Raw genomic sequence first — 144,179 nt, 5'->3', positions numbered from 1 at the left:
GGAGCCATCCTCAAGGGTGGCGACCCTGGTCATCGGAGGAGGGGGACGGGGACGACGGTGAGGGGGAGGGGAATTTTCACTTGGTTCCTCGATGATAGGTCTCAACGAGCGTGTCCTCTTCGCCACCAGCAGTCCAATGTACTGCCGGAGGTATTTACTGTCTGGTAAAGCCTCCACATCAATTAAAGAGAATCCTGGCAGGAAGGAGAGGTTGTAATTTCTTTTGGATGGTTCTCCAGCCTTTGTTCAAAGAAGGGAGTTGCAGTAGTTGCAGACGGTTCGAGTGGAATGGGAGAGAAGAACCCAACTTACATTTATTTTATAATAAGTTAGCGACGGTTCGGGCTTACCGCCTCCTGGAACGACGCATCATAATGATATGCCCTTTCCAATCAAGTCATTAATTCTAGATAGGTACGCCACCGGTACGATATATTTACGCCAGCATTACGCTATGTGACCGCCATAAATAACATCTGTTGGCGCATTGCACGAGGATCCTTTTGGTTCGTTTGATTGTGAATTGAACCGATAGAACGGCGGCGCCTTTTTTTACAGTTGGTTTTGTTTGCATTTCAAATTTCCCTTTCAGCCCAGACTCACTTGGGTTGGTTGAAATCTTGGTCGTCTCCAATATGCATTTCTGGTTGGATACACGACACTTGGACATCGAATTGGAACGGTGGCGTCTTTTAGTGTTATACACCATTTTATTCATTCGAACTCTTTCATATCATCTATACCGTATATTCCGGTGGTGTACGACAGAGCCGGTGGCATACCATTTACTAAATTTACCCAGTTTATCAATATCTTCTGATATCTATCCACCTGTAATCTAGGTATTGAATCTAGATAATAATTTTACCCAGTTATTAGTCAGTGAATAATCATGGACATTTTGTATGGGATGCTTCATTTGTGATGTAACCACAAGTTCATATCATATGGATTGGGCCTAGCGGTAGAGGTACAGCGGCTCGCGGGACGAATCACCGCCCTCGGCCGTTTCATGCCCAAGTCGGCGGAGAAATGTCAGCGCTTCTTTAAGCAGCTAAAAAATATACGAGAATTTGAATGAACCCCGGCCTGTCAAGAAGCCTTCGACGCCTTGAAACAGTACCTCCAAACACCACCTGTACTAGCCAAACCTGAGCCTGGGGAAGAACTATTTTTGTATCTGGCCATCAGCCCTACGGCGGTAAGTGCGGTATTGGCCAAATAGAGCTACAAGAAGGAACACCCAGTGTACTATGTAAGCAAGACCCTCCACAGTGCGGAGGTCCAATACTTGAACATAGAGAAATTCGCCCTCGCAGTTGTCAGCGCCGCCCGAAAACTCCGCCCCTACTTCCAGGCCCATCCCAAAATACTTTTGACTGACCAACCCCTCAGGAGGATTCTTCAAAAACCGGAGACCTCGAGCAGGATGGTAAGCTGGGCTGTCGAGTTAGGAGAGTTCGACATACAGGTCCGACCGAGGCCGACCATTAAATCCCAGGCCCTTGCCGACTTTATAGTGGAATCCACAGCCCCTGCCACAGAACCAGCAATAATGGAAAAGACCAGGGGCCCCACCGAACAAACGGCTTGCAAAGACATGGGGCCCGACTCGACGGAACAGAGCGGCGAGATTCACTGGACCCTGCACGTGGATGGCTCAGCAGGTAAAATGGGGCGCGGGGCAGGAGTGGTCCTCCACGGCCCCGACAGATTCACAGTAGAGCTAGATTTCAAAGCCTCCAACAATGAAGCTGAATACGAGGCCTTCTTGGCAGGCTAAGCCTAGCCTCGGAGCTCGGCGTAGGAAAGTTAAAAGTCTATAGCGATTCCCAGCTCGTCGTCAATCAAGTGAACGGGGCATACGAGGCCAGGGGCCTCAGAATGAAGAGATACCTCTAGAAGGTAAAAGAAAAGCTGCAGAGAATGGGGGAAGTTGAGATTCTCCAGGTACCGCGACACATGAACAATCGAGCGGATGCTCTGTCGAAAATGGCCTCTGAAGAAACCCATGACTTCGGTACCGTGCTCACAGAAATACTGCTCCACCCCAACATCAATGAGGTACAAGTCTTGGAAATTCCACCAGGACCAAACTGGATGGATCCCATCATGCGGTATCTAAAAGACGGGATACTACCCGAGGACAAGCTGGAAGCCCGACGCCTAACCGTGAAGGCCGCTCACTACGTGGTCCACGGACCCAGGCTGTACAAACGGTCATACACATGGCCGTACCTCCGATGCCTGGTACCCTCCGAATCGGAATACGCACTACGGGAGGTACACGAGGGAATCTGCGGAGACCACGGAGGTAGCAGGATCCTAGCTCAGAAGATCGTAAGGCATGGCTACTTTTGGCCTACAATCCTCAGGGACGCCAAGGAGTTCGTCAAAAAATGCAGCCCGTGCCAGAGGTTCGCCATCATCCCCCGTCAACCGGCCACCCCATACATCGCGGAGGCAGGACCCCTGTCTTTCGCCATGTGGGGCATGGACCTGCTCGGGCAGTTCCCAAAAACCCCGGGGGGGCACACGATGTTGTACGTCGCCATCGACTACTTCACCAAGTGGGTCGAAGTTAAAGCAACAGAGAGGTTTTTCTATCATGACGTGGTCTGCCGTTTCGGCATCCCGAGGATACTCGTAATAGACAACAGACCCCAGTTCGCAAGTGCTCAATTCGGCATATTCTGTGATAATCTGAGCATCGAACACCGTTTCGCCTCCGTAGCACACCCGTAGGCCAACGGACAAGTAGAGGTAACTAACAGAATCTTGCTCCAAAGCCTCAAGAAGCGATTGGGAGAAGCTGGAAAGAGCTGGGTAGAAGCACTCCCTAGCGTCCTCTGGGCCTACCGGAGGACGCCACGGACCGCAACCGGGGAGTCCCCTTTTAGTTTGACTTTTGGGGCCGAAGCAGTCATTCCGTTGGAAATCGGCCTCTCCAGCTTCCGCACGGAGAATTACGACGAACAAGGAAATTCTGAGCTCCTCCGGAACGCTCTCGATCTCGTACTTGAAAAAAGAGAGCAAGCCCGCCTCCGAACCGCCTCCTACCAGCAAAGGGTGGCATGATACTACAACGCCCGAGTAAAAAAGCGCACGGTAAAGCCCGGAGACCTAGTACTACGGCGGGCGGAGGTATCCAACCCCCGGAACACCGAGAAACTTGCACCAAAATGGGAAGGACCTTACAGGGTCGTTCGAGCACTCCGCCCCAGGGCCTACCAGCTAGTGCACCTCGACGGGACCCCAGTCCCTCGAAGTTGGAGCATGGATAACCTCCGAGCGTTTTACCAGTAAAAAGGAAGGGTAAGGTCCGTGCTTTCTTTTAAGTTATGACGGATGTTTGGTTTGTTTTCTTTTTGTTATTTCCAGAAGCAAAGCCATGTTTTCCCCTTTATAAATTAATGGAATAGCGTTTCTACCTGAGCCATGTGCATCTCCACTTTCCGGCCTATGATGAATAAAGGGCCGAAAAAAGACAGGGACTGGGACAAAGTAGCATCTAGGCTGATCCCCCCGAAAATACCCTAAAACGCTCCCCATGAAAAAAAAAGACCTCCCCTTTTTAAAAGGGCAGGCGGGACCCATTAACTCCGAGTTGATCACTCGAGGGGAAGATGGCTAGATTAGGAAGCATATAGTCAGCCCATGGTTTTCATTAGGTTGCACAGCCTAGATACACATAGGATGTAGGACCCACCTGCATTAGCTTAAGGCTAACCAATTTGAATTAATTAAGGCATATAGAGAGTCTTAAAAATTACAATTCACTTAAACTTAAGCAATCGTGCAAAAAAGCTTTAAAAATCAGTCGAGTCTAGATGGATCGAGTCTAGGATAGTGGTTCTAGATGGTTAGGCATTATAGTTTAGAATAGGTCATCGAACTACGTTGACTCCGATTCTTCCCGAGGCCGGGATACGTAGAGCAGCTAGGATGGACGGCCATCTTGGTCTGAGTCAGGTCGCATTAGAGTTAGGACTCATTTTGTCCAGTCATGTATAGAATTGAATTTTGTTGTGTGTTTTGCTGTGTTTTCTTACTTTCATGTACAGATCCTATACCTTTAGCTGTAGCATGCATGTGTTTGCACACCATAACTCAGACACCAATTAGGTATGACACTCATAACCTAGTTATTCTTAGGCGACACTTCTTTCATTTCTTTTTATATGTGCTTATTTTTCATCTCCGAGACATGCATGATCAGATAGACGTCTTCTCGGAGATATTCGTTCCCATTTCATATGACTTTTACCCAAAACTCTTCAAAATTATTAAGTAAATGGCATAAGAGACCAGGTGTTTGCACTTGGGGGGATGAGGTGCTCTTTATACCTTCTGAATTCGTAACCAGGCATGAACCTTCTTTTATATCTCCGGTTATCCGTTGCAACAGAGCATAGTATGGGATCCTTGGCCCACTTCCTTGGATGACGACTCTTCTTTGTTTAAGGTACGCCTCGAATCTGGGCTAGTCCCCGAATCGAGAGGTATCTCACCCTTTGTATCGCCACTCATGCTGTGAGAGGCATTTTCTTTCGAGAGTTCCTTGGTAGAGCTCTCCATTCACGTGGATGATCATGAGACTTAGCGTGTGGGGGCTCGTCCCCGCCGCCTCTCTCGGATCGGGGTCCACAGGCTGGCGACTCTGCTGGGGATACTCTTTCGAGATATTGCCTAACTCTGTTAAAATGCCATTTTTTTTATTTATTAATTTTGAAGAAATTTGGGCTAAAATCATTATAAATGGGAATTTAATCGATTAGAATCCAGGGGTACCAAATAGGTGTTTAAAATAAGGGATTCACACACTGCACAACATACATCATTTTTATTTTCATTTTTTCTTTTATTGATTTTATTATTATGGGCTCCACGGGATAGATACAGTGCGTGCCAGATGGGATGTCATTACCCTGCTTGTGCTATTGTATCTATTTCCAAGCTAAGCGCCAGAGCTGCAGCCGTAGACACTGGGTGTGCTGGTGTTCTACAGCAGCCGATGAGCAATGAACATACTCTGTATAATGCTGGGTGTGCTGGCATTATACATCAAGGGTATGGTCATAAGCATAGTACCCTGCAGAAATGCCTGGGCCCTATTTTTATTTCATTATATTATGTATATATATTAGCTGCTCCCTTTAGAACCAAAATTAGGGAACCCTTGCTAGGACATTATATATATGTACTCATATAGGACGAACATGTGCGACCAGCATATGTGAGCCTAGGATAGAAGTCAGCCTACCTATGTAATGTAGAAGGGCAAGTCACACCGTGATTACCCGCCACGTTATCTAATACACTCACAGACACTTTTGAGTCAAGATTTTCTTGGCTCTGCTAGATCAGGTTAGGGCTAGTGCCCCTGGTTAGGGTATGTATGTATATATGTATGTGCATGTATTATATCTATTCTTAAATTCGGACCTGTATCCTAGATTAGGTTTTGTAGACACCCCATTTTGATCGGACCCAAGTTCGCTATGCTTGGGCGAAATCCCGTTCAATCATTTCCGCCATGTTTCGCACTTTTCCGTTAAGTGTTGAGAGAGATTATTCCCAAGAATCCGAACAAGAGAGAATTTGGATCCGATTGATGGGCCCGTCTTGAGCATTTGTTTAGATTTGGATCAAACAGGGTGGCCCGCACATTGTTTTAGTGAAAAATGAGTTTTGAACCTACTTCGATCCAACACCTAAAGATGATCATCAAGAGAACGGTCAAGATCTCAGAGAAGTCGTTTTAACAACCAATTTTGTTTCGATCATCAGGTTGAGTTACTCGGATCAGCCCATTGAAATGATTTAGGAGGACACAACCTACTTAGGTAGGGGACCCATCAATTGGATGGTCTGGATCGTCATAGAGGAATGATTTAAGGGGGCACAACCAATTTACATTGCGACCCACCATTTGAACGGTCAAGATCATCAATTGTCGCCCATCAAATGGACGGTTCGGATCATCAAATAGGAGTGATTTAAAAATGGGGTAACATATTCACATTTTGATCTATTGGATGGCTTGGATCAGCCCATAGGATTGATTAGCGGAGCACAAATTAAATCACATTGTCGCCCATCAAATGAACGGTTCCGATCATACTTTGGAGTGGGGCATATGATTTTATGCACAATTGGGAATTTGGTCACATATGGGACCCATTTGGGTTATCTTTTACCTACTCAAAAGAACTTTAAAAAACATGCATGGGGCCACACACATGTCAAAATTCAATGTCCACAATGGTGGCCACCTACCATGGAATATGTCCACAATGGTGGCCACCTACCATGGAATAAGTCCACAATGGTGGCCACCACCCTCCCATTCCTTTGCTATAAATGGTTCAATGAGGGTGAGTAAGAGGGAGGGAGAACTCATTTCTCTTCTATCATGTGTTCTAACAAAGTTGCTATGAGGGGTTGAAAAGAAAAAAAAAGAAAAGAAACAAGAAAAGAAGAAAAAGAAACAAAAAAGAAGCAAAAAGAGAAAGAAAGCGGAAGCGATCGCACGGAGGCGGAATTTTCGAGTTTTTCGGCTCTCGGATTCGGCGAGGATTTCGATCACAGGTAGGTACACCGTTCTCGGAATTTTTTTTAGAATTATTTGGTATATTTTCGGATTTTTGCATGATTTTTAACAAAGAAAACTAAACGATATACTAAACAGATTCCAAAAATAATGAAATTTCGTGGGAAAATAATATGATAATGATACATTCTACCATGAATTTGTGAGAATTTTTGGATTTTGTTTGGTATATTATTTTACGCATTCTTTGAAAATTATCAGATTTTGGGAGAATTGTTACTGATGTCAAATCACAGATACAATTCTCCAAATTTTTACAGTAGTCTTAAATTCTATACTTCTTGCTTCTGTAAAAGTTTCAAGTGATTTTGATCTTGTTTCATATGAGCTGTAGTCTTAATTCATAATCTGGTTTGACATTTGAAAAATCCGAAACTGATAGTAAATAGTTTTCTAAATTCATGAAAATCTCACAGCATGCTATTTTCACTTATATCTTACTACTGTAGAAATTTCATGGAATTTAGATTTCTATTTCTAGTAGTTTCTGTGTTATTTTTGCAATCTGGTTAATTAATTTTTAAATCCATATTAAATATGAGTTTAATGTAAAAATCTGTAAAAATCTTCCAGTAAATTACATCTCATCATATCTTGTTGGTGGAGAAGTTTCAACTCATTTCGAGTTCGTTTGCAACAGCTTCACTTGTAAAATCACTCATATGGTTAAAAATTGGTAAAATCCATTAAAAAAATAAAAATTAAGTGAAAATCATCTTAAAATCTCTAAAGCACCTTCATCTTTGTGTGTGTTTGGGAGACCCGCCCGGTCTCATTCTCTCGTTAGTCCTCTTTGTGCGCCGTTTGGTTTTGGAAGAACGCCCTACTCGGCTTGGCTTCATACCCCTACCCTTATGGGTATTGGGTTGCACATTTGTTGCACCCTAGGGCTAGGTAGCTGTCCGGCCCGGCTGGGTGTTTTACCTCTGCCAAATGTGCAAATTCGTGTTTCCTTTTCTTTTAGAGAGTCTTTGACTCATCTATCCTTTAGTTGGTGTTATTGGAGTCTTTGACTCATGTTTCCATTTCTTTTAGAGAGTCTTTGACTCATTCGTTCTTTTGTTGTACTACTAGGAAGTCTTTGACTCATTGGTTCTTCTGTTGGCGTTATTTGGGAGTCTTTGACTCATTCCTCCTCTAAGTTGTAGTATTAGAGAGTCTCTGACTCATTTGTTCCCCTCTTTAGTGTTGTTAGTTCGGAGTTTCTCCTTTAGAGTTGTTGATTACTTCGCTTTTGATTAGAGGCTAACTCAGTCTTATTAGAGCTTTGCTTGCTTAGGATCTTGGACCATTTTCTCTCTTCTTGGGACGCTATCTTTCTTGTTGTGGTTTGTCTCTTTGAGACGCTAGTTGCTTATTCGGGGTTTCCCCTTTTGCTTAGGGCTTTGCCCTAGTTTGTGGTATTACTTGCGTGTTCCCTTTAAGATTAAAAATATTTTAAGGTCCTGAGCATTGGAAAAGCTATAAAATCCAAAAACATTAGAAATTTAAAACTCAAAAAACATTTGAAAACATCAAAAACCTTAAAAAAAATCTAAAGTGTTGAGTGTTTCTTTTAGAAGCGTATTAGGCGAGTTCGATTTTCGAACTACGTTGGCTTGATCCTCTTCCGAGGTACGTAGTGCAGCTTGGGATTTATATCCCAAGTCCAGCCAAACTTTTTTGTAAATAATATTTTAAACTTTCTTCAAAAACCTTTAAAATCTTGTTTTCAAAAGATCTTCCTCTAGAGTTAGGAGTTTCTCCTAGATAGAGAGTTTTAGAGTTAGGGTTTTTCTTTTGATAGGTTGTTTGATTGTTTGATTGTTTGTTTCAGAGTTAGGGGTCTGTCCTAGAGTTATAGGAGCGCCTCCGTCCGGTCAGTCGGCGATCCATATTGCCGAGTGATGACTAGAGTAGGATACGCTAGTCCACCCTTTGTTTTCCTTAGGAAATACAGCCTAGTCACACATAGGTTGTAATAACCACCTGCATTAGGCTAGGGCTAATCTGCATTTAGTTAGGGCATATAGGGTGTCCTAAAATTCACAATTCACTGGAATTTAAATAATCGTACAATAAACTTTAATAATTGGTCCGGTCTTTTAGATCGAGTCTAGGATAGAGGGCTAGGTGTCTTAGGCATCTTAGCTTAGAATAGGCGCGAAGAACTACGTTGCCTTGATTCTCGTGGAGGCGGGGATACGTAGGCTTCTTTGGATGAATACCAGACCATCTGAGGACTCGGGCTAATCACTTTTAAAACTGTTGAAACGATCAAATCACTTAGAATTTTCCATGAAATTAGAATTTTAGGAGAACTTTCACTTAGATTGAATCCAAACCAATTAAGAAATCAAGATACACATTTAGGATTCACATTGAAATTAGATCATAGGATGCATGTCACATAGTTCGCACATTAACAGAGAGTTGAATGAGCCATTTAAAATGAATTTAAAAGAGTTAACTTTTGGAATTGAAGACCGATTATCGGGCAGGAATGGTGCATGTGGTGGATAAATCCCCATACCTTCCATTCTTGTAACCAGGTAGCGAGTCTAGATTTCTGGTTAATTATGGGTCCTAGATCCCACATCTAGGTGGCGACTCTGTCAGTCTCTTTTGTGTGGAATTCGGATTGCCTTAGTGATCCCAAGTTCACATAAAAGACGAATTAAAATCAATAATGAAAGGCACACGCCAATCGCGTGGGTACGAGAGACCAAGAGATAGTGCGTGGCGGCTCGCGCCACCACCCCTCTCGCGGGATCGGGTCCCACAGACTGGCGACTCTGCTGGGGATAACCTAACTTCATTACAATTCCAAAAGATTACTCATTTGAATCTATTTCAACTGGCTCATGAAAACTCTATCTCTTTTATGCTTGTTAGATTAGTTTGTATGCTTTATTTTCTCATCACATTTACTCAAACTTAATCTAACAAAACCTGAAGGCATCATAGATTGCGCGAACTTATTGCACACACTTACATCACTTTCATCTAAACCCCTGCATCTTACATGCACACACGTCCTATTTTAGAAACCCGGAGTGTTATCTAGCATGGTTGACTGGGATTTCATCACCTGGTGCCTCTGTGCTAGAGAAGCATTCCACCCTTAGCCTAGTACCTTTATGGTACGTAAACGGATCTCTTGTTCACGTACTGATACGCCGGACACTGGTACAGTATATCGAACATGGATTCGCACTAAGGGAACTCTTGGCCTTACCCCTAGATTAACCCACACATGCATGTAGTATACGAACACATGTGCATCACGTGTGTTGAGCCTAGTTTAGGATATCCTACCCATTTGTGTCTAGATTAGGCCGTAGTTCATCTTCCAATGGCTACGATCGGTCATAGGTACACAAACAAAGTCATGAGTCGAGATCCTCTCTCCACTCCGCTAGATTAGGGTTAGGATTGATGCCTTCAGGTAACACTGATAAAATGTGCGAAGATTTAAAAAACTTTTCCTTTGGGGTTAGGATGTAAATCCCATTCATTTCCAAAGATCTCATAGGATTAGTCATTCATGATCCATTCGTTGAAAGCAATCTTATGCTATCTCATCTCATCTTGATCTCATCTTGATCGTACAGTTGTTGATATCCATCATTCAGATTTTAGATCTGGTCCTTGACCCTACTTTTGTCATTCTTATGGCCATGGTCTATTATCTGAGCCATTGATTTTTCATTGATCAATGTTTACCTATCATATATCTTTTACCCTTGGATCATATCGAAATCATTGATGGAGAAGTTTGATCTTACCTGTATTCTTTGAGTGCATGATCGTTGCTGAGATCGAAACTTATTTTGATTAGGGATGTTTATCGTTCCTGACTCTTTCATTCCCAAAAGAAGAACGGTTATATCCAAAGAACACCTTAAGGAATAGATTGAGGATTCTTTCCAAATTAACATACCCGTTGATGTATTTCAAGATTACTCTTTTCTCTATTTGTTTAGAATTTTTATCCCATGACTATTGAGATGGTGTGATTGCTTCTAAGTCAAAAGTCTGTGTTCAACAAAAAGCCCTTCTTCCAAAAGACTGACCATTTCTGAATTCATTCGATACATCAGTCTATTTCTTTACCCACATTGTCAGCATAAGCCTTTTGTTGCCCCATTTAACCTAGACCTTGTGGAGTTGCCTTTTCTGGGATTCCTACTTCGGGATCGAACTTTGTAATTATCATTATCATGAAGAAAGGTGTATCACCTATAAACTTCCAGTGCCGGTTCACTACCTTTGAAGAAGTGTCCTGTGTCTTTAGATTTGTCTTTCATTGAGTGTACATCAACTTTCTTCTCTCGAAGTTGGAAAAGTTCAGTTATGTTGATGTTAAAAAAAGAAAAGAAAATGTGTCATGTCAATCAGTCTTTCTCGTTCAGAGTCGGTGTTTAGCTTTTTGATTAAATTCAATGTAGAGCCTACTGAGGCGCGTTCAAAGTCATCTATGTACTTCAAAGTATTTCAATTCAATAAAGCATTCGAGTCTGTATCTTCAAATTTTTATGATTCACTCTTGGATCTAATGTTTAAATAACTAAAGACCCCCTTCTCGGATGAGAATGCAGACGAAATTCACCTCGAGATCTGAAAGATGGTCGAACGAGAGGAAGAGCGTCGAGCATAACCACTTAAAGAAGAAATCGAAGCCATTGATAGTGGTATCGAAATCCGAAACTCGGGAGAAATGGATTGGAAAAACTTTATCTCCTAAGGAGCGCAAAGATTTGATAAACCTGTTTAGAGGGGTTTGAGGTAGTCTTGCTTGATCCTATAAGGATAAACCAGGGGAATGCCCTGTCGTTGAGCAAAGCAAGACTTCATCTGCTTTAGACATCCAGTTGAAGAGTAAAATTTTAAAGAGATAAGCATCAGACATCCTGTGGAGCTGATGAAATACTGAGAGAAGATTTTCGGACAAGGAGTTGTGGAATCTTGAGCATAAATCCAAGATCTTTGAGATGAGAGTGGAGCATAGTGGTTGAAGTTTTGCCAGAAAACCGCCAGACTCCTCGATAAAAAAAAAATTCTAAGTCTTTGAACCTTAAACAAAAGAGCTTGTACATCAAATACATCAGGAGGCCATCATTGGACGTTTGAGCCTTAATAGCCAAAATCCAACGTTTTAAAATCCTTTTGAGAACCCTTTGGGCCAACAATTTAAAGCCAATGTTTCTTTTCAAACACATTATAAACCCGGGGCATTTATGCACCCGAACTACGTCGGACCTGATCCCCATTTCTTCAGGGGTACGTAGGCAACTTGATTAATTCAGGTTCGGTCAAACCTTGGGATAAAATCCCTTTTCAAAATTTTGAAGCTAAATGCTAAACCATTCTTTGAAAAATCCTTAAGCGAACTACGCGGACCTGATCCTCCATTTTTGGGGTACGTAGGTAGTCTGGCTAGACCAGATTCGGTCCAAATCCTTAGAAACTTAGGTATTCAACCCTTTTGAACCCAAGCCCACCTAGAAAGTCCTTCTGGTGAAACAAGTAAAGGTTCGAGGCGAATGAAAAGAAAAACAGAAAGAAAAGAATGAGAGTCTGAAGATCCGCTAGGTTGAAAACCCGAAAGGGCGGCCTAGAGAAAGGTGAAAGTCGTTTTCTTGCTAAGTCAACAAGCAAAATGATTGACTTATCAGAAGGTAAGGGTAGTGGTATGCTGGATTGAAAACTTGAAGAGACAATCTAGTCAGAGGCAAATACTTCCCATGAAAAGTTGAGTTGAATAGAAGCAGAAGGAGGTCCTCAGTTACGTAGAATTCCCAAGTTTGAGTACAAGCAAAAATTGAGATAAGTAGTCTTTTAGACTGAAAGCTTGGAAAGCAAAAGTTGAGATAAGTGGTCTTTTAGACTGAAAACTTGGAAGACATTAATTTTGACTTCTTCCGAAAAGACAAATCAAGGAGACCGAGAAGCAACCTCTATAGGGCAGGATCCTGGAATCCGAATAGTGTCAGCAAGGCTTACTTTGACACCTTTTTAAACTAGGGGCATTAAAACCGAGCAATCCGAAGGGGTATAACCATGACGGATGTCCTGATGGAGGAAACTAGAGCCTTTTGGCATGGTTTTTTAGACTACTCTAAGAGTGGCTGACCTTACCATTTAAAAATAACACATTTGATTTAAGAGTGAATCAAAATTTAGTCAAGTCCCATGAATATTGTAAGTCTTCTTTGAAAGAGTCCTCAGGAGTCTGTTCCTTGTTTCTCATTGTTTTCTTTTAGAATCAAAAGTGTTTGGCACTGGAGAGAATGGGTGTACACCTTCCGAAATGTAAAGAAAAATCTAGAGTAGATCCTGGTTTAAGAATCAAAGAAGGGCAAGAGATTTGTTATTCAGACCTGCCTGAAACATCAAAGCCTCAAGCACTGAGCAAAATGAAGAACTCTTACGTTCAGCCTTTGTGAAGGTGGTCTTACCATTATACCAAAGAAAGAACCCATGCAAACTCAAATTTTTCCTACTTACCTTGGTTCTGCTTTCTTAAAACCTTGTCATGGAAGCACATCATACTAGGGGCATCTTTTATGACTTGCGTCATAAAAGATATTACACAATGATAACTGGGATATCTATTCTTAGCAAATAGAAACCAGAGAAGCTTGAACATACTCTTTGAGTTGAATTCCTTGATCAAGTTGTTTCTTTTGGAGTCAAAGTTTCATAAACTTCAATTTCCAGCGGGGTATATAATCTACTCCTACATCCTTCAAACCTCATTAGAATGCTTTTCATCTGTTAAAGAGAGTCAGCACCTAAAAATCTCATCAATCTACTTGAGTTTTGCTTTCAGCAAAGATCATGCACTCCAATTTATTCTCAGCAGGAGATAGCTATGCTATCAATGAACTCGATATAAGATCGATAAATATTTTCGTGTTGATTTGAGACTCTTTGAGTATAAAGGTTTTTTGTGTGCGTTTGAGACTCTTTGAGTAGTTGAGACCCTTTGAGTGTTACAAACTCTTCGGGTAGTTGAGGCTCTTTGAGTATAAATGTTTTGTGTTGATTTGAGACTCTTTGAGTAGTTGAGACCCTTCGAGTGCTGCAGACTCTTCGGGTAGTTGAGGCTCTTTGAGTATAAATGTTTTTTGTGTTGATTTGAGACTCTTTGAGTAGTTGAGACCCTTCGAGTGTTACAGACTCTTCGGGTAGTTGAGACTCTTTGAGTATAAATGTTTTTGCGTTAATTTGAGACTCTTTGAGTAGTTGAGACCCTTCGAGTGTTACAGACTCTTCGGGTAGTTGAGACTCTTTGAGTATAAATGTTTTTGTGATGTATTTGAGACTCTTTGAGTAGTTGAGACCCTTTGAGTGTTACAGACTCTTCGGGTAGTTGAGGCTCTTTGAGTATAAAGGTTTCTCTATGTAGTTGAGACTCTTTCGAGTATAAAGGTTTTTGCATGTGTTTGAGACTCTTTGAGTAGTTGAGACCCTTTGAGTGTTACAGACTCTTCGGGTGGTTGAGACTCTTTGAGTATAAATAGATTTTGGTGTATTTGAAACTCTTTGAGTAGTTGAGACCCTTTGAGTGTTACAGACTCTTCGGGTAGTTGAGGCTCTTTGAGTATAAATGTTTCTCTATGTAGTTGAGACTCTTTCGAGTATAAATGGTTTTTGTGTATTTGAGACTCTTTGAGTAGTTGAGACCCTTCGAGTGTTACAGACTCTTCGGGTAATTGAGACTCTTTGAGTATAAATGTTTTTGTGTGCGTTTGAGACTCTTTGAGTAGTTGAGATCCTTTGAGTGTTACAGAGTCTTCGGGTGGTTGAGACTCTTTCGAGTATAAAGATTTTTGCATGTGTTTGAGACTCTTTGAGTAGTTGAGACCCTTTGAATGTTACAGACTCTTCGGGTAGTTGAGGCTCTTTGAGTATAAATATTTTTTGTGTTGATTTGAGACTCTTTGAGTAGTTGAGACCCTTTGAGTGTTACAGACTCTTCGGGTAGTTGAGACTCTTTGAGTATAAATGTTTCGCCATGATTTGAGACTCTTTGAGTAGTTGAGACCCTTCGAGTGTTACAGACTCTTCGGGTAGTTGAGACTTTTTGAGTATAAATGATCTTTGTTGATTTGAGACTCTTTGAGTAGTTGAGATCCTTTGAGTGTTAGTTGAGACTCTTTGAGTATAAATGTTTTTGTGATGTATTTGAGACTCTTTGAGTAGTTGAGATCCTTTGAGTGTTATAGACTCTTCGGGTAGTTGAGACTTTTTGAGTATAAATGATCTTTGTTGATTTAAGACTCTTTGAGTAGTTGAGATCCTTTGAGTATTACAGACTCTTCGGGTAGTTGAGACCTTTTTTTTAGTATAAATGTTTTGCGTTAATTTGAGACTCTTTGAGTAGTTAAGGCCCTTTGAGTGTTACAGACTCTTCGGGTAGTTGAGACTTTTTGAGTATAAATGTTTTGCGTTAATTTGAGACTCTTTGAGTAGTTAAGAGTGTTACAGACTCTTCGGGTAGTTGAGGCTCTTTGAGTATAAAGATTTCTATGAAGCTCTCTGAGTGTTTGATTTGAGACTCTATGAGTGTTACATACTCTTTGAGTAATTTGATTTAATATTCTTTGAAGGGTTGATTTACGTCTGCATCGATAGTGGTCTGCTTTCTTTGAGGTAATTTCATTGGGTTCGTTTTCTTAAAAGCTTTATTTTAACAGAGTATGTTTGTGTTTGCTTTAAAAGAGTCTTTGCGTATTGATTTAAATAGTTGAGTTGTGAGTATTAGAGAGAAGCCATCTCATTGAGATGTCGTGATTGCCGAGTTACGGGTCGGTGAGAGGTTATCTCCCATTTGCTTGTTGTTTATGAGTCTCTTAATGTTACTTTGTTGTGTGCCCTTGTGAATACCACCCTTAGAAACCGAGAACCCAAAAATTTGCTTTGCTTTTGGGTCAGTCAAAATGTGTCGTCTGTTCAGCTTTGCCATTCGCGTGTTACACACGCTCTGCCAAAGAGGGGCATCTGTAGACACCCCATTTTGATCGGACCCAAGTTCGCTATGCTTGGGCGAAATCCCGTTCAATCATTTCCGCCATGTTTCGCACTTTTCCGTTAAGTGTTGAGAGAGATTATTCCCAAGAATCCGAACAAGAGAGAATTTGGATCCGATTGATGGGCCCGTCTTGAGCATTTGTTTAGATTTGGATCAAACAGGGTGGCCCGCACATTGTTTTAGTGAAAAATGAGTTTTGAACCTACTTCGATCCAACACCTAAAGATGATCATCAAGAGAACGGTCAAGATCTCAGAGAAGTCGTTTTAACAACCAATTTTGTTTCGATCATCAGGTTGAGTTACTCGGATCAGCCCATTGAAATGATTTAGGAGGACACAACCTACTTAGGTAGGGGACCCATCAATTGGATGGTCTGGATCGTCATAGAGGAATGATTTAAGGGGGCACAACCAATTTACATTGCGACCCACCATTTGAACGGTCAAGATCATCAATTGTCGCCCATCAAATGGACGGTTCGGATCATCAAATAGGAGTGATTTAAAAATGGGGTAACATATTCACATTTTGATCTATTGGATGGCTTGGATCAGCCCATAGGATTGATTAGCGGAGCACAAATTAAATCACATTGTCGCCCATCAAATGAACGGTTCCGATCATACTTTGGAGTGGGGCATATGATTTTATGCACAATTGGGAATTTGGTCACATATGGGACCCATTTGGGTTATCTTTTACCTACTCAAAAGAACTTTAAAAAACATGCATGGGGCCACACACATGTCAAAATTCAATGTCCACAATGGTGGCCACCTACCATGGAATATGTCCACAATGGTGGCCACCTACCATGGAATAAGTCCACAATGGTGGCCACCACCCTCCCATTCCTTTGCTATAAATGGTTCAATGAGGGTGAGTAAGAGGGAGGGAGAACTCATTTCTCTTCTATCATGTGTTCTAACAAAGTTGCTATGAGGGGTTGAAAAGAAAAAAAAAGAAAAGAAACAAGAAAAGAAGAAAAAGAAACAAAAAAGAAGCAAAAAGAGAAAGAAAGCGGAAGCGATCGCACGGAGGCGGAATTTTCGAGTTTTTCGGCTCTCGGATTCGGCGAGGATTTCGATCACAGGTAGGTACACCGTTCTCGGAATTTTTTTTAGAATTATTTGGTATATTTTCGGATTTTTGCATGATTTTTAACAAAGAAAACTAAACGATATACTAAACAGATTCCAAAAATAATGAAATTTCGTGGGAAAATAATATGATAATGATACATTCTACCATGAATTTGTGAGAATTTTTGGATTTTGTTTGGTATATTATTTTACGCATTCTTTGAAAATTATCAGATTTTGGGAGAATTGTTACTGATGTCAAATCACAGATACAATTCTCCAAATTTTTACAGTAGTCTTAAATTCTATACTTCTTGCTTCTGTAAAAGTTTCAAGTGATTTTGATCTTGTTTCATATGAGCTGTAGTCTTAATTCATAATCTGGTTTGACATTTGAAAAATCCGAAACTGATAGTAAATAGTTTTCTAAATTCATGAAAATCTCACAGCATGCTATTTTCACTTATATCTTACTACTGTAGAAATTTCATGGAATTTAGATTTCTATTTCTAGTAGTTTCTGTGTTATTTTTGCAATCTGGTTAATTAATTTTTAAATCCATATTAAATATGAGTTTAATGTAAAAATCTGTAAAAATCTTCCAGTAAATTACATCTCATCATATCTTGTTGGTGGAGAAGTTTCAACTCATTTCGAGTTCGTTTGCAACAGCTTCACTTGTAAAATCACTCATATGGTTAAAAATTGGTAAAATCCATTAAAAAAATAAAAATTAAGTGAAAATCATCTTAAAATCTCTAAAGCACCTTCATCTTTGTGTGTGTTTGGGAGACCCGCCCGGTCTCATTCTCTCGTTAGTCCTCTTTGTGCGCCGTTTGGTTTTGGAAGAACGCCCTACTCGGCTTGGCTTCATACCCCTACCCTTATGGGTATTGGGTTGCACATTTGTTGCACCCTAGGGCTAGGTAGCTGTCCGGCCCGGCTGGGTGTTTTACCTCTGCCAAATGTGCAAATTCGTGTTTCCTTTTCTTTTAGAGAGTCTTTGACTCATCTATCCTTTAGTTGGTGTTATTGGAGTCTTTGACTCATGTTTCCATTTCTTTTAGAGAGTCTTTGACTCATTCGTTCTTTTGTTGTACTACTAGGAAGTCTTTGACTCATTGGTTCTTCTGTTGGCGTTATTTGGGAGTCTTTGACTCATTCCTCCTCTAAGTTGTAGTATTAGAGAGTCTCTGACTCATTTGTTCCCCTCTTTAGTGTTGTTAGTTCGGAGTTTCTCCTTTAGAGTTGTTGATTACTTCGCTTTTGATTAGAGGCTAACTCAGTCTTATTAGAGCTTTGCTTGCTTAGGATCTTGGACCATTTTCTCTCTTCTTGGGACGCTATCTTTCTTGTTGTGGTTTGTCTCTTTGAGACGCTAGTTGCTTATTCAGGGTTTCCCCTTTTGCTTAGGGCTTTGCCCTAGTTTGTGGTATTACTTGCGTGTTCCCTTTAAGATTAAAAATATTTTAAGGTCCTGAGCATTGGAAAAGCTATAAAATCCAAAAACATTAGAAATTTAAAACTCAAAAAACATTTGAAAACATCAAAAACCTTAAAAAAAATCTAAAGTGTTGAGTGTTTCTTTTAGAAGCGTATTAGGCGAGTTCGATTTTCGAACTACGTTGGCTTGATCCTCTTCCGAGGTACGTAGTGCAGCTTGGGATTTATATCCCAAGTCCAGCCAAACTTTTTTGTAAATAATATTTTAAACTTTCTTCAAAAACCTTTAAAATCTTGTTTTCAAAAGATCTTCCTCTAGAGTTAGGAGTTTCTCCTAGATAGAGAGTTTTAGAGTTAGGGTTTTTCTTTTGATAGGTTGTTTGATTGTTTGATTGTTTGTTTCAGAGTTAGGGGTCTGTCCTAGAGTTATAGGAGCGCCTCCGTCCGGTCAGTCGGCGATCCATATTGCCGAGTGATGACTAGAGTAGGATACGCTAGTCCACCCTTTGTTTTCCTTAGGAAATACAGCCTAGTCACACATAGGTTGTAATAACCACCTGCATTAGGCTAGGGCTAATCTGCATTTAGTTAGGGCATATAGGGTGTCCTAAAATTCACAATTCACTGGAATTTAAATAATCGTACAATAAACTTTAATAATTGGTCCGGTCTTTTAGATCGAGTCTAGGATAGAGGGCTAGGTGTCTTAGGCATCTTAGCTTAGAATAGGCGCGAAGAACTACGTTGCCTTGATTCTCGTGGAGGCGGGGATACGTAGGCTTCTTTGGATGAATACCAGACCATCTGAGGACTCGGGCTAATCACTTTTAAAACTGTTGAAACGATCAAATCACTTAGAATTTTCCATGAAATTAGAATTTTAGGAGAACTTTCACTTAGATTGAATCCAAACCAATTAAGAAATCAAGATACACATTTAGGATTCACATTGAAATTAGATCATAGGATGCATGTCACATAGTTCGCACATTAACAGAGAGTTGAATGAGCCATTTAAAATGAATTTAAAAGAGTTAACTTTTGGAATTGAAGACCGATTATCGGGCAGGAATGGTGCATGTGGTGGATAAATCCCCATACCTTCCATTCTTGTAACCAGGTAGCGAGTCTAGATTTCTGGTTAATTATGGGTCCTAGATCCCACATCTAGGTGGCGACTCTGTCAGTCTCTTTTGTGTGGAATTCGGATTGCCTTAGTGATCCCAAGTTCACATAAAAGACGAATTAAAATCAATAATGAAAGGCACACGCCAATCGCGTGGGTACGAGAGACCAAGAGATAGTGCGTGGCGGCTCGCGCCACCACCCCTCTCGCGGGATCGGGTCCCACAGGTTTCCGTATCTATCGCAGTCGTGCATTCCTTCAGACCTGATCGGTGACCATTGCTCTTACTTGGTCGTCACCTGGGTCATGATCTACCCTGTGATCTTTTATCATATGATTATTCCAGTATCTTAGGTTTATGTCTGTGAGATTTCCTGATCTATTATCATCAGTTAGAGCTTGCTTGTTCTTTCAGTTGTGGGTTTGGCCAATGACTTTCGTTCATCACCTTTCATGGCCATGATCCAGTCCTTGATTCCCTATTGTCCTGATCGGTCTTAGTGCTAACCTGTTAGACCAGGATCTGTCTGTCAATAGAATTTTCTGGTCTAACTATTAGCTACATAGTTTCATTCTCCAGTCTTCAAAATGGTTAATCATTTTCTCTGGTCTTTATCCTGATCTTGGTCTATGTTTTGTCTCCTGAGTGTACAGTGGTGTTGTTCCTTTGTACATGTGTTACTCGCTGAGTCGATGTACGATTTTGCCGTCTTCTTGTACATACCCTATTTGTCGAGTCGGTCTTTCAGATCAGGCCCCCTTTTTGCAGTAGGTATTCCAGGTCTGATTCATCATATTTGCAATCCTTTGATGCAATCGATAGTATTTCTTCTCCCTTTGTTGGGACTATATCTGTCGTTTTGTCTTCATGATTGTACGAATTTCTTCTGTATATTCAATTTTGTCGATTGGTTAGATTAGAGCCCTCTTTTCCGATGAGGGATTCCTGGTTTAATCAATCATATGTACATTCTTTCAGAGTCACCTAATCAGTGGTCTATACTCGTCACTCTTGTGGCCATGATCTATTTATTTCTCTTTGATCGTGAGTTCATTTGTGTTGTGTAAACAGATCCATGTCATATATGTATATTACCCTTCAACTGTGTACCTATTCTTTTGATGTGTCATAGATTCATGCTGTGTATGGATATTACTCATTGGGTTAGATTTTGTTATCTACATGCTCTGTATTAGATGTGGTTGATAGCTTGTTCGCTATCTCTGTGACCATGATCTATCATTATCGATCCTCTTGATCATATAGTTGTCAATGTTCATCATCAGATTTGAGATCCAGTCTATGACCTACTTCTGTCATTTTGTGGCCGTGGTCTAACTTTCTGATCTATTCGAAAGTCTATGATTATTGATGAACGAAATCAGTGTCACCAGTTGTATCCTTCCCATATGATCGGACAAATTTATCCCTATTATTTTGTTATTCAGGATCATCTTCACTCTTTTCTGATCTTATCCTATCTGTGATTAGGTTAAATCATGTCGAACAAGATCATGAGGAGCTGGATAAGTGAGTCAATTCAAGCTCTTCCGCGCGAGCGTGCAGAGTGGAGTATGGCCGACAGGTTCATCAGTACGTTTAATCATTTGAGCGCATCTGGTGTGAATTGGCAATTTCTTCAAGCAGCTGCAAGACTCTGGGATCCTATTCTTCATGTTTTTCAATTGGGTCCTTTTGAAATCTATCCTATATTCGAGGATTAGTGCGCTCTATTAGAACTCCCACCTGAGGGACTCTGGATCCAATCTTCAAGTATAACGTCTCCTCGTTCCCTTTTTTGTAAGCTTTTCGAGAACAAAATTGTTGATGCTATACCTTGTTTCAAGGAAACGTACGTGCAATTTGATGACCTCATTGAGCATTTTTCTAAAAACGTTAATCCTACTGATTCGCGTTTTCAAAATTGTCGACGCAATGTTTTAATCTTTGGTGTCCTTGCACGTCACGTTACCCGTGAAGACTCCAGTATTGCCCATGTGACCTTACTGAATGTAGTCGATCAAATTAACGAAGGAAGAAATCCTGTCCCAATCATGCTAGCCGAAACCTTCTCTGGGCTAGATCTTATTGCTCGGCGAGAAGTTAAAGATAATTTCCATGGGTGTGTCAAACTGCTTTATTTGTGGCTTTGTGAAAAACTCACTATCCTTCGGCCACGGAACTCCCTTTAGTACACCTTCAAGGATCACCTTTCGTGGCAACCCATGGCCAATAAACCCCAATCCATTGATGAGTGGCGCAATTGGTTGCAACACGTGGAGAAGGATCAATTTCATTGGGTAAGTCATCCATGCTTACACGTTATCACTAGCACCTACCTGCATCCATTTGTGTATCTTATGGGTTTGGAAAAGTCAACCTTTTATGCACCCACTCGTTTGCTTTATCAGATCACGGGAAAGCCATGTCTTCCCGGATTTGTAACCCCTCCTTGCGAAAAGCTTACTCCCGGTCTCATAAAGTCTATTGTAGCTGCTTGGGGAAACAAGGTTACAGATAAGAGATTTGCTCTATCATCTAAAGTTCAACGGAAGGAGTTACCAGAAGAGCCTGCAAGCAAGAGAGCTCGGATTGAGGAGCCTTGAAGATCCATATCATGTTTTGTTATTCTGATTTCTGCATTTCTCATTTTTGTCAGTCTGTTTATCCAGTTGTGATTAGAGATTAATATTTTTCATCCGTTGTAATCACAATTTGAATCTTATTAATGAAAGTATATTTCTGTTTTTTTTGTTACTGTTTGATCAAAATAGTTTATCTCGATTATCAAATTTTTAATCTAGTGTTTATATTTCCATAATAGGATTCTTGATTGAGCAGCCATTGCTCCTAAGAAAACCCTTGTTTCAAAATCAACCTGGTCCCGTCAGTCCGCTGATTCCAGGCTGAGTCGTTTTTCTTCCTCACCAATTTCTTTTACCTCCCCTACATTATCTTTCTCCAATCTCTAAGAAATCCCTTTGCCCATCCAATTTACTCCTGAACAGATGGCTGAATCTGGAGTTGCTTTGGCAGAGATGAGTGAGATGATGAAGGCTATGCTCCAGCAAATGGACAATATGAATGAGGAGATAGCCCATTTGAAAAATGACAGAGAATCTACCTCCAGGGAGCATGTGGCTCAGGACCCTTCAGTTTTACCTCCTCCCCCTCCTGCGATGGCCAGACCTGCTGTTTTGAATGTCGAAGACGATCTCGATGATGAGCAATATGCAGAAGAGAATTGCCATCCTAATCTGGATAGATCCAATGAGGGCAAAGCGATAGCGGACAAAATGAATAGGCTGACCAAAGAGATGGAGAACATAAAATTCCAGGGCCCGAAAAAGTTAAACATGGCCGATTTTATGATATATCCAGGAGTCACACTACCTCCTAGATTCAAGGTTCCAGACATGGATAAGTACGACGGGACAGGTTGTCCTAGAAGTCATTTAATGTCTATCCTTCCGCTTCTTCAACAGCATGGCTTGTCTCCATAACAGGTTGCTCTTTTATTTCCCCGATCACTTGTTGGAACCGCCAAGAAATGGTTTTTGAGCTTAAAAACCGAGGAGATCAGAACTTTAGAGGATATAGCCAATAGGTTCATCGAGCAGTTCTCCATGGAGGAGGGGATCGATGTAACCAAGAGAGATTTGAAGGCTTTGAAGCAGGGCCATAATGAAACCTTCACTTCCTTCATCCGTAGATGGAGAAGGAAAGCTGTGCAGATGACTCATCGTCTTTCAGATGAGGAGCAAATCAAAATTGTGGTGAAAAATCTGTCGCCGCAATATTATCATCATATGGCTATCCAGTATTTCCTTGATTTTAACCATCTCATTAAAATGGGGAGCCAGATAGAAGATGCATAATGTCAATTATGTCAGACCTCCACCCAGGGTGATCACTGAAGTGAGAAGGCCGCCGATGGAGCAGAAGCCTCCTCGTCACTTTGATCCCCTTCCATATTCTTTGTCCGTAGCTTTGAAGAAGCTGTTAAAAGACAGGAAGATCAAGCTGCCTGACATTAAGCCTCCTCCCAACCCTTTGCCGAGATCCTGGAGAGAGGACCAGTTCTGTGATTATCACCGCAACACTGGCCATATCACTGATAGGTGTTTAGCTTTGAAACACCAAATACAGAATATGATCGATAGGAAGGAGCTGGCAATTGAGCTACCAAATATAACCAGAAACCCCCTTCCTACACATGCAATGCCGCCTCCACCTTCAGTCAATGTCATTTGCGCTGAAGAGTCTGTTATTGATCCTGCTTCTTTCATATGCGCAATTGAATCTGAGAAAAATTATGTTTGGAAATTTGAGGAAGAAGATCAGTGGGCAGAAACAGAAGAGCCATATGTCTTTTCCTGGAATGACCCTGATGTGGCTGGGCCATCAAACCAGTCATATATTCTCCAGTGTGAGGATGAAAAGAAAGAAAGCGAATCTCTGTATGTCTTAAGGGTGAGTGATGATGAGGAAGAAGAGATACAAACCCCATACATCATTAAGATAGAAGATGAAGATCTTTTGCTCCTGAATGATCAGTGCAATGAGCTCCGCCACGTCACACGGGGTGGACGAGTCTTCAAGCAGGCTGAACTCAGAGTTGATAATCCCGCTGAGGTTGCAAGGGGGGTTGACAGTCAGAAACAGAAACAGAGGCTTGATGAAGAGGAAGATAACCTGTTGAATCAGCTCAAGAAGACACAAGCTAATGTTTCTATCTGGGGCTTACTGATGGCATCGCCGAAGCACAGACAGGTTGTACTTCGTGAGTTGAACTCGTCCCAGGTATTAGTTGAGATTACTCCAGACGAGTTGGTCGGTCTGGTAGCCATGACCAAAGCTTCAAAAGCTTTATCTTTCTCAGACGAGGATTTGCCGACAGAAGGAAAAGACCATACTCGTCCTCTCAAGATTACTCTACTGTGCAACAGTAAGAAAGTTTCTGAAGTATTGGTAGACAATGGATCAGCTCTGAACGTGTGTCCTTTGAGCACTGCCACTACCTTGGGGTTTGGACCTGAAGATTTCATACCATCTGAACAAGGTATACTAGCATATGATGGTACTCGAAGGGATGTTATTGGAACATTGGCTACTGCGATTGTCATCGGAGGAGAAACCTTTGACATTGAATTTCAGGTATTAGATATCAAGACTTCTTTTTGTCTCTTGCTTGGTCGACCTTGGCTGCACAAGGTTGGAGTTATCCCTTCCACACTTCATCAAAAACTGAAATTCATTCGAAACAACCGGGTGATCACAGTCAAGGGAGATCCTGAGCCAGAAGTTGGACAAACATCTCAAGAGCTTGTTACTGAAAACACAAGAGATATTAGTTTGACAGGATTTTCAGTACAAGTTTCAGCTATCACTATGAAAGAAGCTATGAGTGAACAAATTATGTTTCTCTCTAGCACCAATACCCGGGTAGTCAAGATGATGCGCCGATTTGGATATCTCCCAGGGGCGGGTCTGGGAAAAAATATACAAGGTCCGACTGAGCGGCCTGAGTTGAAAGCATCTGACGGATTGTTTGGGTTGGGATACAAGCCGACTCGCAAGGAGGTACAAGAAATGAGAGCTTACGTGTTCAAATGGGTTGAATGTCGTCGCAGAGGCTTAGAGTTTCCGATGGGACCGTTCAGTATGATCATGAATGGCAGATTCCGGAAAGAGGGAGCTGATTGCCCTTATTACGGTTTTTCAGAGCCATGGTATGATGAGAATGGGACCAAGCTACTGGGTCTTGAGATCTTTTTTGCAGATGAGCTGCTAGCAGACTTTTACAGTAAGCAGTTTGCAGTAGCAACAGTGGCAGGGGAGCAAGACTCAGATTGGGTTGAGAATATTGAACCAGAGCTCTTAGACTCCCTGTTTCAGGTCGAGGCCCCAGTCATTGCTATGATTGGAAGAGACGCACCCTTTATGAACCCGCAGGACTATATCACCCCAGCCGAGGGACCTCTGGATAATTGGACCTCACAGGTTATACCCCAAGTAGTCCTTCAGCATATTCCAGTCCCTTCAAAAGAGTCAGTCGTTTTAAAATTAGTGTCAGTTTCTGAGTTTGTCCCAGAGTCTGTCATTTCTAACTTTTCTTTTGATGCAGGTACTGTAGAGGTCGGGTCTACCTCTGGAGTAGATGACGAGTCTGTCTCTAGTGGCGTCAAGTCCAAGTCTGAGGGCGTATTCATTGATTCTTTGTCTGTACATGTTTCTAGTTGTGTCGATACTGATGTCGACTTATTTTTTCATCCTGTTTTAGAGTCTGTAATGCCTGATGTGGGCGAGTCATCTGATGTAATCATTGATTCCGATGAAATAAAAGATTCTTTTGCTTATATTCCTGTACTTGTCTCTTCTACTGATTCTGCTTCTGAACCTGATCAAGTAACTAATAATAACAATCAAGACTCCCCCTCTAAGGAGGAAGCCGACGATACTCCCCTTGAAATCAAACATATGATTCAACAAGAGGAGAGTTGCCGAGCTAAACCACTTGAAGAGGAAATTGAAACCGTAAATATAGGTGATGAAACCTTAATTCGGGAGATACGGATTGGCAAAATTTTATCACTTGATGAGCGCAAAGAATTAATCACCTTGCTAAAAGAGTTTAAGGAGGTTTTTGCTTGGTCTTACGATGACATGCCTGGATTGAGTGAAGACATTGTCCAACACAGATTACCTCTAATCCTTGGCATCAAGCCGAAGAAGCAAAAACTCCGGAAACTGAAAACAGAATGAGAGTTGAAAGTTCACGATGAGGTTAAGAAACTACTCGAAGTAAAATTCATCGAAGTAGTTGAGTACCTTGAATGGCTTGCAAATATTGTACCGGTGCCCAAGAAGGACGGAAAAGTCAGGATGTGTGTCGATTTCAGAGATTTGAACAAGGCAAGTCCAAAAGATGACTTTCCGCTTCCGAATATTTATCTCCTGGTTGACAATACCGCTGGGACATGCACTCTTATCCTTTATGGATGGTTTCTCCGGGTACAACGAAATTAAAATGGCGCCTGAGGACATGATGAAGACGGCATTTATTACTCAGTGGGGGACATATTGCTACAGAGTTATGCCGTTTGGACTCAAAAATGCTGGTGCCACCTATCAGAGGGCTGCGACAACTCTTCTTCATGACATGATTCATAAGGAGGTCGGGGTTTATGTAGATGACATGATTGTCAAGGGCAAGACTCGGCCAGAGCATATAATCGCTTTGAGAAAATTCTTCGAGCAAATCCGAAAGTTTCAACTTCGCTTGAACCCAAATAAATGTGTATTTGGGGTCACATCAGGAAAGTTGCTCGGATTCATGGTCAGCGAGAGAGGAATTGAAGTGGATCCTCAGAAGATCAAGGCTATCCAAGAAATGCAACCACCAAAGACAGAAAAGCAGATTCGTGGATTCCTTGGCAAAGTGCAATACTTGAGGAGATTCATATCTCATTTAACTATGACATGTGAACCAATCTTCAAGTTATTGAAAAAGAATTCCTCCAAGAAATGGAATGAAGAATGTCAGGAAGCATTTGAAAAGGTCAAGCAGTGTTTGTCTTTGCCTCCTGTCTTATCCCCAGTCATTCCTGGTCAACCGTTGTTGATGTATTTGTCCATCACGGATACAGCAATGGGTTGTATGCTTGCTCAGCAGGATGTGGGGTCTAAGAAAGAAAAACCCATATACTACATCAGCAAGAAAATGTTGGAGTATGAAATCAAGTACACTGTTTTGGAAAAGACGTGTTTAGCATTGGTTTGGGCGACTCAAAGGCTTAGACATTACCTTTTGTCGAATAAAATATTTCTGCTCTCACGGATGGATCCACTGAAATATTTGTTCGAGAAACCCGCTCTTACAGGAAGAACAGCTAGATGGTTGCTATTGCTGTCTGAGTTTGACATCACTTATGTCACTCAGAAATCAATTAAGGGACGGGTCATCGCTGAGCAGTTGGCTGATGCTCCTGTTGAGGAGAATGCTTTTCTGAAGGCTGATTTTCCTGATGAAGAGATTATGGACATTGAAGAAGAGATTCCGAGTTCCAAATGGCTTATATACTTTGACGAAGCTGTCAATAATCATGGTCAAGGAATAGGGGCAGTTTGGTATCTCCAAAGAAGGAGTACATTCTGATATCCATCAAGTTGCAGTTTGAATGCACTAATAATATGACAGAATATGAAGCATGCATCGCAGGACTTGAGGCAGCTTTGGCTTTGCGAATTCAAGACATCGATGTGTTCGGAGATTCAATTCTGATCATTTGTCAAATAAATGGAGATTGGAAAACCAAAGAGGCAAGGTTGATCTCATATCACACTTATCTTGCATCTCTGGTCGAGAAGTTCAGGAATGTCACCTTTACTCATCTATCGAGAACAAGGAATCATTTTGTTGACGCTCTGGCTACTCTGGCGTCAATGCTAGATACTTCTGCGACAATGGAGGTTCAACCTTTAGCTGTGAGGTTGCAATGGGCTCCCGCACATGTGAATGCAATCGAGATATCCGCCAGGTGTCCAGACGGAAAGCCGTGGTATACAGACATTCGAAATATCATTTCAGGCAAGGGGCATTCGCTTGAGGCTTCCAGTAAAGAGAGGAAAACTCTTCAGAAGTTTGCTGCCAATTTCATCATCTGTGGTGAAGAATTGTAGAGAAGATCGTTTGATGGGATACAGCTTCTGTGTGTTGATGAAGATCAGGCTGGAGAGCTCATTGAGCAAACACATGAAGGTGTTTGTGGCCCTCACATGAACGATAAAATGTTGTCAAGGAAGATCCTTAGACTTGGTTTCTATTGGCCCTCAATGGAAACAGATTGCTTCGCATTTGTGAAGAAATGTCATAAATGCCAAGTCTATGCGAATCTCATTCATATGCCTCCATCAGAGCTGCATTCTATGACCTCGCCGTGGCCATTCTCAGTATGGGGAATTGATATCATTGGCAAAGTCTATCCTAAATCATCAAGTGGACACGAGTACATCTTGGTGGCCATTGATTATTTCACGAAATGGATAGAAGCTGCTTCATATGCTTCCATAACTTCCAATACAGTTGCGAAGTTCATCCGTTCGAATATTATTTGCAGATATGGAGTACCTCATGAGTTGATTTCTGATAATGGATCTCATTTCAAGAAAGAGGTAGTGCACCTGTGCGAAGAGTTCAAAATCAAGCATCACAAGTCATCTCCTTACAGACCACAGACAAATGGGGCTGTAGAGGCAGCGAATAAGAACATCAAAGTTATAATCAGCAAAATGACAGAGACTTACAAAGACTGGTCGAACAAACTTCCTTTTGCTTTATGGGCTTACAGGACATCGATCAGATCCTCTACAGGTGTAAGTCCGTACTCTTTAGTGTATGGAATGGAAGCAGTCTTCCCTGTTGAGCTGAGAATTCCATCCTTAAGGGTAATGATGGAAGCGAATCTGTCAGAGTCTGAGTGGGCCAGAGCCAGACATCAAGAATTACAGATGATAGATGAAAAGAGGTTGAGAGCTTTATATCATATCCAGGGGTATCAGAGAAGAATCGAGAGGGCATTGAACAAGAAAGTCAAGGTCCGAGAGTTGAAGCCAGGAGATCTCATCTTGAAGTCTTACCGGGAACCGGTATTTGATCCCAGAGGGAAGTTCAGGCCAAATTGGTCTGGTCCTTACATTGTTGATGAAGTCCTGCCTGGAAAAGCCGTAAGACTCCTCAATGAAAATGGAGAAAAATTAACATAACCTACAAACCTGGACCAACTAAAGAAGTATTATGCTTAGATACACTAGGAGGCCATCCTTGATCGATCAGAGCTTAAAAGCCAACAACCTCAAAGTCAAAAACCATTTGCAAACCCTTTGAGCCTAAAAACGAAAATATTCTTTCTTTGATAAACTTAAACCAGGGGCATCTTTTATGACTTGCGTCATAAAAGATATTTAGCCTGAACTACGTCATGACCTGATCCCTCTCTACAGGGTACGTAGGTAGCCTGATCAATTCAGGTTCGGTCAAACTTTTCAAATCCTTAGAAAAGAAAGGAACAAAACAAACCATCCTTGAAACCCAAATGGGCGAACTACGCAGACCTGATTCCCATTTCTTTGGGGATACGTAGGCAGTCTGGAGGGCCAGATTCGGTCAAAATACATGAAAACTAACCAAAGTCAAAACCTATTTGAACCCAAACCTACCTAAAGTCCCTCTGGTGTACTTAAACCCAGGTTTGTAGAGAAACAGAAAGAAAAAGAAAAAATGATGGAGTTTTAGACCCGCTAGACTGAAAACCCGCAAGGGCAGTCTAGGCAAAAGTTAGGGTCATTTCACCTGCTACGCTGAAAACCTGAAAGGGCGGCTTAGGCAAAAATTAGGGTGCTGAACCTACTGGATGGAAAATCTGCAAGGGCAGACAGTCCAGGCAAAATTAAGGCATGCAGTTCGCCAAATTGAAAACCTGAAAAGGCGATTTGGTCATGGCAGTGACTTCATAAAGGACAAACCCTTTTAAAGCCAGCAGGACTTTGGTTTCTTCTGAGGCATTACTCCAAAGTCTGAGGAAGCGCCGGCAGAGATTCTTCTGACGCTCTCTAAGCTAGGGGTTAAGACTAAGCAATCCAAAGGGATAATAACCATGATGAAAATACCGGAAAGAAGAATGAAACGCCTTTAAATACGGTTTTCAAAAGATTCCAAGAGTGGTAGATTATACCATTTTAAAAATACTTATCAGATTAAGAAGCAGATTCAGTCTCTCTTAGAGTTTAAGTCATTGTGCCTGTTGAAGTCCTCGTTTGCTGGTTGTCCAAGTCTTTTCTATGACGAGTTAAGGTCAAACTCCAGAGTCCTGTGTGGTTGGTATCCCTCCCAAGGCTGGGGTGATGAGAAAAAAATGATAAGGTTATGTCTACTCAAAGGTAATACACAGCATAGTGAAGTTCAAAAGATAGTAAATCCTCAAGTCCATATGGCAGGCTTTCAAGCCCATATGAAATGGCAGAGATCATCAGAATTGAAAGGCAGTTGTCAGGCAGATACAGTCTGTTGTAAACCAGAAAGCTTTGTAACCTCAAGTATTCAATGAAATGACAATTTTTTGACCATTTTCCTGTGTTTTGCTCTCTTATGAATCTGTCATGGAAGTAAAATCATACTAGGGGCATCTTTTATGACCCGAATATTCAGGTCATAAAAGATATCAAGTAAGTGATGGCAATTGAGATAGCTATTCTCAAACAAATAAAGACGAGAGAAGCTTGAATATTCTTTGAATCTGGCTTCTCAGTCAAATGCTTTTCAGTAAAGTAAATATTTGTGAAATTTAGTTTTCTTCAAAACAATTTTCAAAATAATCTTTAATCTGCAGTTCTATTTTTAAAAAATGGAAGAAGGCTTACCCAAAATCCTTTCAGGTCTTTGAAGTTCTGTTCTCAACATAGAATGTGAACTCTTTTTTTCTCTCGGCAAGAGATGATCAATCAATCCCCCAATAAAGTCAGTCAAAATCATTTTCTGATTTTGAATCCAATTCAGTTTCTTTAATCATTCAGCTTTTGCTTTCTACAGCATCCGTCCTCATTTCGCCATTTTCACATGGCATTCTAAGTCCGTTTTCACACGGCATTCAAAGTCATCCAACTCCATTTTCACATGGCATTCCAAGTCCATTTTTACACGGCATTCAAGTCATTCCAAGTCCATTTTCACATGGCATTCCAAGTCCATTTTCACATGGCATTCCAAGTCCGTTTTCACACGGCATTCAAAGTCATTCAAGTTCATTTTCACATGGCATTCCAAGTTCATTTTCACATGGCATTCCAAGTCCATTTTCACATGGCATTCCAAGTCCATTTTCACATGGCATTCAAAGTCCGTTTTCACACGGCATTCAAGTCATTCCAAGTCCATTTTCACATGGCATTCAAAGACCGTTTTCACACGGCATTCAAGTCATTCCAAGTCCATTTTCACATGGCATTCCAAGTCCATTTTCACATGGCATTCAAAGATCGTTTTCACACGGCATTCAAGTCCGTTTTCACGCGGCATTTAAGTCCGTTTCTACATGTCATTCAAATCCATTTTTTCTCCAAATTTCAAGATCATTTACAATCAACTCTATCATTTAATGTTTTGCAAGAGAGGCTATCTCACCCATATATCAATTGTTGAGTTACGAGTTGGAGAGAGGCTATCTCACCACTGTTTGCAGGGTCAGAATCCGATGAAAGGCTACTTCACCGTGTTGTCTTTGTGAATATTATTTTCAAAAACAAAAATCAAAATTTGATTTATTTTCTTTTTTGGGTCGGCCAAAATGGATTGTCTATTCAGCTTTGACATTCGCGCGACAAGCACGCTCTGCCAAAGAGGGGCATCTGTAGACACCCCATTTTGTCCATACCCTAAACCTTCCAAGTTTAAGCAAAACCCTATCAAACCAATGTTTTAAAGCTCCAAATTTCACCCCAAGGTAGGTTAGGGTCCCAGCAAGGTCCCTGCAAAATTTCGTCAAAATCCGAGTGCGTTTGCCTAGCGAACGAGATGGGAGAGTGTCCGTAGTGTAAATCAAAAGGGGGGTGGATTATCCTGGATGGGACCGAACCTGGGCCGAATAGAACAAAAGTTGAGGTGCGCCATATCAAAAACCGCGCGCCCATCAAATGTTTGTGCCAATATCAATTTTCCATTTTTCCTATAAAATTGAACTTAAGTACATTTTCAGAAAAGAGGGGAGAGAAAAATTCTGCTGAAAAGGGAGAGAAAAAAGAAATTAGAGAAAGATTTTTCATTTTCCCTAAAATTCCCCAAAATCCATCTCTTTCTTCTTCGATCAGCCTCCGGCAGATTTTTTCGATCAGACCGTTTCTCCGGCAAACTCAGCCTCCGGCCGATCTTCTCTTCTTCCTCAAACTTCTTTATCTCTGTTCTGTTACTTTGAGATCTCATTAATCCTCTCTTTTTCAAGATCTTAAAACCTAGAATCTTCGTTTTTACTTTTGCTAAAGCGTAAATCTACATTTTAGTTTTAGATCTGGCTTTAGATCTGCAGTTTATAATCTGAAAGGTTTTAGATCTGCAATTTATAACCTGAAACCCTAGATCCAAGGCTAAAAACATAGATCCAAACTCTTTTCTTCACAAATCTCTAGACCTAGCTTGAGTTTGTTCTTAGATCTATTCTTTTAAGTTCTAAGCTTACTTGATTTTGAGATCTATCTTCGTTTTGAAATAACTAGTTAGATCCAAGCGATTTTCATCTTTCTTCATGCTCGTTCTCTATTTTTCTTTATTCTGAGAAGAATTATCAAGATCTGTTTTGATCATCTTGATCCCATTATCAAGATATCTATAAGAGGGGAAGGATCGACATCATCATCTTAAGGATTATTTTGAAGAGAAGAGCACAATATCGGACTTTGAATTTCTCAAGCAAAGGTTTGAAAGCTCTGTTGCAGGTGAGTCTCATTATTCCTTTAAATTTGCAATGAAGATTAATTTAATTCTCTGAAAGATAGTGAGAAATGCTTTAGATCTGTGTTTTTTTTTTTTTTTAAATTATGCATTGCTGATTTTGAGTATATCATAAGTCAATCGTTCATAAAGTCCATGAATAAAAGGTTAATTTCTATTGATTTAGTGGCTAATTAACTAATTAGAGGAAATAATATTATTGGCTCATGTTTTGCTATTAAAAATTTTTGAGGATATTTCTCGTTTGATGCTTGTAATTCTACTCACATGAATCCCTCTAGCTCAGCAAATTTAGACATATATTTATAGGTTGTATTACTTGTGACTTCTCAGTTTTTTTATTCTATGACGAGAATGCTTTATTTATAGATTGTGTGATGTGTTTTCATTTTTAGATTCATATAAAAAAATATATAGAGAACTAGTATGTGTGTGTTATGTCAGCTAGTTGAGAGTCTAATTGTATAGATACTCATAGCATGAATTTTAATCGTTGTAATAGCAAGGGAACAAAGTTTTAAATTATGTTAAGGATGAGATTTACGCTATTTAGATACAATGTCTGTCTTTGAGGTCAGTATTATGGTAGCCTGTGCATGTTATTAGATCACCTCACTTATCTTTAAATTGAGTCTTTTTAGAATGATATACACATTTCAACTACCATTTAAAAGTCAATCGACAAGCTAAGACTATACACATAAAGAAATATGTCAAAAAGTTTTAAATTTTGAGCACTTGATGTAAATTTGATTATTTCCTTTGTCTGAACCTGTTTTCAACTCCTTATTTCATTTGGATTTCAAAGTGAACTGTTGGAAAGACACTATGGTGAAATTTTAATCATTTGTACAGTATCGAAAGAGGTGTAATCATATGCTTATGTTTATTAAAGTGTCATGTTCTTACGTTTTTTTTTATGCTAACACACCTCTTGAAAAAAAAAAGAAATGCTTTTGTCATGAGAATAAAATTTTATAAAAAAAAAAGAAGGCCCAGTTGAATAGATTGTGTGGTTAAGTGTCCGTGTAATTTGTAATCTTTTAAATTGTAAGAAGTTTCATCTAATTTTTATAAAAACCAGTGAGTGTGATGATATCTTGCGTTATACTTTATCTTAGCTAGTATCCTTTATGCTACAGGATTACACACTATGTATTTGATTTAATTTAGGATGTGTATAGGCTTCGACTAAAGCATATTGAATAGAGATATAATGTAATTTTGGATCACTTTCCCTTTTAGTCATGGTCTGTACATAATAGATTTATCCCTTGCTTGTTACTTCATAATTATTCTAAGCCAATTTTTTTTTTAGAATATTTAAATGGTATGGCTGAAAGTTAAAGGTCTAGTGCTGATATTTTGTGACCCCTCTTTGAAAATATGAAGAAGTTTCATGAATTGATACTAATATTTCAGGTTTAAGAGGTTTGAATTGATAGTTGCACATAAATGCACATTTTATAGAATGAGTTTAAATAGAGATTTTCATTTATAAGAAATTTGTTATTTTTGTTTCTATGAGTAACCTGGAAATTATGATTTCATGTCCTGAATTGCTTCAATCTCTGGTTTCATAGCTGTTCGTGACCTCTTAGCTAAATGTTTAGAGATGTTCGGATTTTATTTTATTTTTATTTTTAATTTTTTTGAAACTAAAGTAACTTTTGGACAGTTCTGTCATCACAAAAGATAAGATAGTTTGGTGTAATATCATGCTCTTATAGATACATATGTTCAGTTTTATCTTCTACTTCTTATGAGCAAGAACTGGTATAATGCTATCTCCCATGAATGAGATTGATTACTGTGAAGGTCTTACATTAATTTTTATTTTAATTGTATTCCCTGTAGTATAGTTGGTTGATTGAATTATTCGTATGATATGGAAACTAGTACAGGTTATTTTTTTTTAGCATGATAAAGTATAGCATATGAGATATTTATTATTGGCATTACATTGTTTTAGTGTTTGAATTATTTAATGCTCAAATCTCAGAAATTTTTCGAATCAGCCCTATTTTCTACAACCCCTGTTTCAATTCTTGTTTTCTATGGCCTTTGTTTCGACCCTTGCTTCAGCCCATGTTTCGTGTTTATAAAAATAGTTCAATCCATGATTTACCCTGTTTTGTATAATACAAATATAGTTTCAGTCTTGTTCCTGTTTTGTGAATGGTCCAGTCCACGTTTTTGTAAAATCTGTTTATCCACTTGCAGTTCATTTTGTTACTAAATAAGCCATAACTTTAGCATGTCTCATGCCATGATAGACAAATAGGGGATTCCTTTAATTCCCTGTTCAAGTGTTTGTGGACTAATTTAAGAGTGTCTCATGTTATAAATATAATTCATTAGGACAAATCAGATGGCTTTCTTATTTGGGTTCCAATTATGGTTCAATTTAATACATTCCATTCTCATCCAAAGCGCCCATTAAGTGCAGTTAAGATTGAAAAATGTTTTCAATAGTAGAAATGATGTTTTAATTTAAGATAGGATAAATTCTTTTATTGTATCCTCAGGTTTTTCCTATTCACTATACATATAATAAAGGATGGGAGAGAGGTTCGCTAACTTCTTCTACTAATGTCATTTTATGTGTAAGCTATTATGTATGGGAACTAACTTTAACCAGTTAACATAAAACCTTAAACCAGTTTGCCATAACCTGAAATGAAAACCATTAGCAGCCTTCATTTTGTTGTTGGAGCAAGGTAATGTTCATAGCAGTCCTCATAATTTGATCTATTTATTTTTGTCTTAATAATTTTGAGTAGGTACTTGATTTCTATTTCACATGTTTGTCAAAATAATTACTTGTAAATTTACACACACCTATTACCATAGTATGTATGAAAGGAATTCATAACATTTGCCATTTGTTGCACATCTGTTGCTCATCTGTTGCTCATCAGTTGCCATCGGTTACACGTCTGTTGCATATCAGTTACCATCTGTTGCACATCTGTTGCACATCTGTTGCCATCTGTTGCACATCTGTTTCACATCTATTACACATTTGTTGCCTAAATTCAAATTTAAATCTCTTGTAATGTACTCATCCAGTGCCTAACCTAACCAATCTAGTGCCTAACCATTACATAACCAGTGCCTAGCCCATCCAATGGACAACCACCCAGTGCCCATCCAGTGCTCATCCAGTGCCTAACCTAACCAGTCTAGTGCCTAACCATTACATAACCAGTGCCTAACTAGCCCAATGATTCAGCCCTGTTTTGGCATAATTTAGTTCATTAGTTCAGTCCTTGTCTTGCATAGTTTAGTTTATAGTTTAGCCCTGTTTTGGCATAGTTTAGCACAGTGGATTCAGCCCTATTTTGGCACATTTTAGTTCAACTATTATTTTGCTTTGGCATGTACAGTTACTCTCCTTATTGTCACATGTGTATCTTTTGTCTTGCTTTGTAATATGCAGCCCTCACTTTGCTTTGATAAGTGATTGAAATTCATTCAATTCCTGTTGGAATATTTATAACCCATCGATCTTAATTTGGATTTTATTCACTGGATTTTATACTAATATGATTCATTGTATCTTAATTACTAATCTTGATAGTTGAAATTTTCCTCTTGGATTTTTTAGTTAAAGCTTTCTAAATTAAGAGCATTAGTAGTGATTATATATATATATATATATATATATATATATATATATATATTTTTCATTATCTTTACATGAATAGCTACAGATTTGAGAATATTCTAGCCTTTGTCGAATCATTTTCATTATAAACAGACAGGAAAAGATGTTCCCTAATTATATTTTATTTGGGTTAAATATATTATCATTATATAAATGTTAAAAGTATTTTTTTAATTGTCTCTGAAAGCTTGCACAAATATTATACGTCATATCTAAAGATTCCAGTATATGCTGTCATTTGTATTTTGCTTCTCATTTCTTTTTCATTAGTATAATTGTAATGGTTAAGTGGTAGCCTCTAAAATTTTTTAATAACATGACAGTGCTCTTAGCAAAGCTATTTCATTTACCAGCATGAATATGTGTATGAGTTGGTAACTTTATTTGCTCATCTCATCCCTTGCTTGTATTGATTAATTTAAAAAGAACACTCAGAAGATGCTGGGATAGTTAAATATTCCATAATGGTGAGAAGTTTATCTGGAAGAATACAGCATCAAGTGGTATTAATGATTACAATCTCTTTTGTTCTGACTTTTTCTGTATCGTAACTCCTTGGTCGTTTCTTTCTTTCATTATAAAGGGCAATGAAGGAGTCATCCCAAGCCCATCTTTTAGGGGATTTGATTAGTCCAAATAGTGACCCCTATTCCCTCTTCTTTCTTCCCATGTAAAGAGACTAATTTAGTCTTTTAGATGCTTTCCCTTGTTATTCATTAGCCCTTACCATTGCAAAGGGCGATGAAGGCGTTAGCCCAAGCCCATCCTTAGGGGACTCACTTAGTCCAAGTAGCACTCCCCTCTTTAATTTGAAAGACTTGCCCAACCTTTTAGATGTATATTCCTTAAACCTTAGGTCCCTCTCATTGCAAGGGCTATGATGGCGATAGCCGGAGCCTCCCCTTTTAGGAGACATGCTTTGTCTCATTGGTCATAGTTGTTCTCTGTGTTTAGGAGACTTGCTTAGTCTCACTAGCACCCTTCTTATCTCCTCTTCTTTTAGGAGACTAGCCTAGTCTCATTGGCACTCCCCTTTTAGGGTTGTGCATTAAGAGTCAGTCCTTTCGTATAGGAGTAAGTCCTTTAGCATAGGATGTCTGTCCTTAGCTAGAGAGTCCGTCTTTCATGAGTCTATCCTATCATCATAGGGGTTAGGATTCTTTCCAACCTCTCATCAAATCGTGTGATTTTTATCCGCTCCTACAAGGTATAGGATGCTGTCCAACCCTTGCAGAGTTGTTATTCTATTCTTTTTCCCCGCAAAGCATAGGATGATGTCCAACCTTTGCGGGATATCAGGAGTCTGTCCTCCCCTTATGATGATAGGATTCTGTCCTCTTGTGTCAAAAAAAAAACATCAAAAATATTTTAAAATCCAAAAATCTCAAATATCTCGAGTCATTAGGAGTAGCTAGGAATTCTGTTCAGAACTACATTGGCTTGATCCCTTTCAATAGGGTACGTAGTGCAGCTTGGGATCCACATCCCAGGTCCAGCCAAACCTTTAAAAATAAAACATTTCAAATTCTCAAAAAAATACAAAGCTTCTTCAAAACCTTTTTAAAAAAAAAATCTTCCCCTAGAGTTAGGAGTCTGTCCTAGCTGTTTGGGATGTTTTAGAGTTAGGAGTCTGTCCTGATTTGTATTGATATGGTGTGTCCTGTCGTGTGAGTGTCCCTAGAGTTAGGAGGCCTCGAGTCGATCGGTTAGACATTTAGTCGAACCGATGGCTAGACTAGGAAGCATATAGTCAGCCCATGGTTTTTATTAGGTTGCACAGCCTAGATACACATAGGATCTAGGGCCCGCCTGCATTAGCTTAAGGCTAATCAACTTGCATTAGTTAGGGCATATAGAGAGTCCTAAAAATTACAACTCACATGAACTTAAACAATCGTACAAAAAAAGCTAATGCATGTGAGTTGTAATTTTTAGGACTCTCTATATGCCCTAACTAATGCAAGTTGATTAGCCTTAAACTAATGCAGGTGGGCCCTACATCCTATGTGTATCTAGGCTGTGCAACCTAATGAAAACCATGGGCTGAGTATATGCTTCCTAGTCTAGCCATCGGTTCGACTAAATGTCTAACCGATCGACTCGAGGCCTCCTAACTCTAGGGACACTCACACGACAGGACACACCATATCAATACAAATCAGGACAGACTCCTAACTCTAAAACATCCCAAACAGCTACGACAGACTCCTAACTGTAGGGGAAGATTTTTTTAAAAAAAAGGTTTTGAAGAAGCTTTGTATTTTTTTGAGAATTTGAAATGTTTTATTTTTAAAGGTTTGGCTGGACCTGGGATGTGGATCCCAAGCTGCATTACGTACCCTATTGAAAGGGATCAAGCCAACGTAGTTCGGAACAGAATTCCTAGCTACTCCTAATGACTCGAGATTTTTGAGATTTTTAGATTTTAAAATATTTTTGATGTTTTTTTTTGACACAAGAGGACAGAATCCTATCATCATAAGGGGAGGACAGACTCCTGATATCCCGCAAAGGTTGGACAGCATCCTATGCTTTGCGGGGAAAAAGAATAGAATAACAACTCTGCAAGGGTTGGACAGCATCCTATACCTTGTAGGAGCGGATAAAAATCACACTATTTGATGAGAGGTTGGAAAGAATCCTAACCCCTATGATGATAGGATAGACTCCTGAAAGACGGACTCTCTAACTAAGGACAGACATCCTATGCTAAAGGACTTACTCCTATACGAAAGGACTGACTCTTAATGCACAACCCTAAAAGGGGAGTGCCAATGAGACTAGGCTAGTCTCCTAAAAGAAGAGGAGATAAGAAGGGTGCTAGTGAGACTAAGCAAGTCTCCTAAACACAGATAACAACTATGACCAATGAGACAAAGCATGTCTCCTAAAAGGGGAGGCTCTGGCTATCGCCATCATAGCCCTTGCAATGAGAGGGACCTAAGGTTTAAGGAATATACATCTAAAAGGTTGGGCAAGTCTTTCAAATTAAAGAGGGGAGTGCTACTTGGACTAAGTGAGTCCCCTAAGGATGGGCTTGGGCTAACGCCTTCATCGCCCTTTGCAATGCTAAAGGCTAATGAATAACAAGGGAAAGCATCTAAAAGACTAAATTAGTCTCTTTACAGGGGAAGAAAGAAGTGGGAATAGGGGTCACTATTTGGACTAATCAAATCCCCTAAAAGATGGGCTTGGGATGACTCCTTCATTACCCTTTATAATGAAAGAAAGAAACGACCAAGGAGTTACGATACAGAAAAAGTCAGAACAAAAGAGATTGTAATCATTAATACCACTTGATGCTGTATTCTTCCAGATAAACTTCTCACCATTATGGAATATTTAACTATCCCAGAAGATGCTTCTGAGTGTTCTTTTTAAATTAATTAATACAAGCAAGGGATGAGATGAGCAAATAAAGTTACCAACTCATACACATATTCATGCTGGTAAATGAAATAGCTTTGCTAAGAGCATTGTCATATTATTAAAAAAATTTAGAGGCTACCACTTAACCATTACAATTATACTAATGAAAAAGAAATGAGAAGCAAAATACAAATGACAGCATATACTGGAATCTTTAGATATGACGTATAATATTTGTGCAAGCTTTCAGAGACAATTAAAAAAATACTTTTAACATTTATATAATGATAATATATTTAACCCAAATAAAATATAATTAGGGAACATCTTTTCCTGTCTGTTTATAATGAAAATGATTCGACAAAGGCTAGAATATTCTCAAATCTGTAGCTATTCATGTAAAGATAATGAAAAAAAAAAAAAATATATATATATATATATATATATATATATATATATAATCACTACTAATGCTCTTAATTTAGAAAGCTTTAACTAAAAAATCCAAGAGGAAAATTTCAACTATCAAGATTAGTAATTAAGATACAATGAATCATATTAGTAGAAAAATCCAGTGAATAAAATCCAAATTAAGATCGATGGGTTATAAATATTCCAGCAGGAATTGAATGAATTTCAATCACTTATCAAAGCAAAGTGAGGGCTGCATATTACAAAGCAAGACAAAAGATACACATGTGACAATAAGGAGAGTAACTGTACATGCCAAAGCAAAATAATAGTTGAACTAAAATGTGCCAAAATAGGGCTGAATCCACTGTGCTAAACTATGCCAAAACAGGGCTAAACTATAAACTAAACTATGCAAGACAAGGACTGAACTAATGAACTAAATTGTGCCAAAACAGGGCTAAATCATTGGGTTGGTTAGGCATTGGTTATGTAATGGTTAGGCACTAGACTGGTTAGGTTAGGCACTGGATGAGCACTGGATGGGCACTGGGTGGTTGTCCATTGGATGGGCTAGGCACTGGTTATGTAATGGTTAGGCACTAGATTGGTTAGGTTAGGCACTGGATGAGTACATTACAAGAGATTAAATTTGAATTTAGGCAACAAATGTGTAATAGATGTGCAACAGATGTGCAATTGATGTGCAACAGATGTGCAACAGATGGCAACAGATGTGCAACAGATGTGCAACAGATGTGCAACAGATGGTAACTGATATGCAACAGACGTGTAACCGATGGCAACTGATGAGCAACAGATGTGCAACAAATGGCAAATGTTACGAATTCCTTTCATACATACTATGGTAATAGGTGTGTGTAAATTTACAAGTAATTATTTTGACAAACATGTGAAATAGAAATCAAGTACCTACTCAAAATTATTAAGATAAAAATAAATAGATCAAATTATGAGGACTGCTATGAACATTACCTTGCTCCAACAACAAAATGAAGGCTGCTAATGGTTTTCATTTCAGGTTATGGCAAACTGGTTTAAGGTTTTATGTTAACTGGTTAAAGTTAGTTCCCATACATAATAGCTTACACATAAAATGACATTAGTAGAAGAAGTTAGCGAACCTCTCTCCCATCCTTTATTATATGTATAGTGAATAGGAAAAACCTGAGGATACAATAAAAGAATTTATCCTAGCTTAAATTAAAACATCATTTCTACTATTGAAAACATTTTTCAATCTTAACTGCACTTAATGGGCGATTTGGATGAGAATGGAATGTATTAAATTGAACCATAACTGGAACCCAAATAAGAAAGCCATCTGATTTGTCCTAATGAATTGTATTTATAACATGAGACACTCTTAAATTAGTCCACAAACACCTGAACAGGGAATTAAAGGAATCCCCTATTTGTCTATCATGGCATGAGACATGCTAAAGTTATGGCTTATTTAGTAACAAAATGAACTGCAAGTGGATAAACAGATTTTACAAAAACCTGGACTGGACCATTCACAAAACAGGAACAAGACTGAAACTATATTTGTATTATACAAAACAGGGTAAATCATGGATTGAACTATTTTTATAAACACGAAACATGGGCTGAAGCAAGGGTCGAAACAAAGGCCATAGAAAACAAGAATTGAAACAGGGGTTGTAGAAAATAGGGTTGATTCGAAAAATTTCTGAGATTTGAGCATTAAATAATTCAAACACTAAAACAATGTAATGCCAATAATAAATATCTCATATGCTATACTTTATCATGCTAAAAAAAAATAACCTGTACTAGTTTCCATATCATACGAATAATTCAATCAACCAACTATACTACAGGGAATACAATTAAAATAAAAATTAATGTAAGACCTTCACAGTAATCAATCTCATTCATGGGAGATAGCATTATACCAGTTCTTGCTCATAAGAAGTAGAAGATAAAACTGAACATATGTATCTATAAGGGCATGATATTACACCAAACTATCTTATCTTTTGTGATGCCAGAACTGTCCAAAAGTTACCTTAGTTTCAAAAAAAAAAAAAATTTAAAAAAAAAAAATCCGGACATCTCTAAACATTTAGCTAAGAGGTCACGAACAGCTATGAAACCAGAGATTGAAGCAATTCAGGACATGAAATCATAATTTCCAGGTTACTCATAGAAACAAAAATAACAAATTTCTTATAAATGAAAATCTCTATTTAAACTCATTCTATAAAATGTGCATTTTTGTGCAACTATCAATTCAAATCTCTTAAACCTGAAATATTAGTATCAATTCATGAAACTTCTTCATATTTTCAAAGAGGGGTCACAAAATATCAGCACTAGACCTTTAACTTTCAGCCATACCATTTAAATATTCTAAAAAAAAAATTGGCTTAGAATAATTATGAAGTAACAAGCAAGGGATAAATCTATTATGTACAGACCATGACTAAAAGGGAAAGTGATCCAAAATTACATTATATCTCTATTCAATATGCTTTAGTCGAAGCCTATACACATCCTAAATTAAATCAAATACATAGTGTGTAATCCTGTAGCATAAAGGATACTAGCTAAGATAAAGTATAACGCAAGATATCATCACACTCACTGGTTTTTATAAAAATTAGATGAAACTTCTTACAATTTAAAAGATTACAAATTACACAGACACTTAACCACACAATCTATTCAACTAGGCCTTCTTTTTTTTTTTATAAAATTTTATTCTCATGACAAAAGCATTTCTTTTTTTTTTTCAAGAGGTGTGTTAGCATAAAAAAAAAATGTAAGAACATGACACTTTAATAAACATAAGCATATGATTACACCTCTTTCGATACTGTACAAATGATTAAAATTTCACCGTAGTGTCTTTCCAAGTTCACAGAATGACAAGCAAGTGTCCCTGTCATCTAACAAATCCGCACAGGTAATGTATGCTTATCCATTTCCTCCGCTTTGAAAATAGTTACCTGAGGGGACAAGCAGTGAGCTACTAACATGGACTCTTTCATTTGACATTCCGAAACCATATAGAGAACCACTAGGATGGTATTCACAAGGAAAAGGAAATGGAACAACAGATGCGAATCAACAAGATCTGGCCACTTTATCTGCCCCTCCTTTGGGTCCTCATACATCTTCATTTAGACATTTTTAAAATAGGGTAGAGGTTTCCCCAAACCGATTGAAGAGAATAGAGAATAGTCATGGTAGGAGTACCTTTATTAAAATGGAAAACTGCAGACATCAGCCCCTATAATCACCTTCGGAAATTGACATCATGATACCCATGTTTCAATATTCCTTCAACCCACCTTCAAGCTCACGGAACCAATGAAATGGAGTACACAGGTTCGAATCTTGTATTGAAATAACCATGGAAAACAACTATGCCTAACCTCAAAATTCGACAGACTGAATGAGCATTATGAAAACTTCGATGAAACAGGGACTGAGATTATATAAATAAATAAATAAATAAAATCATCAAGAATACACATCAGAGAACATGCCCATCGACAAACCTCATTCAAATGGCTATGCTAAAACCAGAATATTCACTAGCCTAATAGAGTTAAATCTAAGGACCGGGCCATCCAAATGAAACAAATCCCACAGATGAGCAAACCAAAGAAAATAAGAAGAAATTGTAGTGAAGGTTACCTTCTCTAGAAGATGATAGGGCCCCTCGATCACCTCTCGCCCTCGCCCTTATTCAATAGAGCTTTGAAGGCTGATGGCGCTAATAAGGCGGATCGGATTTAGGGATTGCCAGAAAGTACAGGGGATGTCGGGAAAATAGGTTAGAGGTAGAGTTTGGGCTGATGATGAAGTGGAAGAAAAGAGATGATCGGACGGAAGAAAAGCACCGGCCGGAGCTTCGGCAAACCCGTCGGGGAAGATGACCGGAGCAAAGAGGCCGATCGGAGAGGTAAACCCAAATTTCTCTATGTACGCTCCCTCCCATCTGCTATTCTCTCTCTCTCTCTCTCTCTCTCTCTCTCTCTCTCTCTCTCTCTCTCTCTTTAAGATCTGCTCAATGTTGGTGGTGGTGGCTGACGGTGGGGTAGAGGAGATGGCTGGTAGCGGTGCCGGAGAAGGTGGGAGTGGCCGAATTAGATGGGGTTTAAGGTCGATGATGGGAATGGGCTTAAGGTGGTGGGTTTGGGGAGAGAAAGAGATGGGGTTTAGGTTAGATTGGGGGTTCTGTAGAGGGGAATGACCAGAGGTAGGTTTCAATGGAGGTGCAGGGGAGGCTGGGATGATGGGGTTTGTGGTGGTGGCCGGAGATGGGTGAGGTGGTGGGATAGAGGTAGGAGAAGGTGGTGGATTTGGGTTTAATGGAGGTTGAAGGAGAGGTTATGGTAGTGGTGGTGTTAATGGAGGGTACGGCGGTGGCGAGGGTGGAGCGGCCGAAGATAGGAGAGGTTGAAGATGACCTAGCTTCTCTCTTTCTTGCAAATGAGGCTCTCCCCTGCTGAGAGAAGAAAAAAAAATCAAGAAATCCCCTTCCCTCCAAGCCCTAATCGATCGGTTTTTTTTTATATAAGGGGAATGATAAATTCGACCCCCCTCTTTGCCAAAGGACAACCCTTAATAGTGTGATTATGAGCGCTCTCTTGCACAATAAAGGGGGGGCCAAGTAGAAAATGGGGCAAAGATTCCCCTCTCTCTACATGATCCTAAACCCTCTAATTTGATCTAATGGCCCTTACTCATTGCTTGTAGAGTAAGCAATAGAAATTTCCAAGAATGCCCTCTTGTACACGGGAAATGACATATTTCACCCCCTCCCCTCTGAACTTGCACCACGACACTGTCTTGGCTCGTTCGCCAGACAAACGCGCTCGGATCTTGACGAAATTTTACAGGGACCTTGGTGGGACCCTAAGCTAGCCTAAGGTGTAATTTAGGGTCCTAACATACTGATTTGAAAAAGTTAAGCACAAAACATGGGGGTGCAAGGCACGGTCAAAATGGGGTGTCTACACCATCATGAAGAAAGGCGTTGGGAAACGGCAAGACCGTACCCAATGAAAAGGAAGGGTCCGGAGGTGGGAAACCAAGTAAAGAACTCCGACTTCAAAACCACTAGAGGAAAAATACGCGCCCAGGCTCAGAGCCACGGCACAAGAGCTCGACACACGAACACAACAGGCAGAGGAAACTAAACGCGCTAGGTAAAGGCTCGGAACCCCGCACAGGTTCGAGCAAAGCGCCACGATTCCTCGCAACATGGAAAATATATACCAAACATAGTGGAAAAGCAACCAAACAGATGGGAAAAGCAGCATAAGAAACACGGCACAAACTCATAAAAACCATCCATTCACATCCTCTTGGCCCACAGGCCTACAAAAAAGGGGGGATAAGAAACCGAACATAGGGCACGCAGGCCCCAAAATCCTCGACAAGAAAGGGGAAAAAGAAAAAATAACAGGAAAGCAGGAGAAGCCAGAAACTAATCAGAAGAAGACTCCTCTCCCGAAGGGTTCCCCTCCTCTTCCCAGGAGCTCTCCAGCAAGGGGTCCACCTCGTATTCAAGCAGCTGCTCGTTGAGAGAGTGAACCTTTCTCTGCAATGCCTCGTTCTCCCGCTTCAAATCCTCAATCTCCTTACCCATCTTCGAAACCCGGCCACGCAATTCCATCCCCTGGTGATAGGCCCAGGAGAAAAAAAACCACTCCCTGGCGACACAGGAGGGAGACGACTTGCCCTTCCTAGGCAAGGAGGACAGACGAAGGGGGGGGAAGCCCAAGGAAGGGCCCGAGTCCCTCCTAGCCCTTTTCCGGCGGGCCGTAAGGTCCTCCTCCGAGTCGAAAGACAGGTCGAGTTCACTCGACGATTCCTGGGAAAGAGGGGCTTTGCCCCTAACCCGCGAAGGGGAACCAGACATGTTGTCGAAAAAAGGGAAAAGGTGCGGAGAAACACCTATCTCAGAAAAAAAAAAAAAGCAACGACAGAACGCTGGGATGGTCTTCCTTTTTAAGCTCGAGGGAGAAACCCTTGTGTCTCGAAACAAGGCGACCCACCTTACACGTGTCTCCGACCGGAAGCCACATAATGACGCTACCATTTTCCAGGGATAACCGCCGGATAAAACGGCACGTCTCCTCGTACTCCGGAGCCCCCATAAATGCCCTCACCATGGCATCGCTTGACCAGACATTACTCCCTTGGCCCATTGAATGGACCAAAGGAGTAAGGGGGTGTTATGATGAGACATAAATACGGCACTGCTCCCAAATCTCGCCACGTGTCGTCCATGCACCAATAGAGCCTAACCATCATGAAGAAAGGCGTTAGGAAACGGCAAGACCGTACGATTACGACACGTGTCACTTTCTCGCCGTCCAAACCTCATCATCACAAATTATGGAAGGGATTATCCAGCAAAGCCACGCGCGCCGTCGAAATAGGAGAACGGCCCAATCCTGCAAAGGAAGGTTTTCTCTCCATAATCATGAAAAGGTCCGCACGCCACCCCTTAAAAAGGGGGAGAAGGGAAGAAGAAGATGATCCTTTTTTTCAGCTCCCACAAGACAACCGGAAAAGAAAGAGGCAAGGCAACAGCAGAGGAGGCCGGGAACTTAATCACACTCTCCATGTTAGTCCCCTCCGACCCATCCACCCACATACCAAGAAAAGAACCTGCGTCTTGGCCTTGGTAAACCTGATCGAACCATCTCCTCTTCTCGCTGTTCTTTATATTGACTGGTCAAATAATCTGAATTGGGTGTCAAAGTGGTCGTCCGGGACCCACCCCGGACCCCCTTGACCCCCTTTGTTTGTGATTGCAGACCCCGCGGAGGCTCTCTACCGACCGCGCAATCGCAGACCCGGATTCCGACGCCATCAGGCACTTCGGCTCGAGCCGGGTGTGGGTGGTTGTGCTCCCCTTCATATGTGGCTACTACGATCGAACTATCCTCAACACTTCTCTGAACCTGATGCAAGAAAAATTACAAAAAAATAAAAAATAAAAAATAAAAACCTTAGAAACCAATCCAAGTTGAGTAAACGAGATGGACGGTGGAGATTGATAGGAAGTTACCTTCTTTTTTACTGGGCAACAAGGGCAAAGGAGCACTTGTAGTAAGCTGATCTAAGAGATGGGTTGTCTCTGGTGACTTTCTGACCGTATTTTCTCCACTGGTATCCATCTTTAATCACCTGAAAACAAAGAAATGTAAGATTTAGGGTTTGAGTTTTTACAGACTATTAAGGTATAGTACAGTATTTATAAAAAAGAACTCTACGGCTTACACCATATGATCCAAACCGTCCATTATATGGGCCACGATATAAGTAGGTTGTGCCCAAAAAATCATTTCTCTCATCTAGAGTTTTCCATAATATGGAGTTCCTCTATAGATGGGAGGGCTAGGATTATCATATGGAAATGATTTTTTTGGGCACAACCTATTTACGTTATGGGTCACCAAATGGACGCTCTGGATCATCCGATGGTGTTGCCCGTATAGTAGTTTTTGAAAGAAACTGGACTACATAGGCTTACACCATATAAATTTTTGAACTTGTGATCTTATTTTTGAAATTTTCAACTCACCAGGCTTTTATCTGATGGATCAGTACTTAGATAGGCCTTGGAGGTCTTCGTCTTGGTAAGTCTACAAGGTTTCTTGCTCGAATCTCTGCTAGAGCTGCTCTCAATAGGATTAATGTAATTAGCATTCTCGTTAATTCCATTACTGTTATTATTTTCAAGGCTTTCATCCTTCCAGATCTTTGATGATGACAGAGAGCATTCAATCTCCTTCTTGGTACTCTTGCTCCTTAAATCCACCACTTGGCTCTGCAAAACCCAGAATTTCTTTTGCATGGCGCTCAACATCTTGCTTAGCTTCTCATTCTCTTCACTCACTCGACTCAACTCCGCTTCCAAAACAGTGGCCTAAAATCATTCACAAAATTTAATTAGAATGTTACGGTCCTAGACGGGTCCCACTTAGGATATCATAAATCAGTTTATATTTTGTGTGTTTTTCTCTTTGGCACCCAAAAGAAGGGGATGGTACCCTGAATGGTTACCTAGATTTGCTTGGGTAGGAGTTTTAGAGGAAGTGGTCATGTGGGTTTTTCAAATGAATGATGAAATTTATCTTGGAAATTGTGTTTTGGCATAGAGAGGAGGACTGACACTTCCTTCAAAGCGGGTTGAGAGGCCCATCTTCCCATTAGGAAGATCAATCACAATGATAACCGATTTGGGTTCATAACATAAAAATCTCGGAAATCTAGGAAAATCACTCTAGCTGAAAATTCAAACCTTCTCCAATATTTTACGCGAAATCCAATCAAAACTCTTTGGAAAGAATAATTGATAAAAGCCAAGATTAGTAAAACAAAAATCATGCAGAAAGAGCAATTCTTCCATGTGCCTACCTCTTCTTTCGGGGAGAGTTTTTCCCAAAATCATTTACATCGCTTCTTAAGCTTGTCGGATTTTCACCCAAAAGATTGCAGCCGAGATCCAATCCAAGGGAGGTATTGACCCATGCGGAGTCCATGTTTATGAACTTAAAGACATATTTAAACTCCGATCAAATGTCGCTCTTGGGCACAAGCTCGAAATGGAATGAGAGGAAACAAGGAGAAATGTGGAGATATATGAGAGCTTTCGTGTGTTTGTAGAGAAGGGGAGATGAATCTCACCCAAGACATCAGCTTTGAATCGTCACTCCCAAGCAGTCGCCATGCTTTTGAAATGGGTTTCTAATAACAAATCATAAGGGCTTTGACGTAAAATATATCTCTGAGTATCTTATTAGTGGCGATTGAGACATCTACGGATGGATTGGTGTAAATCAATTGAGACTAGTTGCAGACCCGTGCGATGCACAGGGCGGCCCAAAAAAATATTGTTTTATAACTTCTTCTTTTTTCTTAAAAAGAAGAAGAAGAAGAAAAGAAACTGCTAAAATTAAAAAAATTAAAAAGAAGGGGCAAATTCTTATCCAGATTATTAGCATATTGGATTGGTATCTGTTGGTTTTACACAAAGGGTCTCACAATTTATATTTTCTTTATAGCCCAGTACAATTTTTCCTATTACCCACTTTTCAACCCATGTTTTTATTGTTTACTTACGTAAAGCTCTTTAAAACGTAACTAAAAAAGAAGGAGAGATATTATAATAGATTTAATTAGTTGCTATGGAGAGAAATAAGGAAGTTGTAGAATTCCTTCTCAAACGTAAACTGATGAAATTTCGGTGTTATACATAGAAGTTGTGTGTAAATATCATTTCTCAAAAGGGGCTATATGTAGAAGTTGCGTGTATAGGACGGGTGCCATGTGGAAGCACCTCGTTGTGTTCACGGGAGAGTTTGTGCGTTTTTTTTTTCCTTTAGGCTCTGTTCACTTGCGTTACCGGGAAAGCAAATCCCTGGAAAACAGCCTCTTTTTTCCTTGACAAGACAGAATTCTGATGTTCACTTGCTTTCCTGAGAAAGTAACAAGCCTAGGTGGAAAATGTCAAATAATGACATGGAAATTGCCAAAAATGATGTGGAAATGTCTCTTTTCTCACAAGTGTGGGAAACCAAATCCCACTATTTTGGTCGGATTTGCTTTCCTGGGAAAACTAGTGAAAAAAGGTGGGCAAGCAGTTTCTCGGGAAACCTTTTCCTGCACAGTTCCTGCGCACGTCAACAGGATCGGGAAACCTTTTCCTACACAATTTCCCTGGATTTCTTTTCCTAATGCCACGTCAGATTCCTGGGAAACCTTTTCTTTTCCTTTCCCGGGAAAACAAGTGAACAGAGCCTTAAAGAGTAGAAAATTTACACGTCAATTTTGGGATTTAATAAATGATGTTTTTTTTTTGGTAGGTTATGAAGTAAAATATGTAAAAGATACAATAGGAAAGTAAAGTAGAAAAAAATTTTGGTAACGTAGCATGTAGGGAAACGGAAATGATTTATTTATGAAGTTTTATATCATAATTTATGGAGAAAATAAATTTATATGAGACGTACACAGGGAAGTAAAACAAATTTTGAAATTTCGGTGGAAAGAGGGGCTGACACGTGGCACAACCACGGCTTATATATATATATATATATATATATATATATATATATATATATATATATATAGAGAGAGAGAGAGAGAGAGAGAGAGAGAGAGAGAGAGAGAGAGAGAGAGAGAGAAAACGGTTCCTACACATAAGTGTATATAAATTCTATTTACATCAGCTGTTACATTTCAAATTTTCATCTTTTCACCATTCCCCAGCCTCTTTAGGGTGAAAAAACTGTCCGGAAATGGCGGCCCCAAGTGCAGTTGTAAAATTGGGATCTCTCGACAACGACATAGCCATCTGTTCTAGGAGAGACTGCTGGGTTTCCAGCAACTTGATCTCCCCATGAGGTTTCACTAAGTCCTGAACTAACTTGGATGAGGTCACGTCCAGTGTAATAGTGGGGCTCGAGGTGCTGACCAAGACCGGGCAAGGGACCAAGGCATAGTTGCTTAAACCATTTGGCACTTGGACTCGAGCCGGGTGTGGGTGGTTGTGCTCCCCTTCATATGTGGCTACTAAGATCGATCTATCTTCAGCACTTCTCTGAACCTGATGGATGAAAGATTACAAAAAAATTATCTTAGTAACCAATAGTTGAGTAAATTAAATGGAGGGTGGAGATTGATTTTCTGCCGGAAGTTACCTTCTTTTTTACTGGGCAGACTGGGGCAAAGGAACACTTGTAGTAAGCTCTCGGAGATGGGTTGTCTCTGGTGACTTTCTGACCGTATTTTCTCCACTGGTATCCATCTTTAAAGACCTGAAAATAATGAAATGTAGGGTTTAGGATTTAGGGATTAGGGTTTAGGATTTGAGTTTTCTGATACTACAATGTAAGACATAGTCCACTATTTTTTTTAAAGTACTGTACGGCCCACACCATAGGATGATCCAAACCGTCCATTTGATGTGGCCACAACTCAGATAGGTTGTGTCGAAAAAATCATTTACAAAGGATGATCCTAGCCCTGCGATATATAGACACTTACATAATATGCAGTTCGTCTTTAGATAGGAGGGCTAGGATCATTCAACAGAAAAATGATCACAATCTATTTACGTTGTTGCCCGTCAAATGCACCTATGGTGTGGACCATACAATACTTTTTAAAAATACTGGATTACACGGGCTTACACTATAAAATCCCCTGATCTTGTGATATTGTTTTAGAAATTTTCTACTTACCAAGCTTGTATCTGATGGATCAGTCCTTAGATAGGCCTTGGAGGTCTTTGTCTCTGCAAGTCTACATGGCTTCTTGCATGAATCTTCGCTAGAGCAGCTCTCAATAGGATTTCTATAATTAGCATTCTCGTTAATTCCATTACTGTTATTATTTTCTTGGCTTTCATCCTTTCTCTTCTTGGATGATGAGGCGGAGCCCTCTCTCTCCTTCTCGGTACTCTTACTCTTTAAATCCACCACTTGGCTCTGCAAAACCCTGAAATTCTCGTACATAATGCTCAACATCCTGCTTAGCTTCTCGTTCTCTTCATTCACTCGACTCAACTCAGCTTCCAAAACACTAGCCTAAAATCATTCACAAAATTCAATTATAAATTTTTGAAAATATCATGTTGATGAAATAAAACTCATTTCAGGCACGCACTTCAAAGAAATGAAGCACCTCAACTGAAATAACACAAAACAAGAAAATGGAAATCTAGATTAAGGGGACGACTCAAAAAGGTAAGGAAGATGGATGAGAAGCGACATCTAGTGACTTCAGATGGACGACAGCAAATAACAACAAGAAACTTCTTATCATTTGGACAATGCAAAGATAAAGTGTAGATATAATACTGTGGTTATCAATTTGGGGTTCTGTCACACAAGATGGGTGAAAGGCATTCTAAAGAATTGTAAAAGGGGTGGCAAATAGAGAAGGTATTGTTGGAACAAAATAGGGTGATGAGGCCCTTCTTCTTTTTTGAAAGGATTGGCACACAAGCCTATAAGAAAATGGAATATAGGGGTGTCATTATCAATATTGTGGTATGTGGTTTAAAAAACACAAGCGAAATGAATGTTTGAACCAAAGTTGGGGAGGAAATTACCCCCACTATCTCCTCTTCTTCTCTGACTGAATGAGCAAACACACCAAAGACCAAGTGAAAACCATGGGTGTAAAGGGCTATGGAATAGCTCTACAAATTGTGAGGGATGGTGGAGGAGAATAAAGTGGTGAGAATTTTAAGGGTTCAGATTTAAGGCACTGCATCGATTCTGCCAAAGGTTGAAGAAACTGGGCTGCCGGCCATCAATGTTGGATGATGGTTTTTGCATTGAAGGTGGTTGATGAAAAGCCTCTTAGAGTCAACATCAACAAGTGAGAAAAAAAAATGATGAGAACGATGAGAAGAAAAGAGAAAAATAGAGGGTTGCTGATTTGGAGAAAACTAAATGGAGGTTTGCAGCAGAGCATTCGATGGATGGTGGCCGGGCGGATGGCTAGATCTGCCGTCCGCCGGAGGACGGATTCGCTAGCGTTGTGGTCAGCGCAGGATAGTTGGCTTTGATACCATAATAAGTTTAGGAGATTTCACTAAACTTGAATGATTACAATAAGCATAAGGAGTGTTTTTATAGAACACTCAAATGATAAACATAGCAAGAGAATAAGATTACTATGGAAAAAGATTAACCTAATCCAAGTCACTTGCCTAATCCAATCCAACCACTCAATATAGCCCAATCTTGATCTTGATTTTATTTTATTCTCTAATACATGGTATCAGAGCTACTGCCTAACATGGTTTCAAATTTCGACCGAAGTCCGAAATTTCGAATTTCGGTGGAGACCGACACCGAAACCACTAAAAACCGAAACAGTCATTTATTTCGACCGAAATTTTGGAATTTTGGTCGAAATTTCGGTTTTTTCGAAATTTGACCCAAAAAATATGTTTCTTTTTTAAATTAATTTAATATTTCATCCAAATTTGGGCCGAACTTTCGGTAATTTCGGTCGAAATTTAATATTGAATAAAATATTGATTTCGACTTTTGTACCAAATTTTGACCGAAATTTTGAAATTTCAGGGTCCAAAACCGGTATGGAAACCGAAATTTTAAACCTTGCTGCCTAAGGGCTAAGGGCTAAGGGCATGTCATGGGATGAATACTCAATAATTTCTTGATATTAAAAATTCATGTGTAAAAAGTGGAGTCACATTTGCCATGTGTACGGCAAACCCAAAAAAAGGGCCACACTTGGAGAGGATTGTTGAAGTATAAATAATTAAATAACCCCAACTCTAAAAGCTTCTAAAACCTTAAGCTTTTTGGAGTATTTGATTGTTTCACAAACTAAGATAGGAAAAAGAAAAAATCATGCAAAAAGAGCAATGCTTCCATGTACCTACCTCTTCTTTCGGCGAGATTTTCTTCCCAATATCCATTATACTGCTTCTTAAGCTCGTTGGAATTTGACCTAAAAGATTGCTTTTGAGGTCCAAGCTAAGGGAAGTATTGACCCGTGTGGAGTCCATGTCTATGATCTTACGTCGGTAAATTCCGGTAGAGCTCCGGCGAAACTCCGTTCAAATGATGCAATTGGGAAGACTTGAAATGGAATGAGAGGAAACAGGGAGAAGTATGGAGTAATATATACAAGAGCTTCAAATGCATGTTGGAAGTCTCCCTTGACCAAATGCTGTTGACTTTCAGACCCATGGACGGTTTCAGGCATGGTTTTAAATTTCGACCCAAATCCAAAATTACCTAAACTTACCAAATTTCGGTTGAAATTTCAGAAATTTTGGTCGGTATTTTGGCGAAATTTCAAAATAAAATATTATTTTTTTGTTACTTTACAAAATTTCAGCCCAAAAAACCGGCATTTCGTGTGTCTTTACCGAATTTTGACCGAAATTTCAGACCATGGTCTCAGGATCCGGTTTTAATTTTGGGAAGGAAAATGATATTTCCACCCGGTCTCACACCAATTCCTCCACTCCTTTTTGTTTGCCTTTTATTAAAAGAGGAAGTCTAAACTGAAGGGAGCCCTTGCAAAAAAGAGGTAAAAGGGCTCTCCTATTGGGAGTGATATGATGTGAAGCCAACGGGGGAGCTCTTTCACCTCTTTTTTGCAAGGGCTCCCTATTCCTCTTATTAAAAATGACTTCATTTCCACCTCAAGTCATTTTTTTATAGCCTACCCGAAGACTTGAACACACAACTGTGAAAGTAAAACGTTTTAAAATACTTAAAATTTTGAGTCTCCAAATGTGAACTGGCAAGAAATTTTAAAATACCGAGGGAAAAAAAAAAGAAATTTGAAGATTCATGTGAAAAATATGTATAATTTAAAAATCATTGCATTCTCCTAGGAAGCAATGCAACAGGTGGAGGATTAGAGAAAAAAATTCTCAATGGCCAAAGATGAGTAGGATTTTTATATTACTAAATTAGGTGAAGAATGTCAAGATAAAACCAACTTAATCTATATGGGTCCCAGCAAGTAGAATCTAATCAATGCACTGATTGAATAATTCTGATTGTTAGAAAAGTTACCTTATTTCCCAAGACTTCGGCTATGTATCGTCACTCCCAATCCGTTACGAATAACAAATCATGGGGGCTTTGACCTAAAATATATATGAGAAAACGGTTTCTACACATAAGTGTATATAAGTTATCTACACACTAGCTTAAAATACACTTGAGGGCATATTGTTTGGGTGATCCAAACCATTCATTTGATTGGAAGATAGGGTGTCCACAAAAAATCAGCTACATAGGATTATCCCAACCCTACGATTTGTGGAGGTAAAATAGACGTGTATAAACCTTCACAAATCTGTCCATTTTTTGCCTCCACGGTTCGAAGGGTTAGGATGATCCTATGGAGCTGATTTTTTGTGGATACCCTATCTATGTGAGGGCCAATCAAATGAATGGTTTGGATCACCCAAACAATGTGGGCCTCCACTGTATTTTAAGCTAGTGTGTAGATAACTTATCTACACTTGTGTGTAGAAACCGTTTTCTCAATATATATATTTATATATATCTGAGTTAAAGAAATCTTTGGTCTTTGTATTTAATCGGTGGAGATTGTGACATATATTAATGGTATAGTGTAAATCAATTGAAAAATGGACGGTGGTTCTCTGTTGAAGTTTCTCAGAAGTCAAGAAGATCAAACGTAAGTTGAAAGTCTCCCTTGACCAAATGATGTTGACTTTAAGGGGCCGTTTGGATACACGAATTTTAGAATCCGGGACTTCTTCAAAATTATAGCTAAGAGACAAGAGAAGAAGAGGACCAGCCGTCGTTTTTTACCTCTCGCCGTTCTTTACGTCAGCAAGAGAGTAGCATATCCTCCCATATTTCTAGGATTTAGAAATCTTAGGATGCAGGAGTGATTTTTAAAACCTGATTTTCTCACTTGAAATCCAAGAAACGCTGCTAGGACAACGGCAACAGCTTGATCATGCAACTTGTTTGGGAAAGAAAATGATTTTCCCACCCTGTTTCCCCCCAATTTTTTTACTTTTCCTAAAGAAAGGCTGCATTGTATGAAGATGAGGTTATTTTCAAGGGGATTTGCTAGGAAAAGGCATCTCGCAGATGGTCTGTAGCATGTCAGACCACCCACCTCGTGAATGACGACAAAAGTTGCTGAAAAGTGAGCCTGTGTGGCTGGTGTGACATGCGACAGACCATCTGTGAAATACCTTTTGCGATGGACGCTAAAATGAGCTGTGCAGAGCTTGCTCCGAGAGAGATAACCAGCAACATCTGCACACAGAAGTGTCAGAAAGAGCATTGGAGTTGGACTCTCAGAAATTAGGGGCTTAAGAGTATGAAATTGAGATCCAAGATGTGTACCTATGAGTTTGGTCCTCTTTTATAGAGTAGAGTACTTTGCCATTTAGGAATTTTGCGATTTTGGGACCCTTTCTGATTAGGTTGGTTTGCTAGATTATCGGATTCGGAGTTTATCTTGCTTGAGTTTTTGGAAGTACGATAAAATTACCATTTTCCCGTAGAACATTTTTGGGTCTCCGGTACCACGTGTCGGGCCTTGATTGAGTGCCAAATTTAGAAAAGAGAAAACAATACCCATAAAAAAAACTGCAAAGAGGCGCTTATGGTTAAAAAATATACAATTGCAGGATTTTTTTGAAAGTAGATTGGCATGGAAAAATATTTCTGAAATTTCATACTTTTTTACCCATCAAAAATATAACTTGAACCAGCCTTATTCATTTTTTTAATTTAGAGTGTTCTTTAATTTTTGATGATATCCCCAAATTAAGCATGTTCATATCATTTCCTGTTAAACTGTTCAAAGAAAAAAGTTTCTCAAGAAAAATATTTCGAGCAAAAATTTTTTCTTGCAATCCAAAGAGGGCCTTACTGCTCTCAAGTCATTTTTTCATATCCTACCCGGAGACTTGAACACACAACTGTGAAAAACATTTTAAAATACTGAAAATTTTGCATTCTCCAATGTGACGTGCATGACTAGAGAAAAAAAAATTTCAGTGGCCAAAGATGACTAGGATTTTTATATTACTAAATTAGATGAGGAATGTCAAGATAATACCAACTTAAGCATGTGGTTTCCCAGCAAGTAGAACCCTAATCCATGCACTGAATGAATAATTCGGTTACATGTCATTAGTCTTCAGACAATAGCATTGAATCGTGGTGCCGTATGTGCACCGACATTATTAATGCTAAAAATGAGATTTTATATGATGTGTGCATCTGAAGTCCAGTATTCATAATCTCTGGTGCGGCCCACCTCTTAAGATGATCCATACCGTTCATTTGATGACAACGTAAAGAGGCGGACCTCTTAAGATGATCCATACCGCTCATTTGATGAGCCACAACGTAAAGAGGCGGTGCATCGTAAATCATCTTTGTAGGATGATCCTAACCCTCTAATGTATAGGGGTTTATATAATTTGCAATCCTCTTATAGATCGGAGGGTGAGGATCGCCACTACTTGCTGGAGTGTCACCTATTTCGTGTAAGTGGGTATACAAGGTATTGATGAAAGCAGATGGATCGCAGAGAGGTTCAAAGCGAGAATTGTTGCTCAACGATTCTTGTAGAAGTACGGGCATGATTATTACGAGACGTTCAGCCTATTAGCCAAAGTTACGACGATTCGTGCATTTGTAGCCTTTGCTGCTTTTGAAGGGCTGAGCTACAAGAAGTTTGCGAAGTTTAGAAAGGAACTTGGCGTGACCAATAGAGAGTCAGCGCTGAGGGGGAGTGTTGAGAGTCATTTTTTACTCTTGCACGTCGTCGGAGTTGTTGGACCGACACAAAAAGTTGACGAGAATGGGTCTCGCTTTAATTTGGGCATTAAGTCTAGTTAGAATAAGTTTCTAATTTGTTCGGGTTAGATAGCAAAACCGTAGGTGGTTTGTGGTTGTGTTTGACTTTCAGTTTGTTTAAGTTAGAAAGAGGGGAGGAATGTGTGTGGTTGTTAGCTGTTACATAAGGTTTTGGAGTTAGAAACGGTTTTGGCTAATTTGTTAAAGGGGATTTGCTAGCGTCCATCGCAGAAGGCATTTCGCGGATGGTCTATTGCATATGACAGCAGCCACCTCATGAATGAAGACAAAATCTGTGAGATCCCACATCGGAAAGGAAGGAAAAGTTACTGGGCTATATATGTGGATTTCTCCTCTCCCTATGTAGACGCGTTTTCAGCATCTCCAATGGGCGGGCCCCGCGGAGTGGGTCGGGCACGGTTAGTGCTGCTGGAAAACAAAACATGGAAGGGTAGATGACCCAGAACCGGACAGTATCTACACAGTGGGGTCGGGGCGTGACATAATACTTTAACTGTCACGCCTCGAACCAAAAATCCGGGGTCCGGCGCACGTGACAGCTGCCGCACGCCCATAGGGTCGCCCCCCACAAGCATGCAAGGTTTCTTCAGAACCAACTGTTCTCAATATTTAGAGCGACTAATAAATGCGGAAATTTTAGTCTCAGTTAAAGCTCAAACGAAATACATCTATAGGTCCAAAAGCCTAAATGCACAATACTTATTCGACGATAATCACGTTAATAAAATAACAAAAGTTTCTAAACTAAAACTAATGAAAGAAAGCAGGAAATGTCTTAGGTTCCAATCCAAGTGCCTGAACTCAGCAAGTCTACTGCCGCTCCTCGGTATCTGAAAATTGTTAAACCACATAATGAGCTAACAGCCCAGCCGGTTTTTCAAATCCAAGTTAGCTAATAGGAAAACGAAAACATGTTGGTGCGGAAAAGAAGTAACATGCCATAAAATTTTAGTCTATGCAGAAATTGATAAAAAGCAAGAAAATCATTTCTACATAAGCTACATAAGAAAATACATGTTTTTACAAAAAATGGTTCCAACCACTCAGTTATGCAGTTTTCCACTTTGAAATCAATGACAAAGAATATATTCCCATCCACTTGGTTATGCAGTTTTCTACTTTGAAATCAATGACAAAGAATATATTTCCAACTACTTGGTTTTGCAGTTATCCACTTTGAAATCAAATACCTAACAGTCTTCTCTGTGGCCAATTCTCAACCTTATTGGCAAGTAGCGTACCCAAGGCGAACACTCGTTCGCAGGACTCACAGGTCCTAAAGCTCGCAATGTAATATTATCAATAGCCAGAGGACTCCCTACTGGCCGCCCAAGATCAACCTTACGGGCAAATAAAACTCGACCGGTCTACGTGATCACGCCCAGTGTATCCACCCACTAGCAGGTTGGACAGTAGATCCACACCAAAGATCAACCTTACTGGTGGAACCCATTCCATACCAAGACTGTATACAAATATAGATAGAAGCAATTTAATATCTGCAATACCGTGCCATAAATTTTGTAGACGTTTCAAACCAAAGGGGTTCCCCCGTTCAAATCCATTGAAACCATGTCATAAATAGAATGCTCTGTAATAGTGTTTCATGAATTTGAGTTTCCAAATCACTTAGTCACAAAGCTCTTCTTTTTTGTATAAATAAGAAAGCATGTTAAGACTAAAGCATTTCATGGGAAATGACAATTCAACCATTTAGTGTGACATGCTAAAAGTGATCAGTGAGAAACCTTTTCAAAACAAGTTTTATATAATGAACTATAATAAAAGCTTGCAACAAATCTAAATATATGCAAATATACGTAATACACTGACATATGGTTGGATCACATACCTTAGGCGCAATTTCCAAGAATTCCTTTGCAAGGTCAAGACCCACGAAGAAGATCTTCCTAAAGTGTAGAGAAATGTAAAGTAGAGTAGGTGGCGAACTTGTAGTTACCGAAGCACTTATGGCAGCCACTTATGATATTCGCAGCTCCGAAGCGACGGAACGATGTTCGTATCACAGGCGGGCAACAAGATTCACCCAAGATTGCTGTCTATTTTAGCTACAAGCAATCAACACCTCCAAGGCAGTAACTAATAAGGGAAGGAAACACTTGAATTAATCAAGAAGCCTAATTAAGTAAAGCTACATGTCCGCTTCATTACCTTATGGACTTTACAAGAGGAAAATTTTACTCACCGTAGATGGATGGTGTTCTCTCTCCCAAGGTAGTGGTGGCTGGTTTTGTTTGCAAAGAAAAGATCCCACAAGGTGAAGTTCCTTTAGCGAAGCACCCAATTTGGAACTTGTGACTGCTATATTAGTAGTGATTCGCATATGTTGCTAGAATGGATACTATTAGAACTGTTTTGGCTTTAGTAGCTCAAAAGAATTGGCAAGTTTTTTAGCTTGATGTGAAATTAGCTTTTCGAAATGGAGAACTTGAGGAAGAAGTGTATGTGGAACAACCTTAAGATTTTGAAATCAAAGACATAGAGCATAAAGTGTACAAATTGAAAAAGGTACTCTATGTGCTTAAACAAGAGCCACGAGCATGGTATGATAAAATTGACAGGTATTTTCTTGAAACCTCATTTCAAAATAGTGCTAGTGAACCAACTCTTTATGTTAAAATTCATAGTGGCGATATCCTAGTTGTTTGTTTATATGTTGATGACATGATATATATTGGGAGTTCTCTTGATATGGTTAAGGAATTTAAAGAGAGCATGTTGAAAATTTTTTAAATGTCATATTTGGGTCTATTACATTATTTTCTTAGTATTGAAGTCATTCAAGGATTCAATGAGATTTTCATATGTCAAAAAAAGTATGCTTTTGATTTATTGAAAAAATTTGAAATGGCAATCTGTCCGCTGGGAATGATTCAAGCTCCTATTAGTAGGGCCTGTCTTTAGGCGAGGGGTCATATATCAATGGTTATCCCTCCCTTCCAGGATCAAAGGAAGGATAGAGAGAAGCCCTATATTTTTAAGGCATCTGGTCTTCTATAGTGTGAGTGGGGACCTATACAAATCATGATTGTTTCAAGAGGGCATCTCCCAGCCCCTTTAAGAGATAGGGGACTAAGGATAGTCTTCTGGTGCTAACAGAGTGAAAGCAGCTACTAGACCTTCGTGGGTAGATGAACTTCAACCATCTATCTTGGAAAAGGATAGTCTTCTGGTGCTAACAGAGTGAAAGCAAGTACAGTTTCACTTCTGGAAACCGTTCGAATTCCTATGAGATTTCTGTTACTGTTTTCCTTCGTTCGGGTGATCCCATAAGGGATTCCTTGATCCAGGCCAAACTGCTTGGCTATCCGGTGAGGTTTGTAGCCAATTGCAGGGACAGAATCTACAGGATCATTATACCCTAGCAATTGCTGAGGCGCTGTAAGCCCAGTTCTCCAAAGGGTCGCTGTAGGGGGCGAGGCGAGCTCGGCCAAGAGCTGTTGAATACAGTCTTATTCAATCATTTGAGAACTGAATGAGCAGTAGATGAGTTTATAACAGAACAAAGAATCCATCTCATCTAACCTTCTGTTCAGCCAAGAGAGGAATCAATAATAGGTGGTTTCATTAGAAGCCAGGGCGCGGAGCCCGCTACGCTCAGTCAAGTAACGAGGAAAAGCAAAATGGAATGAATGTCAGAAGCGACTGATGAGTGAGAGCGCTACGAAGAGCAAGTGGTTTCTCAACACTTCTAATAATATGCCCCCAGAAAAAAAAAACGGCCGAGCACGTAGAGCAACAAGTTCTTGCGGGCAGGAGTTTCAAAAAAATGAACTTCGTACAGAGCATCTCGGAGGAAGATGAGCAATTGGAGCGGAAAAACAAAGATTTTGTCCATTTACCACCGATCCACAATAATACCTTTGTTACCGTGACGGATGCTAGGGGGAATAAAAAAATTGGGGCCTCCGCAGGTTGTTTGGAGGAAATCTGTCACGCCCCGAACCCAGAATTCGAGGTAAGACACACATGACAGCCGCCACACGCCCATAGGGTCACCCCCACAAGCATGCAAGGCTTCTTCACAACCAACTATTCTCAATATTTAGAGCGACTAATAAAAGCGGAAATTTTAGTCTTAATTAAAGCTCAAACGAAATACATATATAGGTCCAAAAGTCTAAATCCACAATAAAATAACAAACGCTTCTAAACTGAAAATAATGAAAGAAAGCAAGAAATGTCTTAGGTTCCAATCCAAGTGCCTGAACTCAGCAAGTCTATTGCCGCCCTTCTGAATCTGAAAATTGTTAAACCACATAATGAGCTAACAGCCCAGCCTGTTTTCCAAATCCAAGCCAGCTAATAGGAAAACGAAAACAATGTAGGTGCGGAAAAATAAGTAACATGCTATAGAAATTTAGCCAATGCAGAAATTGATAGGAAGCAAGAAAATCATTTCTACATAAGCTACATAAGAAAAATACATTCTTTTACAAAAAAAGGTTCCAACCACTCGGTTATGCAGTTTTCCGCCTTGAAATCAATGACTAAGAATATATATTTCTAAACACTTGGTTTTGCAGTTTTTCCACTTAGAAATCAAATACTTAACAGTCTTCTCTGTGGCCAATTTCCAACCTTATTGGCAAGTAGCGTAACCCAAGGCGAACACTCGTTCGCAGGACTCATAGGTCCAAAAGCGCGCAATGTAATATTATCAATAGCCAGAGGACTCCCTACTGGCGGCCCGAGATCAACCTTACGGGCAGATAAATTTTGACCGGTCTACGTGATCACGTCCAGTGTACTCACCCACTGGTAGGTTGGGCACTAGATCCCCACCAGAGATCAACCTTACTGGCGGAATCCATTCCATACCAAGACTGTATACAATTATAGATAGAAGCAATTTAATGTTTGCAATACCATGCCATAAATTTTGTAAACGCTTCAAGTCATAGGGGACTCCCCCCCATTCCTATCTATGAAAACCATATCGTAAACAAAGTGCCTTTCAAATTGTTGCTTCATGAATTCTAGTTTTCAAAATCATGTTCTTCATAAAGCTTTTTATGTATAGGAATGAAAACATTTCAAGACTAAAGGATACCATGCATAATGACATTCAACTACTTAGAATGACATACTCAAAAACGGTCAGTGAGAATCTTCTCCAAAACAAGTTCCAAGTGAGAGTAGATATGCAAAAATTGTAATAGAAAGCTTTCAACTTAGCTAAATATAAATATTTGATAATACACTGACATAGGGTAGGATCACCTACCTTAAGCGCTACTCCAAGAATTTCCTTTAGCGAAGCACCCAGTTTGAAACTTGTAGCTGCTAAATTAGCAGAGATTCACCAACGGATGGAGTTTATGGGTGAGATCCAATGCTATTATAAAACTAACAAGAAATGCAACTTTTATAAGTTGTTTGCAGATTTCTTGCTTTTTTATGAAACCCAACGCGGTTCGATCCAACGGAGAGAAAGAGATGAAGAAAAGATGACTAATTTCCTCAACCCCAAAAATCAATGGTTATCAACAACCCAAAAAAAACTTCAAAGGGATGATGCAATAGCTGCTGTTAGGTAATATCAAAGAAGGAGAGAACAATCCCAACGTGAGTCAATTTTTTGATCGAGAGCCTGAGAGTTGAGACGTGAAGGAAATCAAAACAACGTGAGATGTGGGCTGAATATCTATAGAATCACACCCAAGAAAGAGGTCTGCTAAAAACAGATGTGAGAGCAAAACTTTTCATTATGTCCTCCTTTTTTGAATGCTTGTTTCTGCTCCCCTTATCACAATAAGAATATTCTATTATGAGAAAGAGAGAGAGAGCTCCAAAAAAAATCTTGTGATGAAGGAAATTTGGACGTCCCTTCCTTTCCCCCTTTATTTTATTTTTTGAAATGATTGCTACCTTATTCTCTGTTAACTGAAAATCCTTAGGAGGAAACCTACCAATATTAAATCTTGAAAAGATAGAGATTCCTAAAAAATCCTACCCACTAGTGGAAGATTCTATTCATAGCCAAATTTAACTTTAGTGAAGGTGTTATATACGGTCAACCTTAGAGTGCTTTCCAAAATGAGCAGCCTTTTAAAAGGTGTTTAAATGGACTTTACTCCATTGATGATAATAGCACCCTTTTTCCATTTGCAATAAAAATAAATCTTAAGTTCATTTGGTATTAACACCCATTTCAAAGAAAATTCACAAGCTTCATTTTGGTAACGACACTCATTTCTAAGCAATTAATCCTGAGCTTGATTTTTGGTAATGACACCCATTTCAAGAAGTTAAAACAAGTTCAAGCATTGGGACCGGGTGTTACAAAATCAAAGGGGGGTCTCGTCTTTCTCGGTATGCTGCTGGAGCAACTGCAGAACATGTCGGGCGATCCGCCAGAAAGATGGGGATGAAGTCAGTTGTAATGAAAGTGAAAGGATCTACTTATTTCAAGAAAAAGAAAGCAGTGATCTTGAGCTGGAGAGAAGGTTATACCTTTGCTGAGTGTAAGCGAAGTGAAGGAGTAGGAGATCAATCTAAAATTATGTACATCCACGATGTGACCCAACTTCCACATAATGGATGCCGACTCCCCAGGAAACGTCGTGTTCAAATAGTTCCAACAATGAATTTCTCCATTTTCACTTGACAACAATTCCGGAAAAAACATACATACATATTCTATTATATTCATAGGCTCGGAGGGAAGTGGGAGGGAGCCCTATTCGTAAGGGAGGATCATGAGGAATGATTGAATCAATCTATCTGACGAGGGAAAGAGGATTGGCCAAAGTAAGATCAAGACAATCCAGATAGATGGGAGATAGTCATAGTACCACCCGCTTCTTTGCCCACTAGGATCTCTACTTTGTTGATCATTAAGGGTGGTCGTAGATCAGGTTGTTTTCACAGAACAGCAGTGGGACGGTGTAGCTGTTTGCTCTCTTCCCCTGGGCACGTAGCTCTCTTACCGTTAGTAGCTTCCTTCCCACAGCAGCTACTGCCTCCCCTGTAGTCGTCAGCTCGTTCTCTTGTCTTTGATCTGAAAGGTAGGTCCCTACAAAGAGTTTGAACGGCAGTTACTGGGATGGTCAGCTACAACCACTCTTGTTCGAGTTAGCAATCTGTCCTCTCATCTTCCAGCTATTCTATTCTTCCTTCTCTTATGGGACTGGCAAGCGTAAGTAAGCTTTTGAGTTATAGCCGGGTAACAGGAGTGGAAAGGTAAGGGAAGGATTGGCTTGTTAAAGGAGAGAACGAAGTGAACGGCAAGGCAGCTCTTGCTGTAGTTGCTGTTAAGTAAGGTAGCTCAGCTTGCTGTAGTTGTTGTTGCTAGCGAGTTGGCTGTAGAAAAGGGAAAGCTAAGTAAGCTTGCTGGCTGTTTCGAGCTTAGGGTAACTTAGGTTAGGGGAGCTAGCAACGAGAGCTAAGTCTGGTGTTGGCTGTTGAAGTCACAGTAGTTGCGTAGGCTTAGTCTTCCGGGGTGATCATTGGTCCGATGCTTCGGGCGAAACCCATTCCCAGGGTGTGACGGGCGGTGTGTACAGGGCCCGGGTACATATTCACTGCGGCATGCTGATCCGCGATTACTAGCACGGTCCGCCTCTTCCCAGAGCACGTCCTGGGTAAGCTCGGCCTCTCAAATCAAGTAGATGTTTAAGCAGCAGCGGTTTCTACTCTTTCAAATGGGAAAGGATATGTTGTTTAACCGAAAGCAGCCTGGGTAACCTACCCCTCTCAAGCGGGGAATAACGGCTACATTTCCGAGCCAGACGATAGGGCTTAAGCAGATGTGGCAGTTCAGCCAACAAAAGCAGCTCTAAAGCAAAACGGCTTTTTCAAAGCATCACGTGTGGTATTGTGCACCTATAAAAACACATATAAATACTAATGAGAAACTTACTTTACAAGATGGAGTTAAAGAAACAGATGAGAAGAATTTTAGAAGCAGGTTGATGGTTTGATTTATCTAACTCATACAAGGCCAGATATTATGTTTGCAATTAGCATTATCCAGGTTTATGCACAGTCCAAGCAAGCATCATTTTGGGGCAGCAAAGAGAATTATGAGATACATCCAATGCACAATCAATTTTGGTATTGTGTACTCAAAAGCCACTAACTACAAATTAATTTATTTTTCTGTTAGTGATTGGGCAGGTTTCATTAATAATCGAAAAAGCACAACAAGCTATTGTTTTAGCTTTGGATCGGGTGTCATAGCTTGGGCATCCAAGAAGCAAATTGCTGCAGCGCTCTCAAGCATGGAAGCCGAGTATATTGCTGCTACAACTACAGCTTGTCAAGTTGAAGGCGAAACAAAGCGGGCCTACGTGATTGTTTTGTGACAACAAATCCACTATTGCCTTAACAAAGAATCAAATTCATCAAGAGAGGATGAAGCACATTGAGATTCGTCACCATTTCATTCGAGAAGTCACAACCAAAGAAGAAATGGAACTAAAGCGTTGCAACATTGAAGATCAAGTGGCGGATATTTTCACCAAATCTTTGCCAGAAGAAAAGTTAAAGAAATTCTGTCATATGATGGGAGTACAAACACCGCACCTAGTTTGAGTTGAGGGGGGCGTGTTGGAATATCTAATTCAAACGGTGGTGCCTAGTGGAGGGCCCACATAAAGCCATGCTTATCTTGTACGCTAGAAACTATGAGTCATATTTGTATTAGAGTTGAACGAGTGGAGGTTTCTTATTGTTTCTAGAATAGTTATCTAGTTAATATTTTGGTGAGAGATAAAGTCAGTAGCTATTTTATAGGAATAAGAGTTTATCTTTTAGGGTCATGTAGTAGAGTTTGACTAGGAATAAAAGAGATGGAAACGTGTGAGTAATTTGGGCAGTAGTTTGGACGGATAGAATAGTCTATTTAATGGCTAATTGTGTTATTTTGGTGTGTGGAATGAATGAATGAAAAAGTGACGTTTTTTCTTCTTCCAACAGTAAAAGCCTCTTCTATCTTTCTTTGTTTTATTATTTTTAGTTCTTAAAATTCCAACAATTCATGTACCCACCTCGTCTTTCGGCAAGATTTTCCTCCCAAAAATCCATTAAAACCGCTTCTTAAGCTCGTCGGAATTTCACCCAATAGATTATTGTTGAGGTCCAAACTAAGGGAAGTATTGACCCATGTTGAGTCCATGTTTGTTAACTTAAAGACTTCGTTAAATTCCAGCAGAGCTCTGGCGAAACTCCGATCAAATGTTGCTCTCGGGCAAGCTAGAAATGGAATGAGAGGAAAAAAGGGAAATGTGGAGATATATACAAGAGCTTTTGTGCGTTTGATCAATAGGGGAGATGAATCTTACCCAAGACATCAGCAAGCTAGAAATGGAATGAGAGGAAACAAGGAGAAATGTGGAGATACATACAAGAGGTTTTGTATGTTTGACCAATAGGGGAGATGAATCTTACCCAAGACATCAGCTTTGAATCGTCACTCCCAGTCTGCAATTGCTTTTGGAATGGGTTGCTAAAAACAAATCATGGGGGCTTTGACCCAAAATATATATACCTGAGTTAAAGAAATCTTTGGTCTTTGTATTTAATTGGTGGAGATTGTAACATATATTAATGGTATAGTCTAAATCAATTGAAAAATGGACGGTAGTGTCTGTTGAAGTGATTAGAAGTCAAGAAGATCAAACGCAAGTTGGAAGTCTCCGTTGACCAAGGTTTTTTTCATGCCACATTTTTCACTTCTTTTTTTTTATTTTCTATCGTCGACTTGTGTTCTCACAAAACCATTTAGCCATGCAACCTGATTTTTCAGGATCAGATTTTAATTTTAAGAAGGGAAATGTTATCAGTACTCCTGCATTTTGATGATCGCACTCCTCACTTTATTAAAAAGTATGGTATTGCCAGCACCATAGGATGATCCAAACCGTCCATTAGATGGGCCAGGTTGTGCCCCAAAAATCATTTTACATAGGTTTGATCCTATGCCTCCGATCTATATAGGGTTAGGATCAACCCCTTAATATTCAGTCCCGCAAGTCTTTTTTTCATAACCTACCCGAAGGCTTGAACACACAACTGTGAAAGTAAAACGTTTTAAAATACTAAAAATTTTGCATTCTCCGACTAGAGAAAAAAAATTTCAATGGCCAAAGATGAGTAGGATTTTTATATTACTAAATTAGGAGAGGAATGTCAAGCTAATACTAACATAAAGTAGAAAATCCATGCACTAATTGAATAATTCAGTTACCATATCATTATTCTTCAGACAATAGTATTGAACTGTGCCGTATATACGCCAACATTATTAATGTGAAAAATGAGCTTTTATATGAAGTGTGCATCTAATGTCCAATATTCAGAATGTCTGGTGCGGCCCACCTCTTAAGATGATCCAAACCGTTCATTTGATGAGCCACAACGTAAAGAGGCATTACATCATAAATCATCTTTGTAGGATGATCCTAACCCTCCAATGTATAGGGCTTTATATAATTTATAGTCCTATTATAGATCAGAGGGTAAGGATCGCCAATACCTGCTAGAGTGTCACCTATTTCGTGTAAGTGGGTATACAAGGTATTGATGAAAGCAGATGGATGATAGAGAGGTTCAAAGCGAGAATTATTGCTCAATGATTCTTGGAGAAGTACAGGCAAGATTATTATGAGACGTTCAGCCTACTAGCCAAAGTTACGACGATTTGTGTGTTTGTAGCCCTTGCTGCTTTTGAAGGGCAGAGCTACAAGAAGTTTGCGAAGTTTAGAAAGGAATTTGGCGTGGCCAATAAAGAGTCAGCGCTGAGGGGGAGTGTTGAGAGTCATTGTTGATTCTCGCACGGCATCGGAGGTGTTGGGAGATGCAGGTCGACGAGAATGGGTGCCGCTTTAATTTGGGCATTAGGACCTAGCTAGTTAGAATAAGTTTCTAATTTGTTGCGTTTAGGAAGTAAAACCATAGGTGGTTTGTGGTTGTGTTTGACTTTTGGTTTGTTAAAGTTAGAAAAAGGGTAGGAATCTGTTGGTGGTAATGTCCTTCAGTAAAGGATATGATAAGAACAAGAAAATGCTTCAAGGCGCGTAATCGCTTTCCTTAAGACAATATTCGCCCCGACCAGTTGTGTGCAAAGGGGATCCGCGAATTGCCTCCAAGATACAATGAAACCTTGTAGAACAATTCTACAAATGTTTGATGACGCTTTGCACAAGCGGAATCAAATCCAAAATACCTTTTTAGAATTTCAAACCTTAGAGAAAATCACTAAAACTGTTTCTGCAGAAAACATATTTTAGTGCACTGTTTTATGAATAAAACTATCTTCAAAATACAAGTGAGAGAGAGATTGATAGAGAGAGAAGAGAAATTACAGCAATAACTGCTTTTTCTCATACTTGAAAAGACAGATTTTACTTCTTTTATAGAATCCTTGATATCTATTCCCTAGGAGAAACATCTCTTAAAAACATCCCTTTGATTGGTTTGAATAATGATCATTTGATCACAACTCTTGGTGATTTAAGTGTCTTGGATCACCCACAAAGTGTCATTTGTGTTTGAAAAACATCCATGACTCTTGGGAAAGAAAAGCCATGTCTGTTTTCTCCCAACGGATAGTTTTTCGACCATCAGCGGACGATCGGGTTACCGCGGTCGCCCACAGGCATGCGCCTATCAATTTTATTTTTTACGATCCAAAGAACCGCGGTCGACCTCCGACACTTCCTTGGAAATTAATTACATTTCCAGTAATCAATCCGCGATCGCCCGGGAAACACCGGTCGACTGGCCCTGTCTTAAAATTCTTTTTATATTTAAAATTAAAAACTTGTAAAACATTTTAATTTCCAAATACTACTTTGCATTTTGAAAATTCTCTAACAGAATATGTGTGGTTGTTAGCCGTTACATAAAGTTTTGGAGTTAGAAACGGTTTTGGCTAATTTGTTAAAGAGACATATTTAGGACTCTTGGAGTTAACATGTTGTAGTGAAAATTAAACTCGCAGTTAATTTAAAAATTAAATGCACTTAACGCCCAAACATTTCCTGACTTTTTATAAACATTTAGCTCGCCAAATTATTCCCAAAATCGAACTTCCGCATTATATTTGTGTAAGACTTCTGATTTTGACCTATAGAAGGAAAGCAGTTACATCACTTTCATTTATGCATGTGACCCATATGGCCATTCCCACTCAGCTACTTAAGGGAGTCCCCAGAATTCGTTGGTGTGCTTAGCTGCACAAGTGCCCTCCACACGGTACTTCCCTTTCTCCTAGGGTCAACCTTACACGTGGCTCAGCCTAGCCTTCATAACTTGTGCCGATTTTCCCACTAAACAAAACTCTGCAGCTTAATTAGGTGGATACGATCATCATATAATTGGGTAATTATTTGCCAAAATCAAATTAACACCCAATATAATAGCAAAACCCAAGCTGCATCCTGAGCGAACACTGAATCCGGGCGGATGAATGCAATCAAGTCTACCTGATCACAGTCAAGCATGAGGATAATAGAGAAGAAGACAATCTAGAACTTAAGAAATTAAATGAATCGAGACGCCAAGACGCTCTCTAAGAGCCCATCATACCCCTACCAAATTAATTGATTATGTAATTTACAAGCATTGAGCCTTTATATTACTCAGGCTTAGTTTTTGTCGTGCATATCATATTTGCCGAGCTTTAGTTCTCCCCCTCTCGCATGTTTCGAGTTAGGGATGGTTTTGTGCTTTTATTGTATCATCTTTCTCTTTATCTAATAAATCGGTAGAGGTCCCTGTTAAACCCCAGCTTACTCATAAAAATAAAAAACCCCAATTGCATTTCTTCCTTTTTTCCAAAATCCTATGTACATCAGCGTTACATTTCAAATTTTCATCTTTTCACAATTTTCAAGCCTCCGACGGGTGAAAACACCGACCAGAAATGGAGGCCACAAGTGCCGTTGTAAAATTGGGATCATTCGCCAAGGACGTAGCCATCTGTTCGACAAGAGACTGAGATTTCCCTGCGTCCTGAACTAACTTGGATTGGATCAAGTCCAGCGTAAAAGTGGGGCTCGAGGTGGTGTTGACCATGACGGAGCAAGGGACCGAACCGCAACTTCTATTGTGGCTCGAACCATTGGGGACTTCGGCTCGAGCCGGGTGTGGGTGGTTGTGCTCCCCTTCATATGTGGCTACTAAGATCGAGCTATCCTCAACACTTCTCTGAACCTGATGCAAGAAAAATTATTTAAAAAAAATACCTTAGAAACCAATCCAAGTTGAGCGAACGAGATGGAGGGTAGAGATTGATTTTCTGTCGGAAGTTACCTTCTTTTTTACTAGGCAGACAGGGGCAAAGGAGCACTTGTAGTAAGCTCTAGGAAATGGGTTGTCTCTGGTTACTTTCTGACCATATTTTCTCCACTGGTATCCATCTTTAAACACCTGAAAATAAAGAAATGTAGGGTTTAGGGTTTGAGTTAAACTGTAAGACATAGTTTACTATTTATCAGAAAGTGTTGTACGGACCACACCATAGGATGATCCAAACCGTCCATTTGATGGGCCACAACATAAATAGGTTGTGCCCCAATAATCATTTACATAGGAAGATCGTAACCCTCCGATCTATAGAGGTTTCATAATATCCAATTTCTCTATAAATTGGAGGGCTAGGATCATCATGAAAATGATTTTTGGGGCACAGCTTATTTACGAGTGGCCCATCAAATGGGTGGTTTGGATCATCCTATGGTTTGGGCCATAAAGTACTTTTTTTTTTTTTTTTTTAAAAGGGACTACACGTACGGGCTTACACCATATAAAATATCTTGATCTTGTGATATTGTTTTAAAAAATTTCGACTTACAAGGCTTTTATCTGATGGATCAATCCTTAGATAGGCCTTGAAGGTCTTCGTCTTGGTAAGTCTACAAGCTTTCTTGCACGAATCTTCGCTAGAGCTGCTCTCAATAGGATTAATGTAATTAGCATTCTCGTTAATTCCATTACTGTTATTATTTTCATGGCTTTCATCCTTCCTCTTCCTTGATGATGACACAGAGCCCTCAATCTCCTTCTCGGTACTTTTGCTCTTTAAATCCGCCACTTGGCTCTGCAAAACCCAGTATTTCTTGCACATAGAGCTCAACATCTTGCTTAGCTTCTCGTTTTCTTCACTCACTCTACTCAACTCCGCTTCCAAAACGCTGGCCTAAAATCATTCAGAAAATTTAATTAGAATGTCACGTTCCTAGACGGGTCCCACTTAGGGTATCATAAATCAGTTTATATTTTGTGTGTTTTTCTCTTTGGCACCCCAAAAGTAGGGGATAGTACCCTTTGAGAAGAGTTATCTAGATTTGCTTGGGTAGTAGTTTTAGAGGAAGTGGTCATGTGGGTTTTTTTATAAATAACATGTAACTAGTATTTTTCAAATGAATGAAGAAATTTATCCTGGAAATTGTGTTTTTGCATAGAGAGGAGGACTGACACTTCTTTTCAAAGTGGGTTGAGAGGCTCATCTTCCCACTAGGAAGATCAATCACATTGATAACTGATTTGGGTTCATTACATAAAAATCTCAGAAATCTTGGAAAATCACTCTAGCTGAAAATTAAAACCTTCTCCGATATTTTACTCAAAATCCAATCAAAACTCTTTGGAAAGAATATTTGATACAAGCCAAGATTAGGAAAACAAAAATCATGCAGAAAGAGCAATTCTTCCATGGACCTTACCTCTTCTTTCGGAGAGAGTTTCTTCCCAAAATCATTTACACTGCTTCTTAAGCTCGTCGGATTTTCACCCAAAAGATTGCTGCCAAGATCCAATCCAAGGGACGTATTCACCCATGTGGAGTCCATGTTTATGAACTTAATTAAGCTCCGATCAAATGTCGCTCTTGGGCACAAGCTCAAAATGGAATGAGACGAAACAAGGAGGAATGTGGAGATATATACAAGAGCTCTGGTGTGTTTGACCAGTAGGGGAGATGAATCTTACCCGAGACATCCGCTTTGAATCATCACTCCCAAGCCGTCACCATGCTTTTGAAATGGGTTTCTAATAACAAATCATGAGGGCTTTGACGTAAAATATATCTCTGCGTTGAAATAAGGAAATCCTATCAGCACTACTGTATTTTGATGAGGGCACTCTCACTTTATTAAAAGTACAGTATGGACCGCACCATAGGATGATCAAAACCGTCCATTAGATGGGCCACAACCTAATTCTCATAGGTTGATCCTAACCCTCCGATCAGAAAGTAAGAGGGTTGTTTCTAACCCTTTATAGATCGGAAGGTTAGGATCAAGCTATGGAAATATTTTTTGGGGCACAACCTATTTAGACTGTGGCCCATCTAATGGACGGTTTCGATCATCCTATGGTGCTGGCCATACCGTACTTTTAATAAAGTGAGGAGTGCCTTCATCAAAATATAGTAGTGCTGATAACATTTCCCAAATAAGGAAATAATGGTCGGTGAACTGTAGTTTTTTCTGTTTTTGATAGGCAAGTTGGAAGTCTCCGCTGACCAAATTCTTTGACTTTTAGTCATGAGTTTTTTCATGGCACGTTTTCCACTTTTGCTTTTTTTTCTTTTCTATCTTCGACTTATATTGACTCACAATACCAGTAGCCATGCAACCTGATTTTTCAGGATATAATTTTAAATTTAAGAGGGGAAATGATATTTCCACCCTGTTTCCACCGACTCCGCTCCCTTTTGTGGCTGCATTACCACCTACTTAATATATATTTTTTTAATGAAGATAAGGTTATGTTGGGGAAGGGTCAGGAGGCAAAGAACAGTGGGTGGAAATTTCATTTTTGGGAATCTTAGAATCTAGCATGCTACTGTATTAATTAGTCGGATATGTAGGTTGTGTTTGGGTTGCCTTCTGTGACAGACCAGCTGCGAAATGCCTTCTGCGATGGACCCTAGCAAAATATAGTAGTACCATGTAGGTTGGGTTTGTTTGATTCCAACACTGATGAAGGATTGATGGTCCTGTTCATAGCATATGCTAACCGAACAAAACCCAAGATGGCCATGTTTCCTCTAATACCATCAAAATTTTGCTTCCAAAAGCCCGATCCTCTCTCAAATCAGTGTTATATAGGAGATGAAACCCAAAGGATTGATAGTTCTGTTCATAGCATATGCTAACCAAACAAAACCCAAGATGGCCATGTTTCCTCTATTACCATCAAAATTTTGCTTCCAAAAGCAAGATCCTCTCTCAAATCAGTGTTATATAGGAGATGAAACCCAAATTTTCATCAAAGGAGAAAAAACAGTTGTCTATCCAAATGATCTTCTTGAAATCCATGTCCCTTTCGAGGTAACCAATTTCATACAGACTAGAATATGATGCCTGTTTTGATCCAGGGATTAAAATTTAACTAATCTTTGCCAATGTATATGCAATTATCTCACGAGTTTAATTTTTAACTTTTCCAATCCGTTTTTCATTGTTTCAGTGCATCTTTTTATTATTCCTTTAATTTTTGTTTGTCGTCCCGTGCATCACACGGAGTTTTTTTACTAGCATATATATATATAGTCGGTTCGGTTCAGGGCCGGGGCCGTAGGACCCAAACCCAGATTCCAAAATTTTGGAACTAGAACCGAACCACATATTTTAGAACCAAGCCGAACTGAACGAAATAGGCCGGTTCGGTTCAATTCTTCGGGTTGGACCCGAACCATGTCCACCCCTAGGTGGAAGGATCCACTTTAGGGCTTCCCACTTTGTCCATCCGGTGAACCTTTTCAAAACTACCCCCAGCCGTCCAATAGTCAAATTCCACGACTGCCCGTTCTACACTCAGAAAAGACCCGTTCGGTTGACTTGCTGACGTCATTTTCTGACGCAGCCCATTAGGTGGACGCATTTGTTTCCCCAGGGGACCGACCGGGTCCACTGACACTCGCATTGGAAAACGATCACCTGATGGGCCCATGTGGTGGGGCTAGGACCCAGTTCCGCACCCACCACGATATCCAAAATCTCCAATCAATTACACTTGCACATTCTTTCAAAGGAAAATGACATATTGGGCCTCTTTCTTCCCCTGGCCACTCCTTTAGTGTAAAAAGAATAGTCATAAATAGACCAGAGGTGGCGGCCCGGGGAAGAAAAAGAGGCAAATATAACGCTTCTCTTTTTCAAGCCTATGTAGGACAGATTAATAGTCACTATGGTCCAATTGGCACTCCAAGAAATATAGTTTCTACGGGCTTATTTTTTCTGGCCCGTAAAGGACGCATTCCCGTCGCCCGACAGTGCTAGTGGTCAAAGACCTTAAAAGGCAACCAAACAATCTCAAGAAGATCTCAAGAAGATGTTCTCCCCTCAATCTCCTTAAAAATAGCCAACCAAACAGAGCATTGAGGATTATCCTAACCTCCAATAGGATCATCCTTTGGAGATGATTTATGGATACAGCCTATTCAAATGAATGGTTTAGATCATCCTATGAAGTGGCCTAATCAAGTTAAAACTCCCTAATCAAGTAATCATGTTGGATATCTTGCTTTGCTTGAGTACTTGAAGGAGTAGGCTGAAATCATGTTTCCTTTCTCTTTTCACTTGATGAGGGAGGAAACTCAAAAGGCTATTGTTTAGAAAATTCGATTGAACATAGTCAATCATGTTTAATAACATGTGGACATCGACTGATCGACCACCTTGGTGTAAAACCACTTGGTTGCAAGTGGATCTTTAAAAAGGAATTTAAAAAAATAGAACGGTAAATAAATATAAAGCTAGATTGGTAGCTTAATGGTTTAAAGAAAAAGAAAGTACAGTTTCCTGGTGTCGACTGTCATTACCAAAATAAGGACGGTGTCATTACTAATATAGAGAATGAGAGAAAAAGTACAATCCCAAAGCTTTGCTAACAAAAAGAAAAGTTATCTTTTTTATGGTTTTTTTTTCCAATAGTTTGCTAATATGTCACGTGGGCAGACAAAGCGGAGACAAGCCAAACAGTCTCCTTGTAGTTTGAAACTCTGCATACAACCAGACACTACAGGTTCATGATGTTGCATCCCTAAAACCAGTCAAAACACCTAGTAAACCCGCGCTATTGTGCAACCAAACAGACCCTTACAGACAAGCAAAGTAGAATGAACCCTTTAGGATCAAATGTCACTGGGAAAGGGAAAATGACGTAATTTTACTCTCATTTCTTAGGGAAACACTACTTTGGTGTCAACCAAACGGACCCTAAATGTAGAAAGCATTTTCACTCCCCATATGTCTTAGGGAAACACTACTTCGATGGCAACCAAACGAACCCTAAATGTAGAAAGCATTTTCACTGCCCATATAGAGGCTCTTAATCTGATGAAAAGGATAGTTAGACCAGCATACCTCATGCCCCATGAAAGAAGAATTTTAGTGGAAAACAACCTTCAAATGGCATACAAGAAAAGGGAAGTAAATGGCTCATTTGTGTCTAGAAGCAAACCAAGTTGGATAAAAAGTTGGAAACAGTTCTGATCATGTACAATAAATCTGGTTATTGTGTAGCGTATATAACTCGTGTTTGATACTGATACAAAAAAAATTTAAAAAGATAGATAATATTAAATAAAGATTGTATGCCATACTAGTAAGACTACATGGGCATCTATTTCTCCCCCAGTTCTTGTTTTTACACAGATGTTGAGAGCACTCCAGCTGCGAACAAAAGATTCCTCCGAGAAAACTGCTCGAAAAATAAAGAACAAAAAAACGACAAAAGGATCATCAAAAGAGAATTTTCAAGTTGGCGAAGAAACTTAAAAAATTGATAAACATACAGACTATGGGCTTACCTGCAAAGTATAGACTGGAGTTGATTTGGTGGGCAATGTTTTAAGCGATCTTAGTCTGTTTGCACTTCCAGCTTTGCTGAGAAGATGATTCACTCAACTTAGAAAGTTATCATTCAAAAGTAGTAATAATAAAAATAAATCTTTTAGCATGTTCAAGATTGGAAGCCTAAACGCAAATTAATATTGATAACTTACCTGTCTTCTGCTCTTGGTGGTTTTGGGCTTGCGGTCACATCCCATAACTTAACAGTGCAATCAGCAGATCCAGAAGCTAGCAATGAACCTTCACAGCTGAGAAGCAGAAAGCAAGAATGTTAAGACACATGCCAGTGTAGCATTAATAAATAAAAAAAATTGAAAAGGGCAGAATATTATATATATGAAAACAGAACCGAGGTGGTCCTGAAGAAACAAAGAGAAAGAATTACAATAAATCAAGGAGGAAGATAATCAAAACACTCTAAAGCTGTCCTAAAGACACCTCCCCTGGCTAAAGAGTCTGCTTCAGCATTGGCTGACCTCCTAACATGGCCATACACAATGGAAGAGCCCTGAGCCAGGTCCTCAATTTCCTCAAAAAAAGGCAAAAATCTCCAGGGAGGAATCACCTCACCCGAAAGCCATCGTATTACATTTAAGGAGTCCCCTTCGACTATAATTTTGTCGAAAGCCTGACGATCCAGTAACTTAATCCCGCTATGAACTGCTCTAACCTCTGCTTCATTCGAGTCTGCTACTCCGATAGGACCCGAGTAAGCCCAAAGGACTTCCTCCTTGTCATTTCTACATAGACCCCCAATTCCTGCCTCGCCCGGATTACCAAGAGACGAACCATCGAAGTTAAGCTTCATTAGCCCCCGAGAAGGAGGATTCCAGGATTGTATGATTTTCACTTTGCTGACCCCTTCCATACAGATGATTGCCCATCCTTCCCAAAGGTCAAAAGCTGAAACAAAACGAAACAAAGGAAGGCTTCGAGCCCAAGATATAACCGCAGCGATCAGCTTTACATAAATCCAATAGGGAGACCTAGCCTCTCCTTCAAAGACTCGCGCATTCCTCTCTTTCCACAAGAACCACCACGCAGCCAGAAGACACATCTTCCAAAGGATCCTGCCTTTCTTTCTCCAAGGACTCCATTCACAACTCCTAATGAAGTCAGCCATAGATTTGGATGGTACCCAACAGATTCCAAAGCGAGTGAAAATGAGACCCCAAATAACTCTGGCAACCTTGCAGTGGATGAAAAGGTGATCAATTGATTCACCAGCGAATAAACAGAGAGGGCAATAACCGACCAACCACATTCCTCGTTTCCTCAAAAAATCCATTGTCTGAATACGACCACAGCAAACTGACCACCCAAAAAAGGCAACTCTCGGCGGACAAGATAACTTCTAAACTGAGGAAAATAAAGGCTCCGCTAAACTAGGGAGCATTTGATGATAAAAGGATTTGACTGAGAATAAGCCCGAAGGGCTCCAAATCCAGACTCGTCTATCTGCGCCCGATTTCTTGATGTAGCATGTTTCTAATAGAGACAGGAGTTCTTGGAGATGATTTAACTCTCAATCAAAAAAGGCTATTCGAAACTTAGGAGACCAAACCACTTTCACGAGCACTCTTTCAAAGCAATCCTTGACCGATGCCTCTTTCTGAGATGACACCATAAATAAGTCAGGAAAAAGCTCCTTAAGAGGCTCCACCAAGCACCAAGGATCCAGCCAAAACCGAATCCTATCCCCCACATAGACCTTGAAACGAACCCCGGATGCAAAAAGGAACTTCAACTTCAAGATGTCCCTCCATACCGTGACACCTTTAATTTTAAAATTATCGGCAGAGCACCAGTGACCTTGGGAGAAACCATACTTACTTCCAATAACTCTAACCCACAAAGAGGACTGTTCTTCGCCAAACCTCCAAAGCCACTTTCCCAGTAAAGCCTGGTTAAAGCCTTGAATCCTCCTTAGGCCCAATCCTCCATTTTTAATAGGAAGACAAACCGCACTCCATTTAACCAGAGAAATCCCCTTTGAAGACCCCGATCCTCCCCACAAAAAACGTCTCTGAATTTGCTCAATTCGCTGAGCTACACTCACGGGACATTTAAAAAGAGAGAAAATATATCGGCATATTTGATAAAACTGCCTTTATGAGGACCAGCCTACCACCTTTGGAAACCAAGCTGCGCTTCCAGGTGTCCAATCTCCGCTCAATTCTTTGAATAATGGGGATCCATAAGTTTTTGTTTGGTTTTCCCACTCCTAGAGGAAGACCAAGATAAGATGCTGGTAGAACATCTAAGGCACACCCCAGAATATCTGCAAAAGAGGATGCATCGCAGTCGGAAACGTTGATCGCATACAGCCTAGATTTCGCAAAATTAGATCTTTGACCCGAGACCATCTCATAACACCTTAGGATGCTTTAAGATTTAGAATCTGGGATACTACCAGAGGGCAAAACAGGAGAGTATCATCCGCGAATTGAAGGATCGATACTTCAACCTTATTTTTGCCAATTAGAAACCCTTCAAAGAGACCCAACTCACTTCCTTTTTTCATCAATCTGCAAAGGGATTCTGCTACAATCACAAAAAGAAAAGGAGACAAAGGGTCCCCCTGTCTCAAACCTCTAGTCGATTTGAAGAAACCTTTGGCTGAGCCATTGATGAGAACAGAGAACCAAGCAGACGCTAAGCAGTTTCGGATCCATCTTCTCCACTGGCCACCAAAGCTCATTCGACCCAGTAGATAATCTAAAGCTCCCCAATCCACCCTATCGTAGGCCTTCTCCATGTTAAGCTTGCAGAGAATCCCTCCTTCCCCATTCCTTCGATAATAATCAATAGCTTCATTGGCTATCAAAGAACAATCAATAATTTGTCGGCTTTTTATGAAAGCACTTTGACAGTCCGAAATAATTGATGGTAAAACCACTTTGAGACGATCCGCCAAAACCTTGGCGAGAACTTTATAGAGGCTACCCACCAAACTAATGGGACGAAAATCCGAAACTTTTGACGCTCCTTCGATCTTTGGAATGAGGGAGATAAAAGTAAGCACCTGTCCCTTTGTCAAAGACTGCTCCCTCAAAAAATTCATGGAAAAATCGTATTAAGTCCGATTTAACAGCTTCCCAACATATTTGAAAAAAAGCCAAACAGAAACCATCTGGACCAGGGGCTTTGTCTTTCGCTAAAGAAAACAGTGCTTTCCTAATTTCCTCCTCAGAGAAAGGAGTTTCCAACCAAGCTGATTCCTCCAAACTTAAACTTTCAAACGGAATCTCTTGAGGAATTAGGCGAAGCATCCCATCGGCAGAGTACAAGGACCTGTAGAAGTCAATAATTTCTGCAATAATCTTCTCCTTATCCGACACACACACCCCCTCCACTACTAAGGATTCAATTCGGTTCCTTCTTCTGCGAGCACTGGCCATGACATGGAAATAGGCTGTTTTTATCGCCCTCAGACAACCACTTGACTCGGGATTTTTTACGCCAAGAAATTTCTTCGAGCAGTAGCAGCCCTTTATGCTCTTGGCTTAACCTTCCGCGGTGCTCATAGTCCTCTTCCGAGGCCAAACCACACTCTTCGAGGGCATTTAGCTCTAGCATTCTATCCTCAAGTATCCACTTCCTGCCGCGGACAAGCTCTTTCTTCTCCTTAGCCCACTCTTTCAATTGTGCCTTAAGGAATCGTAATTTTTTGCCAATGATTACATCAGCTGGAACTTCAAAGACGCAATCAGTCCACCATCTTACTAGACGAGCCTCCAGAAGGGAGTCTTCCAACCATGCTAACTCAAATCTAAAAGGGGCCGGACCCCACGACTCCATTTTAGGAGTTAAGAGAATAGGGCAGTGATCAGAAACTGAATGAGACAAAGCTTTCTGATAGACCTCCGCAATTATTGCCAACCAGTCTCCCGAAAGTAGAAATCTGTCAATCCTGCTCTTGATCGATCCTCTGGCCCAAGTAAACGAGGCGCCACCCAACGGTAAGTCCACCAGCTCATTGGACGCGATGAAATCAGCAAAATCTCTCATGCCCGCATTGACTCGCTGGCACCCTAAACGATCCCTTATTGCCAAAATTTCATTGAAGTCTCCCCCAATGCACCAAGGGAAGGGGCAGAGGCTTCTCATCTCTGCTAATTCTTCCCAGAAAAGGCACTTCTCAAAGGATGATGAAGGACCATAGACTCCAGAGAATAACCAAACAGAATTATCATTTGATTTTCGGAACGCTACTGAAAGAGAAAAAACTCCACGCCAAACATCCTTGATGGCCCATTTGACCGTGTCCCAAGCCACCAGAATGCCCCCCGAAGCGCCTTTTGAAGCTAAGAAAACAAAATCCTATTCATTTTTTAACCCCATGCTTCTCATGTCTATTCGACTAATATGTGCCCTCTTTGTTTCCTGAAGGCACACAACCTCAGGACGCCATAATTTTAGTAATTCTTTAATTTGAATCATTTTCTCTTGTAAGCCCAAACCATTGATATTCCATGATAAGATCTTCATTAACAACCTTAATCAGATGAAATCCTCCCCGCCCTGACACCGAGAGTTCTTCCTTTTTTCTTGGATTTAGGGCCTTTACTATGCGACCCTGAATCATAATTGATATCAGATTTTAATCTTCCAAGCTCTCTTTCCTTTCTTTTCAAATTCTCTTCAGAAAGGGTATTTGAAGTGATAGCATCACCAACCTCCCTGAGCTCAGCCTCCTTAATACTAGATTTGTATTCCTCTTCCGGTCCCGAAAAAACTAAACCCAGGTGAGTACTAATATGTAGAGTATGATCCACCATCAAATCAACCACATCCTGAGGGGGACCTGACCCAGAGTCATTCCTCGACAAAACAGGAGAGAGTTCTGAAACGACAGGCGGTAAAAAAGTCACCGCCTTGCTACACCATCTCAGAGAAGAGAGATGAGAGAAACTTTCAAGCGATACCCTTACTAGAGAACGAAGAGAAAGCTCCCTGGCGCCACCAGAAAATCAATTCACCAGCCCTCCAAAACCACTAAAATCAAGCATCACCTTTTTGTAACACAAAGAGCACTGAAGGAGAGAACTGCCAACAGGGAGAAAGTTAGGATGCCTAAGCTTGTAGCTATTCTCCACCAAAACGCTCCCCCTCAGACTATCCCCCTCAATCTCCTCCTCATTCTCGAAGGTGGGTCGAGAACCACCCACTAGAAGTAAATCATGAAAAAACCTCTGAGTTATGGAGCCCGACAAAGAGAAAGAAGGAGAAACATATGAAGTGAGCTCTTGGCAAGAGGGTCCCTGGGAAAGATCGGTCTCTAAGGTAGAAGGAGAGAGAAACTCAGGCCCAGATGCGCTCTCTGGTTGAGACCGAGTACCAGGCCCATCAAAAATGGGAGGATAAATAGAGGCCCAATTCTCCTCCTGACTTTTTGGGCCCACAGGAGAAGAAACTTGAGGGCCCGCTGGGAAGAAATCTTCTCTTCCATAAGTATCTAGTGGGCCCTTTACTGGCATCTCGAAAAACGAAGCTCGAGAGACTTCGCGATTTGACGGTGGAGATAATGCTAATATAATATCCTCAAAGCTGTTGACCATAAAAGTAGACCGATCCCTTACTGAGACATCCCTGACAGGACCACACAGACTTCGCCATCTGTAGCCATCTGGGGAACCAGATTTTTTAAATTCAAAATTTTCGCCAGCTATTGCTCTGCTATCCTGCGCCCCATGCAGCGCACGATAGTCTGTATTTGAGAACACCGCCGGATCCACCGCCCCTTCTTCCCCAACATTTATCTCCGGCTCAACCACTGATGTAGAGTCTTCATTAGTAGCAATGAATATTTCCTTATCCAAATTTATGGGAGTTTCACCTACTTCCTCTGCAAGAACCCCTTCATTATCTGAATTGAAAAAGGCCTTCATCACGCCATTCCTATCCAGCCGCTCAGCCACAGAAGATGCAGAGATTTTTGCAGAATGGTCATCTTCTTCATCTCTTTCTCTTGAAGCTAGAATCCATCGGAGAGCTCCATCAATAGAACTTTGAATGGATAGCTCACTACCAGGAATTCCTTCTGACAATATCAGCAACCTGCCCGCTTCATAACCATACCCAGCATAACACGACGAATCGACCTCCACCACCTTACCTATTTTCCTCCCTATCCGACGAAAGTTATCTGCGCACCAGGCTTCAGGCGGAACTCCTTCTATCTTCCATCATAATGGATTCCCTGCCTTAGGGAATTTTGAATCCCACGTCATAAGATCTTCCAGAGAAGAGTGAGTTGGAAGGCACCAATCTCTGATTAATTGAGATCTGTTAGCGCCCGCGGGTATAGAGATTTGAGTTTCTAGAGTTGCAATTTTATAAACCACTACCTCTACCCCTTGACTACTATTGCGAGAGAGCCAGGGCTCCATCGCCTCCAAATCACCATCCCAACCCTCCTTCATCTTCCCCCAAAAACCTAGATCTGCATTGCTAATAGACTTCAAAGGGACCACTTCGAGGCTAAAAGCTATACCTTCCGAGGTAGCAGGAAGTAATGTCGCCACTCTAGCTTTTCCTTCTTTGGGCTCTTTTGGATTAGGGTCAGGCCTCCTTCTCACCACCCGATTCACCTTCATTTCTGGTTGCACTAGGAAGTTGAAATTCAAACTAGACCAGAACTTATTACATTTCCAGCATCTAGCCCTCTTTCTAAAATTTCTGAAAGCACATTTGCAGCACCGCCAATCTCCCAGATCCCTATCCTTTCTTCTTTTGAAAACACTTTCCATTCTTCTTCCAGATTTGCTTTTTACTGGTAACCAATCCCCCCCCCCCTCCCATCTCTGAGGGACCAATTACCCAACCCAGCTTCAGATACAGGGCCAAGCGGTATCAGATTGGCTCCAGAAGCAACAGAGATCCCTACTTCTGTAATACCCCGCCGGACCCCAAGAGGAGTCAAGTTTGCCCCACTGGCCCATCTAGGGAGAGCTCCCACTTCTCCTCTTTCACCATCTGGGTCCCTCGGAGGGGCTCTATTGGTTCCCTTCATAGGGAACAAACTTCACTAAAGCCTCCTCCTTTTAGAAGAATGTGCCGGCCACAAGTCAGGTTTATTCCACCAGACTCTGATTCCGAAACCCACGAAGACACTGAGATGGAAGGTGACACCGAAACTAAGGAGACGGAAGAAGAAGAAGCAGAGGAAACAGAGGAGGAATACGATGAGCCCTACGTGTACAACGTAGAAACCTCTACTTCAGAAACTTCGGTGACAGGATCGGAAAGGGAAGAGTTTGAGGCTGAAATGGCAAGAAATAGGGGAGGAGATGACACTACTACGATTAATCAAAGAAGAACTCCCACTCCAATTCCTTCCAACTCCGAATCTCTCCGAAGCGCTTACCAACCACCCATCAATCGCCGGAGAAGAAGATCTCCACGCCACCAAGTCCCATGGCGTTCATAGATTTATCCACGGATTCTTCCTCGAAGTAATAATCGCCGGAGAAAGAAAGCACTGACTAGGTGGATCATCGCCGGAGAGCAGTCCGGTGGATTTTCTCAACCAGCATCTCAAGAATAGTGTAGCATTAATAATAAAATTAATCACCCTCATATACTGCAATGTAAGGGTCAGTCAATTTTTTACAAGTCAATTTAATCCTCTAAGGAGAATGTTTCTGTTTATGCAGGTCTACTCGACTTGAATCTGACGAGGAAAGAAATCTAGAGCCGCATAAAGACAGATCTTATTCTTGATTTATGCTGGAAAAATGGTCTATGTTGGGAAAAAAAAAACCTAATAACTGATCAATGTAAGAATAGAAGTTCACATCTGCTCGGGGACCCAAGATTAAAAGGTTAAATCTGCTCAGAACGGAGATATGAGAGAATATTTTGCCAGTAAAACTTGAGCTTCAGCATCTAAGAAAGAAAGAAAAATGATGCCAAAAAAAAAACTCAGTTCATTAACTTTCAATCTAGGAGAAGGTTATCCAAATCAAAAACCGCTTTAACGACTGCCTCGTCTGCACCATAATTTTCTTTCAGATATTTTTTACAATATTGTCTAAACAATTAAAATAAAACACGAGAAGCCAATAGTTAGTGGTAGATTGCAGAAAATTAGGCAGCCACCAATCAATGCCCACTGGTACAATCCAACACAGCTTAATAAGGTCGTATTACTGGGCCAAAGATCTCTATTTCCAACTATCTGGTGGAATAAAAATTAGAAGTGACCAACAATTTCACAAGATGTAATTTCAACATTATGATTCGTTAAAGTAACTGGAATTTAAGTAGGTTAAGTAAATTGCTTCCTACATTGCTCAAAAATAATACATTGGTAGCTGAGTATTGAAAATTTGAAAAGAAACTTTCTAGGGAATGGTGATGCTATTCTTTAGAAAAATTCATTTGGTTAACTGGAGTCAAGTGTGTACTCCTAAATGTGCATCAGAGTTGTGGATTGAAGTAACGAGTCCAAACCCAGCATTTCTAGCTAAATGGTGTAGAAGTTTTTTTCTCATGCCAGGAAGATCTCGTCGGCTGAATTTTATTATTTTTCGAATAACTGATATTTACTAAAGAAAAGCACAGAAACGAACCGCCCCAATCAAGGTAACACATAGCACCAAAAAGGATCTTTACTAGGGAAATTGGAAATGTAAGGATTCTACAACCTGTAATTCTTGGAAAAAGAAGTAAGGGCTTCATTTCGTTTTGGTAATAGAGGCAACATTTACTAACTGGCTTGACAAATGGTTGGGGATAAAGGATCTACACATTTTGTGTGAAACTTTCCACGAATGGGCTTTCTAAAAATTTCAGTTATATCATTTAGCGGGCCTAAATATGGTTTTGTTAGAGGAAGAGTTTAATTAATAATATATGCAAAATAATAATAATAATAAATCACCACCTAAAAGCAAGTGTCCAAACGCAAGAGGTGTGCCCCATTAAAGGTGTAACACAGCGACCACTTGAGAGATCCCACATCATGATGGTCCCATCTTCGTCGCCAGAGGCCATGTACCGTCCATCTGGAGACATTGCTATTGATAATATCATACTCCTATGGCCAATGAAAATACGAACGCATTCCCCACTTTGCACATCCCATAATCTAACTGTCTTGTCACTTGATCCAGTCGCAATGTAGTTACAGTTCGCATGCCATTGCACACACTGAAATGATAAGATCCAACATTCATAGAATCAGTATAAGGGATTTGAAAATGAAAATTTTTGTGTTTAAGAAAATGCAGACCAAGTATAGTGGTAAACTTGGTAAGGTCAAAACAAGTTGGAAATGCATAACAAGATTAAGTAAATTGAATTGGCTTGGATTCTGAGCTGCATATAACATATGTATATGAATCATCTAACTAAGACACAAAACACAAATGATTGGAAGCACTTAGTATCTCAATATAGTTCCACAAAATTTCTTTGTCCATGTACAACAGGTATTCAATGGAAAGCAATATTAATTACCAACAAACTGGCTGTATATGCACTAAAAGCACTAAAAGCACTAATGGAAAACATAAGGCTAGAATTAGTTTTGAAGTATGAAGGCATCAGTGGATCAATTGAATAGTGGGCATGGTAAAGAATGGGCTGCCAAGTCCAATAATTCCAGCATCAGTGTTCTTGAAGTCATTACCATTCTCACGTGTTTCAATACTTGGACATTAGAACGTTACTTTAAACAGATAAAACAAATTCATCAAGGTATCCATCCGCATCCTCCCGGATGTTTCATTGTGCCCTGAAATGTAACACAAGCTCATCTTCCCATTACCTTTTCATGGGGATTCAATTAAGTCATAAGTAGGTAGAATTGGCTGACTGCGCTGATTGCTGATAATGAATCAGTGCACTATATTCATGTATAACAACCAAAAATAACTTAATGGTTTTTCAGTTCCCAAAATTTCTACATGTTTTGCCCTCTTTGCTTTTGTACATTATGGTTTCATTGAATATCTAGAGAATTTTTAAAATGTTACTACGATCGTTGAATAGGAATGTGATGGTTTGGTTAACTAACTGAAATGCTGGTATTCCAAGATAAAGTCTTTACAGTTTTGTTTGCTCTGGCAAAGCCGACAACACGTGGAAAACATGCTAAAAAATTGTTTGATTCCTAATAAATCCCCCACCATGAGCCCCATATCACAGTCAATCAACCACTGACCATTGTATTGACGTACCAACAGGCATGGACTCACTAAGGCTCCAATATTGTATAGAGGATGTGTCTACGCACCACCATTGTGCCAGCGTTGCTCAATGGATGACTTCAGTGACAAACACGCCAAGTGGCAGGCTAAACCATCAGTTTAATTGCTCTGGCTTGAACCCACAACCACGTGAAGTACCTTCCAACTGAGACATGGATCACACTCCAACAACACCAGTCCACACAAAACGTAATTAACTTGATTTATTTAAAGACCAGAGAAAAACATTGATGCAAGTAGTAGGACAAGACTTCTGTGTTATCAACATCAACCAGATAATGACAAAATAATCTTCTTCAAAGGTATTATTTAACAACTAAAACATTCAGAGTCATAAGCATTGATATATCTATCCCATCCTTTCATGTCTGATCACAAAGTAACACTACATAACACAACAGAACAAACATAAATGATTAAAACTGAGATAATTTGACAGAGAATAGTCACACAAGTAAACATCTCCAAAGTGAAGAGAAAGTTCATTGAAAGTCAATGATTGATGATAATGATTGATAGATTCATATAAAAGCAGAGAAAGGCAATCTAGAAGAAATCATACTCACATCAACATCAGATAAATGTCCTGCCATTACTCGTAAAGGTAGGATTCTATCCATGGACCAAATCCTTGCCGTTCGGTCATGTGAACAGCTGGCAAAATAATGGCCAACAGGACTAAACTGCCATAAATGAAGCCATGACATAAACGATGGTGTTAGTAGAAAATGTAATTGTGTAGAAAATTAAATGTTGAACAATACAATAAGAATGCAAAAGTTAAGATAACGCAACAGTTGCATGACACAAGAACATGAATAGGAACAGTGTGGAAGCAATTTAAAACAAGAATTAAAAAATGAAAACAAAACTAAAGTTTCAAACAATGTGTCATATATCTAAACACACACACGCAGCACACATATATACATACATCTCTCTCTCTCTCTCTCTCTCTCTCTCTCTCTCTCTCTCTCTCTCTCTCTCTCTCTCTCTCTCTCATATATATATATATATATATATATATATATATATAGAGAGAGAGAGAGAGAGAGCTTCTGAACTTTAGTACTTGAGCTTCTTTTATTCTCCGAAACAAGAGCTTATGTAAAAGGTAAAGTTCGAAAAATACAAGGAGAAGTGGTACTAAAATAGGATCAAGTGAAGTATGAGAGACTTGGCAGGAGACTTGGTAGTAAAATAAGATCAAGTGAAGTTCAACTTGGCAAAGTCATTACCCAAGTTGAGTTGCATACGAGATCCAAGCCAACCTTATTACATGAGATTAGCTTGACTAACCATTCAAAAAAAAAAAAGATTAACTTGACTTGGTACAAGATTAAATAGTAGGATAATATATAATACTATGGTTATTATCCTACATCAATATTCGGAATTAGGGATTGAGCATCTAGCTTAATGGTAAGACTATGTTCTTCAACCCTGAAGTTGGAGGTTCACTCCAGCTTACCTACATAAAAAAATAATATTGTGAATTATTTCATATCAAACATATGGAACTAGATTTTTTTAATGGTGAAGAATTCATTAAATAAAGGGGACCAAGATAATCATATACAAAAGATAAAAAAGAAAATGGCGGATACAAATCCAACCAAAGACAGCTGTGAAGCCAGCCATGCTGTGAATGTTGGGCCACCAAGAAGCACCATGTGCATAAGATGAGTGTAGCGGAGATGCGAATGCTTAGATGGATGTGCGGTCACACAAGGTTAGATCGAATTAAAAATGAAGTCATCCGTAAAAAGGTAGGGGTGGCACCAATTGAGGAGAAGATAAGAAAGCACCACTTAAGATGGTTTGGGCATATCCAACATAGGCCTTTGGATGCTCCAGTGAGAAGAAGTGACTTGTGCCAAGTTGATGGAGTAAAAAGATGTAGGAGCAGACCGATAACAACTTGGATAGAAACAATGAGAAAAGGCATGAATCTTGGAACATAAGAACATGACCTTGGATAGGATAGAATGGAAGAAAATGATCCATTTAGACGAACCCAACTAGTGTCAGGAATAGACTTGGTCAATTTGAGCCGGGTAGATCCTTTCACGTTCATGAAAATTTTCTAAAGGATTCATTAGCCAACCCCAACTACTTTGGGACAAAGGCTTAGTTGAGTTGAGTTGAGTTGAGTATCAAGAGCTTCCAAATGAACCCCCTTCTAGCTAACCCATTCACTTCCCCGTTTGCAGATCTTCTAACATGACGAAAACTAACAAAAGAAGAACCAACTAAGTCTTGTATTTCCTCAAAATACTGAACGAAGCGCCAATGATAGTCTTTAGAGCCACATAACCATCGAATAATATTACAAGAATCGCCCTCCACCACCACCTTGTTAAGGTCCACTCCCTCCAATAATTGAATACCATGGAATACAGCCAAAACCTCCGCCTCGAAAGAATCAGCCACTCCCAAAGGGCCATCATAAGCTCAAACCTATGAAGCACAAGTACAGGTACGGGGTGTGGGTACGACACGACACGGGTACGTGGGTACGTGATTTGCCAAAAAAACCGGTGCGGGTACGTTCGGGTACGCCGAATATAATAATATATTTTAATATTTTATTATATATTTATAAAAATTTAAAAAAAAAAAATTGTAGAGCAATCAAATAACAATAACATCACCAAAATGAAAAATTCAAATATTACTCTTCATTTCATAAGTGATTAAGTTCCATATTTCATAACATGAGGCATCAATACATCATTCATTAGAAAAAAAAGTCTGTGACCAGTGTGTTGACCAGTGCCTGACAAGATAAATAATTTTTAGAGACCAAATTATGAGATTTTTTTTACCGGACTTTTGGAATTTAATAATGTTTGGACAAAATAGATTTTATGAATTTTTAAAATTTGAAAAATACCCCACCGTTTGGAAGTTAAGAAAGTTAAAATTTTGACCCGACCCTTTTTCTTTGAATTTTGTACTAGAACAGGAGAGTTGACTTTTTTTCCTTTTAGATTTGGGTGTTGAAACTATTTTTAATAAATCCAAAAGGGGGGTATTCCGTTATTTACATGTAAATCTTAAGTAAATGGACAATAAAATAGTAAATGGACGATAAAATAGTAGAGAGGAGTACAGGAGAGGAAAGAGAAGCAGCAGGACGTGTCGGCTACACGTGGTGCGAACCCGACACGCACCAAACCACCAAAACTGGTTTTTTAAAATAAATAAAAAATGGAGTACGTACCCCGGACGTACCCGGGGCGTACCCGGACGTACCCGCACCCCATAAGTGTCGGGTGCGGGTGTAGGAGCCCGGGAGAGTACCCGTGCTTCCTAGGCTCAAACCACCCTATCCGAATTGTCTTGAAGTACGCCCCCTACTCCAGCTGGACAGGGATTTCCAAGACTAGCAAAATTTAATTTTAGAAAGCCTTGACTCGTCGGTTCCCAATCTGACGCAATCACTGACTGCGGACAAGAGCCATAGCAGATTTCCCTCCATCCATGCCACAACTTGAAACCCGACATGAACCTAAAGCTTGGAAGAGATCTTACCCAAGCAATAGTTAAAGGGATCACCTTGAGAGAGAGAGAAAGGCGGGGCTCTTCACTTGGCCTCTAAAGGTTCTTGCATTTCTCTGCTTCCAAATTACCCATATAGTTGCAAGAAAAGTGATAATTTACAAAATCCTACCATTTCTCTTCCAACCAACCAGATGCCAACAAGCCAAAAGATCAACAAGATGACGAGGGAACACCCAAGATATACCAAATCTCCCTAAAACACTACTCTAAACTTCCCTTGCAACCTTACAATGCAGCATTAAATGATCCACTGATTCTGCCACCTGTAAACATAGACAGACATGATCAACAATCAATATTTTCCGCTCTCGCAAGAAATCAATCGTCTGAATACGTTGAAGCAGCGCTGCCCAGCCGAACACGCTAACTCTTGGAGGAGCTTTGAAAATCCAAACCTTTGCCACACTAGAAGCCCCATCACATGACACAAGGTGAAAATAAGAATTAACGGAAAAGTCCTCTGAAGAATCCCAAATCCAAATCCTCTTATATGAACTAGAGCTTTTGATGTACCAGCTCTGGAATAAATCCAAGAGACTAGTTAAAGACTGCAACTCTTTATCAAATAAATTCCTTCTAAATGTAGGAAGCCAGACTATCTGATCCTTCCTTCTTTCAAAGGCGTCCATGACCAGACCTTCCTTAGATGACAATACTAAGAACAAATCAGGAAAAAAGGTCCTTCAAAGGGGAAGACGAACACTACATGTCAAACCAAAATCTTAACTGATTGATAGTATGCAACCTAAACCTGACACCTCCCTAGAAAAGATATTTGAAATGCAAAATATCACGCCACACTGTCGTCCCTTGGTGCCCAAACTCGTTTAAAGATTCCCAGTGCCCAACATCAACATCAGATCCATATTTACTAACAATAACTTTAGCCCGTAGGTGCTCTCTTTCATTCCCAAAATGCCATAGCCATTTACCCAAAAGAGGCTAGTTAACTTCTTTCAGCCTTCGTACTCCTAAACCTCCCGATTTAAATGGCTTGCAAACTTCCTCCCATTTAACTAAAGGAATGCCTCGTTTATCATATGCCACCCCATAAAAACTGCATCTGGATTTGTTCCAATTTCTTAATAATACTAACATGACATTTAAAGATCGAAAGTTGGTAAAATGGAATATTTACCATGACCGACTTTATAAGAGTTAGCCTCCCACACCTTGACACCAAGTTTCTCTTCCACGTATCCAATCTCTTCTCCACCCTCTCCACTATCAGATCCCAGCACCCTTTCTTTGACCTCCCCGCCCCAAAAGGGAGCCCAAGGTATAATGACGGAAGGATGTCTACCTTGCAGCCCATGGCTGCCGCCAGATCAAGTAAAAGGTTCTCCTCCGTATTGATGCCGTAGATTTTAGACTTTTGAAAGTTTGCCCTCTGCCCTGTAATCAACTCGTAGCATCTGATAACTGCTTTAAGATTTAACACTTTAAACACATTAGGAGAGCAAAAGAGAAGCATGTCTTAAATGAGAGAGAGAGAGACCTCCAATTGCGAATGACCAATTTTAAAACCTTTGACAATACCACACGCTCTACCTTTCTCCATCAATCGACTAAGAGTTTTTGCCACGATTACGAAAACGAAGGGAGAGAGTGGGTCCCCTTGTCTCAGCCCCTTAAAAGATTTAAAGAAACCCTTAGGGAATCCATTAATAAGGATCGAGAACAATAGCCATTTCATGATCCAACCTCGCAATCTAGTTCCAAATCTCATTTTCCCCATAAAACAATCTAAGCTCTCACATTCAACACGGTCATAAGCTTTCTCCATATCCAATTTACAAACAACTAAACTTTTCTTCTTAGAGAAATCCACAACTTCATTAGCCAGCAACGAACAATCTAGAATTAGTCTCCCACAAACGAAGGCAGATTGACTAATAGAGATGATTTTGGGAAGGATATTCTTCAGCCGTTTTGCCAGCAACCCACCAAGCTAATAGGATGAAAGTCGGTTATGGAAGAGGCTCCAGCCACCTTAGGAATCAAAGCAATAAAAGAAGCCCCCGTACCTTAATCTAGTGCCATACCATCATAGAATTCTGTGAAGAATCTTACAATGTCTACTTTAACATACTCCCAGCAAGAATGGAAGAATGCAAGATAAAAACATCCGGGCCAAGAGCTTTGTCTCTACACATGGAGAAAACACCTCATTCAATCTCTTCTTCCTCAAAAGGTTTCTCTAAGCACTGTACATCCTCGGCGTCTAGAAGGCTAAACTCTACCCCTTCTGGAATCGGGCAAAGGATTCTTTCGAAGGAATATATATAGCTACTTATCAAAATTGACTATTTCATTCGCTATTTACTCCTTATCTGATCTTTCTCCATTGATCTCTAAAGACTCAATCTGATTTCCACGCCCCTTTGCCCTTGTAATGCCATGAAAATAAGCAGTATTTTTTATCACCTTAATCCAATTCGCCCTCCATTTTTGTTTCCAAGTAATTACATCATGAAGCAACATCTGATTATATTCCTCTTTCAATCTCCCAAATTCCTCCACCTATTCTATCATTGCCTCCCTGCACTCCTCCAATTTTATTTCCTTCATTCTGGTTTTTAGCCAACTTTTCCTCTCACAGAAGATTTAATCCGATCCGCATTTCATTCTTTTAACTTCTGCTCTACGAAGCGCAACTTTGTTCCGATAAAAGCAACTGCTTTACCGGCTACTTCGTCAACTCACCCACCACTCTCCCATTTTCTCTTCCATTTTGGGTTCCTCTAACCCTGCCAACTCAAAACAAAAAGGAGAAGGGCCCCGGGATTCCAGTCTTGGATCTAACATAATCGGACAGTCAGACACATGATCGAAGGCCATATGACATAAATCAGGTAGATAATCCAACCACTGAGGACAGATAAGAAAGCGATCTATTCTACTCCTTCGCTCTATTCTACTCCTCCTTGGATTCCTTGCCCTAATAAATTGCGCCCCAATCAAGGGAAGGTCGATCAACTCCTGCCCTGCAATGATATCTGCAAAATCCACTATATTTTAATAATTTGATCTTCTACATCCAGCCCTCTCTTCTTCTCCTTATCACATTGAAATCTCCCACTACGCACCACGGATGTGACCAGCTTCCCCCTAAATCAGTCAGCTCCTGCCAAAAGAACTCTTTTTCTCCCCTATCACCTGGACCATATACACTCCCACGAAAGTCCAAAACGAACTATCTTCTAATTTCTTCAATACTACTGCAACAGCGAACCGTCCAATACTCGACTCAATTTCCACAAATTTAGTCCTATCCCAAGACACCAAAATCCCCCTGAAGCTCCCTCTACGTCTAATGTGATGAACTCCCAATGAGCTCCCACTCCCATGCCTTTTTAAATACGCCCTCCTAATCTTCGACGATTTCGTCTCATGAATGCAAACCAAATCAGGCCTCTGTGATCTAATCTTCTCCTTAACATGAGCCCTCTTTTCCAAGGACCCCAACCCGTTAACGTTCCATGATAGAATGTGCATTGAGAAACCATCTTTGCTTTAATCCTCCCCTTATGAGTACTTCTTGAATCGGAACCATTGGCCTTCCCATTCAAACTGTTTGAATCCAGATGTTCGTAATTAATTGCTGACTTCAGACGCTCCAACTCCTTCAACAACATTCTAATAGTGTTAACACTTCTAGGATCCACAACACTTCTCTGTTGCAACTCGTGATTTTCTGCCCGTCGGAATAAAGCCCACAATTCCTCCTCCATCCCGCCAAAAGCTACACCCAGTATGCTACACATAACACATTGATATGAAATGATTAATAATAATTTCAATCAAGTCAGAATTCAAGCTCGCATTCTCCCAAGCTATCGGCTCAACTACATCCGCAACAACTATTGCGGCACTTTCATCCTCTGCCCACTGATTGTTGAGGATAGAAATCATAGCTCTTGGATCTACTACTCAACTTCCATCCATATTGCCGTTGGGACCACTCACTTTTCCAACTTTGAAATAGGTGAGTTCGAGCTACTACCCAGACCTCTATCCTCTTCGATCTCAGAACCAGCACAGGAGGAGAAAGTTACCTCTGAGGATGACGCCGTCTCGAGCCCAGGAGCCATCAATTCTGGAAAATCGTAAAAAAAAGCGCGGGTGCGGAAAACCGAGGATAGGTAATATCCCAAATCCATAAAAAGGATACTTCCCAAGGTTATTCCATACGGTATCCCTACATCTGAGATGATCCTTTCTGGAATCTCCAAATCAATCGACGACCACGATTGATTAATTTTGTTTCTTTATGCGTCAAAGAAGAGACCTTCCACATGCAACCTCCAGCCAATCTCGCAAGAATTGAGGAAAAATATTTAATTCCTACCGGATTGCACCAATCTGATAGCTCATTCGTTGAGGAATCAATTAGGGAATGCTGAAAACATTCCCCCAACTTTCTTAAAGAGTACACGCAACCTCCAGCGCTACAATCGATATAGATGCAAATCTTTCCAAAAAGATTTTTTCAAAGAGCACCGAAGATCGTAATAGGTAACGCATTGAAAATTCCTCATTCTTTCTAAAAACCAATCAATCAGATCCACCCACACGTATCCTCCGGCAACATTATTGAGATTGACAACTGGATCTTATTGATTCTCTGTCTGGGAAAAGGCCACAAAAGGTGGATAACGTACGATTTGAATTTGTGGCTCATCTCTTACCTGCACCTCCTTGTTAAATTGCACTTTTCCACTATCCTGAGCCATATATGCATCTGCCATAGATGTTTCTGGACAACTAGTACCAGAAGTCATAGACTCTGGTAAAGGAGACCACCAATCAGTCCTCAAACTAACCCTTGGATCCTCCCTTATGAGAGTCGAAGACGGACCATGCTTGTTAATCACAATCCAGTTCACCACAACATTTAATAATACCGTCATCCTAATAATCTCTGGAATTTCCTTGGATGTTACCAAAAAGATACTACCTTCTTTATAACCCATGCCAGCCTCGCAATACACATCGATGGCTAAAACCATTCCTATCTTACTTCCAATGATACGAAAATTCTCCACTCTCCAAGCCAGTGGAGTTAGCCCTCTGATCTTCCACCAAGAAGCGAAATAAGTACATTGAAACCTAGCTGACCACAACTCTACTTGTATTAACGGTGAATTGCCATCCAATACCCCAATATTCAAAATCTGATTTAAATCACCCTCAGAAGGTGGAAAGATCAGAACCTCCTTTTCGGCAATCTGGACAATCTCCACTCCAGATCCCCAGCCACCGGATTGCAAAACCCATCTTCTGAGTGACATGAGAACACCATTGTAATGATCTGAAACCCTCCCCCAAAGATTTCGGCTCAACTCCGCAACGGACTTTAAGGCTGGCGACTCCCACCATAGATAGTTTTCTCTCGAGGAATCCTCCTGGGAAACTACTACTGGCGCAGTCACCTCCATATCCGCCTCCTCTCGCTCCACGATTTCTGATGTTTTTCCGGATCTACTCGTCTCCTTCGAGGGGATTTGAATCTGCAAATCAAGCATTCCACTCTCCTTTTGAAGTTGATAAAAAGGCATTTAGAACATTTCCAATCCCCACATTTCCAATCCGCACACAAAATCGAGGTGAATGGATTGTGGCGTCGTACCATCCAAAAGACAGTTTTTTCCCTCAAGCACAAATAAAGCATAGATCTTCTTTGTCTCTCATTTTTCCATTATTTTCAACTCCGCAACTCTGGAAAAAAAAAGAGGAAGAAGAGGGGGAAGGAAGAATAAGAAAAAAAAAAGAGGAAGAAGAAGAGGAATAAAAAAGGATGAAGAAGGAAACAGAAGAATCAGCGCTTGAAAAAATTGACGGTGCCACCATTGAACACAAAAATTGAAGGTGCCGGGGAAATGGGGAAAAAAAAAAGAGGAACGAAAGAAGAAGAATCGAAGCCGGAAAAATGGAAAAGAATAGTAAGAAGGAAAAGAAGAATAATCGATGGCGGGAAAATGGAAGGCGTTGGAAAAATATGGCAAAGAAGAGTCAGAAGGGAAAATGGAAGACGCCGGAAAAATGGAAGATACCTACAATCGACCAAACACGGGGTCATCTCGGTCAAACTCAGGATCGTTGAGATTTGTCCCAGGGTCATCTCGGTCTTCCCCAAACAACCATGAGTTCGATCGAGATGAGTGATGACCCCGAGTCAGACCGAGATGATCCCAAGTATGACCGAAATGACCCCGAGTCGGACCGAGATGACCCTGAGTCGGTTCTTCTTTTGCGCAACCTTGAGTTAGGATTGTCACTAGTCAAACTCAACAAGGTGCATCTTTAGTAAACTCGATATTCACACATTGGTTAGATATTGGGGGAGATAAAGTGGAGCATTTAGGAGCTAGAGCACTTCCAAGGATAGGAGAATCATAGGTACAAGATGCAACAGTCAATGAAGAAGTTAAAAATGAAGTGCAAAAGGTAGCTCATGGGCTTAGAAAAAACTAAAAAGGAAGTAAAAACCCTTGGTAAAAAGAAGATTAGTCACCCAACTACGTGAATTTTTATTTTTTTTAAAAGACAGATTCCCGTGGAAGGAAGACCATCTTCTTTTCACACCCTAGCTACAAATTTTGTAGTCTAAACCTTCCTTAATAAGTTGTTCCCTTTCAATATCCTTTTCCGGTGTAAAAGAAAAAAGCCACCAAAACGCTCCGCCCATTCCAAACCCCCCTGCTTCCTCTTCATCAACATCTGATTCTGAAGAAGATGAAGAGGAATCCAACTCTTCTCTTCCTCCACAACTCCAACAAAAACCCAACCTCAAAAAGATCTTTCCCATCCCACTCGAAAATGCAAACCCGAAATCCTCACGAAAACCCTCTGAATAAAATGAGTATGAAATCCACTCTAACAACAAAGAACAATCCAAATCTGATTCCAGTGAGTTCAAATCATCTCCAGAAAAGCCCGATAGCCACGGCCCAAATTTTGCTACCGACCCCAACACAAAGCCAATCAGGTTTAAGAAGCCTACTCCATCAAAGCCTGCAGGAACACCGAGTCCTCAGAAGCTTTTCGTTGAGCCTACTCAGAACGAGAAGGATTCAAAGGGAAGGCGGGAGGGTTCAAATGAGAGATTCAACAAGGATGACGCCAAGAAGCAGTTTCAGAGGGTGTAGAGTGAGGAGAACGAGATTGCAATTTTGAAGGGCATGGTTGATTATTACTACAAGAAAGGCTCCAATCCAACATTTGACAAGGATGATTTCCATAACTTTATCAAATAATCAGTACATATCGAATTCAGCAAAGCCTAAATGACCGACAAGATATTTCAGTTGAAGAAGTATGAGAGAAATTTTTAAGAGAGGCCAAGGGGAAAGAACAGAATTTCACTAATCCCTACAGGCAAACTATCTACGATCTCATTAAAAGGATTTGGCGAGTTAATACGGTTGATTGGGCAAAAGCTAATGAGGGTGTTTCAGCACTGGTAGCTTTTATTTGGTCAGATTTTTGGCTAATTCTGGAAGTCTAGTGAATTGGGTCAGGTTCTTGAAGAGTATGTTCTTCTTCTACCTGATTACACAAGCCACCCTCTTTTGTTTTTGGGCTTCTCTTTTGGGTACTCTTCCATGAGAGCTGTCTTAGTCTGTTGGTATTAAATTAGCTTATTTCCTCATCATGTTTGGTTTCTTGTGGTGTTGATTGTGATTTTTCTTGTTATAGTAGTGTGGATGAAGGAGACATGAAGGATTTAATGATGTGAATGTAGGTGGTTTGAGAAGCCTAAACGTTAAGGAGAAGTCTTCAGCTTTAGAGAAATCTTCTACAATATTGAAAAGCCCTAAGAGAAATGAAGTAGGAGATAAGGGGTTTTCTTTACTCCCATCTCATTAATAATTTGAAGATGTCATATTTTGAAGATAGTATTAAGAAGAAAGGTTTAGATTTGCTTGACAGTGCGAAGCAAGGAGGTTGGAGGAGTTGTGGAAGAAATTAGAATGGATTGAGATGGACCTTTGCCGACAACGTTCCATTTTAATTAACGAGCAGAGAGATTTAATTTTTGAGAGACTTAGTTCGTGGAGGTAATGGTGCAAAGATTATAAATGCAAGTTTTTGATGTGCTAGATGTTAGTTGAGAATGTTTGCAACTGAGCCATAATTTTAGATTACAATTTTTCCCTTAATGTTGGATAGAGTTCGTAATCGGCTGACTTGGTAAATGTAAATGTGTGTTTTCTGTGGGTGGAGAATATTTTGTGTTACCCTTCATTTTAGATTGACTTTTAAGGTACTCTATTTATGATGAAATTTGTAAGTGTGTCATTAGCGTTTACCTCAACTTTGAATCTTTCAAAAAAACACAAAGAGAGATTCCTTTGATTAAAACATACTACGAAGAGGTTTTATTACATTGGTGGGAAGTACACTTACATCTACTAATTATATTTCTCAAATAAAGAAAATACTTTTGATTATTCATCAAGAGATTACGTATCTAACTATAAATATCGATTCTTCCTTTGTGACTCTTCTTTTATAAAAGAGTCCTTCCGAAAGAGGAACTCCTTTGAGTCATAGGTGATATTAACTAATCTTTTTAAACTTTGCTTTTGTAAGAGAGTCCTCTCAGAAGAGGTATTCCTTTAAGTTCCTCTTCTTTTGTAAAGGGTCCTCCCGAAAAAGGAATTCCTTCATGTGATAGAATATTGATCTTTGCTTTTAACTCGATTTTTTTTTAAGAAAGTCATCCAAGATGAGTAACCCCCTTGTGCCATATTCAGATTCTTCTTTTGTAAAAGATCCTTTCGGAGGAGGAACTCCAAATTGGTAGCTTTCTTTTTTACTCTGCTTTTGTAAGAGAATCCTCCTAGAAGAGTAACTCCTTTGAGTCATAAATGATATCAATTCCTGTATGAAATTTGAACTTTCTTCCCGGAGTAAAGAAGTTTCAACTTGGATCTCACGGAGAACATAAATCTTCTTCTCAGGGGACATAGAGAAGATAAATCTTCTTCCCAATGGAAAATAAGTCATCTTTGATCTCCTAGGGGAAAGCAAATTTTCTTCTCAGAGGAAGTCTTGGTCTTTTTTTTCCTTCTCTTGCGAGAGAATAATAGCCTTTACGCAAGGAAACTTCAAAAGTAGGAGAAAGAAATTAGTTAAAATCTTTTTCACCTTTTCTCCTCTTTCATTGCTTCTTCTTCTCCTTGTACATAGCTTTTTCCTATTTATAAAAAATTGTCTTGAGGTCTTTGGCAGCTGCCACCACATCCCTTACAATGGTTCCACATTCCTCAATCTTCTCATTTATGGGAAGTTTTTTTTTTTTTTTTTAACAGGGTAGCCAAATTTTATTGAAGAACAAAAAAGATGACCAAGATGGTCCGAACAAGAGATAGGAAGAGAATTGGAGAAAAATGAGAAGTTACGCAACCTCTTTTTTAAATGGAGATGACTAATTTCTTGCAAAAGTTTCTTTTATACTTTTTTTTAACTTTTTTTTAAATTTATAAATTCCCTTCAGTCGTAGGTTTTGCAACCACTTTTCCTTCTATATAAAGTTTTTTATCTCTACTTTTTCTTGAATTTAGGAATTTCTCTCAGTTTTTTTTCTTGAAAGATTCAAAATTGAGGTAAACACCAATGAAATACTTACAAAATTCATCATAAATGGAAGAGAAAAGTGTTTTTGCACACAAGTGGCTTAAAAGCCACCGATTGGCTCGTATGGCAGGTCCACCTCTGCGGGGTCCACAAAAAGCGACCAATCGGTGGCTTTTTAAGCCACTTGTGCGCATGGAGCTCCCTGCGCACGTGCACAGAAACACTTTTCTCTAGATGGAATACCTTAAAAGTTAATATAAAATGAGGGCTAACACAAAAAAATTCTCCACCCACAGAAAACACGCATTTATTGTAACCAAATCAACCCATTACGAACTCTATCCAACATTAAAGCAAAAAAATTGAATCTAAAATTAGGGCTCGACTGCAAACATTCTCAACTCACATCTAGCACATCAAAAACCTGCATTTATAATCTTTGCACCATAACCTCGACGAACTAAGACCATAAAAAATCAAATCCCTCTGTTGGTTAATTAAAATGGAACATTGTCTGCAAAGGTAAATCCCAATCCATTCTAATTTCTTCCACAGCTCCTTCAACCTCTTTGCTTACACTGTCAAGCAAATCCAAACATTTCTTCATAATACTCTCTCAAAATATTAAATCTCAAATTATTAATGAGATGGGAGTAAAGAAAGCCACTATCTCCTACTTCATTCCCCTTAGGCCTCTCCAATAATGTAGAAGATTTCTCTAAAGCAAAAGACTTCTCCTTAACGTTTATGCATCTCAAACCACCCACATTCATAACTACCAGTGTTAAAACACCCTCATTAGCTTTTGCCCTATCAACCGTATTAATTTCCCAAATCCTTTTAGAGAGATCGTAGATAGTTTGCCGGTGAGGATGAGTGAAATTCAGTTCTTTCCCCTTGGTCTCTCTTAAAAAATTTCTCATACTTCTTCAACTAAAATACAATTAAAATATCTTGTAGGTCATTTAGGCTTTGCTGAATTCGATACGTACTGATTCTTTGATGAAGCTATAGAAACCATCGTTGTCGAATGTTGGATTTGAGCCTTTCTTGAAGTAATAATCAACCACATCCTTCCAAATTGCAATCTCGTTCTCCTCGCTCTACACCCCTCTAAAACTGCTTCTTAGAGTCATCCTTGTTGAATCTCTCGTTTGAACCCTTCCGCCTTCTCTTGAATCATTATCGTTATGTTAGGCTCAACGGAACGCTTCTGTGGACTCGGTATTGTTGCAGGCTTTGAGGGAGCAAGCTTCTTGGACCTAATTGGCTTTGTGCTGGGGTCAGCAGCACAAGTTGGGTGGTGGCTATCGGGCTTTTTTGGAGGTGATTCAAACTCACTAGAATCGGATTTGGATTGTTTTTTGTTGTTAGGGTGGATTTTGTCCTCCTTTTATCAAAGGGTTCTTGTGGGGATTTCGGGTCTGCATTTTCGGGTGGGATGGGAAAGTGCTTTTTGAGGGAGGACTTCTGTTGGAGTTGTGGAGGAGGAGAAGAGTTGGATTCCTCTTCATCTTCTTCAGAATCAGATGTTGATAAAGAGGAAACAAGGGGGTTTGGAACGGGTTGGAGCATTTTGGTGGCATTTTCCTTTTGCACCGTAGAAGGAGATTGAGAGAAGGAATAGCTTATTAAGGCGGGTTTAGACTGTAAAATTTGTAGTTGGGGTGTGAAAAGAAGACGGTCTTCCTTCCATGGGAATCTCTTTTTTTATTCTACATGGTCATTCCCCATAATCATATATGTATGTGGAAGCCGGACATAAGGAACATGTTTAAAGGAAATACCAATAAAATTTCCATGATTTGGTTTACTAGATCCACATCAGTATGCATCAATGTATTCCCATGGGCATAACATGTATTGTTATGACTGATGCAATGCATGATAGTATTTAGATCTATATGACCAAGTCTAAGTTTGATGCAATTTTGCTTGGATAAGCATGTATTGTTATGCATCTTATTCATTAAGTAGCACTTCTCTTGTCAAGTGAAAAAATAAAGCTCCAAGAAATGAATTTAGTATTGAAAAGCTCACATCAAGTGACAACCAAAGAGGACCAGGGTGAGTAGAGGCAAATTTGTTTTGAGATACTCCAAAAATGATTCACAATCTGAAATATTTAAATTTGCAAGGAGGAAAATTAGTAATATTGTTAGCTACTTTGAGGGGTCACCTAAAATTCTAGGATTAATCCATATTAACTAGTGATTTGAACATGCTCACTAGAGGAGATGAAAGGTATTTTATTACCTCTATAGACGACTTCTCAAAGTTATTGGAATGTATACCTATGTTTTTTATTGGTTGGATTGTATCCCTAATGGGGAACAAAAAGTAAAACCTTTGGAAAAATTATCAGTTATAAAAGTGTAGATGAAAAGTAATGAGAAAAGAAAATCAAAATACATAGGTATGAGTTATGACAGAGGTGATGAATATACTTCCAATGAATTTGGAGAAATTTATTAAGTCATGGTCAAATTCTTCAAATGATTGCACATTATTCCTCACAACAGCAGCATGTTGCTGAAAGAAAGAATAAAGTATTCACTTCCAAGGTTTGCCATGTGCAACATTCATCAAGTCGAACTTCTCTCGTCAAGTGAAAAAATAAAGCTCCAATAAATGAATTTAGTATTTAAAAGCTCAAATCAAGTGGCAACCTAAGAGGATCAGGATGAGAAGAGCTAAATTTGTTTTGAGATAATGAAAGAAATGAATTTTTCCATGGTGGGGTGGGGTGGGGTGGGGTGTCTTTGACCCTAACTCCACGGTATTTCTTACTTATGCAGGTCCCCGTCGTGAAAGAGATGCAATGAAAGCTGAGATGAAGGTGATTTGGACTGGGGTCAGATTGGAATCTCATATTGGAGCAAATACGTTGTGGATTGAGGGCGACTCATTCAATACAATTCCTTCACTAAAAAGGGAGGCCATCGTGAAGGTAACTCATTGGTAGACAATTTGGCTAATTTTGGTGTGTCTTGTTCAAATTTGATGGTTTGGGAGGAAATACCCAATTTGTGGTTTTTTATCCTTTCTTGTTTTACTTGATTTTTTCAGTTTCTTGCCCCGGTTGTATCTGCCAAGTTTCACTATGCGTTCTGTTTTGTTTATAAAATCCAACTTGTTCTGGAAAAAAAAACACATAAGTACAATCACTTGAAAAATGGCTTTGTTTCACAACCTTGAGGTCTCAGGTTCGATCCCAGCTCACCAATAAAAAAAAACAATCACTAGAAAAATGAAAACTGAAAATCAGTTTCTTGCCCCGGTCGAAAATGTGGGAAACCCCACATTTTCGTTAAGTGAAGCCAAAGAATATAAAACTTCTACCTGAACATCCCACACTGGGTAATTGTGACCCTTGTAGCAAACAAGATTTGCATTCAGCTTGGTGCTCCATAATCTAACTGTAGCAAGGAAATATTAGCTTGGAAATAAAGATTAAAGCAAAGAAGTAAGATGGAATAGTCAAAGAAAATGTACCGGTTGAGTCTGAAGAAGAAGAGAGGACAAAATCACCAAGAGGACTGAATGTGGCCGAATAAACAGGTCCGGCATGACCCTGAAACAATGTGTAAGGTCTTTTCCGATCATCCGATCCTAGCGAATGTTCGTTAGCTGTGGGTCCATTCTCTCCCTGAACATTAGCTGCAACCAACATTGTTTAACATGTAAAACTTCCTTAGCATAATTGTCTTGCCAGGGTCAAGATAAAATGATAAATACGCATGCCCAAGAACAAAATTCCTAAAGCTCATTTGGCAGCCAGTGTGAAGACCCAATGTATGCCATAAAGAGTGCCAACATAGGGTAAAGCCCCATTGTAATGCTGAGGCCTACTATTGGATAGTGGGCCCACTTTACTTTGATCTGGACCATTCATCTGACAGGCCATGCATTGGATCTCTAGTGGCCTAAAATGAAACTGACCAAACAATCTTAATACAATAGGATTTATTTTTGGTTGTTACATGCAGACTGTTGCCTAATATTCAAAAAAGAAATATCATTAAAAAAAACATTCAAGTAAAAAAATGCCAACCGTTGCCTATACTTAAATATACTACAAATAAATATAAGTGGATGTCAGGATTGTCAGACTGGTGTTATTATTGGGCTATTGGAGATCCAACATAAGGCCTACCAGATGAATGGTTCGATCAACCAAAGGTGGAGCCACTATGCAATAGTGGGTGCACCTCCTTGCAATACAATAATGTAGCACTCTGCCAAAGCATTTCTCTGTATTCCATATGTATATACATGAAAAGAAATTGACAATGCCAAATATGATGTGTCATTTTCATAGATTTTGGTTTACATGAGATGGTTTAGGTTTGATCATAATAAAAGATATCAAAATTTTCCAAAAGTACCATTCTTTTAATAAAACATAACTCTCTTTCTTTTTTTGAATATAATAACTTTCGTATCTTCAATCCTTCCCTCTTATTTTCTGGTGAAGCAAAATTCCTTTCTGGTTTTCATTTTGTCATTTCATGGCTGCACAATGATCTGATGTTCACTATGAACTGTTGGAACACCGAACAGACAAATCAGATAAAAACAGCAGAAATCTTTTAGTATTATTTTCAGTTTATTTTGTGTTTCAGTTATCAATTTGGATTGCCTTTTCCAATTTTAGAATCCCCTTTTCGGTAGAGTTTCAATAGAGGCGCACTAGTACGCATAATCCACAGGTAGAGAGGATTCTGTGATCCAATAGATAGAAGTGGATCGATTTTTTATTTTTTTAATGATTTGATGCGATACATTTTGACTTGATTTTTAAAAACTATTTCATTTTTCACATATTTTACTATTTCCTACACTTTTTGGATATTGTAGAAATGAATTTCCGTTATAACTTAGCTGGTTCAAATAAACATGAATCTGTATTCCAAAGTGGAACCATTTCACCTCTATGGATTCCATATTTGCAAACCATGATGATGAGTCACTTTTGTTTCTTGCATTTACAATACAATAGAATAGACTTACGATTTTTTTCACAACACTAAGCACTATAATTTTGGTAGTAGCACAAGGTATATCTGCTTAGGTACAAGCAAAATAGAAATCAAATCATTTAATGCCAATAGCAGGATGTCGTGTAAATGCTTACAGGTATCTGCTAGTTGCCCAATCTTTGACATGTCCCAAACCTATGAAAAGGAGAGCAGAGAAAATTAAACATGAAATCCGAAAGAAAAGGAGACACTGGTCATGGAATCGTATCATAACAAGAAAAAGACCTTCAGCGAAGAGTCAGAGAATCCACCAGCAACCAGTGATCCATCATGGGAGATTGATGAACAGTTCAAACTACAAAACATTCAAGGAAGGTGTCATTCACCAAACAAAGAACGTAAATCTAAAAGTGATCAGTTAAAGAAAGAATAGTAGAAATGTCCAACGCACGAATGAGTAGTTTAGACAGGACCATTACCCATTATGAGTGTTAATAAAGGTATAGAAGCTGACAGATGGCAGTGCTAAGCTACCCAATTGCACACGATTTCTTAGGTCCTCAATAATAGAATGCTCTACCTCCGTTGGTCTGGAACATCACATAGTAAAAGTAAGTAATAAAATAACTTCAATACACCATTGGACTATTGCTTTACACACTAATGTAAATGTTTGTATAAAGAAAATTCGCAAAAGATCACATATAAGAAGCTGAAATAATAACATTGTGAATATTAATTTGCAGAAAACAGATACAGACATACATTCTCATAAAAATCCAAAATTCATTTCTGCAATGATAATAATAATAAACAAAAAAAAAATGATAAACTACTATCAAAATCAGTTCAGGCAATGAAACAACTGCTGAAAATTCATAGCAGAACCAGAATAGGCAAAAATAACAGCAAATACATGAGAAAATCAGGAAAATTGGGTATCCCATATCCACTGGCAAAATAAACAGATAAACTACTATCAAAATCTGTGTATAGATGTCATCACACTTGTCTTTGGTTTATATATATGCCATAGTAATAAACTTCATTCATATAATATACCACATAACCACAATCATACACAGATTCTGTAGTGCTAACATTTTCATTATTTCATGCACTGCCCAATAGACAGAACATTGAATAAGTTCGATATTGTATCTATGATGGTGGTTATACACATCAACTCTTTATCACCACCATTCTTCAATGCAAAAGCACAGGACTAGACTACCAACACATGAAATTGATGGGAAATGCAAATCTATGATAGGACCAAGTCCTATATGAGACTCAATCAGAAAGCGTCTTTAATCAGCTGTTTAATCTATGACTTCTACTTAGATGAAATTTGATTTACTTTTCTCCTCCTTCATAAAAATCACATTTTTTGGATTAAGCACAAAGCCATATTATCAAATGTTCAGCATTTCTGAAAAAATAAATAAATTTTGAAAAAGAAAAATATGGTGAATACATTACGGGTAGGGTAAGCTCCGGTTTCACTCGAGGAGCCATGGAAGTGGTGTTCGTCTCTGAGCGAACACCTTTTCCAGTTGCACCAACAAGCTTGTCCTTTTTTAATTTCTTCGTAGAATTTCCTGGCTTTCCTCCATCCACTGACTTCTTCTGCACAAGAAAAAAACAAATGAAAGATAAAACTCAAATTAAAAATCAGAGTTTTAGTGGATTATTGAGAATGGAAATCACATCAAATAGAAATTAAATCAACAGCAACAAAATATGTACATACCACAAAGGAACAAACGATATATATATATATATATATATATATATATATATATATATATATATATATATATATATGAGGAAAGTGTTTCTAGTCAGCTAGAGAACCTTCTCTAGTCCGCCGACCAAAAAACAAAGTGGGCCCACATTATTTGGATAATCCAAAACATTCATTTGATAGGCCCTGGCATAGATAGGGTGTGCCCAAAAAATCAGCTGCATAGGATCATCCTAACCCTTTGATTTGCGGAGGTTAAAAATGGACAGATTTGTGGAGTTTATACGCGTCCATTTTAACCTCCATAAATCGAAGGGTTAGGATGATCCTATAGAGATGATTTTTTAGGCACATCCTATCTATGTCAGGGCCCACCAAATGAATGCTTTGGATCATCAAAACAACGTGGTCTCACTGTGTTTTTAACCTCCACTGTCCATTTTTAACCTCCACAGATCGAAGGGCTAGGATGATCCTATGGAGCTGATTTTTTGGGCACACCCTATCTATGCCAAGGCCCATCAATGAATGCTTTGGATCATCCAAACAACATGGGCCCACTGTGTTTTTGGTTGGCAGACTAGAGATGGTTCTCTAGCCGACCGAGTGCACAAAACTCATGTGGGCCCACTTTGTTAGGATGATCCAAAGCATTCATTTGAAAGGCCCTTACATAGATGTGGTGTTTACAAAAAATCAGCTCCATAGGATCATCCTAACCCATCCATTTGTGGAGGTCAAAATGGACAGACACTGTTTGTCCACAAATCTGCCCATTTTTGCCCTCCACTTTTGGAGGGGTTAGGATGATTCAATGGACCTGATTTTTGGTACACACCCTATCTATAATAGGGCCTTGCAAATGAATGGTTTGGATCACCACAAAAAATGTGGGACCCATGTGATTGGGCACTCAAGCGCACCATAAGCTTGGTGTGCGCGAGCACACCAACACTCTCTCTCTCTCTCTCTCTCTCTCTCTCTCTCTCTCTCTCTCTCTCTCTCTCTCTCTATATATATATATATATATATATATATATATATATATATATATATATGAGAAAACATTTCCTACACACTTGTGTAGATAAGTTACCTACACACTAGCTTAAAATACAGTGGGGGCCCACATTGTTTGGGTGATCCAAACCATTCATTTGAATGGTCCTCACAGAGATAGGGTGTCCACAAAAAATCAGATCCATAGGATCATCCCAACCCTACGATTTGTTGAGGTAAAATGGACGCATATAAACCTTCACAAATTAGTCCATTTTTTGCCTCCATAGTTTGAATGGTTGGGATGATCCTATGGATCTGATTTTTTGTGGACACCCTATCTATGTGAGGACCATTCAAATGAATGGTTTGGATCACCCAAACAATGTAGGCCCCCACTGTATTTTAAGCTAGTGTGTAGGTAACTTACCTACACAAGTGTGTAGGAAATGTTCTCTCTCTCTCTCTCTCTCTCTCTCTCTCTCTCTCTCTCTCTCTCTCTCTCTCTCTCTCTCTCTATATATATATATATATATATATATATATATATATATATATATATATAGTAGTACGGACCACATCATAGGTTGATCCAAACCGTCCATGTGATGGAACACAACATAAATAGGTTGTGCCCGTAAAATCATTTCCATAGGCTGATCCTAGCCCTCCAATCTATAGAGGTTTCCATAATTAAAAAGGCATAAAGGAGGGGGTAGGATTGAAATTATGTGGCTTTAATGGGTGCCTTTGTTAAAAAGCATAAAGGAGGGGTAGGATTGAAAATATGTAGGTTGAATGGGTGCCTTTGTTAAAAAAAGTCAAAAAAAGTGATGTGTAATTCTCATAGAATTTTGGAAGAAATTCAAATAATTCTCTCATTTTCTCTTCTGCTATATAGTATACTGTAAAAACCCCGTGCGATGCACGGGCCGACAAAGAACTGTACGGACCACATCATCGGTTGAGCCAAACCGTACATGTGATGGAACAAAACATAAATAGGTTGTGCCCGTAAAATCATTTCCATAGGCTGATCCTAGCCCTCCAATCTATAGAGGTTTCCATAATTAAAAAAGCATAAAGGTGGGGGTAGGATTGAAATTATGTGGCTTTAATGGGTGCCTTTGTTAAAAAGCATAAAGGTGGGGGTAGGATTGAAATTATGTGGCTTTAATGGGTGCCTTTGTTAAAAAGCATAAAGGAGGGGGTAGGATTGAAAATATGAGGGTTGAATGGGTGCCTTTGTTAAAAAAAGTTAAAAAAAGTGATGTGTAATTCTCATAGAATTTTGGGAGAAATTCAAATAATTCTCTCCATTTCTCTTCTGCTATATAGTATACTGGTAAAAAACCCCGTGCAATGCACGGGCCGACAAAGAACTGTACGGACCACATTATAGGTTGATCCAAACCATCCATGTGATGGAACACAACATAAATAGATTGTGCCCCAAAAATCATTTCCATAGGCTGATCCTAGCCCTCCAATCGATAGAGATTTTCATAATATGTTGTTCCTCTTAAATCGGATGGTTAAGATCACCCTATAGATTTTTTATTAAAAAAGCATAAAGGAGGGGGGTAAGATTGAAATTATGGCTTTAATGGTGCCTTTGTTAAAAAGTATAAAGGAGGGGGTAGGATTGAAAAAATGTGAGTTGAATGGGTGCCTTTGTTAAAAAAGGCAAAAAAAGTGATGTGTAATTCTCATAGAATTTTCAAATAATTCAAAAAATCCTTTCCTTTTCTCTTCTCCTATATATATATATATATATATATATATATATATATATATATATATATATATATATATATATATATATATATATATAGAGAGAGAGAGAGAGAGAGAGGTAGCTACACGATCGAGTAGCTAACTTAGCTACTCCGTCGGCTTAAAATACAGTGGGGCCCACATTGTTTGGGTGATGCAAACCATTCATTTGATGGGCCCTCACATAGATAGGGTGTGCCCAAAAAATCAGCTCCATAGGATCATCCCAACCCTACGATTTGTGGAGGCAAAAATGGACGTGTATAAACCTTCACAAATCTGTCCATTTTTGCCTCCAGAGTTTGAAGGGTTGGGATGATCCAATGGAGCTGATTTTTTGGGCAAACCCTATCTATGTGAGGGCCTATCAAATGAATGGTTTGGATCACACAAACAATGTGGGCCCACTGTATTTTAAGCCGACGGAGTAGCCAAGTTAGCTACTCGATCGAGTAGCTACACTTTCCTCATATATATATATATATAAGCTTATATATATAGGGAAAGGTTTTTGTGAGCAGCCCCTCATATAAGCTTATATGAGGTGACGGCTAGAAACACGGTAAGCCCACATTTTTTGGGTGATCCAAACCATTCATTTGATAAGCCCTGACATAGATAGGGTGTGCCCAAAAAATCAGCTGCATAGGATCATCTCAACCCTTCAAACTGTGGAGGTGAAAATTTTGGGCAAATTTATAACTGCCCATTTTCACCTCCCCAGTTCGAAGGGTTGGGATGATCCTATGGAGCTGATTTTTGGGACACACCCTATCTATGTCAGTGCCTATCAAATGAATGGTTTGGATCACCCCAAAAATGTAGTCGTCACCTCATATAAGCTATATGAGCTTGAAGCTCATATAGCTTATATGAGCTTGAGGGCCAAACACATGTGGGCCCACATTGTTAGGATGATCCAAAGCATTTATTTGAAAGGCCCTTACATAGATAGGGTGTGTACAAAAAATCAGCTCCATAGGATCATCCTAACCCATCCAAAAGCGGAGGGCAAAATGGACAAACACCGTTTGCCACAAATCTGCCCATTTTTGCCCTCCGCTTTTGGAGGAGTTTGGATGATCCAATGGAGCTGATTTTTGCTACACACCCTATCTATGATGGGGCCTTGCAAATGAATGGTTTGGATCACCACAAAAAATGTGAGACCCATGTGTTTGGGCCCTCAAGCTCATATAAGCTATATGAGCTTCAAGCTCACAATCATTTTCCTCATATATATATATATATATATGAGGAAAGGATTTCTGCACACGTGTAAGCATACCTGCACACGAGTGCAGAAACAGGGTGGGGGCCCACATTTTTGGGGGCTCCAAAGCATTCACTTGGAAGGCCCTTGCATGGATAGGGTGTGGCCCAAAAATCAGCCCCATTGGATCATCCTAATCCTGCCATTTGTGGAGGGGAAAAATGGGCAGAAACATGGACACACAGTGTCTCCATTCCCCACCCCCCCACCCCCCAACCTTTGGTTGGGTTAGGACGATCCAATGGGGCTGATTTTTCGGCCACACCTTATGCATGGAAGGGCCTTCCAAATGAATAGTTTTGATCCCCACAAAATGTGGGCCCCACCCTGTTTCTGCACACACTTGCAGGAACCCTTCTCTCTCTCTCTCTCTCTCTCTCTCTCTCTCTCTCTCTCTCTATATATATATATATATATATATATATATATAGAGAGAGAGAGAGAACATTTCCTACACACTTGTGTAGGTAAGTTACCTATACACTAGCTTAAAATACAGTGGGGGCCCACATTGTTTGGGTGATCCAAACAATTCATTTGAATGGTCCTGACATAGATAGAGTGTCCACAAAAAATCAGATCCATAGGATCATCCCAACCCTACGATTTGTGGAGGTAAAATGAACGTGTATAAACATTCACAAATTAGTCCATTTTTTGCCTCCATAGCAAAATATGGTTAGGATGATCCTATGGATCTGATTTTTTGTGGACACCCTATCTATGTGAGGATCATTCAAATGAATGGTTTGGATCACCCAAAGCTAGTGTGTAGGTAAACTTACCTACACTAGTGTGTAGGAAATGTTCTCTCATATATATATATATATATATATATATATATATATATATATATATATATATATATAGAGAGAGAGAGAGAGAGAGGAAACTGTTGGTGCGCTTAAGCTCACCAAACTTATGGTGAGCTTAAACGCCCAATCACATGGGGGCCCACTTTGTTAGGATGATCCAAAGCATTCATTTGAAAGTCCCTTACATAGATGGGGGACAAGTCTGCCCATTTTTGTCCTCCACAAATGGAGGGGTTAGGATGATCCTATGGAGCTGATTTTTGGTACACCCCCTATCTATGATAAGGCCTTGCAAATGAATGGTTTGGATCACCACAGAAAATGTGGGACCCATGTGATTGGGGAGCTTAAGCGCACCATAAGTTTGGTGCGCTTAAGCTCACCAAACTTATGGTGAGCTTAAGCGCCCAATCACATGGGGGCCCACTTTGTTAGGTTGATCCAAAGCATTCATTTTAAAGTCCCTTACATAGATAGGGGGTGTACCAAAAATCAGCTCCATAGGATCATCCTAACCCCTCCATTTGTGGAGGACAAAAATGGACAGACACAAATCTGCCCATTTTTTGTCCTCCACAAATGGAGGGGTTAGGATGATCCTATGGAGCTGATTTTTGGTACACCCCCTATCTATCATAAGGCCTTGCAAATGAATGGTTTGGATCACAACATGTGATTGGGGAGCCACGTGATTGGGGAGCTTAAGCGCACCATAGGTTTGGTGCGCTTAAGCTCACCAACAGTTTCCTCATATATATATATATATATATATATATATATATATATATATATATATATATATATATATATATATATATATATATATATTTGTGTGTGTATAATTATACACACACACCCCCTAGTGTATGTGTGTGTGCCCGTGCGCGCATGTGTGTATGCATGTGTATGTATATACAAATATATACAGTCTAGCCACCATTGTACTTTCTACTGTCCCACTATCTTCTGTGTGTGGTACCATCCAAAAAAAATCTATTTTTGTGTGTGGAAAGCAACAACACTTTACAAGGAACCACTTCCCTGCCATTTATTTGGCGGCATGTTGTCCACATGCAAAAGCAGGGCGCAAAAGTGGAAAATAGGAGGAACTTAAACTCTCAAATATATATATATATATATATATATATATATATATATGAGGAAACTGTTGGTGAGCTTAAGCTCACCAAACTTATGGTGAGCTAGCTTGCCCAATCACATGGGTCCCACATTTTGGGGAGTGATCCAAACCATTCATTTGCAAGGCCTTATCATAGATAGGGGGTGTACCAAAAATCAGCTCCATAGGATCATCCTAACCTCTCCATTTGTGGAGGACAAAAATGGGGCAAATTTGTGTCTGTCCATTTTTGTCCTCCACAAATGGAGGGGTTAGGATGATCCTATGGAGCTGATTTTTGGTACACCCCCCATCTATGTAAGGGACTTTCAAATGAATGGTTTGGATCATCCTAACAAAGTGGGCCCCCATGTGATTGGGCAAGCTAGCTCACCATAAGTTTGGTGAGCTTAAGCTCACCAACAGTTTCCTCAAGTATATATATATATATATATATATATATATATATATATATATATATAGAGAGAGAGAGAGAGAGATGCGGGACTTGCTAAGCAATTTCACAGAAAACCATTTCATGGCCCACTTTTCAGGATAGAACAGCCACATCGCAGAGATTTTAACTTGTTCATTTAATTCATCTAAGGTGGCTGTTCACACACACACGCAAGTCCAAAAATAAGATGGAAGATTTTATTTGCATAACAGTATCTCCCATGCCTAAAGCTTACCTTGTTCTCCTCCAGGTCCCCCTTTTTGTTTTCGCCTTCAGCCTTTTCACTGTCTGAAAGCAAACCAGAGGCCTTCTCCAAGCGTTCTTCCAAAGAATCTTCAAGCAACTGTGATTAAACAAGTATAAATATGTTAGATGATAGAAGTATGGTTATAAAGAAAAATGTAAATTCTAAAATGTAGTGCAGAGCATACAGTTCCAATGGAGAACGGCAAGTTTCATTACTGATGGTTAAAGGGCCAAACCCATTTGGCATGTGAAAATAGGAAGAAGAAGAAGAAGACAATAGCAGACAGAATTTAGAATCTTCGGGGTTCTGCTTTGACTAGTAACGGCCTCAATGTATATTCAATTTTCAAAATAAATAGTCAAAGTACACTCAAGATGTGCATTTAATGCAGACTCCAGTACAGTCTTAAACTTTTAATTGTCCACCGTAGAGTGAATTTGCCCGGGAACAAATTTGACTTTCCAGAATAATAAAAGAACCAGGCTGGAGTACTGTGTTGCTACAACCCTCGCCACCCACCCCACGCACGCTTTATTTGTTCTTTTTTAACTTCCCCGCAACATAATGCTTAGGATTTGAGTTGACATCAAACAAAATTCTAACAAGTCATGCTTCTTTCTCTAGTATAAAATACTTCATAATGACACCAATTGATAATGTAACAGTTAAGAATAAATCAAATGAGACCTCAATTTCCACATAATTTTTTGAATATTACTATGTCTTTCGAAGACTAGGGATGACCGACATCAGATGTGAGAAAGACAGGAATGTCAGCACTAGCTACTAAGACCAATAAATTATTTAATCTACACATCTTCCAAAAAGAAATTAAGCAGAACACTTATTCGAAACTCATAGCAAAGAAAAACTCAGAAACCATTTCGCCACAATAACATTGTTTTCCAATAACTCGCTTTTATAACTCACCCCCCAACGTATTTCTTTCTGATTTATCTGCTTAGCGGCATCATGGCTGCTCCCAACTAGAGTTACAACCTCTGCATCGTCGGAAATTGTGCTGGGCTGCCCAGGTGAAACTGTGAAAGATTTTTGTGAGTGACACATGCATAATAAGATAATCATGATAAATGGAAACATTTGGAAAAGCAAAGTGAAGAGATGTAAAATAAATAGGAACAATATCATTATATAGAAAGTGAAGGTAGAGTTGAACCTTGGAAATCAATACGTTCATTGATTATCCCAAGCATTGTAATTGACTGTGTCTTGTGTAGATATTGCAGCAGAAGTTCATACGAGTACTGAGTGGCAAAATAACAGTCAGTAGCATTTCCATGTCTCAAAATATAACCCAAATCAATTTTTCTACTTCATTAGCTGAAGGTTCACAATAAAAATCTATAATTTTATGGTTATAACTCATGTACAGGTCGGAAGAAAACTCAAGAACAATCTGAAATATGAGCTGGCAGACTACTTCAACTAATTCAATGTAAATTGCCTATAATCCTTAATAAAAAAAATCAGGACATTTAGGGTGCGTTCTTTAACATTCTTTTAGAGTGATTTTCATTTTTATAGCCTAAAAAATGAGAATTTTGTTCTTTAGTGATTTCAACAACTCGTCTAAGAATTCATCCTAATTTTTAGGCATTATTTTATGGGGTGAAAGTTTCTCGCTTCAGGGAATTGGGCGCTATCTCACGATCTTCCCCTCTCTCCGCTCTCAACTTTTTAGCATGAAACGTGTCCACTCCCCAACTTTTTAGCGTGAAACCACGTTTTCCACGTCACCTGCCACACAAAATTGAGGATTTTTATAGATAAGTTAAAAAAACACAATTCTGATTCCAAAGGACTCTAAAAGATAAAGATTAATTATAATTTTTAGAAAGAAAATCTCCAGAATGGTTGAAGAATGCACCCTTAGTGACATTGGTTGGCTGATCTATGATGAATCCAGACGACTGAAAGCATGTGTTTCTGTATTCCTGGAATGAACAAGACCATGGTCCCACATGCAGAAGTCAAAAATAGTTACACGGAGCACAAGAACCATTTTCATTCATTTGCGAAGAAGGAAATTATTTACCAAGAAGAACAATGCTGTGGCACAGCCAAGAACTTAAGGAATCAGAATCCTTAAAAGTTTCTCCTCACAGGTCAAAAGTTTGTCATCCTGTCCACTGCAGAGTTATTTCTGTGTGGATATGGGACATCTTGAAAACATCAAAAAGCCGCTACGGGAGTTGAAAATCTCAAAAAGAAAATGAATGCGACTCCAAGAAGGATCTGAAGTAGAATGGTCCATGTTGATGTTGAGGCAATGCCTTCAATTCGAAGCATAAGCCCAAACCCTAATTTGCATAGAATTTGAGGGTATATAGGGCTCCAACTTCCACATCACCAATGGTTGCATTGCCAACTTCTTTGAATGGTTATGGATCTTATGATTCGATTCTCATGTCTATGGGTAGCAACTTGAAGCTGGGTTCAATCTATTTCATTGGGTTAAATAAATCTCAAAACGACTCCACCTCAATAGATATATGTATGCTACTGGCAGATCCAGATATAAAATAAAAAAGGATGATAAAGAAATATGAGAAAATCTGGCTTCAATCATCAGGTGATGCCTTAACTGTGACACCTTGGGCATTCCAAAGGCCCTACTGCCTAAAGCTTTTCGGGCACCTTTCATAACATTGAAGGCTCCCCCGGCACCTTTGTTATCTTTTAGGATCCGGTCCATTTAAAAGTTAAAACCCTAACATTCCATAAGTTTCACAAAAACAGTGGCATCACAATCTTATTAGTGGTGATCAAACAATTTGAGGTTCAGTTGTCACAAAACAAATAAAAGGTGAGCACAAATCAAATGGGTTAAAGAAAGCATGGCCAACACCATATCCTATGTCTATGCCACTCTGCAAACAAGTTACACTCCTAACAAATGTCCATGAGGGCAGATTAGGTTTGATCATTGACAAATTGTTGAGAAAAATATAGCAAACAAATCATCCAAGTAAGAAATCTGTTCACTTACGATGTGTGAAAATTTCAGAAAGTTATCTACAAAAATAGAGTGCATGGATATCAGTAATTTCTCCATAAAACAATGCTCTGCAACAAAAATACTAACATTACCTTGTAATTTGAATAAAAAAATACACTTTGCTCAATAAAATGCACACCACAACAAATTAGTTGACTCGGTCATAAGCATAGTCTCAAATCTGTGTTCAACTGGTACTATTTTTGGTTTACTTATTAAAAGAACACATTCACTAGTCATAATTTTAACCAAATAGAAACAAATGATCACCCACATCTTTATCTGGCATAAATGCAACCACTACGTCCATAAAGAAGAACTAGGAAAGCACCTGACAAATCTTAATGTTGACTTTGCTCTGCCTCGTAGAATGAGCAAATTCCATCTCCTGCATAGGAATTAAAAGTCATTGACATATGATCCCAGGTTCCAATGTCATTGTTTAATTAATTAAATAATAGAAAATTTTCATGTGAGTCAGGTTGAGCACAGTAATTAACCTCCAGATGCGAGGGAGAAAGAATGCCTTCCAACTTTTGAAGATCCCGTAAATGCATCAATTCATGGTCTTCACGGAAGCTATTGAAAAAAGTTCGGGCTGAGAATTCAACAGGTAGTTAAGTAGTATTCAGGCATAAATACAACTTGTTATAGTAACCAGTCAATACAAGACTTCTGAAATCAAGGAGAAGATATAGTATGAAATATGAAAAACTATGTGTACCTTCCTGGGTATGCCCTTTTGCCACAAGATCCATAAAGCAATGGATAAATACCGGATAGAGCACACGAAGCAATTCATGCTGCAAGTTTCAGTCAATGTTATCAGTTCTAGCTCTATCTATGACTACAAATAGGCCTAGAAGAAACACTACTTGGAAGGCTTCAATTCATCATGGTGCTTTCTCAAAGGGGCATGCTTGGGTTGACCCAGACAAAGTTATCAGTTCTAGCTCTATCTATGACTGCCGACAGGCTTAGAAGAAACAATACTTGGAAGACTTCAATTCAACAAGGTGCATTCTCAAAGGGGCATACTTGGGTTGACCCAGGCTCAATTCAATTCACAAGCATTATTGGCTAGCTGTTATTATTTTAATTTTAGTTGCTTTCATCAAAGTTTAGACACAAAAGAATAAAGAAAAGGTAAACAACTCACTAAAATAGTTAAGGAAAAGAAGCTTGTAAAAAAGGAAACAAAATTATACCAACACGAGACAACGAAAAAAACAATTAAGTAAAATATAGATTGCAACGAAAATACTGAACTATGGAATTATTGGTCACTAATATAAAATATAGAAAGCTCGAGGTGTTCTAAATCTTCTTGGAATTGCATGATTACGCCAACGAGGAGTCAACTGATCCACGTGAGACTCGCTGAAGCGGATGATATCCCAAACATTCCGAATAGAAGATTCGGATATGCAGTTTCTTCAGCCTTATTGTTTGAAGAGGGCCATCAGTTCCCGGAACCACCGTCAGTTCAGAACCTGCTTCGTTTATGGTTCAGGCATAATGAAGGATGAGGAGGATTTGATGCAGGCTCATCGAGCTCAATACCTGTCCCTTGAGGGGAAATAGATCTCAATACCCCTGCAGGAGGGGGAGGGGGACAATCCTGAGTGGCCTTGGCGTGACGACTTTTTTGAGTCGCCAGACCCAAATCCATCCGTGATGCTATGAGGTACCTCATTTTAAAGAAATGGAAGACATGGACAGAAAAAGCCTATGGCTTAAGGAAGGAGCTATGTTCGTTAGAAATCTTGATAAGGATTCCGAATATAGAATTCGCACCCTCAAAGCAATCCTCGATGATATGCAAATGAAGGGTGATTCTAGCAACTACTATCATTCCTTCCGCAAGGCAAGAAATGATTGGGATCTTTTTTCTTCGGATCACAGCATGGAATAATAACATAATGGGATCACAGCATGGAATAATAATAATAACATAATGCTAATCCATGTCCCACACGGCCAAGGAAGCATCGTTTTGAATTCTTACTCAGAGAACCTATTATCTTCTCTGCTAAACTAACCACCTGAGCCAACTCAAGAAAAAAATGACAATCCATTTTATTGTAATTAAAAAATTACAGAGTATGAACACACATCTAGGCCATCCTCTGAAACCAGGGAGAACCGCCGCTTAACGAACTGCTGTAGAGAGGATCTATTGTTGCATGATCTGCACCCCTCTACGGGATCCTTGAAAGGTCTTCGATTTCTCACTTTTCATATCAACCATACCATGGCCGCAAGAGAGGGCCTCCAAAGAACCCTTCCACTAATAGACCAGGGATTTGAAAGCACCTACTCCACACCAAATAAGCTGGAATTGAAAACCAGACCTCCCTAACAAAGCAGCAACTAATGAAAAGATAATCCACAATCTCTTCCAATGAAAAGAAAACCAGACCTCCCTAACAAAACACCTAGTAATGATGATCCGTTCCAAATTAGGCATGTGATCAATGCGGAGAATCTTATCCAAATAAGAATTCCAACAAATAGCACAAACCCAATAAGTACGGATCTTCGAAACCTTCCTACCTGAAGAAGGATCAAAAGGCGAAACTAGATAATTAAAGACGCTAATAAAGAATATTCCATAAACACACTGAATCCAAACACTCTATGCTCCCTGCATCTTTGAATGAAGATAGAATCTAGACGCATCATGAAATCATACATTTTATTGAGCTCGTGATAAAAAAAAAAGGGTGCTGGTGAGACTGGACTCTAAAAACCACATAATATGTACATCATGATGATCGAAAGACTTGCAAACCATAGCCGTACTATCTGAAGACACTTTAAATATGCCAGGGAATTCAACCTTCAAGGGAGCATTGCCCAAACCAAATATCATGCAGAAGCTAATCCGTGATCACATTGAACCGGATAATCAACAGAAAATATTCCCCTAACCTCATAATGTCCCTCCAAAGTATGAAACCCTAACAACTGTAATCATCACGTGGGGCCCACCTACAAGAGCTTGCAGCCTTGCACCATATTTCTCAACAATCACTGCCCACCACAACTGATCATGCTCTTCTCCCAATCGACATAATCATATGCCCAAGAGGGCATCATTCATCTTTTGAAGAATTCTAATGCCAAGGCCCCCTTCCACCTTAGGTCTACACATGGCCTCCCAACTTACCAGATGATATTTCTTGCTCTCCTCATCATTTCAAAGGAAGTTCTATTGGAGATGATCAAACACAGACCACACAGACTGATTACACTAATCGGACAACAAAAGAGTGACAAAAATAAAGTAGCATGTTAGCTAACACCGCTTTGATAAGGATGATCGTTCCCCCTAAAGAAAGATAGGTTTCCTTCCAAGAAGACAGCTTCTATTCCATCATTTCAATCACTAGGTCCCATAGAACCTTGGGCGGCCTTCCAATGCAAACGGATAACCCCATATCGGAGTTAGATATTGCAACCTCCCAACAACCCAAGATTTGCTCATATCCAGCTTTCTCTCCCTCTAACAAATAGACTCGCATCATCAAAGATTTAGAAAATTGATCCTCTAACCAGAAATTGCCTCATAACACTGCAACATTGCCTTCAAGTTTTTCACCTTAAGCTTCATCAATGCAATCTGAAAAGAAGTGAGTCGTATGTGCATAGCAAATAGGAGATCATCCTGCTCAAAGACAATGTCATTAAATAAAAGGTGAAAGGAGAAGGTCGCCCTGCCTAAGAACCCTCGAGTCTTGAAGAAACCCCCCGGCGAGGCGTTCACCACAATCGTGCACCATGCTGATGATAAGCACCTCGTCATTCAGCCACACCATCTACTCCTAAAGTTCTCCCTCTGCATCAGATGATCAAGGTGACTCCACTATACCTTATCTTAAGCCTTCTCCGTATATATCTTACAAAGCACAACACATGCGTACTGCTTTTATAGTAAAATTCCACGCACTCAATGGCGACCATCATCCTGTCAAGAATCTTCTGCAACGAATGAAGGCGCACTGGGGCTTAGAAATCAGCCTTCCAAGAACCTCCTGAGACAATCCACTAAACCCTTAGCAAGGATTTTGTACACACGTCCCACAAGACTCATCGACCAAAAATTCGACAAACTATACGCTCCATCCCTTTTGGGGATGAACAAGATAAAGGCGGCACCAATACTTCTTTCCAAGTTAAGCCCCTCGAAGAAGTCACCAAACATTGTCATCAAATTCTCTATGATCACCTCCCATTACGCTTAAAAGAAAATAAAGCAAAACATATTCAATCCAAGGGCCTAATCACTTTTCATAAAAAAAAAGGGCCCTCTCGACTTCCTCCTTAGTGAATGGAGACTCTAGCCCCTCCCTAACGTCCTGATCAAGTGTCGAATTCAACCCCATTCTAAGTAGGGAGAATATGCCCCTTTCAAACATAAAGAGACTCATAAAATCTCAAGAACTCAAATGAGATCAGAGAAGGATTATCACACCTAACACAGTCAATCATCAAAGCCCGGATGTGCTTGGACCTCCTCCGAACACTAGCTATGTTGGGAAAGTACACCGTGTTCTTACCACCCTCTTTCATCCATCATGTGAAACTACCAGTTACTCCAAAAGCTTAAGCTAATGGAGATGGCGTTATTTAATCTTTTATACTTTAACACTCCCCCTCACGTATGGCCCCTCTTTCTAGGGTTGGCATACACGTGGCACATGTGGCCCCTCTTTTGGGTTTGGCCATTGCATGTGGAGTTTTGCTATCCGGGAGGTTTGAACTCAGTACCTCTAGCTCTGATACCAAAAGCTTTTGGATATCAAATAATTATCAAAAAATCAGATTTTTTGGATGAAATTCCTTAAATTTCAGACCGAAATTTTAGGAAGACGAAATTTCGGTCTAAATAAAGTAACATTTTGACTTTACCCAATTTTGATTTTGTCATCGACCGAAACCCGAAATTTAAAACCTTGCTCCCAGTCATGGTTTTAAATTTCGGTTTTGGTCCCAATTTGAGCCTTGGACGAAACTGAAATTTCGGCTGAAATCCGGTAATAGAAAAAAATAATAATAATAATATTTTATTATATCCGAAATTTCAAATTTTAGGAATTTCTACTCTATTTCTTTTTTTTTAAATCAATTTCCTGAAATTTAGACCGAAATTTCGAATTTCATAAAATTCCGGTTTCGGTTTCAACCTAGGATTTCAGCCGAAATTTAAAAACATGCTCCCAATGCAGCAAGGAATCAGCCATCCACCGTCCAGCTCCGTCCACATTATTACTGCAAAGATTGCACAAGTAGGGCCATACACTGACGAAAAAACTCACTGGATTGCTTAAACATAAAATACGTACAGGCTTAGAAACCCTCTAAAATGTACAAGGTGAGGTGATGTATTGATAAAAAGATAGATGCTTATGATCCTTCGTATGGGAAGGAAGCTCTCATGAATGAGAACATCTATTATGTGAGTAAAGGTTACCAAACCAAAGTTCTTATACATGTGGACAGAGGTCAAAATCTCTACATAAAACACTTCACGAAAATGCCAACATAAAAATTTGAGAAGATTTGAGTTAGACGCTGACAATGACATGTTCCAAGTAAAAACACAAGATTGTGCCACAAATTGGTATGCTGTACGCAAGCCCAGCAGAGGTTATAATAAATATGCAACATCTTAAAGACATGAAGGAGTAGAACTAAGAATAGAAGTAGGAGCAAGACACGGAAATTTCAAAAATCCAAGAGCCAAGCGCTTATCAAGCATTTGTACACCTGGTGGAGGGAATATGAGGAAGTTGTAAAGTGTTTAGTAAGAATGATACATTGGTTAAAAGGTACCAATTGACTGTCATAATTAATAAGTTATTCTTTTGATAGCAGATGACATGGAAAAATAAAAATATTGTTTGGTTCTAATAGTTATTAAGAAATGTAAGTGACAAGCCATCTTATAGATAACTTCTTACCTTGTACAAGTCCAATGAACTATATGTCCATGACCTTAGCTTGCTATACCCGTCTTGGTATCGTGCTGGACCATTCTCTGATCTGACACACAAACACCCATTAGAAAGGTAAAAGTATGCTTTAACATCACATGGCGTCTACTGAAGACAAAGTAGAAAATGTCACAGGGTCTTGAGTTCTTGACCATGTAATTTCAATATCATTTGACGGATCTCAGCAAACTAATAAGCAATTAAATCTGCTATGAAATTTCATATGCCTCGTCAAGAAATAGATAAAGGCAAAAACTACAGTATTACCTAAAAGATAAAAGACTAAATGGAAACTGTTATGCTCCAATAAAAGAAAGAGATGTATTTCTTGCATATTATAGTATTGGTAAAGGTTTTTCTCGAGATTATTTCATCAAATACGACAACATTACCGTAGTATTACCCAATAGATAAAAGATTTAGTGAGAACTGATATGCTCCATGACATGCCATTAAAGAAATAGAGATGTATTTCTTGCATACTATGTAATTATGTATGGTATTCTTAATTATGAATTCCATTTCTTTCGCCGTTTTGTTTTGGCTACTAGAACGGAACATTTCGGTATTCCGGTCGTTTCGTTCGGCGTTTTATTTGGAATTTTTCGTTCCGCTGCAGCATCCGAATTTTTTTAATAGCTAAAAATATGAAAAAATCAAAAATTGTAAAAAAAAAAAACAATTAAATGAAGCAAATATGTGAAAGATCCAACATTTGCTTAAAGGAAAATCACTGCCAACTGAAATGCCTGCGTTGACCAATGTGTTGATCAAAATGCCGATCAATGCCTGACAAGTTGGAAAAAAGATTTATAGACCAAATTATGAGTTTTTTACGGACTTTTGAGATAGAATAATGTTTGGACATGATAGAATTTATGAATTTTTCAAATTGGAAAAACAACCCATCATTTGGAAGTTAAGATTTTGACCTGACCCGTTTTTTTCAAATTTTGCACTAGAATTGGAAAGTTAACTTTTTATCCTTTTAGATTTGGGTCTTGAAACTATTTTTAATAAATCCAAATGGGGGGTCTTCCCTTATTTACATGTAAAGTCATTTAAGTAAATGGAAAAATACCCCATTGTTTGGAAGTTAAGATTTTGAACTAGGCCGTTTTTTCAAATGTTGTACTAGAAGTGGAAAGTTAACTTTTTATCCTTTAGATTTGGGTCTTGAAACTATTTTTAATAAATCCAAATGTAGGGTATTCCCTTTTTTACATGTAAAGTCATTTAAGTAAATGTTAAATGACTTTACATGTAAATACCAAGAAGAGGAAAGAAGAAGAGAAGCGAACTAAGCAGAGGCAAGAAGAAGAGAAGAAGAAGAAAAGCAAAGAATGGGGTATTTCGGACAAAACGGGGCATTTCGTCCGTTTCGTCGGAATACTGAATTTCGTCGGAAATGAACAAAAGGGAATTAAATCCAGAACGAAATGGAAAATATGCCGATTCCATTCCGAATTTCGGTATAGAATGAAATGTTTCGTCCGACGTTTTGTCCATTTCGGACAAAATGAAATGAAATTTATAATCAGGATGGCATTGGTTCAGAAGGTTTTCCTCGAGATTTTTTCATCAAATACAACAACATCATCTTAAATAGGGAAAAAAGTATTACATTTATGTGAACAGTAAAAGCATCAATTGCAAACAAATCTTCTGAAATACCAAAACATTAATTTCACCTATCATACCAAGACCTATGTCACCTGATGATACAAACTGTACTACTTCGAATCCTAGGAGAGTAATCATTTCACAACGAAATAGGAAAGAAATAGGCTATGAAGCAAGAAGGATAATGTGATTCAGGAGCTCATGACTAGGCTTTTATATTGAAGCTCTGATGGACATGACTTTTTTCTTTTTATTTTAGTATTTTATCGCATTTTGGTTACCCTAGAAGCGAGGGATGTCCACATCAAATTATAGCCCATTACTCATTACTCATGGCCCCATTACCCAAGCTCGATACCCATGACACTTTAAAATTCCTTTGTATCCTATTGGCCAATACCATGGCTCAATAATTTCCCTTTAAGCTCTCTTAAATCTCGGTTTTTTTATCCTACTGGCTAGCCTTTGGGCCCACAGCCCACTTGTAAAACCCTAACACCGCTCCCAAAACCAAAAGTTTTGTGAAAAAAAAATAGATCTCTCTCTCTCTCTCTCTCTCTCTCTCTCTCTCTCTCTCTCTCTCTCTCTCTCTCTCTCTCTCTCTCTCTCTCTCTCTCTCTCTCTCTCTCTCTGGTTGAGTTCATAAGCAGCCCCCCCCCCTCGGCCCTCTCTCCCACGATTGCGTTCATAAGCCACCCCCTTCAAAGCCTATCATTCTCCTTTCTTGATCATGATTTATTTTTTAATCTTGATTCCTTTCTTGATCTAGATTTATTTCTTAATTTTGATTCCTTTCTTGATCTTGATTTCTTACTTGATCTTTCTTTTCTCTCTCTTTATCTGTGTTGTGAACAGCCATTCTTTCCCTTCCTCCAGCTTGCTCTTTTCTCCCTCTCGAACATTACCTGCAGCGGATGATCAAAACACGAAGCCGGGCACCCCCTGCAGGTAATAATTCCATTTTCCCTTTACTTTCCATAACATATTTTCTACACAATCTCACCCTTTAAAACTTTCCCTTCCTTTTCTACATAGTCACCCCTTTCCCATCAGTCTTTTACACCCTAATTTAACCCAATCAGCCCTACCCTTGTCACTCGTACACCATACATTGATCCTTTCATTTACCCTTTATTTACTTATCCCATTAGCATGTATGGTATGAGCCTTGGGTATTTTCTTTACATATCCGATTTTTAAGGACAGATTAGGCTCAGATTTTATTTCTTTGTTCGTTAGATAGATGTTTTCTCTTTAAGGAATTATCGTGTGGAACATGATTTGGATGAATTTAGTTTATTTGATGGTTGAACTCTTATGATTAGGAATTATTTGAAACTCCTAGTTGTATTTGATTATTTTATGATCGGTTGATGTTGACTTGGGAATGCATGTTGTTGTCTTGCTCTGTTAAAACCCATATATTGCTCCTAAAGTATCAGAAAGTCATCTAGAAACCTATAGGTTTGCACCAATTTGCTATCAAAACCTAGAGCTCCGATTCCTTTGCCAATTCCATAACCATACGCCATCTAGGCTTTCGATCAACTTCAATTAGAGTCTAGTTAGTCATCCTTATTGAGTTCATTAAATTTCAACCCTCCAAGCATTCGGTGAAAATTTCTGATAGAGTCTAGGTTAGTAGATTTTTGTCTACTAGGGGATCTTTAGGTAGGAATTGTATCTCTGGTGTTGTCTTAGGTGTCTTAGGTCATAGGGTCTATCCCAGGTTAATTACGTGTCAGTCACATTATTTATTGTCTTTCTATTTTTAACTAGGTGTTTTCCAATCTTCGTAGAATTGTTCTGCACATTGATCAAACACGTACAGACAATGGGTAGCAGGGTCAATGCTTCACATCAGGGGTTAGGACAAATCAACCCGGAGGGGCTTTGCAAAAACGAAATCAGCCTATGTTGGACCAGCACTCGCACATGTTATCGAGTTGCCCTTACTCGAATTAGCAAACATATCGGGCTTGAGGCTCCCAAAAGGACATGGACAGAAGCCTCGCTAGCTCATCCATTAGAGACCCTATGGCTAGTTGTTTGAATCCTACTCTCCTTTCCAAGAGCATTGGCACCAGACTGCCAGTAGGTGTGACGAGCACAGATCATGGACTTCTAATATCCAAATTGCAAAATACCGTCTCTAAATATTTCAAATGTGATGAGCCAAATCACAGATCATCTAACTGCCCACGTAGGACATTCGATCCTCAAACTAACTAACAAAACAAGTACATAATGATAGTGCTCTACATGAGGGGAATAATGAGCAATCTCATAAGGGCGAACAAGATGGAAGCATACTTGATGGGGATCATGTGGAGACAATTTGTGTAACCCAGTGCACGATAAGTCAGCTCATTAAAACCCACTCTCCTAAAACTATCATATATATTCCCCTATAGTCAGGATGGCGAGTAGATTTAAGTCCATCATTGTCATTGTCGATAGGTTCTCCAATGCGTCTCAATTCATGTACCTAGGATCTTTGATGCTTCTCATTTCCGGGAAATTTTATGGGGTAAAATAAGGGTTTTATTTCAATAATAGGTTTGGGGCTTACAATCGGTTGTCACAATCTGAATTCGAAGGAGGTGATTACTTAAACAGCTGAGCAACTTCACATAAAGAATAAACAATACAAAAAAAATCTTAAAAACAAAAAGACCTAAGCAACGAATCATGCTAATAAAAAACAGATTTCATCCTACAAAATCATAAGATTCAATGAATCAAAGCTGGAAAAAAACTTTAATTTTAGAAAGAAAAACGAAAGGCAAAAAATAGATTATTAGGGCACAGAAAACGAACTGTGCAAAGGAAAGGATCCTCTTGGCAATGTCAGGATCGGTTTGTGAAGCGGAGGAGACCTTGTTTTGCTCTTCCTGAAAAGCTAGCTCTGTTTGTTTGAAACCTTTCTTCTTCAGATAAGCAATCACCGCTTTCTCTATATCTTCGTTCTCCATTCCCACTTAAATCTAAGAAGAAGAGTAGAATCTCCCTTTTCTAGGGTTTTCAGATGACTTCGAAAAAGGCGCTGATAAAAAAAATACTCCCTAATTCCCTATGAGAGGAAATGATATATTCGTCCCATTGTTGTTTTGGACAGCCCCCTCTAGTGTAAAAGAGCTGTCCCAGGTGAAAAAAGGATGAATATATCACTACCCTTTATATCTTTGAAGAAGTGGACCCATGGTAATTTTAAAGGAAAAAAAAATCTTGAACCTACATGAAGAGACCATATGTTTAATATTTGGGCCCACTTTGTTTGAAATCCAAGCCATTCATTTGTTAGGCCCGGCTTTGAAATCATCTCCATGGGATGATCCTAACCCTCCGATCTATTGATGGACAACACCATATATAAACATCTATAGATTGAAGAGTTAAGATCATCCTATGGAGATGATTTTATTAGAAAGGACTATTTGCAACTGGCCCAACAAATGAAGGTTTGGATCTTGGAACAAGGTATGATTTTTCCCTATTTTCAAGGAAATTGCTAAATTACTTAGGCATGAAATTTTTCATGAAAAATTACATATTTAAGATGAGAGTTTAACTAGGCGGTCATTACCAATCACTATGATGAGTGATCCTAGGTATCAACTATTAGGGCATGTTTGGATCTTGGGAAAAGAAAATTATGGAAAGTTATACTTAGGGGTGAGCATTATTCGGTTAAAACCGAATAACCGAACTTGGTCGGTTCGGTTCGGTTTTTTTCTTTTAGGTTTGGTTTCGGTTTTTTTTTTTGGGGGGAAATTCGGTTTCGGTTTTCTAAAAAAAAAAAAACGGTTAACCGAATAACCGAAATTATGGATGAAAACCATTTTTTTCCAAAAAAAAAGTGATATACCGTAGGATGATCAAAACCGTCAATTTGATTGATCACAACTTAATTAGGTTGTCCTCAAAAAATCATTTCGATCGGATGATCCTAGCCATCCGATCCAAACCGAGATTTTGAGTTTTTTTTTTCCCTCTTTTTCTCCCACAATTCGGTTATTCGATTATAACCAAATAACCGAATTTTGATTCGATTCGGTTACCAAATTTCGGTCTATTTGGTTCGGTTAAAACCGAATAACCACCCTTTATACTTTCCTATAAATTTTTTATGCGTTTTTATTTTCCGGATTTTTTTATGGTTTGAATCACATCCATCAATTTTCTAGAATTTTAAATTCCATTATTTGGTAAGAGCACAGGGAAGACAGCTTGATTTCTTGCCATAGCCTCCAAAGCCCACACAACAAAGTGCAACAAGGCAAAACTATCTTTTTGGGATTTCTTACGTCCTCTCTTGTTTCTTTCTAACCAATGAAATGATGAATGGGTGGTCATTTCATCGAACAACAGCCTATGCCAGTATGCCCTAAGCCTACTAGACAAATCTATCCTTTGGGCATTTCATTGAACGGGTAGTAGCTTTCGACAAAACCAGATAAACTGAGTGACCAAATATCATAGACCAAATCTATCCCAATGAGTTCTGTATCCGAGTGACCACAACATCAAGGGTACTACCGTTTCTCCATAGTCCATGGATTCATTTATATAGGTTTGTATCATCTATATTCAATGCAAATCAATTGAACTGTAGAAAAATTGAAGTTTCCTTCAAATTCCATGGTTTTGTTCTTGTAGGAGCCGGTGGTTGAAGTGGTTAACCCACATTTCTACAACCCAATTAAATTATGGGTGTAATTTGTGTATAAACTTCCAAAATATAGGGGAAAATTTCTAGGCTGTGGCCTTGTATGTGGCACTATCTTAGAATGTGAACACAAAATTAAAAGAAGATTTAATGGATGGGAGATGAAAACTATTCTTCCTCGTACAAGAACGTAGAAAATTTCTAAACCGAAGCTCCAAGTAGAAAATCTCCCACCCTTGAAGATTCGCAGAGTTGATCGATGAGATTCATGACCGTAAGGTATAGAGGGTCATCCTATCTTGTTTCAGCACGTCCGTCATTCGGCGAACTATGAGGCGATCGGACTTTAGTAGTAAGTAGCTCGTGAGAGAGAGAGAGAGGATGCCCCAGTAGTAAGTAGGGAACAGTTTGTTGTTCGAGTCGAGTAACGGCTAATAATAATAACTGGAGTTGCTTAAGAAGTAGGAGACGCTCATATTAGACAAACCATTTAGCTTACTGAGAATCCCTTTTAATCTGCTATAGCTAGAGATGCTATAGCTAGAGATGTTGTTAATAAGGTGAGTTTGAATATATTTGATCACCTTCCTCCTTGATTTTTTTATTTTGTTTTTTGCTTTTCCCTTCTTTGTACATTCGACCTTCTTGATTTTAGAGCCTTTTTCCTCCGTCTAATTACTGTTATTTCAAAAAAAGAAAGAAAGAAAGATCGGAGATGAAAACTATTCTTCCTCATTGATCGTCACGCCCCAACCCTGAAATGTGAGCAAGTTTCATTTTCTGACAAACCCCAAATTTTGGCAAAAAGATCTAACGAGAATTCCAAAACCTTAGATTTTTCATTTTCTAGGACGGATAGGTGAAGGAGAGACTTGAGAAGGCACGAATGAGTAGGAGGTGAGAAATGTTAAAAAATAAAGAAAAAATAAGTCATATTTTGGGTGGACTCCCCAAGCTTCTTTTTTTTTACCTTCTCTTCGCTCAGGGAGTCCCTCTCATGTCTATCCCTTAGCCACCATCCCTAGCCGTTGGGTAAGCAAATGTTCGAGGAAAAAAATCCATCGTAGCTAAACATGCCCTTAGGTCCCATGCAGACACATTCATGTGTGATCATGGTCATTGATCTTGTATCGTTAGGCAAGCCAAGTGGTATTGGTTTCAGGAATGAGGGCCTATGCCTAGTTGAACTGAATAGCTTTTGTATTTCCTTAGATGATAGATGATTATTTAAAAATTCCTCGTACAATATGTGGTCTTTTATTAAAAAGCAATTCCTTTAATTCTGAACGATTATAGTTGTACGGTGGGGAAATGATATTTCCACCCATTCGATGTCTCTTTGGAAAATGGGATTTGCTAGCATCCATCGCAGATGGTCTGTTGCATGTCAGAGGAACCACCTCATGAATGAAAACATAAGAAGACCAACCCGGAGTCGTGGCTCCGGACGGGCTCTTCGACAGTCAAGTCAATAATGGGCACAAAATTGGAAAAACCAAAGTTAGAGATAGTCTTTTTTCCTTAGGAATTCGGTCATCTACCTTGGCATCTGTGAAGGCTATTTATAGCGGGAGCCTTAGGGTAGTTGAATTACCTACCCCAGGACAGGTGTTAGCTCATGTGTGGAATTAATTTTACCTGCCCTTGGTAGATTATCTGGCTACCCCTGGGGTTGGTGCCAACTTCTTAGTGGGCCCTTCAAGGGCCACATGTCGACATCTAATTGGGGGTGACTTTTCATACCCTATCAGTGTCCACAAATCATAGGGTAATTCCAATATGTCACATTCTTCTCTATTAAAACCAAAGAAAAAGATATTGTCGCAAATCACTAGGCAGTTGTTGCAAGTTGCAACAAGTGACTAGAAATAAGGTTGCTTTATCTTTTTCTTAGCCACCTACAAGCTGCAGTGGCCGTTACAAGCATCAAAGGTGAAACATTGATGACTATTGAAGGTGGCTCTGACTTAATCCCAAAACCATTTTCGTGCTTCCTCGTGAAAGCCTCTCTAGCATACAAAATCCAAAAGCCTTCTCTCAATACTCCGTGACTGACCCCACCTGACGTAACCTCAACGTAATTCGAACTTTTTTCATACAAGGGGCCCACCATTTTAAAACTCTGACTCTCTGGGCTAAAAGGAAGTTATTAATTCTCCCCTTTTTTTACTTTAGACACCCCCTCTGAGCTCTACTGTATTTAATACAACTCCTCTTGTGGTCGGGGAATAAAAGGGACCAACTATATCCTTTCCCAACAAACCACATACAGCACAACCCATCTATAAAGAGCCCTCTATTATTCAGCGGGCCCCACTGTCGTGTAGTGAAATATTTAACCCCTTTTCGTACTTACACAGCCCCTCTCAGTGTATTTATTTCTTCTAGGTGGGCTGTCTCAAGTAAGAAAAAGGGGTGAATATATCATTTCCCTGAAACTCCCCAACCATTCCAATAACCATAGAAGGCTCCTTTGAAGAGAAGAAGAAAGCAATGAAAACAATGGTATGAATTTGAAAATTGAACTCTTTAAATGAGGGTATTAATGGTAGTTGAAAAATAATTGAACCATAAAATAAGGGGACTGATATCCAACTCCAACGGCCATATTTTGATAATAGCACTACTCAATTTGTTTTTAAATTTTTTTAATCAGCTTTTGATCTCAATGCGATCAACTACTAATTGAACCATAAAATCAGTAGACTGATGATATCCAACTCCAACCACCATATTTTGATAATAGCACTACTGAATTTCTTTTTAAAATTTCTAATCAGCTTTCTAATCAACTACTCAAGATTCTATAAACATCCAATCAGAAACGTGAGAGAGCAAAGTGACCAGTTATCAGGCTTCCTTGTGAAAGACTCTCTGGCTATACTAAATCCAAAAGAAATGTGATGGACCCCACCTATACGTAATCCAAACATTTTCTAACGGGACCCATCGTATGACATATACGAGGGAAGTGACATATTCGCCCCCTTTTCTTCTCTGGCCATCCCCACTAGGCCACTAGCGTATTTATGAACAATCTTTTTACATTAGAAAGAGGGTGGCCGGGGAAGAACAGGCGCCTAATATATCATTTCCCAACCACATTAGCGGACCCATCTATGCTACTGGGCCCCGTGCACAGCAAAAACTCTAGAAAGTGATATATTCACACCCCCTATTCTTACTTTGACAGCTCCCTCTGGTATATTTATGATCAATCTTTTACACTAAATTCCCAGTAGTGGAAAAAATTAAAAAGGTTTTGCTAACTAGTGCCCTTAGGCACCCGTTAAGGTGCATTGGGAATGATATTTTCCAATCATTTTACACACTGTTTGATAAAAATACTCATTTTCTATGAATTTATTATCAAAAGATGTGTAAAATATAATTTCCTATGCACCTTTAGCAAAACCCAAATTAAAAAGCTTCTCCGTATCTTTGATTACTGGAAGATAAGCCACTTATGGTGTGAAGCAAATGGAGCTGCGGACCTTCTCTCTAAGCATGACTGCCAAGTAAAAGAGGAAGAAATTTCAAATCAATGCCTTCCTAATGAGCTTCTGAACATTGTTCTATCCGACGCCAATGGGATCCTATATGAAAGACTGCAATTTCTTCTTTAGCTCATATCTTTCCATTTGTACTCGGAAGATTCCTCCCCGACTATTGGCCTTTGAGCCCCCTTAGTCTGTAATTCTCTCTCCTTTTTAATGAATCTGGTAGGGGTCTACCTAACCCCAGCTTACTCACCCAAAAAAAAAAAAAAAAACTTTTACACTAAAGGGGGCTGTCCCCAGTAAGAAAAAGGGGCCAATACATCACTTCCCTAAAACTCTCCAACCATTCTAGTGGCTACAGAAGGCTCACTTTGTAGAGAAGATGATGCATCTAGCGTATAATATGACTACTCGTTTTACACTACGAGGGCGTGGTCGGGAAAAAAAGGGGGAGAGTATCTACTATAATAAGCTGGGATGAAAAAGAGAGAGTTTTTTCGATTTTTTTGAAAAATCCGTGAGAATTACACCTCACATTTTTTTACTTTTTTGAACAAATGCCCCCATTCAACTCATATAATTGCAATCCTACCCCCTCCTTTATGCTTTTAACAAAGGCACCCATTAGAGCCGTATAATTTCGATCTTACCCCCCTCCCTTATGATTTTTTAATTAAAAAACTATAGGGTGATCTTGACCATCCGATTTAAGATAAGAGGAATTATGAAAACATCTATAGATTGAAGGGCTAGGATCGGCCTATGGAAATGATTTTTGGGGCACAACCTATTTATGTTGTGTTCCATCACATGGACGGTTTGGATCAACCTATCACATGGTCCGTACCGTTCTTTGTCGGCCCGTACATCGCACGGTTTTTTTTACTAGTATATCATTATATCATTTCCCAACAAACCACATGAAAGCAATTCCATCAACATAATTTTTCAAGTCATTATTCATTGTGCCCCACTGTCGTTTCCAGTTTATTGGGCGTACATTTAACACTCTGGGAAGTAATATATTCACACACCTTTTTTCACTAGGACAGCCCCCTCTAGTGTATTTATCGAGCGTACGCTTATGGTGCCCCTTCTAGTGTATTTATCGAGCGTACAAAGCTTATGGTACGCTCGAGTGCCCAATCACATGTGGGTCCACTTTGCTAGGATGATCCAAAGCACTCATTTGAAAGGCCCTTACATAGATGATATGTGTACCAAAAACCAGCTCCATTGTTTGTCCACAAATCTGCCAATTTTTGCCACGGGTTAAGATTATTCAATGGAGCTGAAATTTGGTACACACCCTATCTATGATAGGGCCTTGCAAATGAATGCTTTGGATCACCACAAAAATTGTGGGACTCATGTGATTGGGCACTCGAGCGTACCATAAGCGTACAATCCTTTTCCTCGAGTTTATAACTACTCTTTAAACCATGGGGCTGCCCCAAGTAAGAAAAGGGGCTAACACATCACTTCCCTAAAACTCTCTCCAATCATTCCAGTGGCCATAGAAGGCTCAGGTTGTAGTCAAGACGATGATGCATTTGGAACGAAGAAACACAGAAAAAAAAAAAACCATCAAAAATCTATACAAACAAAAGCAATACATAAAAACACCATAACAATAACAAACAAGAGATAGAGATAGAGATACAAAATACAGAAACAAAACCCCGTTTTCTGCTTCCTTAGAATCAAGCCAGGGTCTGATTTTGACCGGCAGATGTCCAAACAATATCTTTAAGAGCCGGTTTCAACTCCTTACTACAGAAATGATTATACTCCAAAGTATCTCCCCCATCTTTCTTCACCTCCACCACTAAAAAAGAAGGAGCCACAGAAAAAATTTCAGCTGAAATTCTCAATTTACCCTTCCTCCCTTTCTCCTGACCCTCTAACCTGACCCTAGATTCACTTTTCTTCACAGTAAACTTCAAATTCTCAGCCAAACCCTCCAATTTAGAAATCACACTACTCACAGACTCAGTAGTAGCAAATCTCATCTCCTCTTTTGCAATCTTTTTCTCCTCAAACAGAGGACTTAAATCAAAACCCTCTGATAAAGATATTATATGAAATGCATTTAGGGTTTCTAACTCTTTCCCCTCAATCTCCTTCTCCTCTCCTGATTTCACCGATTTCTGAAACGATTTTTTGAACCAAGCTGTTTCCATAAGTTTTGAGATAGTAATCCTAGTATTAGGATTTGGGTCTAGAAGCTTTGTAATCAACCTACGAGATTCTGATGAGAACCAAGGAGGGCATTTAAAATCCCCTCTGTAGATTTTCTTATACATAGCAACAATATTTTCATCCTGAAAGGGTAAAAAACCTGCAAGAAGAACAAAAAGAATTACCCCACAAGACCAAAGATCAGCCGTAGCTCCATCATAACCCTTTTTTCCGATCACCTCCGGCGCGACATACGCCGGAGTTCCACACGTAGTATGAAGCAACCCATCTTGTTTCAAATGCTCTGTAAAAGCACTGAGTCCAAAATCAGTAACCTTTAGATTACCCTCATCATCTAAAAGAAGATTTTCAGGCTTTAGATCTCGGTGATAGACCCCACGTGAGTGGCAGAAATCAACGGCTGAGATTAATTGCTGGAAATAAGATCTAGCCATGTCTTCTTTTAATCTTCCCTTACTGATCTTTGAAAATAACTCACCACCACGAACATATTCCATAGCGAAATAGATTTTTGTCTTACTCGCCATGACTTCATGAAGCTCGACTATGTTTGGGTGTTTTACCATTTTCATAACAGAGATTTCTCTTTTGATTTGTTCCATCATACCCACTTTTATCACTTTTTCTTTTCCAACTATTTTCATGGCTACACTTTTCCCGGATTGTATATTCCGAGCATGGTAGACTTTTGCAAAGGTTCCATGTCCTAGAAGCCGACCCAGTTCGTATTTTCCATGGAGAATGTTTTTGTTGGGACTTTGGGATTTATTTTTCTCTTCCATGGTGGTTAAAAAAAAGAGGGAAAGATAGAGATGGAAAAGATATGGAAAAAGGAATAATACTACCCGTCTTCTACGTGTTTGCGATGGCAAGTTCTGCTGTTGGAAATTTTTTTCCTTCTACCCCCTAAATCAAGGTTAGGACTCCAAGATCTTCTCATTTTGCTGCATTCCCTGGCAAAATCTGAGACTGAGAAGGAGAATTTTGGGGGTGGAGGTGAGAAGAGAGAGTAAGGACTAAAGTGGGTGAAGGGTTTTTTTCTTTTTCTTCTGGGATATGAGGGTTAACAAGACAGAGCAACAAGACTAAGGTCATTTGCTTTGTCTGTGTTATATAATGGTTTTTCTGGTAGTGAAATTACTAATCTGCCCCTAAGCGTGTTGAGGTATATGCTATATTATCGGCCTCCTTTTCTTAAGTCTTAACCTCTGCGGAAATTACTAATCTACCCCCTGTAGTAAGTGTGTTTGGTTGCACGAAAGCTAGGGAGGCTTAGGTCATTGGGTGCCCATTAGCTTCAGGATCAATTTAGAATTAAACTCCCTACAAACTCCCTGGGATGTCTCCTGGTAATTTTTGCATTTTGCATTTTATACCCTCTTTATAACATCCAAACCAAAATCTACATAAAGAGTAGAATTTTGCTTGAAATTTTATAGGAATAGTGCTTTTTTCTCTCTTCATTCTCTATGACTATGGTTTCAAATTTCGAACCGAAACCCAAAATTTCAGACCGGATTTCGGTGGGGACCGAAACCAAAATTTGGCAAAATTTCAAATTTTGGCCTTTTTCTAGAGAAAATTCAATTTTTTTAAAAAAAAGAAATGTTACAATTTTGGGCCGAAATTCTGAAATGAATTAAATAAGCTTTTTAAATTATTATCGGAATTTCTGGGGTCTGAAACCGGTACCAAAACTGAAATTTTAAACCATGGTAATGACATCCTTTACTTATTTCTCTACTCTCTAAGTCTATGTCTCTTGACTAAACACTACTTACCACTATTATCAAAGGTAATTCCAGGCAAGTTCAACGCTTACCGCCTCCCTGATGAGTGATGAGTCTGATGACTCCTTATTCCTCTTTGCTGGTCAACCAAACAGAAAGCCGGAAGTCCATGGTAAAAGAAAAAGGGGACAAATACACTTTCCTTATGTTTTGGGTTATCTGGTAATTAAGTTGGAATGTGTACCTTTTTTCGGGTATAGGCATTTATTGAAAATAGCCAGTGGGTTGAGTTACGTTAAAAGTGGCCTTCGGTAACATCGCCGAGGCGTTGTGAGGGTTTTTTTCATGGCGGTTTCGCTTTGACGTTTTCCTCGGTGACAAAAAGACAAAAACACTGACTCTGTTCATAACAGGCAGCTTTCTGATGTTTTCTGCGCTCAGCAAACACAGCTGGCGAATCCTAAGCTGCAACAGAACATGGTTTCTACACGTCTGTTCTAGGAAGTAATATATCCCCCTATTATTACCTGTGACACCCCCATCTAGTTGTATTTACAACTACTTGTCAGGGGTGCAACTTGGGTCGGGTGCAAGGTCTGTTTGGTTGCCAGTAAAATTTAAAACCTAGGAAGTTTTTAGTAAAATTTTCATCCCATCCCACATTTGGTTGCCTTTTAGCACTATAATCTTTTTAATCCCACTCTTGTAGTGATTGCTTATGAGTATGACTTGGACTCTTTGTCCCTTTTTTTTCTTTCTTAGAGAATAATGCCATCTCTCTTTCTCTTTCTTCCCTCTTTCTCCTCCCTTCCCATATTTGGTAATGACACCCCTAAATTTTGACGGGAATTTTAGGAAAAACAAAACCTAGCAGATCTCGTTGACTTCACTGTTGGGATTAAAAAGCTTATAGGATAAAAAATTTACTGGCAACCAAATGGAGCTAGGCATTTTCGCAAGTTGGGTTGGGCTAAGCCACCCGATATTATTTCAGGGTGGGTTAGGGTTGAGGCCTTGGCAACCAGAACCGACCTGAGCCGGACCTCTATCATCTAATTTTATCTCTATTATTGCATTTTTTTGATTGGGCGTAGGTGAACCCGAGCCCAACCCCTACCTGATTTCGGGTTAGATGGGTTGAGAGATTTAGAGGATGATTGGGTTAGGGTTGACCATCCTCGCTAAAGTTCCATTAAAGAGTGTTTCCACGAGGTAGAACCTCCTCAGGGAATATAAGGTTTTATAAAGCTGATCCTGAGCCGCCATCCAAGCACGAATACCTTCATTTAAGAGAATATTTTTGGGTTGGGTTGGATTGGGTTAGAGTTGAGAGAATGCTATCTCGGGTTGGGTTAGAGTTGGCCTCTACGTGATCCAACCCGACCCGAGCTGCACCCTTATACCAACTATTTACACTAGATGGGGCTTTCCCAGTAAAGAAAGGGAGCAAATGTATCATTTCTTGTCACTTCTTCAACGGCTGATGTCATGTCACTAAAGCCTCGTTGGCTGCAACGGGCCCCACCAAAGTAAAGCATCTTCTCTTTCGCTTCTTATTGTTAGAATCGACAATGTTGCCTTTCCATTATTGAGACCTTTCCATTATTGAAAATGAATTCATAATTATTATTATTAATTGTTTAGTAAATGATGGCTTTCTAGAAGAAGAATAAGTGTAGAGGAGTGGAAGTTTATACGTGGCCCTTTTTTCAAAGGCCATTTTTCTCTAAAAGTGGCCTTTGAAAAAGCTGATGATATAAGGCTGTGTTCACTTGCGTTCCCGGGAAAGCAAATCCTGGAAAACAGTCTTTTTTTTCCTTTACAAGACAGAATTCTGGTGTTCACTTACTTTCCTGAGAAAGTAACAAGCTTGGGTGGAAAATGTCAAATAATGACATGGAAATTGCTAAAAATGATGTGGAAATGTCTCTTTTCTCACAAGTGTGGAAAACCAAATCCCACTATTTTGGTCGGATTTGCTTTCCCTGAAAAACTAGTAAAAAAAAAAGGTGGTGAAGCAGTTTTTCAGGAAACCTTTTCTTGCACAGTTCCTGCGCACGTGAACAGACGCGGGAAACCTTTTCCTACGCAGTTTCCTTGGATTTCTTTTCCTAATGCCACGTCAGATTCCCGAAAAACCTTTTCTTTTCTTTTCCGGGAAAACAAGTGAAAACAAATAATGTGGGCCCATACCCGAATCCAAAGCATTATTTGGATGATCCAAAGCGTTCATTTGATGGGTCCTGACATAGATAGGGTGTGCCCAAAAAATCCGCTTCATCGGATCATCCTAACCCTTCAATCTATGGACGAACCTTCAGCTGAGGGGGCAAACCTTAAACAAAACGAAACTAGAGGGGATGTCTTTGTAACTTTTTAAACTATAGGGGTTGAAGTGGATGTGTCAGAAACTAGAGGGGGTGTAAATGTAATTATCCCTAAATGTTTCATACATTTCAATTTATCAATAGCTATCAATTACCTTATAGCAGTAATAGATGTAAATTTCTTTTTAGCAATTAAATACTTTGCATTTTAGGTTATGGCAGTCTTGGCTTTATTTTTACCTATTAGAAATTTAGTTATAAAAGCATGTTTATTTCGCACAAAGAAGATTTGTGCATAACTTGTATTATCGAGAGGGTTAGGAAGCTCCCTGATTCACGTCTGTCTTTCTAACACTCTTTGTTTATGTAACGAGGTATAAAAAATTTAAATTAATGAAATGATTTTGACATTTCAACCATAATGCTATAAAATAATGGGGGAGATGATACCTGCACTCGATATAGCCTCTAACAATCTATCAAAACTTAAAAAAGAAATAAAGGACTCGTGTTATCTTTGTGTTTGTTGTTTTCTTATTTCGTTCGCACATGATTAAATATTTTAGTTTAGAGGGGATGTATTTTCACTGATTTTCTACAAAAGCAACCCATCAAATATACAATTTTTAAGCCAAACAGGTGTTGGCTCTTCGGCATAAGGTCACGGGTTTGCTCCCTGGTGACGAGTGTTCGAATCCCCCGGACTTACCTGACACACGTGGTGTTTGGCCGCTACGTCTATCCGTAGGGAATAGCCCTACTCCCGAAGGTGGTGGGGACACCCTGCGTCATCAAAAAAAAAAAAAAAAAAAACAATTTATCATATAAATATATCATATTGTCTATGTTTAGAAATCTCTCAAATTGTGCAATACTTTAAATACAGCCAAGTTTAAATTTTCTATTTTAACAATTTTCTTGTATTTATATAAGGCAGTGATATCCGCACAACCATATTTTGATAATGGGACTAACTCACCTTCTCTCACTTTTTGAAAATTGTCATAGATCAAAGGCTATTACAAATTTTCAAAAAGCTCTCGACAGCAAATTAAAAATAGTAAGACAAGGTGTGTTCGCCTCATTATGAATAGCCTATATAGTAAAATTGCTAATTATTCTCTTTATACATTACCATGTCACCATAAATCTGTGCATATAACTCCACTTCTTCCTTATCTGTAAATTAATTCTGCATGATTCTTGCCACTTGATTCCTCTTCAACTTTTAGCTTCCCAATCGTTGTCGTGGTTGGGTTCCTCTCACATGGCTTTGCAAATGGCAATAGGACCACCAAACACTTCAGGTGGAGTAATGACAAGTTCCTATGATAAGCAACAGGTCGCTTTTTCTTTCAATTTAAATGCAGTGGTGAAAGAAAGGAAAGGCTTTGAGAGCCATGGACTGAAACTATGTTCATTAAGTAAAGCAATTATGAAAACATAATAACCACACACTATCTACCTATATCTATCTATCTATCTACCTGCTAGGGAATTTTGTGAGGGAAATTTGCGGAAAGGCATTTCGCGGCTGACTTTTGCTTGAGAGAACAGCCTCCTCCTCAGATGAATTAAATGAATAAGACAAAACCTGCTGAAAAGTGAGCCTGTGTGGGTGCTCTCTCATGCAAAATTTAGCCGCAGAATTCCCAAGCTAGCAAATCCCTTTTATAATGTATACTAACCATGTCTCTTTCCATTGTCATTGGTTTTCTTTCCAAACTAAAATTTTTACTGAAAATCTTTCGCCATGGATAGGTGGATTTTTGTACACCTCATGCATACATAGCCTAGGTGTCACCCGCCATTTTCATACCCATTTTTTTGATATGATAGGGCCGACAATCTCTACCCAAACTCATGCATGCAGTGGGGGCCGGCATTTTTCGCTCACGAGTACTAGGGATACCAGCTCCACCCGAATCTATGCACAGGGTGAGGCCCACCTTTTTACACCATGTATTGATGGGTGCGCCCCACGATCTCCACTCAAACCCATGCCTAGGGTGGGGCCTATCATTTTATATATGCGTCGGGTCCCACAATCTCCAGCTAAGCCAACACAAAGGTTGGCCCCACTATTTTTGACATTTTGATGGGGTGGGGCCCTTTATTTTACCCCATAACAACCACCAAGAATGCTGCTAGTATATTATATAGGAGGAATTAGGGGTGCAAGTTTGGCCCTGGGAGCCCTGACCCGCCCTGAGCCCGAACAGGGTCAGGGTTGGAAAATCTGACCCTGAGGGCGGGTTTGGGTACATTTTTTTGGCCCTAACTCATGGTCGGGTCGGGTTCAGGGTTCATAGCCCGGGCCGACCCGACTTGACCCGACCCTGTTTACACTTTACCCGCGGCCCACCCTTGAGCCTTTCTATTTTTCATTTCCCCATCTATTGGGTTTTGGTTATGTATTTATCACCAAAAATCATATATCAATTAGAATAATAGATTGTGTGGAAGTATTTTGATTTTTGACAATAAAACAGACCGAAAACATGTAAAATTGCCCGGCTCGGTCCGACCCAAGCAGGGCCAGCCCGGCCTGGCCTGACCCAATCAGGGCGAGCAAGGGTTGGGTTGAACCCTGTAGGGCGGGAACTGGGTTGAGGATTTTCGGCCCTGACTCAGGCTCAGGGCGGGTCAGGGCTAAGATAATGGCGGCTAGGGTTGGGCTAGGGTTTTGCAAAACCCGACCCAATCCGACCCTGTTGCAGCCCTAGGAGGAATGATAGATAAAAGGGGGCCCTTGCATAAACAGCCGCAAAAGGGCTCTTGATTGGATCACATCATCTCCGTAGAAGAATTACCCTCCGATCTATAGAGGTTTCTATAATGTGCAATTCCTCTACTGATCTGAGGGTTAGGATCATCCTATGTAGCTGATTTATGGGGTATAATCTATTTACATCGTGGCCCCACAAATGAACGGCTAAGATCACCCAACTAAATGGGCCCCACAGTACATTTTGAAAATACTGGACTTTACCCTCACACGCAGCATTTAAAATCTCAATTTTCGTTACATCTCTCTGTATCAAAAAGACGAGCTCTGAGATGAACAATAGTCCCATTAACCTTTAGGTATTTTTTGGGAAATGATAACCTTAGCATAAAAGAGTAGTCGTATAGATAATCTAAAGGGAGCTGGCCCAAGTAAAGAAAGGGGTGCCCATTTTTTGTGGGAGCTATTTATAGTCGTTAGCTCATCTTTTTATCTTTAGCCCTTTTATGTGCACTTGTTGCAATCTCTTTTTCTCTTAATTTAATTCGTCATCTCCTATGTTGCTGTTTGGATTGAAAGAAAAACATTTCTGATTTAAAGGAAAATGATTTGATTATGGATAATTTAGAGGAATATTATTGTAAATTGGAGGTGCCTCCATTGCTTCTTCGGTCCGAACCAAGGAATCCGTTAGATATGATGCAAAATGGATCTTGTTCTATCGTTGATCAGAAATTTCTATACGAAAAATACGAATCGGAGTTTGAAAAAGAGAAGGAGCCCTCGACCCGCAACAGATAGAGATAGAGGAGGGACGTAAGCATCCGCTTTTAACATCCAACTCAAAACTTTGAAGGGGTAGAGGCATGGACATACTCTCTGCAACATCCATCATTTTTTGAAACCTTTAATGAAAACACTACACAAACCATCATCGTCATCTAAGAGTTAGAATTTTTTTTTATATAAAAAAAAATGCAGTGGAGCCCACTTGTTTAGATCATCCAAACCACTCATTTGTTGGGTCCTCACTTAACTAGGCTATGGGAGACAAATAATCCTCGAAGTTAATAAAAAACTTATAAATATAAACTTCTGTTTGGCTATTAACTATCTTATAAAATATAAAACACTCAGGTACTTAAAACCTTATAAATATAAGCATCCCTTTAGCTATTAAATATCATATAAACTATAAATTTTCTTTCTCCTGACACTGTATGAAGGCTTAAAACATATGGTAGGTAGGTCCTGTCTTGTCAATAATGGAATAATTTGTGCTTGAATTATAGATTGTGGGACCTGGGTTACTTGCATAATACATTAATTTATAAGGATATGCTTTCATTTGAAGTGAGTGGCCCTTATCATATATTATTTTATGAGATTTTATAAGGATAAGCTCTCATTAACTAGTGTGCTGGCTATGACTTTCTATTGGTTTTATGTGGTGCACTATTATTCTCCCATATAAGCGATGAAAAGCATAAAAGTACATTGAATTTGAGATACCAGATGTGAGGACTTTGTGGTGTTTGTTGGCTCCTCGGTGGAACCCAACATCCGACAATTTGATTCCTCTTGAAGTTACTTTTACATATGGCTTATCTCTGTCTCTCCCTCTCTCACCAACTTGATAAAAGCATTCCTCCAACAATAAAACCGGATGCGAGTAACATCACAAAAGAAATGTTACCAAGGTTTCACTTGGGTTTTGGTTCGGACGTCATTAAAAATCCCTCCTTAGTTGCCATTAGGAGAAATGAAATCCGTGAAGACTACCGAGTATCTTCCTTGTTAGGTGGTGTTTCAAGCCTACACGGATTTTAGAATCTTGGATTTTCTCAAAATCCAGGATGGGAGACTAAGAGGAGGAGAGTCTAAGAGAAGGAGACCGACCGTTTTGCTTCTCTTTAGAATCTTGGATTTTAAGTAAGAAATCCAGGTTTTTGAAATGTCTCTCCCATCCCGAGATTTCTAAAACCTGGAAACATGGGATGATCTCCTGTATTCTTACTGATGGAAAGAAGGGTGAGAAATCCGGAAACATGGGATGATCTCCTATATATGTATTCTTACTGATGGAAAGAAGGGTGAGAAATAAGAAAATGACGGTTGGTCTCCTTCTTCTCTTGTCTCCCATCTATGATTTTGAGCCAAACGGAACAAAATCCAAGTAAAAAGGCAGTTTTTTGCTTTTTGAGCCTAAAAGATACCTTAGATAACCACATAAGAAAAAAAATTAAGGGAACAATTTGATGGGCCCCACCTTAACTGCAAGGCATTGCCGACAAGATGAGGGGCCATGGATTGCATTATTGGTATCTTAAGGTCGATGTAAAGATCAGATTCAGTGAAAATGGAATCACTTATTTTCAAATTTTGTGGCGGGCCATGCCATTTTCTCAATCATTTGCTGGCTGAGTTTGATATGTTGTCTTAATCTAAAACTCCAATCGAGAGCTCACCACTTTTTTTTTTTTTTTTGGTAGGTATATATCGCTCACCTCTTATTAAGGAAAAACTAGTACCGAATAAGTCATATCTATTTTTCTAAGTTCCAACCCATTTAATCAGTGCTGCTACAGAAGAACCTAGCAAATCCTACACGAGGCACATTGCATAGGTACTTCGGGATTTTAAGGGTCTTACTAACAAGTGCCCTAAAGCATCATTTAATTTACCTGGGGATCAGGAATTTACACATACTTTGATGAAAAAATATATCTCAAATGGGGGTAAAACTATTAAAAGTACGTGTAAAATCATGTCCCCAATGGTCATTAAATGATGCTTAACGAGTGCCCCACTCATTAGTAACCCTTAAGAAAAAACAAAGAAGAAAAAAACAGCAACTAGTTGTCTACATGTTAAGAGATGATTGCTGGTTCCATAATCGGACACCCAGTCTCACAACATGAAATCTGACTGATCCTTCTCAAGATCCAACAATAATACAAGCCTTGTCTGCCGTCATTTTAGGACAGTTAATAAGGATGAGACTATTTCGACTACCCGTGGCTCACTACAATGTGTGTCGTGTAGTGGGTGCGTGAGACTGCGAGAATGAGGGTAATGGATCTTGAAAGTCATGGATGTCCAAAATTCAATTCAATGGTAATCGATCTTTCG

At 39.5% G+C, this 144,179-nt stretch overlaps 4 protein-coding genes and 2 pseudogenes across 6 annotated transcripts; 1 reads left to right on the top strand and 5 right to left on the bottom strand.

Annotated features, from left to right (window-relative positions):
* Positions 1–40,465: 40,465 nt before the first annotated feature.
* Positions 40,466–48,794, bottom strand: LOC143856672 (putative WRKY transcription factor 40; annotated as a pseudogene).
* A 1,675-nt stretch (positions 48,795–50,469) lies between these two features.
* Positions 50,470–53,871, bottom strand: LOC143856694 (putative WRKY transcription factor 40). The gene is made up of 4 exons (XM_077366960.1): positions 53,678–53,871; positions 51,498–51,842; positions 50,955–51,071; positions 50,470–50,860 (listed from the first exon to the last, which is right to left on the bottom strand). The coding sequence occupies exons 1-4, from the start codon at positions 53,801–53,803 to the stop codon at positions 50,510–50,512; spliced, it is 939 nt and encodes a 312-aa protein (XP_077223075.1). The 5' UTR covers positions 53,804–53,871; the 3' UTR covers positions 50,470–50,509.
* A 5,975-nt stretch (positions 53,872–59,846) lies between these two features.
* LOC143856671 (small ribosomal subunit protein uS11m-like) lies at positions 59,847–64,266 on the top strand. The gene is made up of 4 exons (XM_077366938.1): positions 59,847–59,870; positions 60,839–60,972; positions 61,326–61,582; positions 63,944–64,266. The coding sequence occupies exons 1-4, from the start codon at positions 59,847–59,849 to the stop codon at positions 64,264–64,266; spliced, it is 738 nt and encodes a 245-aa protein (XP_077223053.1).
* Positions 64,267–70,387: 6,121 nt separating this feature from the next.
* Positions 70,388–72,668, bottom strand: LOC143856487 (putative WRKY transcription factor 40). The gene is made up of 4 exons (XM_077366719.1): positions 72,329–72,668; positions 71,458–71,802; positions 70,917–71,033; positions 70,388–70,817 (listed from the first exon to the last, which is right to left on the bottom strand). Exons 1-4 carry the CDS (start codon positions 72,452–72,454, stop codon positions 70,494–70,496), a joined length of 912 nt encoding a protein of 303 aa, XP_077222834.1. The 5' UTR covers positions 72,455–72,668; the 3' UTR covers positions 70,388–70,493.
* Positions 72,669–76,062: 3,394 nt separating this feature from the next.
* TAF5 (TBP-associated factor 5) lies at positions 76,063–126,953 on the bottom strand. Of its 3 annotated transcripts, none has more exons than XM_077366449.1 (19): positions 126,712–126,953; positions 122,236–122,317; positions 116,994–117,072; positions 116,770–116,867; positions 116,601–116,657; positions 114,428–114,515; positions 114,181–114,290; positions 113,239–113,346; positions 106,294–106,445; positions 105,296–105,406; positions 105,102–105,171; positions 104,972–105,011; positions 103,330–103,494; positions 103,177–103,253; positions 87,249–87,365; positions 85,356–85,621; positions 76,618–76,713; positions 76,423–76,498; positions 76,063–76,313 (listed from the first exon to the last, which is right to left on the bottom strand). In XM_077366449.1, the coding sequence occupies exons 1-19, from the start codon at positions 126,864–126,866 to the stop codon at positions 76,260–76,262; spliced, it is 2,001 nt and encodes a 666-aa protein (XP_077222564.1). In that variant the 5' UTR covers positions 126,867–126,953; the 3' UTR covers positions 76,063–76,259. The 3 variants fall into 3 exon arrangements, with proteins under 3 accessions (XP_077222564.1, XP_077222566.1, XP_077222567.1); XM_077366451.1 differs by having other exon boundaries at positions 76,423–76,493; XM_077366452.1 differs by lacking the exons at positions 122,236–122,317; positions 126,712–126,953 and having other exon boundaries at positions 116,770–116,848; positions 116,994–117,069.
* A 6,683-nt stretch (positions 126,954–133,636) lies between these two features.
* On the bottom strand, positions 133,637–135,352 carry LOC143856074 (CBL-interacting serine/threonine-protein kinase 6 pseudogene; annotated as a pseudogene).
* Positions 135,353–144,179: the final 8,827 nt, after the last annotated feature.

Source organism: Tasmannia lanceolata, unplaced genomic scaffold, assembly GCF_043159265.1.
Source record: "Tasmannia lanceolata isolate RefF3 unplaced genomic scaffold, GAP_Taslan_0.1 ptg000023l, whole genome shotgun sequence".
Taxonomy (NCBI): domain Eukaryota; kingdom Viridiplantae; phylum Streptophyta; class Magnoliopsida; order Canellales; family Winteraceae; genus Tasmannia; species Tasmannia lanceolata.
The sequence above is the reverse complement of the archived record's forward strand: the minus strand, read 5'-3'. Positions and strand labels throughout refer to the sequence as shown.

Coding starts and splice junctions, on each gene's coding strand:
- TAF5 (XM_077366449.1), bottom strand. CDS start 126,866: ATGGAGAACGAAGATATAGAGAAAGCGGTGATTGCTTATCTGAAGAAG. Junction 116,868..116,993: donor AAAAGGGCATACCCAGGAAG/GTACACATAGTT, acceptor TTGAATTCTCAG/CCCGAACTTTTTTCAATAGC. Junction 103,254..103,329: donor TTCTTCTTCAGACTCAACCG/GTACATTTTCTT, acceptor TCCTTGCTACAG/TTAGATTATGGAGCACCAAG.
- LOC143856487 (XM_077366719.1), bottom strand. CDS start 72,454: ATGGACTCCACATGGGTGAATACGTCCCTTGGATTGGATCTTGGCAGC. Junction 71,034..71,457: donor ATCCATCAGATAAAAGCCTT/GTAAGTCGAAAT, acceptor CTTTATTTTCAG/GTGTTTAAAGATGGATACCA. Junction 70,818..70,916: donor TCTGCCTAGTAAAAAAGAAG/GTAACTTCCGAC, acceptor TTCTTGCATCAG/GTTCAGAGAAGTGTTGAGGA.
- LOC143856694 (XM_077366960.1), bottom strand. CDS start 53,803: ATGGACTCCACACGGGTCAATACTTCCCTTAGCTTGGACCTCAAAAGC. Junction 51,843..53,677: donor AAATCTCGCCGAAAGAAGAG/GTAGGTACATGG, acceptor GAATGATTTTAG/GCTAGTGTTTTGGAAGCTGA. Junction 50,861..50,954: donor TCTGCCCAGTAAAAAAGAAG/GTAACTTCCGGC, acceptor TTCATCCATCAG/GTTCAGAGAAGTGCTGAAGA.
- LOC143856671 (XM_077366938.1), top strand. CDS start 59,847: ATGGATGGTGTTCTCTCTCCCAAG. Junction 60,973..61,325: donor CTGCTTGGCTATCCGGTGAG/GTTTGTAGCCAA, acceptor AGCGCTACGAAG/AGCAAGTGGTTTCTCAACAC. Junction 61,583..63,943: donor CTCCGCAGGTTGTTTGGAGG/AAATCTGTCACG, acceptor CCGGGTGTTACA/AAATCAAAGGGGGGTCTCGT.